The sequence below is a fragment of the Capra hircus genome, chromosome 2 (assembly GCF_001704415.2).
Source record: "Capra hircus breed San Clemente chromosome 2, ASM170441v1, whole genome shotgun sequence".
NCBI lineage: Eukaryota > Metazoa > Chordata > Mammalia > Artiodactyla > Bovidae > Capra > Capra hircus.
The window spans coordinates 47,477,528-47,621,706 of record NC_030809.1 but is presented as its reverse complement, the minus strand read 5'-3'; the positions used below and the strand labels follow the sequence as shown (position 1 = coordinate 47,621,706).

Here is a 144,179-nt window from a genome sequence, read left to right as displayed (position 1 = left end):
AGATTTTCTATTAGAAGATTTTAATAAAACGCTGACTAGCTCAGCTGGTATTATACTTGTAACTGAAGTAGAAGTTTCCCTGTGGTTATTGTCCATGGGGGAGCCGCCTCAGAAGGCAGCAGCTGCTCACAATACAGCCCCAAGACAGAGCCACAGACGGCTCCACCCAGCTCCTCCCAGGGTCTCACAGGTCAGGAGGATTTGATGAGAAACAGCGACTCTGAGCCGTTTCCCCTCATCCGCAGTTCCACTGATGTCAGCCCATTAGTCAAAAACATACCTTGAACAGTCTTAAGAGCCTAAAATTATCTTGATACCAAACACTGAAAAAATGGATTTGGAGTCTTCTGTTCTCCGTCCCAGGCTTCTTTAGTTCACATCTCATTTCTTAAGCCCTTGACATGGTCTCTATGATTTTCTATGGCAGGATATAAAAACCACTGATTGATTTTTACTGTGTGATTAGTCTAAGCATGATAGAGAGAAAAGCACGTAAAGCATTATTTTATTTGAAAGCCAGAAGCACATAATGTTTATTAATAAAGAGTCTGGTTTACATAGATTTTATTATTATTGAGCATAAAATGGTTTATATTACAAGCAAGGGTGAAATTACTAACTAATTAGCCTGTGAAGATCATGTTTAATGGAATATATAAATCTAGGGTGTTGCTTTTTTTTCTACAAACCTTAAGGGTCTTAGTCATTAAACATGTACATATGCAGCCTTTATGCTGAAACAGGGGATTGTGACATATAATTCAAGGTCAAACGATTCATTCTGTTTCTGGATGTCCAAAAATCTCAGAGCCTTAAATTCCTTAACTCTTAATGGAAGTTGGTTTCAACACACAGCTGCTGTAGCATGCACACAGAATTCAACCATAAATGATGGTACCTGAGAAAAGCAAAAGTGAAGAACAGAAGGGCTAAATTATCTATTTGTCTGTCTGTCTCTCTCTGGATACTGTAGCTTGAAACCCACTTAACTCTTCCAAAGGAACTTTGTTTCTATTAACTTGGAGGATTGCACAATCTTTGTAAACACACCATTCTCATATATTTCAGTTAAATTTTGTAATAGTATCATAAAAGGTGTCAGGTATTGCAATAAACTCTCAGTTACAGGAAGCACAAATTGTATGGGAAAATTACTAGAAACCATGTCTTAGAAGGAAGAAAAAGAACATTTTTTTAAGAACTTGGAAAAAGAATCCTGTTTCCTTAAAATGTGTGCTTCTTATTTTAATAAAAACAGAGATTGTGTGTTTTAAGTCCAGTTTCAGGGTTAGAAGCAGTGTGGCTACTTCATTTCAATGCTAGTCTCTCAAGGCCCCTAGAGACTATAACCTGCCCTCCTTACTTACCTCCTACCACTCTGGAGTAAGAATGCTATCAGGGGCTAAAGCAGGGACAGGCGGACAAATGAATGTTGCCATTTTTTACTTTCAGAAGCAGTTTTAGGGGCAAAACTTAAAGCATATTGGGTTTGCTGTATATTACATCATTGGTTAAAAGTTGACTTGCAATATATCCTGACTCTAGTCCTTTCGTTCAAAATCCAAGTTAGTAAAGGTGACCAATTCACCTCTGCTCTGGAACAGGATATGCTTCTTTGCAAGAGTAAAGAGGCCTGGGCTGAGGGCTTAGACTGGCTGAATGGTAGCAAGTTGTTTCATTTGTCTCTTGCTTATTTGAACAGCCTGAGTGACTACAATTAAAAAAAAAAACCAACTCAAAACAGAAAACCCAGATTAGCTACCATGATAATACTAGAGTGATTTTCAGTTATCCTGGGACCATCCCAACAACCCCAAATGATGAAAACATTATTCACAATGAGATAAGGCTGCATGTTTCCATAAAGGCTCTGACTTTCCATTTTATGGAAGTGCTTTTGTTTTAATGGCAGAACTCAGAACGAATCTAGACTTACCAAACCATAAGATTTGTCTTCAGGAAATATGTGTTTAGGAAGAACTTCGAATGTTTGCTCTGGAGGGCGTGGGATTCTTGGACAAGGGTGTTTGCGGGCTCTGAGAGCCGGGCTAGCCAGGCGCACATCATTTAAAGATGAACACTGCCCCCTGCTGGCAAGAGGCCACATTACCTCCCGAAAGTACATGTGAGGGTGGAAAAACCACCACTGTATTAAGGGAAAATTCATTTTGATTCTTTCAACTTTTCTTCAGTTCTTAGCTTGACAGCTGAGTTCAGAAGTATTATAACTGCCAAGCATCACTATTGCATTTCAAGACAACTTGGTTTATTTTATTATTCTCAGCCCATTATGATGAACTACCACCCCTGGCAGAAATCCACCTAAATGAAAAGATAAGAGAAACAAAGACAGTCACTGTGGTGACTGGGAGAGCTTTTAAGATGGACTGGAGCATGGAAAAGAGAAAACTCGGTAAAAAACCAATTTGATAGTTTATAATTCGACTCTAGCCAGTCACAACCTCAAATGCTAGAGAGAGAGAATTCAAGATGACAGTTCTCAAAGAGCTCACAGAAGGAGCTGAATCATCTAATTTTCTGTCCATATCTTTTCCTCCTAAACTGAGCACCACAATAGAGTTGCCAGGGGAAGGGTGTGGAGCCCAGGACTGGGGACTCAGAACTTTAGGACGGGTTAGAACACTCCAAGGATACTCCGGGGAAGTGCCCCCCACCCCAGCTTCCTGCCTGCCTGGGAGCTCTCAGAGCAAGAAGAAAACTCGTGGGCAGGTTGCTGAGGGGACATGGGACACACAGGTCAGATTCAGTTACTGAGTACCTGCTGTAACAGTGGGCAGTGTTCACCAATTATTCACATAGATTGTCCTTTTAATCCTGTTCTATAAATACAACTCTTTGAGGAAGGTATTACCTCAGCCCTTTACGAATTAGGAAATTTGGAACTGAAAAGATAAAATAGCTTGCTCCTGACCATGCAGTCAGCGGGTGGAGCAGACCCTGTGCTCATTCCGCTTTAGACATCTGTGGAGTTGACATGCAGCTCTGCTTTCCAAACTTGCCCTACCGACCTGTGGAATTTAGATAGCAACGTGCTGCATGTGGAGATCTAAAAATTCCATTAAATATTCACTCCGTTCATTGATAACATTCCTTGTAGAAAGTCGTTCTGGCCTCCAAAGTACCACCATGCTTTGTAAATAAGAATTAATTCCATATTAAGTGACATTTTATGCCCAAATTCAGAAAAATTATTATACTTAGAGAACAAATCATATATTCCCTCAAAACATCTTTTCTTCTCATAGATACTAACTTTAAATAAAATATGATCATGTCACTCCCCTCTGAAAAGTATTCATTATTCTTTGGAACTGGATAGTAAAAGGTGCTCAGTGTGAAAAGTATTCTAAAATCAAATCAGTTTAAAGAAATCTTCATTTTATTTTGCACTGTGGGAATACCAACAGCTCTGAAAAATCCAACAGTAAGAAAGACTAATTTTGTTGGAACAAACATTTCTCCAACTTATTGAGCCACACAATAGTATTACAGGAACATTTTTTAACAGATCAAGGAATATGGAGAACACAGTTTAGGGACTATTGGCTTAATGAAAAATTCTAGATTCTTTAGATCAGCACATAAGTCTTTCATAAGCCAATTCTTGCCCACCTCCAGCTTCTTTTTAACCCTCCATGCAGCCTACAATTGAAACAAATATTTGCTATTTCCTAAATTTATCTTGTTATCTTATGCTTGTGTGTCTTTAAACATACTGGTCTTTCTGCCTGGAGCATCCTTGGACCTTTCTGTCCACCTGGCCACCTCCTAACCATTCTTTTAAGCCTCAAGTCAGCTGTTTCTCTATGAAGATGCTTCTTTCTCTAACTCCCCCCAGGAAGGTTTAGATACTGCTCTTTCTATATCTGGAACTTTCTGGGTACCTCTTTCCTCTTATTGCAACATTGTGAATTTTTCTCCTTCTCTTTCCCTATTAACTCTTCAGGAGACACAAAGTATCCTTATTCCCCAGGATTTATCAATGCCTAGGGGATTTGTTCTGAGATTTCCTCCTTTATTTAACTTCTTTCTTTATTCAAAGCTGTCCTATACAAAGTAATTTCATCTCCTCTTTAAAATTTTGATAATGTTAATAATGATGATAATAGCTAATATTTGAGTGCTTAGTATATGCCAGGCTCCATACTAATTATTTTCCACAGATTAGCTTGTTCAATGATATGAATATATGATCATTTCCATTTTACAAACAAGGAAATAAAGGCACATGGAAGTTAAGTAACCTGTTCAAGTTCATGGAACAGGTAAATAAATGTTCTGTACCCAAAGGATCTGTATGCAAAGATTCTCCATATAGTCTCTGTATTCTCTTATAACATTACAATATAGGAGCTATAGTATAATATTCAACAGGAAAAAAAGTTCATTACAATGAAAATAGAAAAACAAGGTATAAGCTTTCTTCCAGTTCACCAAGGAAGGCGATAGCGATTTAGTCGCTAAGTCGTGTCTGACTCTTTCAACCCCATGGACAAGTAGCCTGCCAGGCTCCTCTGTCCATGGTATTCTCCAAGCAAGAATACTGGAGTGGGTTGCCATTTCCTTCTCCAGGGCACCTTCCCTACCCAGGAACTGAACCTGGGTCTCTTGCTTTGCAGGCAGATTCGTTAGTGACTGAGCTAGGAGGGAAGCACAAGGAGGGGGAAGAATTAGATATTTATGGTGCAGTGAAGGAGGATCACAGAAGAACTAATCTGAAAAAAAAAATCCACCTGTCAAGTTCTTGGGGGAAAAGGAGAGCATTATAAAGAAGGTTGGAAATATTATTTATTCCTCAATAATAGAGCAGCCTCCAAAGGTTACCTGGAGGGCCAGCTGGAGACTGAACTTGGGGTCAACTGCTGTTTCATGACTGGAGGGAGTGGCATATTGTGACAGCTGTGGCTGGGATTGCCGTCACATGGCCACAACAGCCCCGACGACCACCCCACAACTTCAATGTATCTGTCCCGCACCCTGCAGTTTCCCCTTTATAGATGGGAAACAGGCTCTTAAAGGCCCATGACTGCTCCAGGTTACTCAATCAGTAACAAAGTTGAGCTCAGCTCCAGATCTCACCCTAGAGGCCTTCACTCCAGGGAAAAAAGAAGCTGTCTTTAAAAGCCTGTTAGCATTTTAGCTGCTTCTGTGAACTTGTATTTGCTCTTGTATTTCTTTTTCTTGAATTTTAGCCTGGTCATTCAAAACCAGACTGGATATCTCTTGAGACAAGAATGTTATGCTTTTGTCTATTGTTGTAGAGTATAAAGTACATCTTCATTGAATACTTGTTCACTGATTAATTAAATGAGGCCCAAGACCAGATGCTAGGCAAACTGGGTGGACCTCTTGACTATCAGGCTGCTGAAGTTGTTACATCACTCTGTGGGGAGCCCGGCCACTCTGTCTCTGATTGGTCGCAAGGCATTCATTAAGTTTCTTGATTTCTCTGTGTCTGCACTGCCTAGTTAATGAGGATACAGATTTCTCTGAAGGTCCTTCTAGTTCCAAATTTCTAGGGCGAGAGTTTCAACATTGAAGAGAAGAGAAATTCCCTCAAGAATATTGACGTTACTGGCAAATAATTTGCATTTGCAGTGGTTTGCAGAACTTGAAAGCATGAGTACTATGTTTCCAGTTCATAGCTTGCCCTTAAAAATAAATGAATAAAGAAACAGACAGGCTCTTTTCCTAATTGTGCCTGTTGCAAAGGCTTTCCAACCATAAACCAGGCCATAGGCTTTATATATATTTTGTAGTATGGCTGATGCCACAATTCGATAGTAATAATGCTGTTTTAAACAGGAGCCAGGGATCACAGAACATGCCTTACATTGCCACTACCTTAACACTTGAGAAAGTCCTTACTTTTTAATGACTATGACTGTTTCAGGAAAACTACTGGGAAAACCTCAGAGATGCCCTTGGTTGCTGGAATCTCTGCTTTAAGCTGAGAATTTAAACTATTAAACTCTCTGTTATGGAAGGAATTGTGTCCCCCCCACCCCCCACCCCTGACCCCGGCAAAGTATACATTGAAACCCTAATTTCCAATGTGACTGTACTTGAGGCAAGATCTTTAGGGGGTAATTAAGGTTAAATGAGGTCATAAGGTTGAGGCTCTAATTCAGTAGAACTGATGTCCCCATGAAAAGAGGAAGAGACAGCAGAGATCTCGCTCTCTCTCCCCATCAACACAGAGAAAAGGTCATGTGAGGACACAGTGAGAAGATGACCACCTGAAAGCCAGGAAGGAAGGCCTCAGAAGGAATCAAACTCGACAACACCTTGATCTTGAACCCGAACCGCCAGCCTCCAGAACTGTAAGAAAATTAATTTCTGTTGTTAAGCAACGTAGTCTATGGCACTTTGTTATGGCAGCCCTCGTAAAATAACATGCACCCTAAAACCAAAGTTTTGCGATAGCCCCTAAAATCACTTCCATTTGTATTTAGTGATCAAGTCACAGCCGCTGAGACTTGGCCAAAGGCTATAGGCAAAGAGATGGGGAAATGCCACACAAAGCCTCGTTCATTTTGTCCTTCGACAGCTGGTGAGTCCATGCCTGCCTCCTAGCTAGCACCACGGGAGCATGACCACCGCGGCAGCAGGTTCCAGAATTTTGTGCTTCTCTATGGGCACCTGTCTGTCTGCGATGCTCCCCACCTGTCAGTTTACTGCTTTGCCTGTGGACAAAGAAAAGAGACGGCGGACAATCACTCCGCTGCTGTGCCCAGTTTTACTAATATTCATCCATCCGATCTGTTATTCAACAAATATTTATTGAAGCCTACTGTATGCCAGGCACTGTTTCAGGATCTTGGGATATCGCAGTGAGAAAAAAAAGCAAAAATCCCCCATCTTCATGGAGTTTACATTCTAATGAAATAACTTCTAATGGAGCAAGAATTCTCATTTATTTTATCTTAATTTTAATACTGCTCTTTATTTTCCACAAGTTACCTTATCCTTTACTACAGCAGGTTTCCATCTTTAGTCATTTGCTTGATCTCCTTTCCCATGTCCTTTAGTCCATTTTACCAATAGGGATGTTGAAGGGCAAAGGGTAATTGAATCTACTATTTGTCAAGTCTGGAGTACAGATAAACCATCAGAAAGCAAAGCACAAGTGCTTCATATTCTTAGTTTCTACTAAAGCCCCGTACTGGCAGAAAAAATACAAACAAAGTTCCCCATAACTTCTCCATGGGGACCCTTCTTGGCTGATTTCTTCTAATTCTGTTGCACTGGTTCAGACAAAATCAACCAAGGTCATGACAGTGAAATGCATATCGCACGCTGATCCCAGAATTTGGATACGAGTTACAAGCATGAACTCAAAGCCAGAACACAGGATCTACCCTGTAATTATTTTATTTTTGACTACAGAAAGTCTCAATCAAATGGCTATCCTGGGTTCAAAGCACTATTTTCTGAAAACATCTAGAAACCAACGTATACTTATGTGTAAAATGTACATATTAAATATAAATGATTCAGCAACATGGATCACATTTTATATACTGTAAAAAATCTCTTCTTTAAAGCTGATCACCCTAGAAATTACCTTTATCATATTTACAAATCTGTTTGAAGATTTAATCTCCCCCCCCCCCCCCCGCTTACCCAAATTAGTAATCAACTATCAATGTCTCAAGGTTTTATGTTAAAGCAAGAGAATTTCTCTAGGCTGTGGTTAACCACCCTTTGTATTTCTTGTTGTTGTTTTTTCTTAACTCCTCTGACAGTTTTGTCACACTGGGAGCTCACCCTCTCTAAAATTAAGACAGTGACAATAGTATTAGTGGCTATTGAGGAGTATGTGTTTAGGTCAAAAATAGAATGGGGCTTCATTCCAAGAAACTCATCACACAGAGATTGCCTAGACCTGACCTTCCGCCATAGAGGAACAAGTTAGAACAAGCTCTTGGAATGGTTGTATATAGTCAAGGCAATCTGATTATCAAGGCAAAGCTTAATAACCCCCACAGTGCAGATGCCAGGTCACTAGAGAAATCCAAGTCCTTGACCTTGGAACTCCATGAGTAAGTCAGCATCTGATGTACAGATGAAGCCCAGCCTGAGAGGCATTAAAAGCAATGTTTGCTGTTCAGTCCCCAAGCTGTGTCCAACTCTTCACAACCCCACGGACTGCAACACATGAGGCTTGCCTGGCCCCCACCATCTCCCAGAGTCTGCCCAAGTTCATGTCCACTGAATTGGTGATGCCATCCAACCAAACAGCTATTGTTTAAAATCACTGATATTTGGCCATCATACATCAAACTGGTTTGAAAATCAATTATAATCTTTCTACTAAGGGGTTAGATCCTGAGACTAGCAGAGACACAACCCTCATTACATACATTGGAAAGTAACCTCCACCAAGAATCACAAGCAGGTGGGTTAAGACCTCCCTTGGACAAGGTGTTCTCTGCATTTATTTTTCTGTGGGAAATAAGAAGACCTCACTGCTGGGGCTTGGGTTAAATAAATAAATAAACCCAGTCCCCAGCTTCCCAATTACAGATGAGAGTGTGTTCCTTGTGTTCAGCATCCTGATTACAGATGAGAGCGTTCCTTGTGTTCTGCCAAATGGAGGTCCTTCTTAACTCCTCTTCTCTCCCTCACCTCCACTAACCTGTCGGGTCACCAGGCCAAGTTCAGACTGACATTCTTCTGCATTTTGTCCTCAGTGTTGGCATAAGTAACATCCTGCTTCAAATAAGGTTAAAAAAAAAAAAACCCTCATAAAGCTCCTTGGACATCAAATGGCTCTTACAAAACAACAATTTGATAAATTAAGTGTAAATGAATCAGAAACATGTGGATCAAGTTTCCCTCAGAATACGCATGGGTTTAAGTATTCAGAGGGAAAGTGCTTGGGAAAAACGTGTTCTGAACCCAAAATGTTTGAAAAATAAGCTCAAACTTCTTTGGCAGTTTCCCCACCCCAGATCAACCCGGGTGATAAATATTGGTGTGTGTAGGTATAGCGCAGGGTCACGGGGGGCGCTCGCAGCCCCGCCGCCACGACCAGTAACTATGGTATATGGAGTGAGCCGTGAAGAGGGGCTGCGAGGCTGAGGCCTCCGGCTCGCCTGTGTTCCCACTCAGCCCGGGTTTGTTTTTGTTTGGTTTTTCATATGAGAGCAGAACCGTTGTAATGATTTCCACTACCACTCCCCTCCCCATCGTTTTATTCCCATCGCTGAAACCCTCGGGGAGAATCTACTGTGTGTGACAAAGAAATATGTCTTTTCTCTGTGTTACAGACCTTGGATTGCATCCAGGGCCCCCCGGTTCCCCGGAGGCCCGCTCTGCTCGTTTACGATTCGCATTTCATTGCGGTACACTGAACCCGGCAAGAAGTTGTCTGAACCAGCAGAATGGTGAGAGCTAAAAGTAGCAAGCAAGAAGTCTCCATTCTCATTCTGCCCAGAGTCTGCACTGCCAGGCATCTAAAGCCAGATTTGATCTAAAATTTATACGAGCAAAGAACGTCAACATGAGTACACTCCGTCTCCCTTCTCTTCCCCTTTCCCAAGACCCTCTTGACCTGGGAACCTCTATTTTATGTTTAATTTAATTTGGGGTTGCTAATTATCATCTTTTTCTTTTCCCCCACCCTTATTTGATCTTGTCATTCACCTTCACAAGGTCCTCATGTTATTTTTTTTATGAAAACTATGAACTCCAAAGAGGAAGGAGTAGGCACAAGAAGAGAAGTATCATATTTGGAAGGAAAAATTCAATTTAGAAGGTATTAAAATACACCAAATATATTCTATATAAGGAAAGAATATATTAGCATTTTTATAAATGCTAATGAAAGAGTTATAGGAGAGTTTGTTTGTTTGTTTGTTTTTAATGAAGTCATCTCTGATATTCAGATAGGTTACCTGGGACTACAAAAGAAAAGTACTAATTTTAAGACAGAACTATCTCCTAAACTACACATCCTTTTTTTGGAAGTGATACTGAAATGTATTCATGGGGAAGTCTTACCAGCACCTCAAAATAACAAATACTTCCTCCCCTCTATCCCTACCTTTGTTAAAGATAATGGATAAAGTGACTTCACACTCCATGTCCAAGAGGCCATAAAGTGAAAATGTTAGTCGCTCAGTCGTGTTTGACTCTTTATGACCCTGTGAACTGTAGCCCACTAGGCTCCTCTGTCCTTGGGATTTTCCAGACAAGAATACTGGAGTGGGTTGCCATTCCCTTCTCCAGGGGATTTTCCCAACCCAAGGATTGAACCAGGCTCTCCTGCAGTACAGGCAGACGCTTTACCTTCTAAGCTACCAGGGAAGTCCCAAGAGGCCATTATGAGTGATTATTTGCTAAATACCTCCTATTTCCTTCACACCTGAGCCCCTCTGCCTGGGTTTGTACAACCACATGCTCATCTGTTTGTGATCTGTGTGTCAGTCCATCATGCACACTACAATCCTAGCGATGTTTTCTTACGCACCCCTGAGTGTGACCCAGCCCTACTGAAATCCTGCCTTGTCTTCCATTCTTGGGGAAACCGGTTCTCAAGGGTCAAGGGGTGGAGGGAAGAGAATTGACTCGAATCTCCCTCCAGAGTTTTACATTCTGTATTGTTTCTATAATAACCACCCTTCCTCCCTCTTGATTGGGACATAGTGTCAGGGCTTGCAAGTGAGCTGCAAAGGAATCTGGTTCATTGTGAAGTAGTCACTCTTCCCCTTCCTGCTCACCTCCCTTTCTCCTCCACTCCTCAAAACCTTCTGGCCTTGAAGATGGAGTCTAAACTCCCCAGGGCGCAGGAGGTCTTGCAGGAGGGGGGATCCAGCAGCTCTGCCCCAGCTCTGCCCTGCACATACCTTACTGCGGTCACCCATTCTGACTCTCTTCTTTTCTATATTGGTAGTGCCTGCTGTTTTCTCCACCTGAAATGAACTTTCTTCCCTGACTAACTCCATCAAGCGTCAACACAAACATTTCTTCTAATCACCTGGGCACACTGGGCCCTCCACACGTCACCTGTCTGTCTCTTTCTCAGAGCAGGACTTCCTGAGGAATGAAACCAGATCTTATGAGTCTTCACTCCCCCTAGAAGATGTTAAATGGTTTTTGATAAACTAGATTCATTCATGTATAAATAAATAAATGAGTAAAAGAAATCACAGTAGTCAGGTCTATATGAGCTGATTCATATATGTTTTGCAAACAGTTTGTACTAATATCTTATTATTAAACAATTAATCCGATCTGGCCACTAAGCTACCAGCAATAACCAGGCTGCCATACAACTGAACTAGTTATTTTGGTCATCTTAACATGCAAATGAGATTTAGCCATTTATTGATTGAACCATATAAGAAATAAATTCTCCCTCTAAAAAAAGAAGTATATAGCAACTATTATGAATTTTAAAATACTAACACATTTACTTATTGAGTACTTACTATGTACTGGGCAGTGACTTACGTGTTTTATGTGCATTGATTCATTTAGTCCTCACAGAAACTCTGCAAGGTATGTGCCTTTATGGTGTCCACTTAACAGATGAGGAAGATACCTGCAGGTACCCAGCAGAACACACACGGCCCAAGTGCTCACCCAATAGTTTATATCCTGTCTCTCAGGACACAAATGGGCATTGTGTAATTTTTATTAGAAATAGCAAACTATTTTCCAAAGGAGAGCCATAATTATATTCTCTACAGTTTCCATCCTATTTTCAGATCAAAGTGAAAGTCTCTCAGTCCTGTTCGACTCTTTGCAACCCCGTGGACTATACAGCCCATGGAATTCTCCAGGCCAAAATACTGGAGTGGGTAGCCTTTCCCTTCTCCAGGGGATCTTCCCAACGCAAGAATCAAACCCAGGTCTCCCGCACTGCAGGCGAATTCTTTTACCAGCTGAGCCACAGAGGAAGCCCATTCAGATCAAAAAGGCCTTGCAAGTCCCAGTTGCTCTTGTAGTTAGATCCTGTCACTTCCATTGGTCAATTCATTCATAAAACATAACACAGCAAAAGTTGGGGAGATAAAGTTATTTCTGACTTAACTGATTTTTGTTCTCTTACCCATAAAACTGGTTTTGAGATGACTGTAACTTAACGATTCCCTGGAAAGCAAAAAAACTGGGGTGCCCTGAAGTTTTTAGGATACTGGATTCCAGAAAGGGCCAAAGACATGTCAATCAAGGGAGAAGACACAGAAGCTGGAGAGACCAGGAGAGGCAGGGAGAGGCTCAAGGTCTCTGGCATGGCTGACTATCCACACAGCCTCTTCTCCCCTCAAGACTCTGAACTTTTAAATGAAAGCACTTAAAAAAGAGTATTGCCTGTCAAAGAGAAGGCAATGGCACCCCACTCCAGTACTCTTGCCTGGAAAATCCCATGGACGGAGGAGCCTGGTAGGCTGCAGGCCATGGAGTCGCACAGAGTCTGACGCGACTGAAGCGACTTAGCAGATTACCTGTTAATACTCTGTTTAACCAAGATAGGAAACCAGATTTAGTTCAAGGAGGTGAAAAACATATTTGTAGCCATGTCATCTCTGGCTATTTCTTTTTGTAATTTTGTGTTATAATTACCTTGAAATAAGCCATGGTCTTATCCCACTTCCCAGAGACCCTCAGCTGGGCCTTCTGGTCTACCAGGAGACTCTGTAACCTTGTGCACCTGACACTGAATTCTGTGCCCAGCTCCTCAGTGGAAAGCAGACCATTTAACTCCCTTTGCCTCTCTCTCTCCATCTGTAAAAGATGTGAAATAATGCAGGCCACCTGCTTCCTTCACAGGAGAGTGGTGAGAATTAATGATATCAGGTTAATGCTGTCAGCTTTCTGAAGGGTCCAGGGAATTTGGAATGAGAGACCCCGTATGGATATCAGATATGGTTCCCTAATCAAAGGACTTCGGGCTGTCCATATATCTTCAGAATCAGGGGCAGTGGAACACCAGCTTTTCTATTTGTTATTTGAAATGGTGCCCAAAAGAGAAGAGGACAAGACATGACTGAAGGATATGACCGAGACAACCCTTCTGGTGACCGTCCATTCAACATCTGTCCGAGGGGAGGTGATTACAGGCTTCAGATTGCCAAGTCCATTATCATTAGCACATTATTTGGTGCTGAATGCATTGAAAGGACAGGTCAGGCCACAAATGTCTTTGTTAAATGGAGAGCAACCCCCAACCTCCTCCTGCACATCCAGGCAAGTGTGCTGCGGGGTGCCTTTCTCCCCTCCCCACAAGCCTAACTGCACCCCATCCTAGGCCCCTACCCCTCATTTAAGAGTTCACAAATTGTTCCTGCTAGTTTAAGCAAAAATGTTCCAAGAGGTAACGGGGCCACGATAATTAATTTTGCTCCTTCACTAGAAGGTGAAAAGCTTTTTATTATGTAAATTATAAATGTCCTGAAGGGAAACTTTATCTCTCTCTCACCAATGAGCCCATCAAGCTGCCTGAATCAGGATTTTTTTTTATGTTTATTAGTCTAGGGGGGCCAGTTAGGACGTTTCATAGCTTCTAAGTGCTGACATTTATCTATTGCTTCCAAATAAGCTCAGTGGCAGGGAGCCATGGGCATATCGCTAAATACGGAGGGGGGGCGGGGGGAGGCCAACTACAGCCAGCCAGTGCAAATGGAGCAAACCTCTGGGCCTGAAAGATGGGTGAGAGCCCACTGGTCCCTGTGCTGAGGGCTTTTGTTTCTCCCTGTATTCCCCCTTTATCCCATCTTGCTCTCTTGTGATTCCTTCTGACCTGTCTAATTTCTGCCTTAGCTAATGATACCCTGGGGTTCTGTGCACAGCCAACCCTTCCTCCACAGCCATCATTATCCCTAGCCATACTCTTTAGGCTCTTTGTTTGGGGACCTCTTCGCTCTCAAAGAACACTAGAGTTTTTTTCTTCCCTCAGAGGAACAATTTTATACACTACGATTGCATTTTATGTATCAGCTTGACTGGGCCCCAGTGCCCAGATATCTGGGCAAATGTTATTCCGGAGGTTTCTGTGTTTTTGGATGAGATTAAACTTTAAATTGGTAAACTCTGAGTAAAGCAGATTGTTCTTCATGATGTTGGTGGGCCTCATCCAACCAGTAGTTCAGTTCAGTTCAGTCGCTCAGTCGTGTCCGACTCTTTGCGACCCCATGAATCGCAGCACGCCAGGCCTCCCTATTCATCACCATCTCCTGGAGTTCACTCAGACTCAAATCCATTGAGTCTGTGATGCCATCTAGCCATCTCATCCTCGATCATCCCCTTCTTCTCCTGCCCCCAATCCCTCCCAGCATCAGAGTCTTTTCCAATGAGTCAACTCTTCACATGAGGTGGCCAAAGTACTGGAGTTTCAGCTTTAGCATCATTCCTTCTAAAGAAATCCCAGCACTGATCTCCTTCAGAATGGATTGGTTGGATCTCCTTGCAGTCCAAGGGACTCTCAAGAGTCTTCTCCAACACCACAGTTCAAAAGCATCAATTCTTCGGCGCTCAGCCTTCTTCACAGTCCAACTCTCACATTCATACATGACCACAGGAAAAACATAGCCTTGACTAGACAGACCTTAGTCGGCAAAGTAATGTCTCTGCTTTGAAGGCCTGAATAAAGCAAAAGACTGAACTCTGAGCAAGAAGGGATTCTGCAGCAGGTGAGTTTGGACTTGAATTGCACACCCACTCTTTGCTGGGCCTCCAGTCTACTGGCCCACCCTGCAGATTCAGGACTTGCAGCCTACAGGAGTCAATTCTTTGAAATCACTATATACAGACATAAGATATAGGTATATACTATTGTTTCTGTTTCTCTGTAGAATCCTGGCTAATACATATGCCTATGAGTGTATAGACTAAAACACCACTCCACTCCAAAAGGTTAGGGTATATGATAGTGACCTAACAAGCCTTGAGGACAGGTAAGCTTTGGTGTTCTTATTTGACACAATAACATCTTTTGAACTCTAGCTGGGCTATTGGGTAACACGTCCTAGACTTCACAGTACAACAGAAAGCTGATAGAAAGGAAGCAGAGAGAGGTTAGATGGGTGTTTTCTAATCAGTCCCCAGATTTGAGTGCAGGTTCTGCATCCTTCATTTAGGAAGTAATAACCTATGGCTGATTCATGTTGAGGTTTGACAGAAAACAACAAAATTCTGTAAAGCAATTATTCTTCAATTAAAAAATAATTTTAGAAAGAGAAGTAATAAATATATCTCATTGATGGAGATATGGCACAATTTCATAAGAAGCTTATAGGAAGAATTTCATCTTCCAACACTACAAAGGTCTAGACACACGGAGGAGATGAAACAGTGCCTTGCTTTCCTGGAGCTTATAACCTAGTGAAGGATTCAGGTATTAAACAGAAAACACGTGTGTGCTCAGTTGAGTCCAACTCTGCAACCCTTTGGACCTTAGCCTGCCAGGTTCCTCTGTCCATGAGATTCTCTAGGCAAGAATACTAGAGTGGGTTGCCATTTCCTCCTCCAGGGGATTTTCCTGACCCAGGGATTGAACCTGAGTCTCCTGTGTCTCCTGCATTGCAGGCAGATTCTTTACCCCTTGAGCCATAGAGCCACATGCAAATATATGTCATGATAGGAAATAAACCTGTTTCATTGTAAGTTGAAAGGAAAAGTGAAAGTGAAGTTGCTCAGTCATGTCTGACTCCTTGCAATACCAGGGACTATAGTCTGCCAGGCTCTTCCATCCATGGAATTCTCCAGGCAAGAATACGAGGGTGGGTTGCCATTTCCTTTTCCAGGGGATCTTCCCGACCCAGGGATCAAACCTAGGCCTCCTACATTTCAGGCAGACTCTTTACCATCTGAGCCACAAGGTAAGCTCAAGAGACAACAGTTTACAGAAACTGAAAAACAAATCGGAGTTGCCAAAGTTAGGGGAGAGCATTTCAAGTGAAGCAGCAGCAGATGTGGAGCTTTTAGGCAGGGCAGATCTTGATGAAAAGCAAAGGAAAGGGAATGTGGAGAGTGGAACCCTGGCGTGAGGAGGGGTAGGCAGAACCAAGCATGCAAGATCCCGTCTGCCCTGAAGAGGAAGCTGTGTTTTCTCCAAGTACAGTGAAAAGCTAGTGAAGTATTTTAAGCAGAAGAGTGGCATTATCTTAATTTCTATTTGCAAAAATTATTTTGGCTCCCTCTGTGTGGAAAATAGATTGGAGAGTACATAAGGGACATTTTCGTTTCCTTTCTTCTCCAACTGGATAAGGGGAAACCTATATTTGCTATTCCTACCTTGGCTTGTTACCTTTCTTTTATTTTTTTTTTTTGATTTTTTTTTAACTTTATTTTATTTTACAATACTGTATTGGTTTTGCCATACATTGACATGAATCCACCACGGGTGTACATGCGCAGGGGCCATGCTAATCTTCTCTGTATCGTTCCAATTTTAGTATATGTGCTGCCGAAGCGAGCACGGCTTGTTACCTTTCAAGTGGAGAGATTCTTGCTTATAGGGGGATAGATTTAACTGAAATATATCGTTGAAAAATGGAGAAATAAGAGAGAGAGAGAGACATGGGTGGGGGAGGGGGTTAAAAGGAAGGAATTATGGTAAATAAGAAGCTTATTTGAGGCTGCTTTCTTTTTCTGGGAGCAACTTTCAAGGATAGAAAACCAGTAGAGAAGGAAAGGGGAATTTAAACTATTGTGGATTATGATGAGATCTTTATCAAGAAAAGTAAGTTAAGAATGAAAGTGAAAGTTGCATCTGACTCTTTGTAATCCCATGGACTATACAGTCCATGAAATTCTCCAGGCCAGAATACTGGAGTTAGTAGCCTTTCCCTTCTCCAGGGGATCTTCCCAACCCAGGGATTGAACCCAGGTCTCCCACATTCAGGAGGATTCTTTACCAACTGAGAGCTACGAGGGAAGCCCCAAGTTAAGAACAGGAGTCCTTTATTAATTACTGTTGGTTGTCGGATGGTGCTTCCTTGGGTCTTCCACTCCTCCATGACTGGACTATGTAGGCCTTTATAAAAGGGTTGTCGCTTTACAAAAGGTACGCTTAAGCACCCAACAGATGAGAGCAATGGACTTGCCTGATAGACGAGGACCTTGGGAACTTCTAGAGGTGGTGGAGACATAAACTAAAAGAAGGAACAGAGCTCACATTGTCCTCAAATCCCTGGTTTTCTCCCCTTCTTCCATGTAAAAACATTTTATCTCGGCATTTAGACACCCAGAGTACAGACTCTAATCCCCAGATTCTTTTAGAGTTGAATATGAGTGACCCTGTGGCCAAATTATGGCTAATAGGATAAGTGCCATTTCCAGAACATGCTCCTCAAAGAAAGTGGCATCCCCTCTCCTGGCCCCTTTCCTCCATTTCCACAGGCTAGACTGTGGTGTGTCGTAAACCATCTTGGACGATAAGGTGTCATCCATACAACACACCAGGGGTGGTGGAGCTAAAGACAGAAGTACCTAGAGCCCCCACACTCCATCAGGCCAAGATGGCCAGCACTGGGACTAGTACGTAAGGAAGAAATAACATTTAGCTTACTTAAGCCATTATTTTAAACCATATCCTAAGTAATACTAGTTGTTTACTAGAGAGCCTTTAGTTCTCTCTAAAATTTTCCTGTCTTTCCCACTAGAGATGTGGGGGTAAAAAACAAGGGTGGAATCTTCTCACTACCCTGTTCATAGACTGGGGGACTCAGGGATCTCATAACTATGCCCTGAAGGTTAGATAAGCAGCAATTTACAAACTGAATCTATATTGTGCTGTACCCACTTCCTTAGCTGTGGTTAATTAAAAATTTAAACACATACGCAACTGAAAAAAAATTTTCCCAGTATTTCTTAAAAAAAAAATAAAAAACAGTTTCAACACTTAACAGTAGTAAAAATTTCCAATCAGGCTTTGGAAAATCTCTGCAAAAGACATTCCCACATAGTCGAAACTGTGAAATCCATCATATAGAACATGATATCTGAGTAAAAGACTCTAGTTTTACTACCAGCCCCACAAGTGACATCACAGGCAGCCTGCCTGAGCACTTTAATGCTCTGGACCTCTATTTCACATTTCGGAAAGAGCAGCTGTTCTAAAGAAATATTGTGAGGATTCGCATCCTAGATACCCGGAGTGAAAGAGGACATCACTGGGCACCTGGTCCAAGCATCCATCCGGTGCCTGTTTCCCTGTCATCACTTCCTTGATAAGAAGACTGCCTTCCAAAATACTCAGTCTGCTTCCAGGTGCTAAGGATCTCATTATTATTCAGCTTAGTATAGTTGAATCATACCGCAGTAAGCATTTGCTAAAAACATCACTTTTAGGAATTCCCTGCGGTTCAGTGGTTAGGACTCAGTGCTTTCACTGCCAGAGCCTGGGTTCAGTCCCTGGTCAGGGAACTAGGATCCCGCAAGCTGCGTGGCATGGCCAAAAATAACAAATAAAAGCAGCATTTTTACTCTGTCACACTGCTTTTTTGTGACAGTGACATGAAAAAGAAAAATCAGCATGGCAAAGTGAAGAGAGGACAGACTCTCAAAGTCAGACGAATCTGGCCTTGAACTCGGGTCTACCATTTGTGTGACCTGGGGCAAGTCACTTAATGTCTTTAAGCTTCCAAAGTTATTGTAATGTGTGTTTTAGGGACCACAAATGGTGAAATATACAGTGACACATACCTCCTGTACATAGGACTTAGTTAGTAATTAACTTGGCTGTTTTGCTATTACTACATTTATCATTGTCAGTCTTATAGTCACTCTGGGAACTGGCCCAGCTTTGCCACTCACCAACTATGTGACCTTGAGTAAGGTTCTTAATTCTTCTGTGCCTCCGTTTCCCCATCTGTAAATGAGGAGTGATGGTAATACATCACAAGTTTGCTGTGAAGGTTAAATGTGTAAAACAATATAAAACACTTTGAACTTAACTTTAGTAATTGTGTTATATAAATGTCAGCTTCTGTAACTATCAGTCAAACTAAAAATTATTAGGAAAGCTCTCAGCTATAAGGTAAAATGAAGATCATGAATGGGGATATTTTGGAACAGTGCCTAAAAGAAAACCTCTTCTATTTGTCCTTTATAGTTAATTTGCTTCTCTAAATATGCTTTTCATTTTGATAATGTTAAGTGTTCTCAACATGAAGCAGTAAGTAGCACAGGGAACAGGAGACAATCTGGGGTTTAAAGTGGGCAGATGGAAGTCTAATATGTTTAAAGTTCTCAGAAATATTTTAAATAAAATCATAGAAAATGTGCAGTTGAGAATCTTCTCTTATTCCCAACGCTAGCTGAGCTGAAAAGCTCAGAAGAAAGCATGGTTGACAGAGCATGGGAATAGGAGCCTGGTTTCTTTAGGGCTTGGGCCAGGTCTTTCCACCAACCAGCTGGCTGACTTACATTGTATCACTTAACATCTCTGAGCTTCAATTTCCCTATGCAAAGTGAGAGGCTTAATTAGAAGATCTCTAAAATGCCTGGGATTTCTCAGTTTAAGACTCCATGTGATCCTGCTCAGATACACATTAGCAGGCAAACAGTCCTGCCTAGTTTTAGGGATAACTTTCCAAAGTGACTTATTTCATATCCCACTAAGTAATCTCAAGATGTTAGAGTGCTGTTTGTTTGTTTGTGCTGCTGCTGCTAAGTTGCTAGAGTTGTGTTCAACTCTGTGCGACCCCATAGGCGGCAGCCCACCAGACTCCCCCGTCCCTGGGGTTCTCCAGGCAAGAGTACTGGAGTGGGTTGCCATTTCCTTCTCCAAAGCAGGAAAGTGAAAAGTGAAAGTGAAGTCGCTCAGTCATGTCCGACTCTTCGCGACCCCATGGACTGCAGCCCACCATGCTCCTCCGTCCATGGGATTCTCCAGGCAAGAGTGGGGTGCCATCGCCTTCTCCTTGTTTGTTTGTAGAGACCTATAAATGCAATGGTACTGTATCAGTCACAGTAGGTCAGGTTATGCTATGATAACAAATAATGCCAAATACCTCAGTAGCTTTCAGTAACTCAGTTTCATTTTTACTAACACTATATGTCAGCTGTTGCCCTGCTCCACATCTTCATTTCAGGACCTAGGCCGAAGAAGCAGCCTCTATCTGGCAGTTGCTGTTCTTCTGGAGAAGGTGGCTCTTAAAACTACGGCATGTAAATTATACACATCACTTCTACCTATATTTTATTGGCTAAAGCAAATCACATGGTTTCTCCTGACTTCAGCAAAGAGGGTATGAGTAATTTATCCACCTGTGGGAAAAAAAAAAACACAGTTGGTGGAGAAAATAGAGTATTTGGTGAACACCAATACAATCTATGACAGAGGTCAATTGAGAATTTATCTCCTGAATTGGAAAATTACCTGTCCCTAAAAGGAAGGAAAAAGGACTCTCTTTGTTGAAGTACTTGGAACCCAAGAACGTAAAGGTAAGGACACTTACTTCTAGGAAAACTACTAGTGGAGGAAGCAGTTGTCTTTTTTGCTACTTTGTGAGAAAAATAAATGCCAAACAAATACGGGGGCGGGGGGGAAATAAGGAATAGGGTGCCGATAGGGATGCGGAGAGAGAAGAGGAGCTGGGGAAACCCAGTCTTGGAGAGACGACACCATTTTCTGCAGCTCCAGGCGGCTCCAGCTAATGACTGCGTGCAAGCAGAGTGTGAGTGCTAAGGGTGCCAGCAAGTACATAAAAGGCAGAGCAAGAAGGATCAACATGTTTTGCTGCCATTTCCAGGAAAGGGATGGTGTCCCCAGCAGCCTCCCACAGTAGATGACCAGAAAAAAAAGCAAACACAAATCACACTCATTGAAACTCCAAGTCGTGACTACTGTTTCATAGCACATCCTCCCTCAAATCCTGGCTGCGCACCAGCCCAGCCACTTGAAGCCGCGCTGGCAGCGTGCTCTCTCTCTTGGCACTGGGTACGCATGGCAGCTGGATGGCTTGTAGTCAGTGCAGTTTTGCAGCTGGTGGTGGTAGCAATTGGCAAAAACTAGCTGTCCAGATGGGCATTAAATTTTCTTTAATGTTTATAATATGTCAAAAGAGAATAATCCTATGTCAAAGTGGCTTACAAGAACTTTGTCTCAGGAGCTTACAGAAATTCCTTTATGACAAGATGGAGGTTGCTTTATTTCGACTACATATGTGAGTCCTATTCCCTTAAATTAGGTCCAGGCGCTCCTCCACAATGGAATCTCCTTTAGCTAAGAAGGGCTTTGGTCGAGGGGAGGGGGCTCTCCAACCTATTCTCTTTCTCAGGTTTTCCACAATCCACTGATCATTAGCCGACACGTAGCAGTACAGTCACAGGATTTGAACTGAGGGTCCAAAAGGAAAATAATGTTTGATTCTGGAATTGTTATGTTCCTCAGAGGGACCAGTAGCATCCAGGTAATGTTATAAAATTAGGAGTAAAATAATAACTGTTGTATAGAAAAAAGAAAGCACTGGGCAAAACATTTTCAGATACATAAAACAGGCAAGGAATGAATATCTGAAACATGTATTTTAAAATCACTATAAATGAGTGAGAAAAACAAAGCAACAGTGACTGGTTTTTAAAATATGCTTATGGTATAGTATGCATCTCATAGAAGAGAAGATTACGATGACTTGTACATTATGCAATGATGATCGGCCTCATTAGTTTTGTGATCAGGGAAGAAAAGCAAGATACCATTCTCACCAAACACACGGAGAACAAACTAAAGACTGTTTACATCAGAGGTAGTGAGCTTGTGAGTCAAGGTGTACCCTCGTACCACATACACTGCTGGGGAAAACAGCCACAAAGCCGCTGCTGGGGGGAACAGCCACAAAGCAGTGTGACCACTTTGGAGGATACATTCTCAGTATCCATAAAAGGTCAATGCAAAAGGCCTATCACTCAGAAAACCCTTCTTCACCTCTACTTCCTTCTCCCACCCTCATGCAAGAACATTCACAAGCACGCACAGGAAGCTTATGCATCGATATTCATGACAGCAGCACAACTCAAAGGATGGTCCTTGAGCCACCAGCCTCAGAGTTCCCTGAGAATGCCTACATCAGCATGTCCAACGCTTGTTAAAAATGGGACCGTTGTTCTGTCCCGGAACTTCTGAATCAGAGTATGTGGGGGTGGGGCCAGGAATCTGTTGTAACAAGCCCCTCTGGTGATTCTGACATCTATGAAGCTTTGAGCAGTACTGTGTCATAGCATCGTTTGTAATGGTGGAAAAATGGAAACAATCTAAGCTCTCATCATACCAGCTTATTTATATTTTAGAAAATCAGCCAGCAGTTTAAAAGAATGAGGTTGATACATGCTGATCTGGAAAAATATCCAAGATAGACAATATTGTAGAATCAGATACAATGTATATTAGTATTTATGTTTTTTAAAAGCTATAGAACAATATGTATGTGTTTGTGTGTGTGTGTATATATATATATATATACACATACATACATTGTATGTATACATGTAAACATTTAGCAAAATGTCCACATACATATCAGTTGATAACAGTGGTTATTCTGGAAAGGGTTTGGGATTGGAACAGCAGTCAAGAAAGACTATAGTTTTGGGGGAACTACATTCACTATATTATTATAACCTACAGTGGAAAAGAATCTAAAAAAGAATATGTACAAACACACACATATATATAGGTATAACTGAATTACTTTGCTGTATCTGAAACTAACACAGCATTCAGTTCAGTTCAGCTCAGTCGCTCAGTCGTGTCCGACTCTTTGCGACCCCATGAATCGCAGCACGCCAGGCCTCCCTGTTCATCACCAACTCCCGGAGTTCACTCAGACTCACGTCCATCAAGTCGGTGGTGCCATCCAGCCATCTCATCCTCGGTCGTCCCCTTCTCCTCCTGCCCCCAATCCCTCCCAGCATCAGAGTCTTTTCCAATGAGTCAACTCTTCGCATGAGGTGGCCAAAGTACTGGAGTTTCAGCTTTAGTATCATTCCTTCCGAAGAAATCCCAGGGCTGATCTCCTTCAGAATGGACTAGTTGGATCTCCTTGCAGTCCAAAGGACTCTCAAGAGTCTTCTCCAACACCACAGTTCAAAAGCATCAATTCTTCGGCACTCGGCCTTCTTCACAGTCCAACTCTCACATCCATACATGACCACTGGAAAAACCATAGCCTTGACTAGACGGACCTTAGTCGGCAAAGTAATGTCTCTGCTTTTGAATATGCTATCTAGGTTGGTCATAACTTTTCTTCCAATACAACATTGTAAATCAACTATATTTCGATGAAAAAATTTTAGAAAGACTAACCTTTTGTCATTTGATTTTTTTGTAAGAGTTTATATGTGAACGATTTGTAAAACTATACTTCTAGCTGGAGATCTGGGTTCTAGACCCAACCTGGGCACCATCTAGTTGCATCATCTTGTGCACATGTCAGCTTCCTCAGGGTTCAGCTTCCTAAACTGCCAAACCAAGACCAGTCAAGTCCAAAGTCATTTTATCCAGCTTTATCTTGCTATAATTTTTGTCAGAGTCGTCTGAATATGAAAATTAGGTTGCACAATATATTTGACCAAAAAAATAAAGGGAAGCATGCATACCTATGTCCCTTGAGGAATGAGTTAATAATTGCTTCCACATGTCATCTTAAGACTAATAACTTACATGAGACTTTCTGTGTTTAACTGTCACTCTTGGCTATATGAAGCTTTTTAGTTTTAAAATTAAAGTCTAGAGACTTGATAAAACAAATTGCTCCTTTAATTTTTCCAAGGGCTGGGTATAAGTGAATGTTTAGGACCTTGATTTTAACAGCCTCAGTGTGTGAAAAGAAATAATGACTAAAATAAATAATACATCCTAGCAGAAGGTATCAGCTCAGGCAATAATCATGCATGTGATGATCATATAATTACTTTGGACACAAAGACGGTGTTAGATTGAAAATCTGCAACGATGGTGCCATGTTTCCATTAAATAAAAAAAAACTAGAGACTTCTTTTCTATTTCTTCAATTTTTCATTTGTTGTTGTGGTTCAGTCATTCAGTGGGGTACATCTCTTTGTGACCCCATGGACTGCAGCATGACAGGCTTCCCTGCCCCTCACCATCTCTCAGAGTTTGCTCAAACTCATGTCCACTGAGTTGGTGGTTTCATCCAACCATCCCATCCTATGTTGTCCCCTTCTCCTCCTGCCTTCAATCTTTCCCAGTATCAGGGTCTTTTACAAGGAGTCAGTTCTTCCCATCAGGTGACCAAAGTACTGGAGCTTCAGCTTCATCATCAGTCCTTCCAATGAATATTCAGGACTGATTTCTTTAGGATTGAGTGGTTTGATCTCCTTGCAGTCTAAGGGACTCTCAAGAGTCTTCTCCAACACCACAGTTCAAAAGCATCAATTCTTCGGTGCTCAGCCTTCTTTATGGTCCAACTCATACATCCATACATGACTACTGGAAAAACCATAGGTTTGACTATGCAGACTTTTGTTGGCAAAGTAATGTCTCTACTTTTTAATATGCTGTCTAAGTTTGTCATAGCTTTACTTCCAAGGAGTAAGTTTCTTTTAATTTCATGGCTACAGTCACCATCTGCAGTGATTTTGGAGCCCAAGAAAATAAAGTTTCTCACTGTTTCCATTGTTTCCCCATCCATTTGCCATGAAGTGATGGGACTGTATGCCATGATCTTAGTTTTTTGAATGTTGAGTTTTAAGGCAGCTTTCACTTTCATCAAGATGCTCTTTAGTTCTTCTTTGCTTTCTGCCATAAGCATAATGTTATCTGCATAACTGAGATTATTGATATTCTCCCGGTAATCTTGATTCCAGCTTGTGCTTCATCCAGCCCAGCATTTCACATGATGTACTCTGCATATAAGTTAAATAAGCAGGATGACATTATACAGCCTTGATGTACTCCTTTATTAATTTGGAGCCACTCGTTAGTCTATGTCGGTTCTAACGGTTGCTTCTTGACATGCATACAAGTTTCTCAGGAGGCAGGTAAAGTGATCTGGTATTCCCATCTCTTGAAGAATTTCCACAGTTTGGTGTGATCCACACAGTCAAAGGCTTTAACATAGTCAATGAAGCAGATGTTTTTCTAGAATTCTCTTGCTTTTTCTATCATCTGGTGGATGTTGGCAATTTGATCTCTGGTTCCTCTGCCTTTTCTAAATCCATTCAGAACATCTGGAAGTTCTCAATTCACGTACTGTTGAAGACTGGCTTGGAAAATTTTGAGCATTACTTTGCTAGTGTGTGAGATGAGTGCAATTGTGCGGTAGTTTGGACATTCTTTGGCATTGCCCTTCTTTGGGATTGGAATGAAAACTGACCATTTCCAGTCCTGTGGCCACTGCTGAGTTTTCCAAATTTTCTGGCATATTGAGTGCAGCACTTTCACAGTATCATCTTTTAGGATTTGAAGTAAGTCAGCTGGAATTCCATCACTTCCACTAGCTTTGTTCGTAGTGGTGCTTCCTAAGGCCTAGTTCACTTCACACTCCGGGATGTCTGACTCTAGATGAGTGATCACACCATCGTGGGGATCTGGGTCATGAAGATCTTTTTTGTATAGTTCTTCTGTGTATTCTTGCCACCTCTTCTTAATATCTTCTGCTTCTGTTAGGTCCATACCATTTCTGCCCTTTATTGTGCCCATATTTGCATGAAATGTTCCCTTGGTATCTCTAACTTTCTTGAAGAGATCTCTAATCTTTCCCATTCTATTGTTTTCCTCTATTTCTTTGCACTGATCACTTTCTTTCTTATCTCTCCTTTCTCTTCTTTGGAATTCTGCATTCAAATGGGTATATCTTTCCTTTTCTCCTTTGCCTTTCACTTCTCTTCTTTTCTCAGCTATTTGTAAGGCCTCCTCAGACAACCATTTTGCCTTTTTGCATTGGATGGTTTTGAGCACTGACTCTTATACAATGTTAAGAACCTCTGTCCATAGTTCTTCAGGCACTCTGTCTCTCAGATCTAATTCCTTGAATCTATTTGTCACTTCCACTGTGACAATCGTAAGGGATTTGACTTAGTTAATACCTGAATTCCTTAGTGGTTTTCCCTATTTTCTTCAATTAATGTCTGAATTTTGCAATAAGGAGTTCATGATCTGAGCCACAGTCAGCTCCTTGTCTTGTTTTTGCTGACTGTATAGAGCTTCTCCATCTTCAGCTGCAAAAAATATAATCAACCTCATTTTGGTATTGACCATCTGGTGATGTCCACGTGTAGAGTCTTCTCTTGTGTTGTTGGAAGAGGGTATTTGCTACGACGAGTGCATTCTCTTGGCAAGACTCTGTTAGTCTTTGCCCTGCTTCATTTTGTATTCCAGGGCTAAACTTGCCTGTTACACTAGGTATCTCTTGATTTCCTGCTTTTGCATTCCAGTCCTCTATGATGAAAAGGATATCTTTTTTTGTTGTTAGTTCTATTAGATCTTGTAGGTCTTCATAGAACCGTTCAACTTTACTTTCTTCAGCATTAGTGGTTGGGGCATAGCCTTGGATTACCGTGATATTGAATGGTTTGCCTTGGAAACAGAGAGGTCATTCTATCATTTTTGAGATCGCACTGAAATACTGCATTTTGGACTCTTTTGTTGACTATGAGGGCTACTCCATTTCTTCTGCTTCTACTCCATTACTACCACTGTGGGATTCTTGCCCACAGTAGTGGACATAATGGTCATCTGAATTAAATTCACCCATTCCAGTCCATTTTAGTTCACTGATTCCTAAAATGTCAATGTGACTCTTTCCATCTCTTGTTTGACCACTTTTAATTTACCTTGATTCATGGACCTAAATTTTTTATATATAATCTTAAACAACTAAGAAAGAGAAGTAGCGTGTATCATGTGTGAATCTAGATTTTCACTAAGATATAGGGAAATCTGAATAAACCAGAATTCCCATGGGGACAGATATAAGAATCTTGGTTAAATAAAAATTTAAAAGAAAACCAAATTTATACTAAAAAGCAAAAAATAAGGCAAATTAATTACAAGGTTCAATCAATTCTGCCCCTTATCCTAAGAGAAAGTCCTTCTTTCTTTCTTTCTTTTTTTTTTTTTCCTGATCAAACGCAGCATTTAAACATAGAAGTGAACTGGAAAGAAAGTTAGAGACCATTAACAACCCCATTATTTTATAACCAATTAATACTAAATTTGAGACTAGAATCCAGCCTTTCTGTCTTTTAGTCCCAGGCTTCTTTCTGAGTGTTAATAGAAGAAACACAAATTACTTTAGCACCGTGTATACCAGTAGATGAGTTAGCCCAATTTTATAAATTATTTTTGAAAGTAGGGTTAAATGCCTTTCATTATATATCATTAAATTGAATTTAAAGAAGATTTATGGGGGAAGCCTTTCTAAAATGTAAATAAAGTGCACCTTTTATTGCTGTTGTTCAGTTGCTAAGTTGAGTTCAACTCTTTGCAATCTCATGGCCTGCAGCATACCAGGCCTCCCTGTCCTCCACTATCTCCTGGAGTTTGCTCAAGTTCATGTCCATTGAGTTGGTGATACTATCCAACCATCTTATCCTCAGTCGCCCGCTTCTTCTGCTTTCAATCTTTCCCAGCTGCTTTCAGTCATTAGAAAGGTCTTTTCTAATAAGTCAGCTCTTTGCATCAGGTGGCCAATGTATTGTAGCTTCAGCTTCAGCATCAGTCCTTCCAATGAATATTCAGGGTTGATTTCCTTTAGAATTGACTGGCTTAATCTCCTTGCTGTCCAAGGGAACTCTCAAGAGTCTTCTCCAGCACCACAGTTCGAAAGCATCAATTCTTCAGCACTCAGTCTTTTTTTTTAATAGTCCAACTCACACATTATACCTTTTATTAGAATTTAGCAATTCTGGATATGCAGTCATTTCTACTAATCTTTTTTTTTTTTTTAAGAAAGAAATGATAAAAATGGGTTGGTTATTTTCCGTGTGCCATCCGAGATCCATTCTCCAGCTTTCCCTGCCCTGCTCTGGCCCTTGGAAGCTAACCTCCACATTGGTATCCTTGCCTCCAGCCTTCTGCTGAGTTCATACACTGGGAAATAAGGCAGAAATTAGAGTTTGGAGGAGACAGTGGGGTTGGAGCATATCCTTCTGCAGCCAGTCTCCATTCCTACCCTGCATCCTCACTGTCTTGTCAGCACTGGTGAGCTGACAAACCCCCTCCCATGGCTTTGAGCTGTCTCCAGTCACAGTGGTCCCTGAGTCCCTTGCCACCTTTCATTGGAGTCCTTGACCCAGTCTTAAATCTCTGAAATTAGTCCCTTTACAAAACCCTTTTTGGTTAATCCCATAAGTATACTATCAATTTCTTGCAAGGACTCTTAACTGCTTACTGCTCAAAGCCATCAAAATCCTGTAGATATCTGTGAATACTGGTATAAAGCCAGTAACTGGTAAATGAAGTCCCAAGCCATCCCGGAACAAATCCCGGCCAGGGCCAGACCACATCCTGCACAACTGAAGTCTGCACAGCTGAATGCTCTGCCCCACTGTTGGGAGAAGCCATCTGCCATAAACCTGAGCATCATGTGAGCTCCTGCTGGGTGTGCTGAGAGTGCAAGGCCCTGACCTCTCTTTACCTGGGTAGTTGGATGAGATGATCTCTCTCTCCAGGACAAAAAGCAGTCTTGGTTACCACTTGCTATAAACAAAGCAGGTTGGACACAAACTCACTTAACATGGAGCATCATCCTGGCCCATTGATGTTGCCCTCGTGGATCTCCAGGAGCAAAGGGAACAGACACAAACACAGTGCTTCTGCTGCTTGCTGTGCTGAGTCTGGTCCAGAACTCTCAATGTCTTCTTCATCCTTGACACAGGTACAGGCTAACTTATTTGCTTGTGTATGTGAGGTGAAATCTCAGATTCCGACACCTTCATCCTCTTACTCTAGCCACCCTGGCCTCTTCCTACATCAGGCACACAGCTGACCTCTGTTTTTTGGATCTTGCACTTTCTCTTCCCTTCATGTGGAATGCTTGGTCCCGAGATCTTCCTGTAGCTGATTCCAGCTGTTCTCAAGCCTCAGATCACCATGTGTCACCTCCTCAGAGAGGCCTTCCATCACCATCCCAATCAGGAGTCACTCTCCTCCATCTCATTATTTTATTTTCATCTTAAATTTTTTTTTACTATTTCACATTATCTCTCAGTTGTTTTTTTAATGCTTCTTTCGCCCCACTAAAATGTAAGCTCTAGGATGAGTCTTTGGGGTCTTATTCTTTATCTCCCTATAACTCAGAATAGCTCCTGGTCCAGTGAAGTAGCACAAATGGATATTTGATGAATAAATGAATAACCAAATGAATGAATGAGCTTTTTCAACTCTACCTTTTAGTTTGTGATATATGCTCTCTGAATTTCAGGTGCCTCATCTGTACAATAAAAGTGAAGCAATAATCTGTCCTGTGAAAGTGAAAGTCACTCAGTCGTGTCCAACTCTTTGCGACCCCATGGACTATATAGTCCATGGAAATGTCCAGACCAGAATACTGGAGTGGGTAGCCTTTCTCTTCTCCAGCAGATCTTCCCAACCCAGGGATCAAACCCAGGGCTTCCACATTGCAAGTGAATTCTTTCCCAGCTGAGCCACCAGAGAAACCCAAGAATACTGAAGTGGGTAGGCTATCCCTTCTCCAGTGGATCTTCCCAATCCAGGAATCAAACCGTGGTCTCCTGCATTGCAGGCAGATTCTTTACCAACTGAGCTATCAGGGAAGCATATTATATTTTTATGATATATTTTTATATTGTTTTATAATATATATTAATATACTGTATAACTATATTAAATATAATTATAAATTTGATGTTACATTTATTATGTAACAATAAAAGATACTATTTTGAAACTATATAATATCATTCCTGTAAAATGCAAGGTTAAGTTCTGAAAGTACGCATTTGGAGCCAATCTTAATATTTTCTGCTTTGTAATAATATCATTTAGAGAGGTCACATAATAGTCACTGGATGCATGTCTGATGCATGTCAACTCAAAAAAGGGGTGTTAGGAACATTAAAGAGTGAGAGGCATTTCTCAACACGTCTATTCCTAAGTAATAACACATCAGCCACTTCTAACTAAACAGCACTGCTAAGGATCTATCCAGTTCTACGTCACCACAATTATGTAGACCTCATGCAGAGATGACAATACTCAAGTGACTTTCAGGGCTTCACCCTCACTAATTAGGTAGATTCCACCATCCCTACAGAAAAACCAGGCTCGCTGCTGGGTGCTCCAGCTGGGGTTTGGAATGTTCACACTCTCCTCTCCTCCAGCATGACTTGCAGTTTGTATTGAATTTTGCAGAGCCTATTGGGATGTTGGTGATTTGCATCCTTATGTTACAAAATAAGACTGATACAATATTACAAGGTGGGAGAGGACTGGGAGGATCCCTGCTCTTTTTATCAGAAGATTCACAGATTTTTATAAAAGAAATAATGGTGCCTTCCTTGGCCTCATTCCAGCTCCTTCCTTATCTTTCCCCAACCCCCAGCTTGTCCACTTCTACTCCGTACTTATTTTTGGTGACCTTACTCAAGGATGCGGCAACCTGTAGTTTTGAACAGAGACCATTCTATAGGAAAGAACCTCATGCAATGCTGAGAAGTAATTAGAAAAATCCCCAAATTTCTGACTTTATTTTCTTGGGCTCAAAAAGCACTGTGGACAGTGACTGCAGCCACGAAATTAAAAGAGACTTGCTCCTTTGGAAGAAAAGCTATGACAAAACTAGACAGCATATTAAAAAGCAGAGACATTACACTGCCAACAAAGTCCTGTATAGTCAAAGCTATGGCTTTTCCAGTAGTCATGTGCAGATGTGTGAGCTGGACCATAAAGAAGGCTGAGCACTGAAGAATTGATGCTTTTGAAGTGTGGTATTAGAGAAGGCTCTAGAGAGTCCCTTGGACTGCAAGGAGATCAAACCAGTCAGTCCTAAAGGAGATCAGTCCTGAATATCCACTGAAGGACTGATGCTGAAGCTGAAACGCCAGTACTCTGGCCACCTGATACAAAGAGCTGACTCATTGGAAAAGACCCTGATGCTGAGAAAGATAGAAGGCAGGAGAAGACAGGAATGACAGAGGATGAGATGGTTGGATGGCATCACTGACCCAATCGACATGAATTTGAGCAAGCTCTGGGAGATGGTGAAGGACAGGGAAGCCTGGAGTGATGCAGTCCATGGGGTTGCAAAGAGTTGGACGTGACTGAGCGACTGAATAACAACAAAACTTCTGATACCAGTGACGTCATGAAAACAAGGTTTTATTCCAGACTAGAGGAAACTCCTCAAAAATTTGAAGTAAATTATGTTTAAGAGAATTTTCTCATGTGAAATGACAAAGTTGGAGTATTTATTATAAATATATATATATATGCCAGCGCACACACTACATGCCAGGCAATGTCCAGTAGGATCGGCACTGCAAAAACACCACTAAATTACTAAAACATTACTTTGTTTAATCCTCACATTACTTTGTTTAATCCTTATTTAGAATAAGAATAAAAAGAGTGTTTGAGGCAAGCACTCTTTTTATTCTTATTCTATGGATGAAAAAGTTGAGGCAGGGATAAGTTAAGTGAACTCCTCTCATACTGTGTGTATGTGTGCATGCTAAGTTGCCTCAGTCATGTCTGTCTCTGTGTGACCCTGTGGGCAGTAGTTCACCAGGCTCCTCTGTCCATGCCATTCTCCAGGCAAGAATCCTGGAGTAGGTTGCCATGCCCTCCTCCAGAGGATCTTCCTGACCCAGTACTCGAACCCCACATCTCTTCTGCCTCTTGCACTGGCAGGCAGGTTCCTTACCACTTGCTCCACCTGGGAAGGCCTCTTCTACTATGCTAATTCTCATGATTCTTTTCTCTCCAGGACCTAATTTCCAGTGTGTTCTAATGTGTCTAATATTCATACGATAGATTGTTTGCCCAGAATAAGCCATCTTATTCAGGAGAGGCATTCTATTCCCTTTTGGAATTCAGAGGTATTGAAATCTACTTCTCTCCAGGGCTCAGAGAAGACAGCCTCCATTTATCTTACATAGTAAGCAGAACTTACTATGGATGCCTTAAAGGAAGTGTCTTCAGCGGACCCAGGCATAAGAACCCTAGAGTCCAGATGTGCCTTCTGTTGTGACAGCTCAGCCCTGGACACACAGTCCTGGTGACACTCTCTTGTGTCATCTAAGTATCCTGTGTCGTCTCAGACCATCTAAGTGGGTGGTCTGAGGCTCAACAGTATGCCTCCGTCTCTGTCATAGTTAAAAAGCTCACACCTAGAACCCGAATATATCTAGGTCTTATTTCTCCCGTTTCAACACCCAGATCAGCAAGACTCAGTCCCACAATATTCAATAGTAAAAAGCAGTAAATAATAACATGAGTGATAAACAGGCAGAGCACAGAGGATTTTTATAAGAGTTAAGCAACTCTGAATAATACGTATAATACCATAAGGGTAGATACATGACCTCACATACTGTCCAAACCCATATGATATATAGCAACAAGAGTAAATCCTAATGTAAAGTACGGACTCTGGGTGATAATGTTATGTGCATGTGGGTGAACTGTCACAAATGTACTATTCTGGTGGGGGATGCTTCAAGTTAAGGAGGCTATGGGTATGCTAGGGCAGAAGGTATATGGAAACTCAGTACTTTCCACTCAATTTTGCTGTGAAACTAAAACTTCTCTTAAAAAATAAAATTTAGAATAACATGAGTTTTACTTCAGTCTCTTGAAAAGCAGACAAAAAGGAAATCCCATCCTGGAACCACGCCCACATGGCACCTCTTTTCTGCGTTCCCTGAGACTTCAGTGGCTGCGGTTATGGTTATCCTGCCTTGCTCTTGGTTCTTTCTCATTCTCGATTCCTTCCCATTTGCTTTTCTTCCTGCTTACAATTTCACACACATAAGCACGCACACACCAGCTTCCCCACCCCACACACAGCAGCCATAGTAGACCTTTTCTCATATGAGTTAAGTTCATTTCCCGTTTTGCCATTCTCCTCCTGCCCTTACAGGTGCAGACTACCTACCAGGGCCTACACAGAACCCTCTATACATTGTCCAGTAGCTGAAAATACTGTTAATGCAGTAAGGTAGTATTATAAATGCAAATTTTAAATTGCAAGAAGTACAAAATTATGCAATTTTTAAACAGCACAATTTAAACATTAAGAGCTTTATGCACAAATTTTAAAATGTGTTATTTCCCATAAATAAAGCTTTGTACAGATGACTTAACTTAAAGCTGACAAGCTACATAAACTGTAAACAGAATTTAGTCATTGCCATGGCCTTACCACATTACCCTATGAACAGAAACCCCCGCCATAGCTCATTTGTTATGAACTACGGCCCTGAACTCAGGCAGATTAGAACTCCATGAGGGTGTCAGGGTGTATCTTTTGATTGAATGAGAAGCATTCTTGTTGTACTTTAATAATTTGGCCACTGCTATATGATTTAGGTAAATAAGCAGATAACCACAACATACTAAATTGAGGCTTAGTATGGAATTCAATATTTCATTTTCTACTTACAATGCTAAGCATTTTCCAAAGAAATATAATGTATTCATGCATAAAACAGTGCTTTTTCAGCATATGCAGCCCTGAACTTAAGCATCCACTGGATGGTTAATGATACATCTGCTAAGTGTGCAGATTGTAAAGAAAGTACTTTCTATTGTTCAATAATCTGCCCTATTTAATTGCTCTATTATTGAATAAAAATCCCTAAAGAATTTTCACTTCCAGCAATGGTTTCTGACTTTCTTTTGGTGTCTAGACAATAATGATTTACTGAAATGTGTGGGGAACAACATAAGAAAAGTTCTTAAAATATTAATATTTAATATTTGCAGTTATTAGAGTAGGGGGAGGGGAGAAGAGACAAAGCAATATTACAGGTTGCTACTAAGTTTCCAGATCAGAATAGATTTGGTATAAATATTGAAAAATTTTAATGATCCCAAAATCTCAATGTAAAACAGAAGAGATGAGTGGTGTAAGAGCTTGCCCCTCCAAAAGGAGACGGTCGGAATGGCTGGGCACGGTGAGCATTCTCACAGAGGCCAGGAAACGCCCAGAAGTGTTCCCTGGCTCTTTCACACTCCTCTCCCAGACTGCTGCAGCAGTCCATGGTGGTCCTGCACTCAAGGACCACTGCTCAGTGGCCACACGTATGCAGCTTCCTTCCTGACTTCCAGAACGTTCAGTGGTGAGTTCCCCACCATTGCTCTTGCTTTCCGTTTGTATATCCGTGAGCGCTCAGGGTCTGCCACTCTGCCAGTGTCTCCTATTTGCTTTTCTAGACCCACTCTTCACCCTTTCCCACCTCTGCCCCAGGAGGCTGACCTTCACCAATCTTCAGCTGAATTTAGGCAGGAACAGGCTCCAGAAGGATTCTGAAGGCAGGAGGAGGAGGAGATTTGGGTATCTCTCCCTGCTCCCAACAGCTCCTGCTGGCAGAGTTGCAATGGGCCAGCTGTCATCAGCCCCTCTCCTGAAGGCTTCCCTTCTTCTCAGACATGCAAGCCCTGTTATGATGACCACTCCAATCTCTTGCTTCTCTAGACATAACGTAGCAATGGCTCCTCTCTTTCGCTAGCCCAGGGCATCATCTCCAGTCATTTTCCTAAGCCTCGGCCACACCTGTGTAAATGTCCCCTTTATTAAACTCTTCTCAATTACCCAGTTTGATTGAGTCATGTATTTCCTGCCAGGAACATGACTCACCCTCAAACCAGGAATGACCTATTTTTAGCCCTTCTCCACCTCCCCAATCCTACCCATCCTATAAAGCTCAGCTCCCATTTTGGTTCAAATCCCACTCTTTATTTATGCACTCTACATCAATGTTGCCTATCTGAAGTGCTCTAGACTTTTCAACCACAGCACACAGTGTGTCACCTGTTTCAGTCTCTTTTTATTGTCTCCTCAGCATCACCAGCACAGCTGTAATATTCTTGGCTTACATCCTAACAACTCGGTACTGTTGGCTGAGTATTAGGCTCTCAGTAAGTCTTTTCTTGGGCTGTAGAGGTCATTCCTTCCTTTGAAGGGGAGCATGTTCATCTGAAATCTTCAGAGCATGTCACAGGATCATAGAATAGAAAGGAACTAGGGAGACTCTTTGGCCCAGTCTCCCCATTGTGGTGATGAGAAAACTGAGGCTCAGAAAGGTGACCTAACAGTCCAACATTTCAGTCAGGAGGTGGCAAAGCCAGAGGGAGGCCCAAAGCAAGAATTTTTTCATTATTCTTTGCCACTCTGATACTTAGTGTCTCTGTGTCTTATTACCAAAAATCGCACCTCTTCATACCTGAATGGAGAAGGCAATGGCAGCCCACTCCAGTACTCTTGCCTGGAAAATCCCATGGATGGAGGAGTCTGGTAGGCTGCAGTCCATGGGGTCTCGAAGAGTCGGACACAACTGAGTGACTTCACTTTCACTTTTCACTTTCATGCATTGGAGAAGGAAACGGCAACCCACTCCAGTGTTCTTGCCTGGAGAATCCCAGGGACGGTGGAGCCTGGTGGGCTGCCGTCTATGGGGTCGTGCAGAGTCGGACACGACTGAAGCGACTTAGCAGCAGCAGCAGCATACCTGAATACTTAGTCATTCCTTCCCTTTCAAAGACATTCAAAGACAGCATACATTTGTTCCTCCTAGTTAAACACCATTTCTTGAGTCCCCAGAGCTGTTACCTATTTGTGCATTATCCCCTGCCCTGACCACTTAAAAAATTCACCGCCCAAAAGCTGGATTCTACTCTTGCCCGCTTATCTGGGAAGGGGAGAATAGAGCCCTTTTGCTCTTTACTTTAATATTCTCAGATAAATTCAGGACAGCACAAAGAGATTCTGGCCATTGTCTGCACCTTCACTCACAGCTACATGCTGAATAGGAAAGGGATCAACTACCCACATTTAAAATATTCGTAATTACAGACTCTGTCCTCTAAGGAGCACCTGGCTGCCTGTGGACGTGCACCCGCGCGCGCGCACGCACACACACACACACACACACACACACAGCACTGCATGGGGTCGGAAGCTCTTACTCTGTCCTGGAATCCAGGCCCTTTAAAGGTGGAACGTGGAGTTCCAAGCTTTCTGATCAAATGCCAAGCTCCTGGGGCTTCCTCTCAGTGCTCTGACTGCTGCCTTGGGGACTCCTGGACATGCAGGGGTGAATTTATTCTCTGGGCTTCCCTGATGGCTTAGATGGTAAAGAATCCTCCTGCAATGCAGGAGACAGGGATTTATCCCTGGGTTGGGAAGATCCCCTGGAGAAGGAAATGGCAACCCACTCCAGTATTCTTGCCTGGAGAATCCCATGGACAGAGGAGCCTGACGAGATATAGTACATGGAGTCAGAGAGTTGGACGTGACTGAGAGACTAACTGATGGAGGGTGGTAAGTGTGTGCCTCAATCACTGAAGTTTAACAGGACTCAAATCTCAAGATGGGCGCTTCATGACACCACTCTGCTTAGTGACCCCAATCAGCTTCAGCATAGCAGAAGCGGTGAAGATGGCAGGCTGTGGCCCATGTCATGACCTGGAACATCGTGGCGGGATCTCCATGGATATGCCACCCCTCCCGTGTCAGACATGTCATTTAGTGCTACGCTTCTATTACCTTAAAGGAGGCTCCACATAAAAATGTCAGCAGCTTCCAGTTGACTCATGGAATTGAGAACCACGCATTAGCTGCTGATTTAAATTAATTTTGCTTCTTGAACCATGAAAAACAGTTCTTTGAACAAGAATTCATGATAAATACACATGTGTAAAAGGCCTTTAATCATAATTATTTTAAATACATAAAACATGATTTAAGCCTCTCAGCCTCATTAATTTCCTATGGTATAAAAGAACAAAAACAACCAGTAAATGAAAAAACTATAAGTCATAATTTAAGTGTGTTATGCATGGTCATTTAGCTCATTGAATGAAAAGATTCTTTGTAAACTCTGGGCCATGAAACATTTCTGTATTACCCAATGATGGAAGCAACGGTTTTCCTTTTGATAGAGAACTAATTTTTTTTTAATCATTTAGCTCTTAAAAGAATGTCACCAACAATTAAAACAGCCAGAATTAGAATAATGAAATCATCTTGTAACACCTTGGATGCCCTCTGTTGGAGCACTTATCTCTTGTCTTACCTGCAGAGTACTAAAGAGCAAGGGTCATGGTCTCATGGTGTGGCACGTGCTTAGTAAATGTCAACTGCTCTGACTCTGGGCTAGGCAGTGTGCTCTGTATTGACACAAGGGGACCCAAATCCTCCCCCACAACCCTATTGTCTGAATAATGGTATGGTCTGTCTTCCATTCTCTGCAGCACACCTGTCTTCCCAAAGATCTCCAATACATCTGCCACTTCTGGTCATTCAATCTGATTAGTTCAGTGGTAAAGGAACCATCTGTCAATGCAGGAGACATGGGTTCAATCCCTGAATTGGGAAGATCTGGAGAAGAAAATGGCAACCCATTCCAGTATTCCTGCTTGGGAAATCCCATGAAATAAGAACCCGGTGGGTTATAGTCCTTAGGGTCACAAATAGTCAGACATAGCTGAGTGACTAAACAAAAAACATCAGTATAGTGAGCTAATATGATGTTCTTCAGGACATCCAGATGACCCAGGTCCCTTTAGACTACAGTAAGTCCCCTACATACAATGAGTTCTGTTCTGAGAGTCCATTCATAAGTCCAATTTGTTCACAAGTCCGAAAAGTTAGCCTAGCTACCTAACTAACACAATTGGCTAGATAGTGCTGCTGCAGCTTAGAAAGTCAGGTCTGATTCTTTTCTATCTACATGGACTATACCTCACCAGGTTTCCCTGTCCATGAGATCTCCCAGGCAAGAATACCGGAGTGGGCTGCCATTCCTTCTCCAGGGCATCTTCCTGACCCAGGGATCGAACCCACATCTCCTGCTTGGCAGGAGGATTCTTTACCACTGTTCTACCTGGAAAACCCAGGCTACATAGTACTGTACTGGAATAGGTTTAGAGCACTTTTCACACAAATGATACATTAAAACAAATGCAAACAATAAAGAAAACATTTTTAATCCTACAGTACCTTGAAAAGTGCAGAAGCATAACAGCTGGAATACAGGGGCTAGCATCTACTGAACAGGCAAGGAGAATTCACTGGAGGAGGAATCAGGGGTGGGAGATGGTAGAGTCGAAGGATCATCAGCAGTGGAAGACAGAGGGCAAGCTGCAGTTCCACTCATGCCTGACACTGACGGAATGTACATTCGCATATTTGAAGCTTCGCAACTCGGAGGTTCGTATGGAGGACACTTACTATATATTGTGATGGAGGGTGGGACTGTGAACACAGCCTTGATGTGAGACCTTAATGCACACTGTTGTCTGTTCCTCCTGAATTGTAAACAGCTTTTGCTTCCCCTTCCTGACAGAGATGGAACAGAACACACGAGCCAAACCTATGACTGCACACCACGTAGTGACTATTGCCGCATCAGTCTGCTAGGGAAAAGACCAACCTGGCTCAGTAACTGCATTCGGGGCTACTACCTGGCTGAGTTTGGAGAAGTCCACTGTCATCCTCTAAGGGACTTAGTTGCAAGCTCTCCATAACCAACGCTTCTCAGCAGCATGGAAACTGAGTGACTTGATTCTGAACCAACCACAGAGTCCTTTATATCCCCATGCTGAAGATAAGAAAACTGAGACAGAATAAAATTCATTTTCCCATAGACACCCAGCCCTTGGGTAATTGAAGTCCAATTATTTGAACGCAGGTGTGTATAGTTCTAAATTCCATAGTCCTTCCACTAAGCCATAACTTCTAAAACAGTGCAGCAATGTCTCTGGTTGTTCTTCTACCAGTTCTGGGAGAATCTCGGCTTTGCTCACATTCTTCCCAAAGAGTTGCTGGCTGGGGTGATGGGGGCGGAGAGATTGGAGGTGGTGTCTGAACAGCAGGCAGCTATAGACACCAGTCTTCCTTTTCTGCTCCAGGTAGCCATGCTCATGTCTCCGGTTGCTGCCTGTAATGACAGCACTGAGTAAAATCTCCCCAACCTCCGCTTCTCCCCTACTTCCCATAGTCTACTTTAGAAAAGACAGAAAAGAACTGAAGCAGGAAACGGGGGCAGGAAAAAAGGAAGAGAAAGCAAATGAAACTAATATGCCTTGAGAACCTAATAAGTACCAGGCTCAGTACTAATCTCTTTAGTCTGTTTCCTGATTTGCCTCTTACAACAACCCAATGAAATAAGGATAGCTTCCAGCTTATAAAGAAACCAAGGCTCAGAATAGATCATTACAATAGCAGTTTACCTTTCCAAGTGGCCATGACTCCTTGGAATTGTGCTATAATGTAGCAAAGTCAGAAGCTAGTCTTGCCCAAAGTACCTTAGATTTTAGGGCTCTATCTGTCATAGATGAGAGCAAAGGTACAAATGTCTGTCACCTAGCTCCAATGCCTATGTCACAAAACATCTCACAATAGACTTCTCAGTTTTAACTATGCTCCTCTACTGCTCACACATTGTCAGCCCCATCATTCTACCAGCCTAGTTCCCATGACAAATGGTAGGGACACCACCTGCTATCCAATGACATATAATCCTGAGCACTGGACGTTTCCCATGCAAGTATGGGGTTTAATTAAACATTTGGCCTCATAAACATCACTTTGGTCTCTCTCTGTGTTTCACATTATCAAAACTGCACACAACTCAAGAGTCAACTGGGCAAGGTAAGGATAGGAAATAAAAACAAAATATTCTGCCACGAAAGATGTTATGGACACTCTTGTAGATACAAGGTGAACCTCACTCACTATTTGGTTCAGATAAACTAAAAATGTCACACACACTAAAAGTATATGGAAAAAAATTATTACTCACTGTATTAGTCAAAGTTCTCCAGGAAACAGAACCAATAGGATAGACGTGTGTGTGTGGGTGTGGTGTATATGTGTGTGTGTGTAGAGACAGAGATTTATTTTAAGGATCACACAGTTGTGGAGTCTGGTAAGTCCAAAATCTGCAAGGTGGGCTGTCAGCCTGGGTACCCAGGGAAGAGCTGATACTATGGTTGAAAGTGAAGGTGGGTTGTGGCAGAATTTCATCTTCTTTAAGAGAAGTCAGTCTTTTTCTATTAAGACCTTCAACTGATTGGATGATGCCAACCCACATATGGACAGTAACCTGCTTTACTCAAAGTCTACTGATTTAAATGTTAATCTCATTTTTAAAAATACCTTCACAGAAACATCTTTAATAATGTTTGACAGAATATCTGGTTACTGTGACCTAGCCATATTGATGGGAAAAAAAAAAGACCATAATACTCACATGATAAGGCTTTCTGGGAAGAGCAGGCTGCTCCAAAACTGGCTCAAGAGAAAAGGGACTGGCTTGGAGTTTTTACTGTAGTGTGTGTGAGGTCAGGGTGAGGGTTCCCAGACACTGGCAGGGGTTTGCATGTTTTGAACTTCCCTCTAGTACCAAAGCATCTAGACTTTCTTATTATGGATGTCTATCTGTGCGGTACAGTGGGGGAGGAGGAGGATTGAGTCTCTTCAAAGATGTCAGCAACCACAGATCATAAAATGGGGTCAGACTCCGTTACAAACGGGTATTCAGATTTTAGTCAGTTTAATGGATAAGAAAATAAAATGAGGGACTTGCCTGGTAGTCCCGTGGCTAAGACTTCACCTTCCAATGCAGGGGATGTGGGTTTGATCCTTGGTTGGGGAACTAAGGTGTCACAGCTTGCAGCCAAAAGACCAAAACATAGAACAGGCAATACTGTAACAAGTTCAATAAAGACTTTAAAAATAGTTCACATTTAAAAAAAAAATCTTTGAAAAAAAATGATAGAACTAGTGAGCCAGGAAGAAGAAATATTAACCAGAGTAAGTATAAATGCTATTAAATTAAAACTGCAGACAGGAAGTCCACCTGAAGTCATCACCATGCACAATGGACAGTGACCCAGGACATCATAGCCAGCAACGGGAATGTGGCCAGCCGCTACATTTCTAGGTTGAAAGAGGAGCTAGGCTTTATTTCCTAACAAATGAATGATTCTTGTCTCTCCATATTGAGAGCACATTTGAAGAAGTTACTACCTAAAAGCCAGTATGTTTCTAGGTGGGGAGGAATAAAAAAAATCAGGAACGTAGTAGAAACGCAGAAAAACAGAGACACTCTCCATCCAGTGAGATTACTCAGAAAGTTCCCAGACAGTATAACTTTTCAGAGAACCTTTTTGCACTGCATGCTACTAAGAATGAAATGCCAGTGTCAAAATTCAGCGTCACTCCACTCAGCATATCTAAGGGCACCTGAAATCACTTTAGGTCCCTTTAAGCCATCACGAGACTTTAATTCCTCCTTCCAGGGAGTTGGGAGGGTGGTGAAATCAACAAGCCTATAAATTAAGTCATGAGTCTTATTTTCCCAGCAAAGCAAGTTCAGAATGTACCATATAATTCTCCAAGCTTGACATATCTCCATTAAAGGGGATGCCCACTGAGTGTGGGATTACAAAAAGAAATTACAGATTTTCTAATAAATGCCTCAAACTGCCAAGAAAATCTGGTTCTCAGGATATTTTTTTTCCTTTGTGGCTGAAAGTAAACATGTTCATTGCTTTATAGTTTCCTGAAATGATGACATTCTAGTGTAATTGCAAATTCCTATGACAGGCAAACAATTTCTACTGACTCCAGTGATCTGCGAAGGGCATTTATAATGGCTCAGGGAAGCCTCTATCACTGGATACAAGGATCAAGTGATCATCACAAGGACTTTCTGTGCCAAGAAGGAGCACTTGGTCATGTACTTTTCTATCAGATTACAACTGAAACTTTCGCTCAGTCTCAAAAGGCACCTCTCCAAGTTCACGAGTGCAAAGATAGGCTGCAAAACAAAGATTTCACCCAGAACTGCTATCCTTTAGGAAAGAGAAAGCCAACCGAAATATCTCCTGCTATTTGCAAATCATAGTTGCACAGAGAGTGAATATTTTTGTAAGTTGGCTAAATCATGTGAGCAAAAGACTTTATTAATGTTTGTTCAGTAAAATTTCAAGACTTAAACTATAAAGCTGAAGCGAAACATATTCTAGAAGAGTTATTTGGTATGCCAAGGAATCTAAACTTCCCAGATTTACTGGAAAATATAAGTGTTCTTGCCAATGATCTAGGCCTGGTGTAATCATTTCATAGAGAAAATCCATCCATTGCCCACATCCGCACTCATATTTCCAATCTCTGTGTCTCCTTGGACCAAACAGATGTTGGAACCCACGGGCTCTGCTACGTGTTAGTGGAACAACTGCCCAAACACATGCAGCACCTTCCAGAGATGATCCCTCTCCTCCCTTAGCAGGTCTAGCCCTTCTCTAGCCAAGTTATATTGTAAGTCACTGTGTCATTGGTGTGTAGACAGGTGGGATTTTCCAGGTGGCGTCAGCAGTAAAGAACCTGCCTGCCAACAAGGGAGACATAAGAGATGCAGTTTTGATCCCTGGGTCAGGAAGATCTCCTGGAGGAGGGCATGGCAACCTACTCCAGTATTCCTGCTGGGAAAAATCCCATGGACAGAGGAGCCTGGCAGGCTATGGTCTATGGTGTTGCAAAGAGTTGGACATGACTAAGGTGATAACCATGCCACTGTTTGCCCCCATCCCTGCCATCAGATGGAGTACCAATAGCCCCTGGCATACAGTTTGGGTGCAGTTCATAAACTTACCTAGTGGTGAGCAGGGACTCACTATGTGAAGACTGGAATGCACTGGTGGAGGAATACTGCAGGCATCTGAGAGTAGGAATTATGAGGACTTTGGAATCAGAGTGCTGAGATGGTTGGATGGCATCACCAACTCAGTGGACATGAGATTGGGTAAACTCTGGGAGCTGATGATGGACAGGGAAGCCTAGAGTGCTGCAGTCCATGGGGTTGCAAAGAGTCAGACACTACTGAGCGACTGAACTGAGCTGAAGGTGATAACACACACAGCCCGTAGGCAGGTAGGGTACATTCTGAGCCAAGTGCTAAAAGGAAGACTTTGCAAACAAGGAAGGATCTTGTTTGATAGGAAGGAGTATGCAGACTCCTGCAGACCTAAAGAGTTTAGATAAATCTAGGGATTCAAGATTTTCAAGGGCATTGTCCCACCTGTCCCCATTTCAAGTCTCAGTATTCCACTCTTTCCCAATAGGGACCCTAAACTCAGTGTAGCCAAACTCTCAAGGTTGAGAATTAAATCTGTGTCGATGCTCCATTGCCCTTATAATTAGCCTATTCTGCCTTTCAAAGTCTGGAGATGAGAAAATCATTATATGCTACCAAGTAGGCCCACTTGGTGAGAAACTACCCTCAAACTTGCCTTGCTGTATCAATGGTTCTCAGCAACAGCAGTCTGATTTCAAAGTCCTCATAATTCCTACTCTCAGATGCCTGTGATATTTCTCCACCAGCGAATTCCAGTCTACACATATTGAGTTCCTGCTCACCACTGGGTAAGTTTATGAACTGCACCCAAACGATATGCAAGGGCTATTGGTGCATCCCTGATGGCAGGGATGGGGGTCCTCACTGCCAACCAGTGGCATGTGTTCTTGTTGTTCAGTTGCTAAGTCATGTCTGACTCTTTACGACCCCATGGACAGCAACACACCAGGCTTCACTGTCCTTCTTTATCTCCCTGAGCTTCCTCAAACTCATGTCCATTGAATCGATGATGCCATACAGTCATCTCATCCTCTGTCGCCCCTCTTTTCTCTTGCCCTCAATCCTTCCCAGCATCAGGGTTTTTTCCAGTGAGTCAGCACTTTCCATCAGATGGCCAAAGTATTGGAGCTTCAGCTTCAGCATCAGTCCTTCCAAGGAATATTCAGGATTGATTTCTTTTAGCAGCATGTGATTCAGCTCCAAAATCCCTGTTGTAGATTGTACTGCTTGGGAAAGAAACTCAGAGACTCTGGGATTTGCTTGCTAGAAGAGGTTTACTGAGGATACTTAATGGGGGTGAAGGGAGCAAAATTAGACAGAGGAAATTTAAAGGCAATGCAGCTGCAAAGAGGCCTCAGCCAATCCTTCAGGAGCCACTGGAGCTGGGAAGCCCTCTCAGCGTTGCTGAGATTGAGACAAGGAGGTTGGGGCTCTGTACCACACATCAACCAGTTGTGATGGAGGATCTTTCCAGGGAGGAAGCGTGACTTGAGCAAGGCATCTCTCTTTGTCTGGGGCAATTCCTGGAAGAAATTCATCCGTGATCAGCAGCCAGCTGTGCCAGCAGCTGGCAACAGATGGCTTCTAGAAAGCAGGATCTGAGTTGTGCGAAACAGCATCTACACCATCACTAAAGAGGGACTTGGAGCCAGAGAATAGTTAGGACATGCAACCAGTTAACTATAAATGCTAGAGAATTTTGATATTCATCTGAACAAAAATAAGAATATTTAATGCTATTCATCGGAAGCTAAAAATTAGGATTTCCCAACTTGCCAACATCCATTGGACCCTCAAAAAAGCAAGAGATTTCCAAAAACATCTACTTCTGCTTTATTGACTACACCAAAGCCTTTGACTGTGTGGATCACAAGAAACTGTGGAAAATTCTGAAAGAGATGGGAATACCAGACCACCTGACCTGCCTCTTGAGAAATCTGTATGCAGGTCAAGAAGCAGCAGTTAGAACTGGACATGGAACAGCACACTAGTTTGAAATAGGGAAAGAAGTACGTCAAGGCTGTATATTGTCACCCTGCTTATTTAACTTATATGCAGAGTACATCATGCGAAATGTCATGTTGGATGAAGCACAAGCTGGAATCAAGACTGCCAGGAGAAACATCAATAACCTCAGATATGCATATGACACCACTCTTATGGGAGAAAGCGAAGAGGAACTAAAGAGCCTCTTGATGAAAGTGAAAGAAGAGAGTGAAAAAGCTGGCTTAAAACTCAACATTCAAAAAACTAAGATCATGGCATCCAGTCCCATCACTTCATGGCAAACAGATGGGGAAACAATGGAAACAGTGAGAGACTTTATTTTCTTGGGCTCCAAAATCACTGCAGATGGTGACTGCAGCCATGAAATTAAAAGACGCTTGCTCCTTGGAAGAAAAGCTATAACCAACTTAGATAGCATGCTAAAAAACAGAGACATTACTTTGCCAACAAAGGTCCAACAAATATAGTCAAGTCTATGGTTTTTCCAGTAGTCATGTATGGATGTGAGAATTGGACTATAAAGAAAAATGAGTGTCAAAGAATTGATGCTTTTGAACTGTGGTGTTGGAGAAGACTCTTGAGAGTCTCTTGGACTGCAAGGAGATCCAACCAGTCAATCCTAAAGGAAATCAGTCCTGAATATTCATTGGAAGGACTGATGCTGAAGCTGAAGCTCCAATACTTTGGCCACCTGTTGCAAAAAACTGACTCAAGGGAAAAGACCCTGATGCTGGGTAAGACTGAAGGCAGGAGAAAGGGACAACAGAGGATGAGATGGTTGGATGACTCGATGGACATGAGTTTGAATAAGCTCCAGGAGTTGGTGATGGACAGGGAAGGCTGGCATGCTGCAGTCCATGGGGTCACAAGAGTTGGACATGACTGAGCGACTGAACCGAACTTAACTATATGGTGAAGTGGCAAGATTTATTGCTAACCACTGCTTGTTCTTTCATCTTTCCTAACTTGACATAGGGAAGTTGACTTGTGTTGGATAGTATCATCGACTCAATGCACATGAATCTGAGCAAACTCCAAGAGATAGTGAAGGACAGGGAAGCCTGGTGTGCTGCAGTGCACGGGGTTGCAAAGAGTCGGACACAACTGAGTGACTGAACAGCAACAAACGTGACTTATCTATCCTGCTTCACTCATTGGTTAGAGCATATTCTTAAGTATTTTCACAGATCTTAAGTGGGAATGATCTGAATAGTTATATATCATATATATAACACTTTTCCTTCTATAAGGGTCTCTGAAACCTTACAGATTCTTAAATTGTAGTGCTTTTTACTCATAAGCCATAGATATTATTTCAAATTACATCTTTATAGAGTTTCAGCAGCAGTTCACAAGACTGGATTTCATGCTGCTTAGCCACCAAAAAGAAATGGGCTTTGCAAGTGGGTGCTAGTGGTAAAGAACCCACCTGCTAATGCAGAACGTGTAAGAGACCCAGGTTCAATCCGTGGGTCAGGAAGATCCCCTGTAGAGGGGAACGGCAACCCACTCCAGTATTCTTGCTTGGAGAATCCCATGGACGGAGGAGCCTGGTGGGCTACAGTCCATAGGGTTGCAAAGAGTCAGACACAACTGTAGCGACATAGGACACATACATTCACCAAAAGAACAGTAATGTTGTTCTAAAGAATTTTGTGTCATACGCGTGATCATGAGGTAGTGTAATGACCACACGCCCTTGTCACAATCGTTGTTTGGGACAATGGGCTGCCTCCAGAATCGTTTATAGTATATAATGGAGGTGGCAGAGGGGTCTCCAGAGCTTTAAAAGAGGGTTACACTTAGCCCAGGTCCCAGCTGCCATATCAGTTGATTAATTTTATTTTTGGCTCTTAAGGTATTGACATATACTCCCACCTAGCCCTAAAGACCTTTAAACTTGATGGAATCCCACTTCCTTCTATATTTTTTTATTAGGCAGTGGCACAATTACTCAGATATTAAAATGATGTCTCACGGGATTCAAGATATCCTATGATCAAACAAGCCCACAGTCACAGTCTCTAAAATGATTCTTCCTATGACACCTATTTAATATACATATACCCACATTTCATCGATTTCAAGGTGTATATTTTTTATACTTCACTGTCTCTGAAATCAGAACATGTCCTCAAAATGCTGTCATTTAGGGGTCAGTCTTGAGATAATATCATCACTTGCACATTTAATCTTCTATTGCTGCTAGACAAATCCACAAACTTAGTGCCTTAAAACAATACAATTTTATTATCTTACCACTCTGGGGTAAGAAACCTGAAATGGGTCTCGGTGGGCTACATTCAGGGTGTTGGCAGGGCTTGCATTGCTTTAGGGAGGCTCTGGGGGAAGCTCCTGGCCTTTCCCAGTCTTAAGAGACAGCTCTGTTTCCTTGGCTCATGGCCTTCTTCCTCCACCTTCAAGGCCGGTGATGGTGGGTCAAGTTCTCATATTGCACACTCTCCAGCAGCAATAGAAGACTAAAGATATGTATCTATTTTGCCTCCTTCTTTTGCATTTAAGGATCTTTGTGATTAAGTTGGACACACACGATAATCAAGGATAATCTCAATATTTTTAAGCTTGGCAGATTGGCAAGCTTATTCCTTCTGCAACCCTGATTCACTTTTGTCATGTAATCTATTCACAACTTCCAGAGATTAGGATACAGATATCTTTGGGGGCCATTCTTCTCCCTACCATATGCATTTTTTAAATTGCTATGTAGTTGATATAGGGGCTTCCCCAGTGGCTCAGTGGTAAAGAAGCCGCCTGTCAATGCAGGAGACTTGGGTTTGATCCCCAGGTGGGGAAGATCCCCTGGAGGAGGAAATGACAACCCACTCCAGTATTCTTGCCTGGGAAATTCCATGAACAGAGGAACCTGTTGGACTACAGTCCATAGCGTTGCAAATAGTAGGATGCAATGGAGCATGCACACATGCATATGCTCACATAATAGTTTAGCTTCAGATGTCCAACATAATGATTCACTATTTACCACATGTGTGTTTATCAAGACTTGTAAACTGGTCCCAGAGGTTTGGGAGGAAATCTCAGAGACAAGAGTGAAGCATTCTTTTAAAATATTTTGCATCTTAGTATCATAGAGGATATTTTGTGATAAAAACATATATGACTATCAATCACTATGAATTTAAAGTGACTCAGAAATCCAGTCTCTGAATGGGAAAGGAGTTTGGGGAATACTTCATCTAACTTATTCCACTTACACATTCAATTTTATCTGTGCGAGAGTAATATTTATATGATTAAAAATCTGTGTCTATCATAGTCAGTGAAGTAAGTCAGATAGGGAAAGACAAATATCATATGATAGCACTTATATGTAGAATTTAAAAACTGATACAAATGAACTTATTTACAAAACAGAAACAAACTCACAGACAGAAAAGAAACTAATGATTACCAAAGAGGACAGTGAAGGGAGGGTCAGGGGAGAGAGAAATTGGGAATTTTGGATTAACAGATACATGCTGCTGCTGCTGCTGCTGCTGCTAAATCGCTTCAGTCGTGTCCGACTCTGTGCAACCCCACAAACGGCAGCCCACCAGGCTCCACCGTCCCTGGGATTCTCCAGGCAAGAACACTGGAGTGGGGTGCTATTTCCTTCTCCAATGCATGAAAGTAAAAAGTGAAAGTGAAGTCGCTCAGTTGTTTCCGACTCTTAGCGACCCCATGGACTGCATGCTATTATATACAAAATGGATAAATAACAGGATTTACTATATACCACAGAGAACTATATTCAACATCTTATAATAACCTATAATGGAAAAGAATCTGGCAAAGAATATATATATGTATATGTATAATTGAACCACTTTGCTGTATGCCTGAAACTAACATAGTACTGCGAACCAACTATACCACAATTAAAAAAATATATATGTCTAAAGAAGTCTAAAAGCAATCTTGAAGTACAAGATTCTAAGTGCTAAGAAGCATTGAGTCACTGAGCTATCCAACTGGCAGAAATTTTTCTTTCTTAATGGTAAAAAGTAAATAATGACAAAACCTAAAGTCAATGGATCTTAGATTGACTAAAACAAGTACTTATTCAGATAGCCAATTTCAATATTTTCATATTTAAATAAAAGTAAAAATTATATGAATACATAACTATGTTTTGTATCCCTGTGATGATACTGCCATTACCACTAAGTGTAAAATTGAAATTGTAAGCATTGTGTATTTTTATTCCATGCAAGGAATTTGATTTCTCCATTAGAGAATAATAGCCAAAGCATTATGAATAGGTAATGAGAACAGGAGTGCTAAGGGAAGGGAAAGACAGGAATTCAAGGGAAAAAGGACTTTTTTAAAGTAGAAATTTTAACAGGACATACTCTATGATCACAACATAATAATATTAAAAGTAAACAATAAAAGGATGAACAAAATCATCTGAGCAACTTGGAAACCTAAAAATATTCTTTTATATAAGCCCCAAAAATGAAGTAAAAAGAGAAATTAAGAACAGCAAGATCTTTGCAGAGGAAAATTTATGGCCTTAAATTATTTGTTTTTATAGATAAAAGGCTAAAAGTTAAAGAATTAAGTGCTCCCTCTCAAAAAACTGGGAAAATAATGACAAAATACACCTAAAGAAACTAGGAGGCAAGAATCAATAATAACAAGAGATAAAAGCAATGAAATAGAACACAAAAGAAATGGAAAGGATAGATACATCATAAACAGTTCATCTTTGAAAAAAATCTATAAAGTCATTTAAAAAAATACTCAACAGCCAGATAGAGATAAAAGTGAAACAGGATGCATTTTAACTACACATATAAAAGAGATTAAAAATTATAAGAATACTATATATAACTTTATAGCAAACAATCTGAAAACCTAGAGGAAATGGATGATTTCCTAACTGAATATAAGTCACCTAAAATCAACCTAAAAAGTAAAAACATGATAATTACCACAGTAAGAGCTATTATTTTGAAAAGTCAACAGGGCAATACGGTTTTATCCCATCTTTCAACAATTAGAATTGCAAAAACACTTAAATTATTTCGGACTCTAGCCAAAGATGGAAAGCTCTCGTACTTTTTTAAAGCATAACCTTAATATCAAAACCTATTAAAGATGGCAACACAAAAAAGAAAACAAATAGGCCCACTTCACTATAAATATACGTAAGATTCTAAACATAATATTAGCAAAAATATAACCAATGTGTCAAAGGCATAGTTAATATAACTAAGGTTTATTTATGGAATGGAAAGTGTTTAATGGTAGAAAATCTATCACATAATTCCTTATATCTACACATTTAACAAAAAAATCATTGAAAATATTAATAAATGACAAAATGTTATTTGATATGATTCAGCAGTCATCTCCAATTACAAACACTCTAAGAATAATTGCAATAGAAGAAAACAACCTACAGGCAGGTAATTAACTAAAAATCAAGAGGATGTATTATCTTAAATGGGAAAGCATTGCCAAGTATCTTAATTAAGAACTTAGCAGATATGCTCAGTATCTTCATTATTATTTAATTCTGTCTTGGGGATTTTTGAAGAAAATAAAACATCTGGCATAAAAATAAGAAAAGAAGACACAAAACTATGTATTTTCTGTTGCTAATATGAATGCATGACCAGGAAGCCTATGAGAACTGCAAGTTTAAAAAAATCTTTAGAATTAACAAAATTAGCAAGAAAGCTGGATATAAGGTAAATATCAGCATCTTTTCTCCATTTAGGTCCCTAGAAATGATAAATATTATATTTATAGTAGCAACAATAAAATACTTAGATAAAATTTCCAAGAAAGACAGAGGACCTCTTTGAAGAGGACTGTAACCCCCTGAAAGATGTCAAATAAGGTCTGGCTGGTAGAAGGACATACCAGGTTCTTGATTGAGAAGACTTTACTTGATTTGCAATTTTTTTCAAATGTAATGCCATTCCAATTGGAATTTCAACAGGGTTTTGTTTTAGGGAGGTAGGAAAAGAATTAGATAGTTATATTTTTGGAAAGGGGTATGTAAAAGGAATTTTAAACTTGTATATAGCATAAAACATGTGAAAAGCAAGAGGGACACAATAGATATAAAAAACATATTTGCATCAGAGATGATATATAAAAGGGTATATTTGTATAATAACATCCTGGGCTTCCCAGGTGGTGCAGTGGTAAAGGATCTGCCTACCAGTGTAGGAGACGCAGGAGACGCAGGTTCCACCCCTGGGTCAGGAAGATCCCCTGGAGTAGGAAGTGGCAACCTGCTCCAGTATTCTTGCCTGGAAAACCACATGGACAGAGGAGACCGGACGGCTACAGTCCATGGGGACACATAGAACTGGACACGACTGAGTGACTGAGCACACACACACACACACACACACACATCTGTAATATGGGGCTTCCCCAGTGGCTCAGCAGTAAAGTCTGCCTGCCAATGCAGGAGACGTGGGTTCAACCTCTGGGTCAGGAAGATCCTCTGGAGAAGGAAACAGCAACCCACTCCAGTATGCTTGCCTGGGAAATCCCACAGAGAGAAGGGCCTGTCAGGCTACAGTCAGTCCATGGGGTCCCAAAAGAGTCAGACAGGACTTCGTGACTGAGCAACAAGGTGTCTGTAATATAGAAAGAGACCTCACAATCTGATTTTTTTAAAAGGTGGAATCTAATAATAGGTGAGGATATGAATAGGTTATTCTTAAATAGACACAAATTTTCAATAAATATATTCTTTAAACTCATCCAAAATTTCAACCAACAAATTCACTTATAGTCAGGAAGATGCAAATTAAAGCAACAAAAAAAATTTTTTTTACACTTACCAGAGTAGTAAAAACTAAGGAGAATTATAACACTTATTGCTGGTAGTTATAACACTTATTGCTGGTAGGGACATGGGGAAAACATACTCCCAAAAATTGCTAGGTACAAACGTAATGTATTACTGTGTTTTTGGGAAAGTAACATGTAACTTTTATGCAAAATTTAAAATATATAATACGCTCCTTGACCCTACAATTCCAGCTTCTTAGAACCTATCCCATAGAAATCAAAACACCACCGGTGAGGACAAATGTATAATGATGTTTATTGAAGTTTATTCATAGCAGAAAAGTAGAAATGAAGTAGCTAAATAAGTGTGGCTCATTCTCAACATGGAATATTAAGTAGCCATTAAAAGGAATAAATAGGAACTACTATATATCAATTAATTTTGGTGGATTTCCACAAAATAATGTTTTATATTTGTAAATGTATATATAGGCCTGTATATAATTGTATGAAAACAGAGGGGAAAAAAAATGGAAGGGTAATTACCATTTGTTAACACAGTCTACTGGGATGGGGAAGGAAGAAGAAAAGAGAAATGCGGGGACCTGGAAAAAGAGAAAGAGAAAAAGGAGATTTTTACTTTAAGAGTATGAGCACAATCAAATTATGTATTTATGAAAAGTTTAAACCTATGTGCATGTATACAAAAAAACTTTTTTTGAATAGGGAAATCTAAATGTTATCTATTGGATTGTGATTGAAAAAACACGAAAGTGAATTAAGACTCAGGGGAAGGACAACACCATAAAGCACTATAGTTTAGTCACTATGGCAACCTGCAAAGTATTTTTGCAGAGCTGTTCTCACAGCTCCCACATGTACAATCAAAACAAATATGCTAAACATTAAAATTTAAAGAGAATTGGTCATTTTATTTGTTGTATTAACACATTTAATAGTGTCACTGTACATAATGTGAAATTTATGTTAAATCCATATAATATTATATAGTCAAGACCATATATTTTTGTTTATTTATGACTGTGGTTTCCAAAGGATGGATAGTATAAAGAAAAAATTCTGATGCTATAATACAAGGTGATGAGAGAGGCTACATGCAAATATAACGTGTCCTTTTCAAACATATACACATGAAGGTATGCATATATACATATTTGCTTACATTGTGTTGTTCAGTCACTAAGTCATGTCCGACTCTTTTGTGACCCCATAGACTGTAGCACGCCAGGCTTCCCTGTCCTATACCATGTTATACCATATTTGTATATGTTATCAGATTTTAAAAAATCACATCGCTTATGTGAGTTCATTTCCATAGTGGTACTAAAAGAATTAACTATATTATCCCCTTTAGAAGATAAAATTGCAGATGAATAATGCAGAGTGCTTTCCATTATGAATTTTATCTTTTTTCTCCTTATAATTTCATGTAGTTGCCTGCTAATACAGGAGAGGTAAGAGACACAGGTTCAGTCCCTGGGTCAAGAAGATCCCCTGGAGGAGGAAACAGCAACCCATCCCAGTATTCTTGCCTAGAGGATCCTGTGGACAGAGGAACCTGGTGGGCTACAGCCCATAGGGCCGCAGAGTCGGACACGAGTGAAGCAACTTAGCACACATATTACCCTCTTTATAAGATAAAATTGTAGCTGAATAATGCAGAGTGTTTCCATTATGAATTTTATATTTTTTCTCTTTATAATTTTATGTATAAAAATAATTCACTGTGAATTTTGTTAAAAAGAAAAAACACAAAAACACAAAAATGATGGAAGATGGATTTTGGAGAAAGTTAAAACTTTTCTATTGTACTTAGTTTTCACAAGTATGAAGTCCCGAAGCAATTGCACAACAGAGTTTCACAAAATAGTAGGTCTTTCATTAAATTTAGAAATAACTGTTACTAGATAATTAAAGAACATGGAAGAATGTTTCTCATCAGAGATATCACTTCTATCCAGTGAAATCTTGGTATTTCTCCTGTTGAATATCCCTGCTCTGTTCTTCAAATTTTACCTCTCTTTCAAGAAGCCTGCCCAGACTCCTCTAGCAGCATAGGATATTTTACTCTTACCATCTGTTCTTACCTACTGATGCTATATTAGGTGGCTGGCATATTCTACTCCCTGCTTGGCTGTGAGCTCCTTGAGGGCAAAAACCAAGGCCTGGGACATTCTAGACCTGCAGTGTTGACTGCATACATGCATACAAACAGCCCATTTAGGTATCACTTATTTCCCATTTCTGTACTCTTATTTACGGTATATCATTCTTTAAATATTCTCACCCTTCTCAGTAATTTGTGTCTCCTAAAAAACTGAATGTATTTCCCTCTGATGATTCTTATTTCTACAGACCATTTATGCCCAGCATAGAGATTTATCTCCTTCTTATGTCCATGCACTGCTTCAAATTGCTCTCTAATTACTCCATATGTTCATACTTCGTATCCAAAGCTAGATCCTAGACAGAAATGATGGGGACTGCTTTTTAAATTTTCAAATATCCTAGTACCAAGCACAAGTAATTTAATCATTAATTATGGTTAAACTAAGGAGCACAAATGTATTTTTCACTCTCTAGAGTCTCATTGTACTCTCAGATATGTTATTAAATTTATAATTCTTTGATTTGTATTTAATGGATGGATTCGGGAGCATACACACCAACACAATGACTTCAAAATGCTGCTAGAATCACACAATGGCCCAAGGAAACCCTGGGGAAGTGATGAAATGAGTCTTTCTTCTTCATATCCCTACAAGATAACTCAAACCTTCCTCCTAAACTAGAGATAGTCCTTGAGCCTAACTGCCATCCTTATACATATGAAATTAACATCTCAAACTGCCTGCAAGTATCTCTCTGTCCAGACTTCCCTTAGAAGCACAATGAGACTGTTGGAAATGTAAAGAAAACATGAGGTTGAAAAATAATAATAAATTAGGTGAGATAGGAATAAAGAACATATAACCCAAAGCATGATTCTTATCTGGTTTTCCACAGAGACTCTCTGGGGGTTAGTGTGAATTGCCTGGGAATAGAACAAGGAGGCGGGCATTTACTTGAGAAGCAACTGACAAAAATATAAAACCTACATGAATGATCATCATCAACTTAAAAAATAATAAAAGTACCAAAAAATAACTAGAGAATAAAGAAGGGATAAAAGTGCTGAAGTTTTAAGTATATTTATACAATCATTTTGCTTTGGTGAATCTTTACTACAAAATCTTATTCACTCTTCAAAACTAACCATGATTTGACTACAAAGACAGTTAAAACTCTAAGCCAATTTTGAGCTAGACCTTTGCATTAAGACAAAAACACAGAATCCAGTATTAAATGCACAGCACACATGAATGAAGAGAGGGTCTAAATGGCTACTGAAGTGATATTTCCCCCTAAACATATGGCATTGACATCAAGAACTCATAACCACTTGGACCAAGACCTAAAACCAGCTGTAACGTGAAATCTGCTAAAGAAGTAAAGAATATTTCTGTATTGCATTAAAATTTGGTTTCTTTCCAGAGCTATTATTTTAACAGATACTCATTATATGTGCACTGCACTTTGCTATCACTTTTTTCTCTCCAAGGTTAGTTCAAAGTGTAGGACCAAAACCTTACAGAAAGACATAAAGAGGAAGATCTGCCTCTCTAATCATCCCAGCTGAAGATGACTTTTCCATACACTGATGTTCACATGAATCGGTACCCCAGCTGACATGTCTTAGATGGATAGAAATACCTAAACTTCATCATTGAAAATACAGATGCCCTAAAAAATGTATAATTCCAGATGAATAGTAATGGCTATTAACCTTACTAATATATATTTGAGTACAGACTGGAAAAGGTGGGAGCCAACAAATCTTTAATATATTTTCAAGTATGCATAAAGGAACTGGGTAGTTTTTACACATAATAGTGAATTGTCTATGCTAAGTCACTTCAGTCATGTCCAACTCTGTGCAACCTCATAGATGGCAGCCCACCCGGCTCCCCCATCCCTGGGATTCTCCAAGCAAGAACACTGGAGTGGGTTGCCATTTCCTTCTCCAATGCATGAAAGTGAAAAGTGAAAGTGAAGTTGCTCAGTCATGTCCGAATCTTCGCTACCCCATGGACTGCAGCCTACCAGGCTCCTCCGTCCATGGAATTTTCCAGGCAAGAGTACTGGAGTGGGGTGCCATTGCCTTCTCCAGCGCACCACTTAGTTAATAAATATCAATCAAGGATAGACTGGAAACTTAGCAAGAAGCCTTCAAGTTAGTTGCAATAGCAAAAGCCAAAAGCTTGACCTCCCTCCGAAAGCTTCGGCTGAGATTAAGCAAGGATGAGTTCAGCCCTTCCTTGAGAGCAGGCAGGCAGCTGACTAGAGACTTTGACCAAACAAAAGGATTGATAACACGTCCTTACTGACATTTTGGAGTAACACCCATCCCTCCTCGCTCATTCTAAAGATAAGGATTATGAAGCCCAGATAGTTGACATAACTTAGTCACCCAACTACTAAATAACAGACTGAGACTACCTCCAAGGTCCAAGGTAAGGAGCAGTGGCTGCGCTTTGCTGGAGTAGCCGTGAAGAGATATCCCACGTCCAAGGTAAGAGAAACCCAAGTAAGACGGTAGGTGTTGCAAGAGGGCAGACACACTGAAAACATAACCACAGAAAACTAGTCAATCTAATCACACTAGGACCATAGCCTTGTCTAACTCAATGAAACTAAGCCATGCCCTGTGGGGCCACACAAGACGGGCGGGCATGGTGGAGAGGTCTGATAAAATGTGGTCCACTGGAGAAGGGAATGGCAAACCACTTCAGTATTCTTGCCTTGAGAACCCCAAGAACAGTATGAAAAGGCAAAATGATAGGATACTGAAAGAGGAACTCAACAGGTCAGTAGGTGCCCAATATGCTACTGGAGATCAGTGGAGAAATAACTCCAGAAAGAATGAAAGGATGGAGCCAGAGCACAAACACCACCCAGTCGTGGATATGACTGGTGATAGAAGCAAGGTCTGATGCTGTAAAGATCAATATTGCATAGGAACCTGGAATGTCAGGTCCATGAATCAGGGCAAATTGGAAGTGGTCAAACAGGAGATGGCAAGAGTGAATGTCGACATTCTAGGAATCAGCGAACTAAAATGGACTGGAATGGGTGAATTTAACTCAGATGACCATTATATCTACTACTGTGGGCAGGAATCCCTTAGAAGAAATGGAGTAGCCATCATGGTCAACAAAAGAGTCCGAAATGCAGTACTTGGATGCAATCTCAAAAACGACAGAATGATCTCTGTTCGTTTCCAAGGCAAACCATTCAATATCACGGTAATCCAAGTCTATGCCCCAACCAGTAACACTGAAGAAGCTGAAGTTGAATGGTTCTATGAAGACCTACAAGACCTTTTAGAACTAACACGTAAAAAAGATGTCCTTTTCTTTATAGGGGACTGGAATGCAAAAGTAGGAAGTCAAGAAACACCTGGAGTAACAGGCAAATTTGGCCTTGGAATATGGAATGAAGCAGGGAAAAGACTAACAGAGTTTTGCCAAGAAAATGCACTGGTCATAGCAAACACCCTCTTCCAACAACACAAGAGAAGACTACACATGGACATCACCAGATGGTCAACACCGAAATCAGATTGATTATATTCTTTGAAGCCAAAGATGGAGAAGCTTTATACAGTCAACAAAAACAAGACCAGGAGCTGACTGTGGCTCAGATCATCAACTGCTAAGTCACTTCTGTCATGTCCGACTCTGGGTGACCCCATAGAGGGCAACCAAACAGGCTCCTCCGTTCCTGGGATTCTCCAGGCAAGAATACTGGAGTGGGTTGCCATTTCCTTCTCCAATGCAAGGAAGTGAAAAGTGAAACTGAAATCGCTCAGTGGTGTTCGACTCTTAGCGACCTCATGGACTGCAGCCTACCAGGCTCCTCTGTCCATGGGATTTTTCAGGCAAGAGTACTGGAGTGGGTTGCCATATTGCCAAATTCGGACTTAAATTGAAGAAAGTAGGGAAAACCACTAGACCATTCAGGTATGACCTAAATCAAATCCCTTATCATTATACAGTGGAAGTAAGAAATAGATTTAAGGGACGAGATCTGATAGATAGAGTGCCTGATGAACCATGGACGGAGGTTCGTGACATTGTACAGGAGACAGGGATTAAAATGATCCCCGTGGAAAAGAAATGTAAAGAAGCAAAATGGCTATCTGAAGAGGACTTACAAATAGCTGTGAAAAGAAGAGAAGTGAAAAGCAAAGGAGAAAGGAAAGATACAAGCATATGAATGCAGAGTTCCAAAGAATAGCAAGAAGAGATAAGAAAGCTTTCCTCAGTGATCAATGCAAAGAAATAGAGGAAAAGAACAGAATGGGAAAGACTAGAGATCTCTTCAAGAAAATTAGAGACATCAAGGGAACATTTCATGCAAAGATGGGCTCGATAAAGGACAGAAATGGTATGGACCTAACAGAAGCAGAAGATATTAAGACAAGGTGGCAAGAATACACAGAAGAACTGTACAAAAAAAGATCTTCACGACCCAGATAATCACGATGGTGTGATCACTCATCTAGAGCCAGAATTCCTGAAATGTGAAGTCAAGTGGGCCTCAGAAAGCATCACTACGAACAAAGCTAGTAGAGGTGATGGAATTCTAGTTGAGTTTTTCAAATCCTGAAAGATGATGCTGTGAAAGTGGTGCACTCAATATGCCAGCATATTTGGAAAACTCAGCAATGGCCACAGGACTGGAAAAGGTCACTTTTCCTTCCAATCCCAAAGAAAGGCAATGCCAAAGAATGCTCAAACTACCGCACAATTGCACTCATCTCACATGCTAGTAAAGTAATGCTCAAAATTCTCCAAGCCAGACTTCAGCAATACGTGGACCGTGAACTTCCTGTTGTTCAAGCTGGTTTTAGAAAAGGCAGAGTAACCAGAGATCACATTGCCAACATCTGCTGGATCATGGAAAAAGCAAGAGAGTTCCAGAAAAACATCTATTTCTGCTTTATTGACTATGCCAAAGCCTTTGACTGTGTGGATCACAAGAAACTGTGGAAAATTCTTCAAGAGATGGGAATCCCAGACCACCTGACCTGCCTCTTGAGAAATCTGTATGCAGGTCAGGAAGCAACAGTTAGAACTGGATATGGAACAACAGACTGGTTACAAATAGGAAAAGGAATACGTCAAGGCTGTATATTGTCACCCTGCTTATTTAACTTACATGCAGAGTACATCATGAGAAATGCTGGGCTGGAAGAAGCACAAGCTGGAATCAAGATTGCCGGGAGAAATATCAATAACCTCAGATATGCAGATGACACCACCCTTATGGCAGAAAGTGAAGAGGAACTCAAAAGCCTCTTGATGAAAGTGAAAGAGGAGAGTGAAAAAGTGGGCTTAAAGCTCAACATTCAGAAAACGAAGGTCATGGTATCTGGTCCCATCACTTCATGGGAAATAGATGGGGAAACAGTGGAAACAGTGTCAGACTTTATTTTTCTGGGCTCCAAAATCACTGCAGATGGTGATTGCAGCCATGAAATTAAAAGATGCTTACTCCTTGCAAGAAAAGTTATGAGCAACCTAGATAGCATATTCGAAAGCAGAGACATTACTTTGCCAACAAAGGTCTGTCTAGTCAAGGCTATGGTTTGTCCTGTGGTCATGTATGGATGTGAGAGTTGGACTGTGAAAAAAGCGGAGCACTGAAGAATTTATGCTTTTTGCACTGTGCTGTTGGAGAAGACTCTTGAGAGTCCCTTGGACTGCAAGGAGATCCAACCAGTCCATTCTGAAGGAGATCAGACTTCCATTTCTTTGTAAGGAATGATGCTAAAGCTGAAACTCCAGTACTTTGGCCACTTCATGCGAAGCAGTGACTCATTGGAAAAGACTCTGATACTGGGAGGGATTGTGAGCAGGAGGAGAAGAGGATGACAGAGGATGAGATGGCTGGATGGCATCACTGACTCGATGGATGTGAGTCTGAGTGAACCCCGGGAGTTGGTGATGGACAGGGAGGCCTGGCGTGCTGCGGTTCATGAGGTCGCAAAGAGTCGGACATGACTGAGTGACTAAACTGAACTGAACTGACTAGCTCCGGCTTAAGTCACTCCCTTTGGGCCCAAGCCACCTCGGGGTCTCTCCCACTTGGTGATCACCGTCTCCTGGCTCACCTTCCTCTGAAGCCCAGCCTCCCGGCAACCACGGGAACTTCAGTTAAGTTCAGTTCAGTCGCTCAGTTGTGTCCGACTTTTTGCGACCCCATGCATCACAGCATGCCAGGCCTCCCTGTCCATCACCAACTCCCGGAGTTCACACAGACTCACGTCCATCGAGTCCATGATGCCATCCAGCCATCTCATCCTCTGTCGTCCCCTTCTCCTCCTGCCCACAATCCCTCCCAGCATCAGAGTCTTTTCTAATGAGTCAAATCTTCACATGAGGTGGCCAAAGTACTGGAGTTTCAGCTTTAGCATCAGTCCTTCCAAAGAAATCCCAGGGCTGATCTCCTTCAGAATGGACTGGTTGGATCTCCTTGCAGTCCAAGGGACTCTCAAGAGTCTTCTCCAGCACCACAGTTGAAAAGCATCAATTCTTTGGTTCTCAGCCTTCGTCACAGTCCAACTCTCACATCCATACATGACCACAGGAAAAACCATAGCCTTGACTAGATGGACCTTAGTCGGCAAAGTAATGTCTCTGCTTTTGAATATACTATCTAGTTTGGTCATAACTTTTCTTCCAAGGAGTAAGCATCTTTTAATTTCATGGCTGCAGTCACCATCTGCAGTGATTTTGGAACCCAAAAAAATAAAGTCTGACACTGTTTCCACTGTTTCCCCATCTATTTCCCATGAAGTGATGGGACCAGATGCCATGATCTTCGTTTTCTGAATGTTGAGCTTTAGGCCAACTTTTTCACTCTCCTCTTTCACTTTCATCAAGAGGCTCTTTAGTTCCTCTTCACTTTCTGCCATAAGGGTGGTGTCATCTGCATATCTGAGGTTATTGATATTTCTCCTGGCAATCTTGAGTCCAGCTTGTGCTTCTTCCACCTCAGCTTTTCTCATGATGTACTCTGCATCTAAGTTAAATAAGCAGGGTGACAATATACAGCCTTGATGTACTCCTTTTCCTATTTGTAACCAGTCTGTTGTTCCATATCCAGTTCTAACTGTTGCTTCCCGACCTGCATACAGATTTCTCAAGAGGCAGGTCAGGTGGTCTGGGATTCCCATCTCTTGAAGAATTTTCCACAGTTTCTTGTGATCCACACAGTCAAAGGCTTTGGCATAGTCAATGGGGCAGAAATAGATGTTTTTCTGGAACTCTCTTGCTTTTTCCATGATCCAGCGGATGTTGGCAATGTGATCTCTGGTTACTCTGCCTTTTCTAAAACCAGCTTGAACAACAGGAAGTTCACGGTCCACGTATTGCTGAAGTCTGGCTTGGAGAATTTTGAGCATTACTTTACTAGCATGTGAGATGAGTGCAATTGTGCGGTAGTTTGAGCATTCTTTGGCATTGCCTTTCTTTGGGATTGGAAGGAAAAGTGACCTTTTCCAGTCCTGTGGCCATTGCTGAGTTTTCCAAATGTGCTGGCATATTGAGTGCACCACTTTCACAGCATCATCTTTCAGGATTTGAAAAACTCAACTAGAATTCCATCACCTCTACTAGCTTTGTTCGTAGTGATGCTTTCTGAGGCCCACTTGACTTCACATTTCAGGAATTCTGGCTCTAGATGAGTGATCACACCATTGTGATTATCTGGGTCGTGAAGATCTTTTTTGTACAGTTCTTCTGTGTATTCTTGCCACCTCGTCTTAATATCTTCTGCTTCTGTTAGGTCCATACCATTTCTGTCCTTTATCGAGCCCATCTTTGCATGAAATGTTCCCTTGATGTCTCTAATTTTCTTGAAGAGATCTCTAGTCTTTCCCATTCTGTTCTTTTCCTCTATTTCTTTGCATTGATTGCTGAAGAAGGCTTTCTTATCTCTTCTTGCTATTCTCTGGAACATGGGAACTTCAAGCTGCAGTCAGTAAGGAACCTCACGGTGGAATCTGCAGAGGACGAGGCCAGGCATGCTCTCTTCCTGATCCAGGAGTGCTTAGAGGTCCACACGTGCCCCCACATGCCTGCCATGGCCAGAAACGACACCTCCACTGGCCCTGGAATTGGCCCTGAAACCTTTCACCCAGCCAAGGTATCCGGGATGAAGACTCGGCCCTCCTCCAGTGCGACACTCAACCTGCAACTTAGACCTGATCAGTGAATTGTCTATATCTCAGCACAACCATAAGTAAATAAATAAATAACGTTTCTTTTTTAAAAAAGATATAAAAAGATATACAGGTGAATTGTCTATATCTTTTTTAAAAAAGAAACTGTATTTGTTTATTTACTTATGGTTGTGCTGGGTCTTCATTGCCGCACATGGTTTTCTCTAGCTGCTAGGAGCAAGGGCTACTTTTCCTTACATTGCACAGGCTTCTCATTTTGGTGGTTTCTCTTGTTGTGGAGCACAGGCCCTGGGTCTAGTGGGTTTCAGTAGTTGCAGTGCCTGGGCTCAACAGCTGCAGTTCTGCAACTCTAGAACACAGGCTCAGTGGTCCTGGTGCACCTGCTTGGTTGCTCTGTGGTATGTGGGATTTTCCCAGATCAGGGATCGAACCCATGTCTCTTGCATTAGCTGGTGGATCCTTTACCACTGAGCTACCAGGGAAATCCCAGTGAGTTGTCTATATCTGTATAGTGAACCAACATACCTTATAAAGTATACAAGTTTAAAGATAAAAAAGCTTTGTGGCCAAAGCAGATATTTCCTATTTGAGAGAAGAAAGAAATCACAGATTATTTGAATCAGTGGTCGAAAAAGTCAAACGTACAAAATAATAGCCATGCTACCACTTCTCTGTGGCTAAAAATCCTGGGGCCTCTGATGAAGCCAAACCAAGGTTGGTAGTCATTTGCTATTGTGACTTTTCCTAGTAGGCAATTCAACTTTTCTCACTCAGTTAAGAACATTAACATTTGCCACATTTTGAAGCTATTTTAATAACGCATTCATATGGCCATTTCCCAGGCATTTTACCCCCTGGGTAGGTAAGAGCACACAGAAAGGGACTTTGGGGTCAGACTGACACAAGGGCACATGCTGGTTCCACCATTCAAAGCTATGTGGGTCTAAGCAAGTCACTTAACCTTGGTTAAGCGTCAGTTTCCTTGTTAGAGAAAAGCATATCATTAACACAGCAGTGGTGGCTGCTTGGCATTGGAGTGGCGGCTGTGTGGCACTTGAGCGACTGTGAGGAGATATCCCACGTCCAAGGGCAGAGAAACCCCAGCAAGACGGTACGTGCTGGAGCAGTGGCTGTGTGGTGCTGGAGCAACTTTGAGGAGGTATCCCACATCCAAGGGCAAAGGAGAAGCCCCAGCAAGATGGTAGGAGGGGTGAAATCACATTTAGAATCAAACTCCATACCTGCCAGAGATGCTCAGAGGGCTCAAACATACCTTGTGCGCACCAGGACCCAGACATCCCACAGAGATTGAGCCAGAACTGTGGAGTGTCTCCTGTGGAGGCACAGGTCAGCAGTGGACTGCTGCAGAGACAGGGGCTCTGGGTGCGGTAGACCTGTGTGTGGCATAAGCCCTCTTGGAGGAGGTCACCACTGACCCACCATAGAGCCACCAGAACTTACAAAAGACTGGGGAAACAGACTCTTGGAGGGCACAAACAGAACCTTGTGTGCACCAGGACCCAGAAGAAAGAAGAGTGACCCCACAAGAGACTGACCTAGACTTGCCCGTGAGTGCCCAGGGTGGAGGCATGGGTCGGCGATGGCCTGCTGCAGAGTTGGGGGCATTACATGTAGCAGTGTGTCATGGGACATTTTGAAGGACATTATCTTCATTACCTCCACTGTAGTTTGGCCTCAGGTCAAATAATAGGGAGGGAACACAGCCCTGCCATTCAACAGAAAATTGGATTAAAGATTTACTGAAATGTAAGATCAGAAACTATAAAACTCCTAGAGGAGAACATAGGCAAAACACTCTCAGACATAAATCACAGCAGGATCCTCTATGATCCACCTCCCAGAATTCTGGAAATTAAAGCAAAAATAAACAAATGGGATCTAATTAAAATTAAAAGCTTCTGCACAACAAAGAAAAATATAAGCAAGGTGAAAAGACAGCCTTCTGAATGGGAGAAAATAATAGCAAATGAAGCAACTGACAAACAACTAATCTCAAAAATATACAAGCAACTTATGCAGCTCAATTCCAGAAAAATAAATGACCCAATCAAAAAATGGGCCAAAGAACTAAATAGACATTTCTCCAAAGAAGACATACGGATGGCTAACAAACACATGAAAAGATGCTCAACATCACTCATTATTAGAGAAATGCAAATCAAAACCACAATGAGGTACCACTTCACACCAGTCAGAATGGCTGCGATCCAAAAATCTGCAAGCAATAAATGCTGGAGAGGGTGTGGAGAAAAGGGAACCCTCCTAAACTGTTGGTGGGAATGCAAACTAGTGCAACCACTATGGAAAACAGTGTGGAGATTCCTTAAAAAATTGCAAATAGAACTACCTTATGACCCAGCAATCCCACTGCTGGGCATACACACCAAGGAAACCAGAATTGAAAGAGACACATGTACCCCAATGTTCATTGCAGCACTGTTTATAATAGCCAGGACATGGAAACAACCTAGATGTCCATCAGCAGATGAATGGATAAGAAAGCTGTGGTACATATACACAATGGAGTATTACTCAGCCGTAAAAAAAGAATTCACTCGAATCAGTTCTGATGAGATGGATGAAACTGGAGCCGATTATACAGAGTGAAGTAAGCCAGAAAGAAAAACACCAATACAGTATACTAACACATATATATGGAATTTAGGAAGATCGCAATGACGACCCTGTATGCAAGACAGGAAAAAAGACACAGATGTGTATAACGGACTTTTGGACTCAGAGGGAGAGGGAGAGGGTGGGATGATTTGGGAGAATGGCATTCTAACATGTATACTATCATGTAAGAATTAAATCGCCAGTCTATGTCTGATGCAGGATACAGCATGCTTGGGGCTGGTGCATGGGGATGACCCAGAGAGATGTTATGGGGAGGGAGGTGGGAGGGGGGTTCATGTTTGGGAACGCATGTAAGAATTAAAGATTTTAAAATTTAAAAAATAAATAAATAAATAAAATAAAGATTTACTGAACACGGCCCTACCCATCAGAACAAGACCCAGTTTCCCTCTCAGTCACTCTTTTTCATCAGGAAGCTTCCATAAGCCTCTTATCCTTCTTCATCAGAGGGCAGACAGACTGAAATCACAATCACAGAAAACTAACCAATCTGATCACATGGACCATAGCCTTGTTTAATTCAATGAAACCATGAGCCATTCTGTGTAGGGCTACTGGAGACGGTTGGGTCATGGTGGAGAGTTCTGACAAAACGTGGTCCACTGAAGAAGGGAATGACAAACCACTTCAGTATTCTTGCCTTGAGAACCCCATGAACAGTATGAGAAGGCAAAAAGACAGGATACTAAAAGATGAACTCCCCAGGTTGGCAGGTGCCCAACATGCTACTGGAGATCAGTGGAGAAATAACTCCAGAAAGAATGAAGAGACAGAGCCAAAACAAAAACAACACCCAGTTGTGGATGTGACTGGTGGTGGAAGTAAGTCTGACACTGTGAAAAGCAATATTGTATAGGAACCTGGAATGTTAGGTCCATGAATCAAGGCAAATTGGAAGCAGTCAAACAGGAGATGTCAAGAGTGAACACTGGCATTTTAGGAATCAGCACACTAAAATGGATTGGAATAGGTGAATTTAGCTCAGATGACCATTATATCTACTACTGTGGGCAAGAATCCCTTAGAAGAAATGGAGTAGCCATCATAGTCAACAAAAGAGTCCAAAATGCAGTACTTGATGCAATCTCAAAAATAACAAAATGATCTCTGTTTGTTTCCAAGGCAAACCATTCAATATCACAGTAATCCAACTCTATGCCCTGACCAGTAATGCTGAAGAAGCTGAAGTTGAACAGTTCTATGAAGACCTACAAGATATTCTAGAACTAATGCCCAAAAAAGATGTCCTTTTCATTATAGGAGACTGGAACGAAAAAGTAGGAAGTCAAGCGCTACCTGGAATAACAGGCAAATTTGGCCTTGGAGAACAGAATGAAGCAGGGCAAAGGCTAACAAAGTTTTGCCAAGAGAACAAACTTGTCATAGCAAACACTCTATTCCAACAACACAAGAGAGGACTCTACACATGGACATCACCAGATGGTCAAAATCCAAATCAGATTGATTATATTCTTTGCAGCCAAAGATGGAGAAGTTCTATACAGGCAGCAAAAACAGGACTGGGAGCTGACTGTGGCTCTGATCATGAATTCCTTATTGCCAAATTCAGACTTAAATTGAAGAAAGTAGGGAAAACCACTAGACCACTCAGGGACGACCTAAATCAAATCCCTTATGATTATACAGTAGAAGTGAGAAATAGATTGAAGGCATTAGATCTGATAGACAGAATGCCTGAGGAACTATGGATGGAGGTTCGTGACATTGTATAGGAGGCAGTGATCAAAACCATCCTCAAGAAAAAGGAGTGCAAAATGGCAAAATGGTTGCCTGAGGAGGCCTTACAAATAGCTGTGAAAAGAAGAGAAGCAAAAAGTAAAGGAGAAAAGAAAAGCTATATCCATTTGAATGCAGAGTTCCAAAGAATATCAAGGGGAGATAAGAATGCCTTCCTCAGTAATCAATGCAAAGAAATAGAAGAAAACAATAGAATGGGAAAGACTAGAGATCTCTTCAAGAAAATTAGAGATACTAAGGGAACTTTTCATGCAAAGATGGGCACAATAAAAAACAGAAATGGTACAGACCTAAGAGAAGCAGAAGATATTAAGAAGAGGTGGCAAGAATACACAGAATAACTATACAAAAGATCTTCATGACCCAGATAATCACGATGGTGTGATCACTCATCTAGAGCCAGACATCCTGGAATGCAAAGTCAAGTGGGCCTTAGGAAGCATCACTACGAACAAAGCTAGTGGAGGTGATGGAATTCTAGTTGAGTTTTTCAAATCCTGAAAGATGACGCTGTGAAAGTGTTGCACTCAATATGCCAGCACATTTGGAAAACTCAGCAGTGCCCACAGGACTGGAAAAGTCAGTTTTCATTCCAGTCCCAAAGAAAGGCAACACCAAAGAATGCTCAAACTATTAGACAATTGCATTCATCTCACACATTAGTAAAGTAATGCTCAAAATTCTCCAAGCCAGGCTTCAACAGTACATGAACCGTGAATTTCCAGCTGTTCAAGCTAGATTTTAAAAAGGCAGAGTAACCAGAGATCACATTGCCAACATCTGCTGGATCATCGAAAAAGCAAGAGAGTTTCAGAAAAACATCTACTTCTGCTTTATTGACTATGCCAAAGCCTTTGACTGTGTGGATCACACCAAACTGTGGAAAATTCTGAAAGAGATGGGAATACCAGGTCACCTGACCTGCCTCCCGAGAAAGCTGTATGCAGGTCAGGAAGCAACAGTTAGAACTGGACGTGGAACAACAGAATGGCTCCAAATAGGAAAAGGAGTGCATCAAGGATGTATATTGTCACCCTGCTTGTTTAACTTATACGCAGAGTACATCATGAGAAGCGCTGGGCTGGATGAAGCACAAGTTGGAATGAAGATTGCCAGGAGAAACATCAATAACCTCAGATATGCAGATGACACCACCCTTATGGCAGAAAGCGAAGAACTAAAAAGCCTCTTGATGAAAGTGAAAGAGGAGAGTGAAAAAGTTGGCTTAAAATGCAACGTTCAGAAAACTAAGATCATGGCATCTGGTCCCATCACTTCATGGGAAATAGATGGGGAAACAGTGGAAACAGTGTCAGACTTTATTTTGGGGGGGGGCTCCAAAATCACTGCAGATGGTGACTGCAGCCATGAAATTAAAAGATGCTTATTCCTTGGAAGAAAACTTATGACCAACCTAGACAGCACATTAAAAAGTAGAGACATTACCTTGCCAACAAAGGTCCATCTTGTCAAAGCTATGGTTTTTCCAGTAGTCATGTATGGATGTGAGAGTTGGACTGTGAAGAAAGCTGAGCGCCAAAGAATTGATTCTTTTGAACTGTGCTGTTGGAGAAGACTCTTGAGAGTCCCTTAGACAGCAAGGAGAGCCAAACAGTCCATCCTAAAGAAAATCACTCCTAAATATTCACTGGAAGGACTGATGCTGAAGCTGAAACTCCAATATTTTGGCCTCCTGATGCAAAGAGCTAACTCATTTGAAAAGACCCTGATGCTGGGAAAGTTGAAGGCAGGAGGAGAAGGGGATGACAGAGGATGAGATGGTTGGATGGCATCACCAATTCAATGGACATGAGCTTGAGTAAACTCTCAGAGTTGGTGATGGACAGGGAGGCCTGGTATGCTGTAGTCCATGGGGTCACAAAGAGTTGGACACGACTGAGCAAGCAAACTGAACTGAAAATTTGTTCAACTTGGAGACTGCTGCAAAATACCAAACCCAATGCCTGCCACACAACGCATTCAATAAATAGTAGATCTTTTGGTATTTACTGGAGAATCAGGGACCGTTTGACTTAAATACTCTTGTAAGTTTCCCTTCCCCAGCTGTGATGCCATGTCAAACACAAACTAAACACAAGGCAGCTAGAGAGGAGGGTTTTGTTTGTTTTTTTCCAGCTGTCTTATGGCCCTGCCTTTCTTTCATACAAGTACTCTTTCTTTCTGCCCTGTCTCAGTTCAAAAGTCATCTTATCAGTGAGGCATTCTCTGACCACCTTACAAAGATGCAAACTGCCCTAGACAACCACATCCTCCTCATTCTGCTTTTATTTTTATATCACACTTCATCTGACAGTTGTGTTGGGTCTTAGTTGTGGCATGTGGCATCTAGTTCTCTGCTCAAGGATCACACACAGACCCCTGCACTGGGAATGTGGAGTCTTAGCCACTGGACCACCGGTTAGTCCCCTGACCATTTTTTCTATTCACTTATTTATTTGTAGACTATTACTAGAAAGCAGTGGAAACAGTGTCAGATTTCATTTTCTTGAGCTCCAAAATCAATGCAGATGGTGACTGCAGTCATGAAATTAAAAGACGCTTGCTCCTTAGAAGAAAAGATATGACAAACCTAGACAGTGTATTAAAAAGCAGAGACAACACTTTGCTGACAAAGGTTCATATAGCCAAAGCTATGGTTTTTCCAGTAGTCATGTATGGATGTGAGAGTTGGACATCAAGAAGGCTGAGCACTAAAGAACTGATGCTTTTGAACTGTGGTGTTGGAGAAGACTCTTGAGAGTCCCTTGGACTGCAAGATCAAACCAGTCAATCCTAAAGGAAATCAACCCTGAATATTCATTGGAAGGACTGATGCTGAAGCTAAAGCTCCTGATGAGAAGAGCTGACTCACTGGAAAAGACCCTAATGTTGGGAAAGATTAAGGGCAAGAGGAGAAGGGGGCAACAGAGGATGAGATGGTTAGATGGCCTCACTGACTCACTGGACATGAGTTTGAGCAAGATCCAAGAGATAGTGAAGGACAGAGAAACCTGGCGTGCTGCAGTTCATGGGGCTGCAAAGAGTCAGACAAGACTAAGTGACTGAACAACAACTAGAAAGCAAGTTCCCTGAGGGCAAGGGCCTTGTCTCATTCACAGCTCTATCTTCCAGAACACTGCCTGACACATACAAGATGTTCTATAAATAGTTATTGAATAAATACTCTTCTGAGAAGAATAAGCTGCCTCCTGCCAGGTAATGACCTGAAAGCAACAATAGACAGGCACTTCTTCCAACCCCTTTTCGGGGTCTCCTTCAAGGAGGGGATCTCTGTGCTCACTTTCAGGCTGAAAATGCAGAATTTGGGGAATGCTGGTCGCTCTGATCTATTTATCACATTGTCACTCACCCTTCTTTTACTTATTTAAATGCCATCTCTCTTAATTGCAAACTTTTAGGAAAAAGCACTGGGTCTATATTATTTTCTACCACCAGTAACTTTTAGGTGCTTAGTAAATGCTTAGAGGTGAGGATTTTTTGCTCTGTGGAAAACACAAAGCCCCCTGAATTTTAGATTATTAAAAATAATTTTTATACTCTGGAAATAGTACACAGCATGTTTGATGATATCTCCTATGTCTTTGAGATTTATGTTATAAAAAAGACACAATAGAACACGTGGAAATGACTGCAGTTTTAATATTTTACACCAGATTTAAAATAGTTATTTATTTTTTTGCTACTGTCATTTAAGGTTTTGTGTAAGCTCATCATGGTGACAATAAAAACAATGAATATACCAAGTAATTCAGAAAAAGCATAACTTAACTGAATTATTTAGAATGGTTGCTCCAAATTGCTACTTTCCTGTGTATCACATTAAATAATGAACTAAGAAAATATTGATAAACAAAATATACTCATTCAGCGGACTTATTCTCAACTGAAGTATCTTTCTCTAGCAAATAGTATCACCATCAGAGTCAAAACATGTGAACTTTATTTATAAAACTCACAAACTCTATACTTCTTAAAGCTGACTTCACTGGATTGCAATTAAAAGACTATTGACCTTCTGGATGTTGAGTGCACTTGGTTTTAACTTTAAACAATCAACTCCAGGTCAGTCATTTCTTCAAGTTGATGTCTAGATTTAATGGGTAATTGAAGATTTCAGATCACATACTCATAAGCTGATTAATTGTGACTGACATAGTCTCTGCTGCTAAAGTCTGGATCAATGGCAAATTTACTCATATTACAAAATTTTTTCATGCAGTGATTTTTTTTTTAAGTGCTATTCTTTAAAAAAACAAAAGAAAACCAATCTGCTTACCCTCAAATGTCCCTTCTGGCTCAGAAAAATAGTAGTAAATATTTAATAGCCTTTTAAATGTCTAATTCTTTACAAAGTAAGCTGTATTAAATGGCAGAACTCAATGCTTTTAGCTGCATGAATCAACTCTACACTGGTGAGATCTAAATGTGACCAGTAATACTCTTTCCTTTTCAGCTTCTCAAGAAACTTAAACTAAATGTCCCAGAAAAAAAGTAAAACATAAACAAATCCTACATTTTATTTATTAGAATCACAACCACAATTATTGCAATAGAGCATTATTGATAGGTAGTATGTTTGCTCCTAAGCTATAGCAATCATTTCTAATGAGAAATATGATATTGAATAGTGATAAAAGATATACTTTCAATTTCCTTTTCAATCTATGCTCATTAGCAATAGTGGAGGCTAAATCAAGTAGAAATGAATTTCAATATGCAGGATGAATGAATCAATTTATATTGCAGTTGAAATTCCACAAGATAAACATATATTTACTCTAAGTAAGTAAAAAGCTATGTCTTCCACTGTCTGGATAAGAATACCTGAAATTTCATGCTTTGGAGTGCTTTAATTTTTTTATTTACAAAAAAGTCACACACCCAAAATGCTATTTTAAAATCAAAGAAATCTGTTCTGAATCTCATTTTACTATTTAATAGAGCAGCTGAAAAATGACTTAAAGATGTGGCCATATGGTGTGAAAATCCAGAATCAAGGAAAGAATGAGATACTGTAAACATGTAGAAAGCAATAAGAAGAGGCAACTCTGAGCTCAGTTAATGAAAAGCTGATGATGGAGACTGTCTTTTATTGATGACATTTGAGGACAGTGACTCACTGGTGTTTTCCAAAACATGAATTCTGCATTTCAAGTGTTGGAGAGATTCGGCTAAGTCTCTTTGCCTCAGCCTGCAATTGTTTGCACAGAAAGACTCCATAGAATAAATTACTGAACCTTACAGCAAAGCTCAATTAACTGAACGAAACAGGGAGAGAAAAGCTCCAATCTGGTACCCGCAGAACAGAAACTGGCATCATTTTTGCTTAAAGAGTGTTCAAGTGGATCTCCAGGACATTTAAAAGACAGTCTGAATCTAAGTAATGCCAACAGGAAGATGTGGGAGGCACTCACACGCACACGAACACTTTGCCCTCTGCTGACCTTTCCATGGGGAGTTAAGAGTCAGGTGTTTGCATTGGAGTCACTTTCCTGTGTGCCTACATGAAGCATTTCAGTGCCTCCGCCCTGTTTCTGCAGCCTCATACATACACGCAGCCAGACTTTCTGTTCCCCGCAAGTTCCACATGGTTCCTTCCCTTAAATGTACTTCCTTGGTGTGACTTAACTTCATGCAACAAAACCTCAAGTCTGTTGATGAATGATTAAACCATCTATGCTTAAGAGCTGACTAGTTCTGACATTCTCAGTGCTCTGAATTCAGTTATTTGGACATTAATCCATTTGACAAAGATTTTCTCATGCCAGGCACTGGTATTACCAAGATGAATGAAATAGTCTCAAAGAGGTCACAGTCTAGCGAGGAAAACATCCTTGCAAACAAAATTAATAACAGAGGAGTTAAATATGCCAGCCAAGGTATGCACAGTTTTCAGAGGGGACTTCCGAATTGGGGAAACACTACAGGTTCTGCTGGGTTATGGTTTACCCAAATCCACAGAGCAATTTTAGATTTAATTTCTTAGGAAACACGTGGATACTTTGAAGCCATCTGAGACATTTCCCTTGCTTCCTTGAGAGTGAAGTCCTCCCTACCCAGCTCTTCCCCTTAATTCCAGCATGTGGGTGGGTGGCAGAGGGAGATCCGAAGGGGATTGCTCTGAGGCTGACTTGCAGACAAAGAACTTAAGACTCTGCCCCTTGGCTCTCCCAAACCACTTGGTGACAAGACAACAATAAAGGAGGAATAATGCTAACAATCATAGGGTTTTGCTTACACATTAACAACCGACTATTGCCCTCAACCATACATGATCCCACAGTCAAATAAGTCAGTAGCTGTGGAAGCTGCGAAAACCACAACTTAAAGGCTGAAAGATCCACATTGTACCAATGGTGTTTCCTTAAAAACAGACGACATCCTAGTTAGTAGCAAGTGCTGAAAACACAAAGAATGACTGAAAGAGAGGAGGGGTGGGCGTGTGAGCAAGCAAAGAGATGTTTGCAAGAGTTGAGAAGAAATCCTGACACACCAACCTGACCCCCTCCCCACAAAATCACTGGGTCTCCTTTCAGCCCAAGGCCCCCCTCCTGCCTGGGGAATCTGGCCTCATTCCAACGGCAGTGCCCTCATGTGCTGCATTGAAAATAAAACAAAGGATGCCATTCATCATATTTTTCAACAACTGGTTTCTTTTCTTAGTTTGGAAAAAAAACTTGGCAATCATAAGGCTCGGTTTTTTATTTTTATATATTTTTTTCTTACTGTCAAAATAAACTGAAAAAGAAAAAAAAAATGCCCAATGTTAAGAAAAGAAAAATACACAAAACCCTTCAGAGCTTAGTCGGCCACACACTGCCATTCGGCTGACACCAAAGCGTGGAATGCAACACTCTTAAGTTCTCCCAACCCAAAGGGCTGGCTGCCTTCTGCTTCTGTAAGATGTGGCTACTTAGGGAAATTCACATAGGCTCCCAGTGTTAACTGTGCTGCATATTTACTTTAATCAAAGTGACATTTCCCAGATGGTGTTATCCAGAAAACCTCGTTTGAAATGAGGAGTATAAGAGAACTCAGTTGTACATTCCAGGGAAAATTGGATACAGGTGTCCCCCCATTTTAAGAAGCCTCAGTTTACAAAACCATAGACGATGAAACAGATACATGTATGGCATGTGGCCAGCACCCTTACTCCTTAGAACTGGGTACCTGGTACCTAGAGTGGGAACCAGGCAGCCATATGAAGGTGAAAATGAAGAAATGATAACATCACTCCTTTACCAAATGCACCACCCTAACATACCCTGGTGTTAACTCGGAGCCTAAAATTGTGTGGTTCCCAGACCCGCCCCCCCCACCTCCACTTGGGGTGGGGAAGAGGACAGGTGAGAAAGAAAATGTCTGAAGCAAGAAGCTACTCAAAGGTATCTTGGAATATTAGTAGACCTAAAGGATCTCAATGGACATGAGTTTGAGCAAGCTCCGGGAGTTGGTGATGGAGAGGGAAGCCTGGTGCACTGCAGTCCATGGGGTCGCAAAGAGTAGGGCACGACTGAGTGACTGAACTGAATTGAAAGGATTATACTGATTATACATGCCAAGACCCTATGCTGCAAATGAAATAGAAGGTTTCCTCCATGGAAGGTGAAGCATAATAATGACATTTACTTTAGTATTTAAACTATTGTGATGTGGGCTCTGAAAGAAACAGCAGGCATTATGGAGCCTATATCCTAACCTGATGGTCTCAGAAGATGTTTCCAAGGAAATGACTCATTGCTCCAGAAACTAGAGAGCAATGGGTAAAAATCACAAACTTGAGAAAGGACAAACCTAAATGGGAATCTGATCTTGCAACTTATCAACTGTATGACCTCAAGGAAGTCACTTAACCTCTTTGAGCCTCAGTTTTTTGTTTTTACTCAACTTAGGCATTTCTGGGGCTGCACATCAGAGAACGTATTCATTTGTGACAAGCCTCTGGCCCTGTTTTGTGTGTCACAACTGTGGGTGAGCCATCACAGTTGGGGAGGAGGTGGGGGACGATAATTCCTGGAAGCCATTTCCCTATTGGGAGAGTTGGCAGTAACTTAACTATGAATGGAAGTGACTATGAACCACATATATGTATCACACTAAATCCTAATTATCCCCAACCCAACCTCCCTTTAACCTGGTCCACGTGCCCATGGCCACTCCCCGAACCAGCTACATAATCTGTGGGGCCCAGTGCAACGAAAACTTATTCAGAATTTCAGTGACAACAGAACCCTGAAACACGCAGAGTGCCCTGGGCTGCTGCGCAGGCTGTAAGCCCATGAGGCTGACCTGGCCGCTCCAGTACCACCTGTCAAGAGGAGACGTTTCATGAAGTATTATTAGGAAGAGACAGCAGTTTCAATAAACTGTGACTAAAGATCTTATGTTTGCAAGTTTTACAAAATCATACAAGCCCAGGAGTTTATGACCAGGGCCTGTCCCAGGCCGCACAAGGGCTTCACACAAGCGCGGGCACTTGCAGTTTAAGTTTCCTTTGCACAGTGGTGTATTTGCCCTGCTAAAACACAGTAGGTGCTCAATAAATACGTGGGAACAAAGCCTTAACCTCAGAGACTTTACAGTCTAGCCAGCAAGCCAAATAAGAGATCAATACAGCCCTGCTACAACCCAGCATATCAGGTCCAAAAAACAGAATTGTATGAAGTGTGGGGACATGAATTCAGTCAGCCAGGAGTTCTGGGGTGCTGGCTGCACAACTCAGATTCACCCTGGTCCTAGCTGCAGTTTTGGCACCATTTGGTGGCAATTTTCCTCCCTGATTTAAATATTGATGGGGACTACCCTGGGCTTCCTTGATAGCTCAGCTGGTAAAGAATCTGCCTGCAACGCAGGAGAGCCGTGTTCAATCTCTGGGTTGGGAAGATCCCCTGAAAGAGGGCATGGCAACACACTCCAGTATTCTTGCCTGGAGAATCCCCATGGACAGAGGAGCCTGGCAGGGTGCAGTCCACGGGGTCACAAAGAGTTGGACACGACCGCGACTAAGCACAGCACAGCACAGATCCACTCTGGGCCCTATGGCCTATGTGTCCTCTGTGCCCTGGGTCCTATGGCCATCTTGGCTCTTTCAGGACAGTGGGAATGATTCCAGGAATCTCCCCATTAACTGTAGCAAGTTTTGTGGCTCAAGCCATGGAAATTCATCTGGGAAAAACCTGGGAATATGGAGACTCATCCTCTACCTCCTCAGTTGGTGAGGCAGGGTTGTACTTAGCAGCAGCACTGGATCAATCCTACAGAGGAGGTGAAGCCGGTCTAGGGGAGGAAACAATGAAACTAGATGCTGATGGATCTTCCAGGAAGAGGAAGGAATAAATGGGTAAGAACTCCATATACCCTAATTGTGTAAAGCACAGATCTGGAAGAAATTTTAAATGAGAAAAGAGTCCAGAGGCACTGGAGAGCAGTCTAAGGTCTAGAAGTTTCAGGATTTTGAGGTGGGCCATCCTATGAAACTGCCAAAGAAGGGGAAGTTCAACCAACTGGATATACAGTTTCTGAAACTAGAGACAAAAGCTGGCCAGGCCTAGGATGGAGAGGCCTGAAGTCCTGACGATGTGGGTCCCCTGCACTGTTTAGGGTTAGAGTGGGGGTATAAACCTATAGAATAGGGATTATGGTGGGAGGAGGCTCCTGATGGACTGGGTGGGCTAAAAAGAACTTTGGGGATTTTATTTCTTTACAGTTCTCTCCTCCAAAGGGTTGTTGGGAAAAACCACACAATGGTCCTTGATACTTAGTTGGAATTCAGTGAAAGATAGCCACAATTAACCATGTGAAAAGAGTTCACTGAAGACTTCTTTTCTGCATCTTGCTCTTTCATCTTGCTTTCGAAAGTGAAAGTGAAGTCACGTCAGTCGTGTCTGACTCTGTGCCACCCCATAGACGGCAGCCCACCACGCTCCCCCGTCCCTGGGATTCTCCAGGCAAGAACACTGGAGTGGGTTGCCATTTCCTTCTCCAATGCATGAAAGTGAAGTCGCTCAGTCGTATCTGACTCTTAGCGACACCATGGACTGCAGCCTACCAGACTCCTCCATCCATGGAATTCTCCAGGCAAGAGTACTGGAATGGGGTACCATTGCCTTCTCCACATCTTGTTTTTATCCTTATGAAACAGTGGAGTCTCTATGCAGGAAGCTGAACTATTAAACATAATTTTAGGGTAGACAGAGAGTAACAATTATCAACCAATAAAAATTCTTTATACTTACTAGGAACAATATAGTTTTATAACAGTATATCATTTCTAGACTACATCAGAGTGATTACTTTCTCCAGAGCAGTTGGTTTCATGAAGACAGAGGTACCTAAGAAGTTAGGAAACAGTGACTAGTTGCATATGGGGTTTCCTAAGAAAAAGTCAGTAGCATGGTACACAGAAGGTTTGAGAAAGATGTTTGGCTAGGCGCCTACCACCAGCTAAAAACCATCATCTACCTGGCAGGTGAAGGAAAGGAAAGACATGCCCTATTAAAAGATTGAAAAGACTTTAATTCTTTAAATTATATTAGTCTACATTTTTAATGGTGCAATAAGCTACTATAAGAAAGACATTCACTGGAAAACTCCATCCAGTGATTTACCATATTTCCCATCCTTCAGTTCAGTTCAGTTCATTTCAGTCGCTCAGTCATGTCCGACTCTTTGCAACCCCATGGACTGCAGCACGCCAGGCCTCCCTGTCCATCACCAACTCCCAGAGTTCACTCAGACTCACGTCCATCGAGTCAGTGATGCGATCCAGCCATCTCATGCTCTGTCGTCCACTTCTCCTCCTGCCCCCAATCCCTCCCAGCATCAGAGTCTTTTCCAATGAGTCAACTCTTCACATGAGGCGGCCAAAGTATTGGAGTTTCAGCTTTAGCATCATTCCTTCCAAAGAAATCCCAGGGCTGATCTCCTTCACAATGGACTGGTTGGATCTCCTTGCAGTCCAAGGGACTCTCAAGAGTCTTCTCCAGTACCACAGTTCAAAAGCATCAACTCTTCAGTGCTCAGCCTTCTTCACAGTCCAACTCTCACATCCATATATGACCATTGGAAAAACCATAGCCTTGACTAGACAGACCTTTGTTGGCAAAGTAATGTCTCTGCTTTTGAATATGCTATCTAGGTTGCTCATAACTTTTCCTCCAAGGAGTAAGTGTCTTTTAATTTTTGGCTGCAATCACCATCTGCAGTGATTTTGGAGCCCCCCAAAATAAAGTCTGACACTGTTTCCACTGTTTCCCCATCTATTTCCCATGAAGTGATGGGACCAGATGCCAGGATCTTCATTTTCTGAATGTTGAGCTTTAAGCCCACTTTTTCACTCTCCTCTTTCATTTTCATCAAGAGGCTCTTCAGTTCCTCTTCACTTTCTGCCATAAGGGTGGTGTCATCTGCATATCTGAGGTGATTGATATTTCTCCTGGCAATCTTGATTCCAGCTTGTGCTTCTTCCAGCCCAGTGTTTCTCATGATGTACTCTGCATAGATGTTAAATAAGCAGGGTGACAATATACAGCCTTGACGTACTCCTTTTCCTATTTGGAAACAGTCTGTTGTTCCATGTCCAGTTCTAACTGTTGCTTCCTGATCTGCATACAGATTTCTCAAGAGGCAGGTCAGGTGGTCTAGTATTCCCATCTCTCTCAGAATTTTCCACAGTTTATTGTGATCCACCCAGTCAAAGGCTTTGGCATAGTCAATAAAGCAGAAATAGATGCTTTTCTGGAACTCTCTTGCTTTTTCCATGTTCCAGCATATGTTGGCAATTTGATCTCTGGTTCCTCTGCCTTTTCTAAAACCAGCTTGAACATCTGGAAGTTCACGGTTCACGTATTGCTAAAGCCTGGCTTGGAGAATTTTGAGCATTACTTTACTAGCGTGTGAGACGAGTGCAATTGTGCGGTAGTTTGAGCATTCTTTGGCATTGCCTTTCTTTGGGATTGGAATGAAAACTGACCTTTTTACAGTCCTGTAGCCACTGCTGAGTTTTCCAAATGTGCTGGCATATTGAGTGCACCACTTTCACAGCATCATCTTTCAGGATTTGAAATAGCTCAACTGGAATTCCATCACCTCCACTAGCTTTGTTCCTAGTGATGCTTTCTAAGGCCCACTTGACTTTACATTCCAGGATGTCAGGCTCTAGGTGAGTGATCACACCATCGTGATTATCTTGGTCTTGAAGATCTTTTTTGTACAGTTCCTCTGTGTATTCTTGCCACCTATTCTTACCCCAATTCAATACTTGGCTTCCCATTAGCCGAAAGAAAAGCAAGACCGTCAGAGGAAACACAGAATGTGACAACAAGAAAATGATGAAATTCAGAGAATACAATGCGAATGAGAAGGTGAGTAATATCAACAAGGTGTTTTCATTAGGAACTACAGATCCACACTGAATATCTTCTGCCTTCTTTCCTTCCGTTTGGTCTGTTGATAGATTGTTTCTGACAAGAGCCAGTCAGGAAGGTGGAAATCACACTAAGTATTTCAAAAGAAAGAACACTGAAATTTTGGGCCACAGTTGTTGGAGAACTGAAAGAGCTAAGAGAGAACCTGTACCAGAGACCTAAGTAACTGCAGGAAGCACCAGGCCCTGAGGCTGGAGGAACAGTGGGAGGAGGCGGTGTACTTGGAGCCTAGAGGCTTAGAGAGCCCTAGCAGAAGAGCCGGGGCTCAGCCCCTGCTGGTACTTCTGAGGGGCCTGATGAGGCCAGTTCCTAAAGTACCAAGAGAAAAAGCTAGAGCCTGGAACCAAGAGCCATTGCATCAGGTCAAGAGCCACTGCTGTGGTGGGGCTGCCAGAAACCTCAAGGAAGCAGCAAGAGCAAGCCCCTATCCTTCTTTAGCCCTGCAGCCTCGCATCTGGCTCCCCCATATAGGCAGAGCCTCTGGGGAACCAGCTAGCAAAGAAGAAAGGCGGTGTGCAGGGTCCTGGCAGCATAAGCAGTGCAGGGAAGGGTCGGTGTGGGCTGAGAGACAACAGCCGAACCGTACACACACCATGCATTTAAAAAGAGAAACTCATCGCATAGTTAGGTCTCTGATGCATATCTTAACTCACAATAAACTAATTTGCCCCCAAATACTGCAAATATGGCAAAAGAAGTGACAGAGTAATCCAACATCAGACTGAGTTCAACCAGAGCCACGCTCACCAGGACCTTTCCATGTACCTTAGAGGAGCACTCTCAGAGACTGCTGTTAGTGTCCTAAATGTTCTTACCTATGAAAAATGGGCTCCTGCGAAGCCATGTGCGGGCCTGCTTAAAACAATAAGCTTTTCTAACCCCCAAGTGCGACATACTCCGGGAGCATGGTCTGGATGCTTATCAAACAAGTTCCTGAGCCATTCTCTGAAGTTTCTGAGCAAGTACAAACAACAGAGTCAAATAAATGCCTTTTAAAAGCGAGGCAGTGGAGCACGTACCCTGCCAGTGGGATCCTCATATCCCCACAAAGTAAACAGTAACATGAGAATATTTATACTAAACAAAACTGTATATCAAGCCTGCTTTGGCTCAGCCAGAGGGAATGATAAATTCCTTGCAGATCTCTTAGAGTGGTCCTTTGTGGTCCACGGACGCCACTTCCAAGACAGTACAAACCAATTACAGAGCAAGGCTTTTCATTATGTTGAGGAATGAAAATATCACCCCCCCATTTCGCTTTATTTTACAGTTATGTTTCACTTAACCCGCCCCTCCCCCTTATGTTAAAGACATTTTAACATCGTGGAGTCAAGCCCAAATTCAGGACGGAAACAAATGACATTGCCCCTCACCACCACCAACAAAAGCCCTTATCACCCTCATAGACTAGCTTTTTGCTTTCCTTATCCCTCTCCTAACAAACTAAAAGTTGAAGTGGAAAGTAGGGTAGAGCAAAAACACTGAAGAGTTAATAAAACGTAAACTCTATTTGTCCACATCAATTCTCTCCCATTTACAACTGGCACAAGTCATGGGCAAAGTCCTCTGGCAGGAGATGGCAGTTAAACAAGCTATGAAGCCACATTCCATACAATGTCCACTTTAAGGTCCAATGGACAAGATACTGCAGAACATTAGCACAAAGTGTCGGTCTGCTTGTAAGAGAGCAATATGAGAAAAGGTTAATATGAATTAGGGTATTTGTTAGTTTGTGTATCTGTAGTTTGGTCAGATTTTCTCAACCCAGTTTGATAATCCTTGTCATTATAAATCCAATCCAGCTGCTTCTGTCAGATTATACATAGAAAGAGCTGATGATACCACGTCTGTCCCTACGATAAACCTTCAGCAACTTACAACTGTTCCAGATTTTCTGGAGAAACATGGTGGAGCAAGAAAGAAAGGGAAGAAAGAAAGACAATAGAAAAAACAGAGAAATTAAAATATGAACGAGAGGTAAGGAGTAAAATTGTCCTGGTTTTGAAAATTATTTATAACAAAAATAGAAAGTTATTGTTTTAAATGGATAGCTGTATTATAGGCCAAATTTAATCAACTCTATTTTAACCAATGAACTAAGCCTCATATGTAGTACTTGAGTTTATCATAATAGATGAAAAAGCGAAAAACAGGTCATATATGCTTGTATACTTTAATGGATATTAGAAATTTGACAAAATTTTATTTATGAAGTGTGGGGTTAGTGAAATTATCTTATTCAGATTTTTTTGTTTTAAACGTTTATGAAATTAATATATAATTTTCAATAATTAATTGTAAAATACATATAACATTTACCATATTTAAGTGTGTAGTTCAGTGGCATTAAGTATTTATATTACTGTACAATCATCACTACTATCCATCTTCAGAATTTTGCTTTTTTTTTTTTGCCTTCAAGAACTGAAACTCTATATACCCATTAAATGGATGTTTGGTTGTAAATAAGCCTTGCTCAAAACCAGCAGTCTGGACTACAGTGATATGAATCTGGAGAGGTTACGAAGGGAAATGGCAAATGAATCAACTGCTACTATATCCCCAAATGACACAGTGACATCCTGTGTTTTTACTCTCAATCTCCTGCTTAATGAAAGTGTTAGTCGCTCGTCATGTATGACTCTGTGTGACCCTATGGTGTGTGACCCACCAGGTTCCTCTGTCCATGGAATTCTCCAGGCAAAAGTACTGCAGTAGGTAGCCATTCCCTTCTTTAGGGGATCTTCCCAACCCAGGGATCAGTCCTGGTCTCCTGTATTGTGGATGGACTCTTTACCATCTGAGCCACCAGGGAAGTCCCATCTGCTTAACGCTGATGACCAAAACGGAAGCAAAGCTCCAGGTGAGATCTAGAAAGAGTGCTGATATTTCATTTTTACATTACAGCTTACAAAGTGCTTCCGTTTAATTCCCCAGAACACAGTCTGGGTGGAAACTCTTTTCCCTATTTTACACGCAGAAATTGAAGAAAAACTAAAAGCCTCTTGATGAAAGTGAAAGTGGAGAGTGAAAAAGTTGGCTTAAAGCTCAGTTCAGTTCAGTTCAGTTCAGTCGCTCAGTCGTGTCCGACTCTTTGCGACCCCATGAACTGCAGCACACCAGGCCTCCCTGTCCATCACCAACTCCCAGAGTTCACTCAGACTCACATCCATCGAGTCCGTGATGCCATCCAGCCATCTCATCCTCTGTCGTCCCCTTCTCTTCCTGCCCCCAATCCCTCCCAGCATCAGAGTCTTTTCCAATGAGTCAAGTCTTTGCATGAGGTGGCCAATGTACTGGAGTTTCAGCTTTAGTATCATTCCTTCCGAAGAAATCCCAGGGTTGATCTCCTTCACAATGGACTGGTTGGATCTCCTCGCAGTCCAAGGGACCCTCAAGAGTCTTCTCCAACACCATAGTTCAAATGCATTAATTCTTCGGCACTCAGCCTTCTTCACAGTCCAACTCTCACATCCATACATGACTACTGGAAAAACCATAGCCTTGACTAGGCGGACCTTTGTTGGCAAAGTAATGTCTCTGCTTTTGAATATACTATCTAGGTTGGTCATAACTTTTCTTCCAAGGAGTAAGCGTCTTTTAATTTCATGGCTGCAGTCACCATCTGCAGTGATTTTGGAGCCCAAAAAAATAAAGTCTGACACTGTTTCCACTGTTTCCCCATCTATTTCCCATGAAATGATGGGACCAGATACCATGATCTTTGTTTTCTGAATGTTGAACTTTAAGCCAACTTTTTCACTCTCCTCTTTCACTTTCATCAAGAGGCTTTTGAGTTTCTCTTCACTTTCTGCCATAAGGGTGGTGTCATCTGCATATCTGAGGTGATTGATATTTCTCCTGGCAATCTTGATTCCAGCTTGTGCTTCTTCCAGCCCAGTGTTTCTCATGATGTACTCTGCATAGATGTTAAATAAGCAGGGTGACAATATACAGCCTTGACATACTCCTTTTCCTATTTGGAACCAGTCTGTTGTTCCATGTCCAGTTCTAACTGTTGCTTCCTGATCTGCATACAGATTTCTCAAGAGGCAGGTTAGGTTGTCTGGGATTCCCATCTCTTGAAGAATTATCCATAGTTTCTTGTGATCCACACAGTCAAAGGCTTTGGCATAGTCAATAAAGCAGAGATAGATTTTTTTCTGGAACTCTCTTGCTTTTTTGATGATCCAGTGTATATTGGCAATTTGATCTCTGGTTCCTCTGCCTTTTCTAAAACCAGCTTGAACATCAGGGAGTTCACGGTTCACATATTACTGAAGCCTGGCTTGGAGAATTTTGAGCATTACTTTACTAGCTCAACATTCAGAAAATGAAGATCATGGCATCTGGTCCCATCACTTCATAGGAAATAGATGGGGAAACAGTGGAAACAGTGTCAGACTTTATTTTTTTGGGCTCCAAAATCACTGCAGATGGTGACTGCAGCCATGAAATTAAAAGACGCTTACTCCTTGGAAGAAAAGTTATGACCAACCTAGATAGTATATTCAAAAGCAGAGACATTACTTTGCCAACAAAGGTCCATCTAGTCAAGGCTATGGTTTTTCCTGTGGTCATGTATGGATGTGAGAGTTGGACTGTGATGAAAGCTGGGCACCGAAGAATTGATGCTTTTGAACTGTGGTGTTGGAGAAGACTCTTGAGAGTCCCTTGGACTGCAAGGAGATCCAACCAGTCCATTGTGAAGGAGATCAGCTCTTGGATTTCTTTGGACGGAATGATGCTAAAGCTGAAACTCCAATACTTTGGTCACCTCATGAGAAGATTTGACTCATTGGAAAAGACTCTGATGCTGGGAGGGATTGGGGGCAGGAGGAGAAGGGGACGACAGAGGATGAGATGGCTGGATGGCATCACGGACTCGATGGACGTGAGTCTGAGTGAACTCCGGGAGATGGTGATGGACAGGGAGGCCTGGTGTGCTACAATTCATGGGGTCGCAAAGAGTCAGACACGACTGAGCGACTGAACTGAACTGAACTGAACTGAAACTATAGCTCCATGAAAGATAACAAGGCCCAGAACCCAAGCCAGAATCTGCTGTCCAGTGCTTGTCCTACTAGGCCACATGGCCTTGGCCAAAGCAAGAGAAAAGCAAGGCATGACTACCTCGCAGCTCTCCCAGATCCACTGGGTCTAACTGGAGACCATCTGCTCTTTTCACCACAGCAACTAAACTTCCTTGCATCTGAAAACCACACGTGGTTCATCATTACTCCATCTTTGTTGTATTTATATTGACAGCAAAAAGAAAACACGAAAAAAGTACAATTCTGAAACAAAATCAATGCAATTGCAGTCAAGAGTCAAATGTAAGTCAAAAAAGTGTTAGGATACAGACTCTCCTGGTGTCCACTTGTTTTCGAATCTGCCTTCCAATGCAGGGGACGCAGTTCTGATCTCTAGTTGGGGAACTAAGTCCTTGGGCTGCAACAGGAGAAGCCCACGTGCTGCAACTAGAGAAAGCCTATGCACCGCAATGAAGAGCCCCGCATCACAGCTGAAGACCTAGTGCAGCCAATATACAGACTGGATAGATTACCAGAGCCTATGGGCTTCCCAGGTGGCTCAGTGATAAAGAATTTGCCTGCCAATGCAGGAGACATAAGACACCTGGGTTTGATCCCTGGGTCAGGAAGATCCCCTGGAGGAGAAAATGGCAACCCACTCCAGTATTATTGCTTCTAGAATCCCATGGACAGAGGTGTGTGGTGGGCTAGAGGCCCTTGGGTCTCAAAGAACTGGACACAACTGAGAATGCATGCATGCACTGGATCCTATAAAAAGACTGAGTTCAACCTCTTTTACTTTTAATTAATCAAATTCACATTATGTGCTCTTATTAGCCAAAACCACAATTTATTTGCTAAACAAAATCTATGGAAAATTTTATTTCATTGTGTTTTATGGATAGAAAAACACCTTGTACTAAAAAACATAAGCACTAAGGATTTACATAAAATCGCCAGAATTAGCAAGCAGCTTCTTTCAGTTCACAAAGAGGCAACATATTTTGATTTCTTTCAAATAAAATTCTTCCACCAATACCCTTCACTTCACTCAAGAGTAATAAATTCCCTAAACCTGCAGACTTACATTTAAATTCCAAAAAGGATAAACATAATCCCTTGAAGTCATGCCCAACACCGCCATTCCACATCCCCACATAAACATAAAAAAATTAGACAAATCTGGCTTTTGGAATTATCTCCAGAATGAACAGTAGGTCATCCTAAACAAGACAAGAAATAACAAAAGAACATGATTAGTCTTTTATTTGATAATTTTAGTTTATAATTCTCCCCATTTTTTAGTTACTTAGTACTTGATTTTTAAAAGTACACATTAAAAAAAATGATTACTCAGAAAATGAGAGTTGAATACAGGAGTTTGGAATAAAGAGCTCAGGAACACCAAATAAATGGAGTCTGTTTTTAGTTTAGTTCATGATAATCAAAGATGATTCCGTAACTATGGCCATTTTATCCAGTTCATTCAGGGGGGCTTCTAGTACACCCAAGTGCAAGAACTTGATACAGAGGAAGATTTCACAAAGTTTCAGTGATGACTAGAAATATCATAAGGCAATTACAATCTATAAACACCTATTGCTGTCGTTGGACAGAGAAGGCTTCTAGTTTTCCAATTCACACATGGAACCAAGCTCTTGGGTCTTCTCCTTGTCTTCACAGGCCAATAAGAAAAGTTCACAATGGCTGATATTTTTTTCTTACAATTTTAACGAAACCTTAGATTGGATCACATGAAAACACCTTCCCGTATCTTCCAGAACTCCCCAATACTTTCTTTTATTGCATACTCAGCACAGCTCTTGCACTCTTGGGGTGTAAATCCAATTAATGCTCTCCCTATCGTACCAATTCCTCGATCACTTGCCAATTTTTTAACTTGAGCTTCTATGTAATGAGGAGATACATAATAAAAATGGTCCCCAAGGACACTGTAAGCCATGTATTGAGAGCCTTCGGAGGTTTCTGTAACTTCTTGATCTTCAAAACTCTCTACATTGCAAGCTATCTCAATTTTCCCTTCATGAGGAAAAGCCATTGTTTGGACGCCCTTCAGTCCATTCACATTCGAGCCCCGAATGGCACTAGCGATTTCTTTTCCCAGAGCCAAGTCTTGAGAATCTATGGTAACATTGCAGTTCATCACGTATGGGCTAGCGCCGATGCCTAAATCATTAGAAAAGCATGTTAGTCAAGCAAAGTAAAAGCGTCATCTTGAAGATTCTATTCTTTACCCAATTCTATTATATTCTATTAACTCTACTTGATTTTATTTTAAAATAATACACAGAAATACTTCTCATTATCAACTCAAGAATTTTCTAAAGGTCATACGTATTTTTTACCAACAGAGTTATTTGAGCTATAAGTAGATATTTTTATCTACTCTAAATGTATCTGGATGTTTACTCTAGAATGGTTAAGAAAAGCTCGGAGTTTTGAAAATATCAACAGATATTTCAAAAGGCACGTTTGAAAATTAAATATCAATAGCAGTAAAATGTATTGGCCTTCCATTCATTTCCAAGGCCATCTCCGCAGGGGCTGGAATTCAGTGCCAGGTCTGTGGGTCTGGGAGACAGGAATAAATCACACTCTGAACTCATCTCTTCCTCCCCAAACACAGACATCACTGAGCTAGGTTAAGATTAGATTCGAATGAACCTCGACAGTCTTGGCTAGTAAAGGAGGTCACTAAAAAGTGACAAATAGTCTTGGAATTGGGAAGGACAAAGGGACTCTTGTGTCTCATGACGATGTAGGTGTGGCAGGGCAGGATTTGGGGCACTATGTATACCTTCTTGGTATAACCAGTTGGAGGTATCTCTTTCTTCCATCCTTGGCTTCCCAAGGGACTAGGACTGTCATTGCTATCCCAAAGCCCAGTTACTCTAGAGCGTGTTTTACCCTGCCTTGGGGATGATGCAGCTCATATTACATAAATATCCCTGCTCTAATTATAGTTTACATTATAAGATGGACAACTTGGTTAAATTAGCATTGGTATAAAAAGCTTAGGTTTGCAGTTTCCTCATTTTGGGGCAACTTCACATTTCTTAAGGCAAAGTTGACTAGGAACTGATGAGGGATAAAAGGCTGACATCATCTTCAGCATAAGACAATTTTTTAGCTACTATTTCAACATCATTTTACTGTCATTGCTTTTTCTTACTACTTTCAAACTTATTGCTCACGATGTCAGTATCCAACGAGAGATCCTGTTGAATTCACTCTCCCCTTGACAGCCGTGGTTTGGGGGCTTTGCTGCCTAGCCTGGGTACTCTCATACTAATAGACGCTTTACAGAAAATCAGCACACGGAAACCACATTTCATCTTTTTCCCACACATGTACATAATGAAACATTTCAACTCCTGAGGCTGGGCCTCTTTCTACTGGGAATTCTGCAGGAATGAATCAAATTACAGTATTTCTCCATAATGCTGATTTCATAAAAATTAAATTTCCTAACAGTCAATACATATCTCTCTCAACCTCATACACCAATCACTTACTCTAAATATCTTTGAGAATTATATCAGTTTTAACATTTCACAGAGTACAACTGGAAATTTTTTTTTGGTCACTGCTAATGTCATTCATTAATCGAAAGCATCCAAGCATAGTTTCTCTCTCCTCTATCCCTGAACAGGTAGTGTTACAAACAATCCCATTTCCTCTATCTGACACACATACCCTATTCTGACTCAAGAAGTGGCCTCACCTTTATTACTATTCAAACAAATAGCTAGATCATGCTCAGATTTTGCTGAAAAGTATGTGTGTGTGTGTATATATAAATATACATATATGGAGTTTCATATGGGGGAGGGGCTTATACTAAGTACTGTTCAAAATATCTATTGGGCCTATTGTGCTCTGCTATTCCAGAACTTTGATATGCCTAGTCAACGTTCAGATATTTATATGTAATTTATCAGCTTGGGGGAGCAAGTCACTTTCAAGGCAAGTTCATTCATATGGACCCAGGGCCTCCTGACAATATGGTAGCATGGACCATTTGATCCCTAAATACATGGGACAGGACTTCTTCTAAATCCTCTAGCAGATTGCAATGCACCTTTTATCCCCATGTGCCCAATAACTGTCCCTTTTGTCACAGAGTTTCTAAAATTGATCATTCTTGCTAATAAATGAATTCATTACCTAAGATAAAAGATAATGTAAACAATAGTTTACCTAAGATAAATTATTAAATGTATAAGAAATTTAGATGTTAAGTCCAGAGCACAAGAGTGTCACAAAGAATTCACTTGTCCCAACACTGACTTAATCAATTAAAATAAAACTCCACTTAAAAACTTTCTTCAAAAGCATACTTTAAAATTAATCATTTCTTAGAAAAATAAAATTAAACATAAGAAGTAACTTTTATATTCTCTTTTGAATAAAGTAAGAGTAATCACTTATATACAGAATGATACTTTCTGGTATATGTCCTTGTTACGTGTATTTTAAATTCTTCTATTAAGCTTTAGCTATACAATAATTGATTTTGTATTACCACTATATCTTATTCTAGCAGTGAATAAACAGAGACAAGTCAATGAAGTTGATAAGTTTCTGGTCTAAGCAGCTAGTAGTTTTCACCCTGAGGGGTTATAAGGCCATGATCATTTCTGCCTTAGGAAAAAGAAAGAAAGGAAGAAAAAAAAGACAAGAAGAAAGGAAGGAAGAAAAGAAAGAGAGAAGGAAAAAGAGAGAAACTGTTTTCGGCCCAAATGCACACGTTTCTAGTTCTTCCATTTAATCCTTCCCAAGTCCAACACCAATATGGTGATCCAATTCTAATCAATCAAATTCTGCATTTAAATCCAGCAGTCCCACTGGCCTTATTTAAGATGCTGAATTTGACTTTTAATGCTAATTTAAACTTAGTAAAAAATTTTTAAATAAGGGAGGCAATTAATCCCAGCAAATCGTATTTCTAGTTAAATGTCATATAATTAAAGTAATTCCATTTTTTGCTCTAAAATTAGAAACCTGATGTGAAAGTTTGTTTCTCAGTTTGCGGTTTCGCTCGGCTCCTGCCTCCCGCAGATTGGCACTCGGCTGCTCTGGCGGCAGCATGAATCTCACTGCAAAGCTGAAATTCCAATTTTATTCCAAAGCAACTGTCACAACGCCCTGAAGCAAGCTAAAAACAAGGAAAAAAATCTTTGGTATGATTTCACTTTCCATGTGTTCTTTAATGAAAAATTTATCATTCTAAATATTGGTGTTTACTCCTAGTTAAATACTTTTTTTTATCAAAAAGAAACTGAGATTCAGTTGCTATTATTTCACAGGGAAATATAACAGGCCTGATGTTTTCCTGACAATTCTGTTATTTTCCTGTGTGGAAACACTGTATTTATCATATACTGTACGGCTGGTGATTCAGATATTGTAGAGACCTTATGGTGAACTGATATAGATGTAAACTCTTTATGCCAGATTGTTTAAGCATAAAAAAAACAAATGCACTTAATTAACATCTGATGTGTAGTTTTTACAAACACAAATGCAATATTTGTGTTTGAGCACTGGCAGTAATGACTGTGAACTATGCTATTAATGTCTGGTTTAAAGATGCTTGTGGTAGGACCACGTCTGGAATAACACAAATAAAAAACTGCATCCAGACAAAACAATAGTGAAGAGCCCATTAGAAAAAATGGGAAAGCAGCACTCAGAAAAAAACCTTTTTTTTTTCCCTTTAGATCAAAATTATTCTCAAAAATTGTTCCAGGCACCATCACCTTCAATCAGTTAATGGTGAAAAGATTTTCAATATTTTCCTCCAACAGAAAAGATTTTGTTTTAGAGGGTCAGAAGTTTGCTAAGGGCTGTATTTAAAAATTCTTGTTATTATATTAAGCTCCTCTTTGATGGCTTAGCTTTAAAAGACGCGTGAGGAGGGAACCGAGGTAGTATTTTGGAGTATTTGGCATTTTTATGTCTGAAGAGAGAACTTCAAATTTATGGATTGCATTACAGTTTGAATAAATAAAGAGATTCTCATGAACTAATGTGTGGCTCTCTTATTAAGTATGTTTTTACTGAAGCCTGCTGAGTGCCAGTAACCATGCAGGTTACTGGGTGTACGAACATGAAGGTTAAACAAAGGTAAAACCTAGCCTAACTGTGGGCCTTGCTTCAGAGTAACAAACAGAGCAAGACGACAGACTTGGAACTCAGGTTCAAAAATATAAACAGCTGTTATTACACTGAAAGCAATTAGTCATCATTACATATTGGTATTTTACATTTTTTCGAACATGTATTAAAGAGAAACCACAGCTGAAATAGGACATTTGATGACTAAAGCCATAAAACTCAAACATAATTGCTAAGTCCGATACTCCCATGGCGGGAAGAACGCAGGACTCTTGTGCATGTGGCCAAATCCACAGAAGAGAAAGCTAAGTGACACTGTGAGGCACAGGGCTGGGAATGGCTCCCCAGGGGTCTGAGTTCAAGCTCCACTTCTTCAGGGACACTGCCTCTGCTCAGCTGTCTTTCTGCAAAATAGCTATGACATTTTTCCACTCTGTGAAGAACCGTAAGCCTCAATTTCTCATCTCTGAATCTTTCAGAGTAACAGCAATTCAGAGACGAAATCACAGGGATACATGTTAACATCATCATGGAATGAAGCCAGCCCAGGTGAAAGCAACCTCAAGTGACTTCCCTGCTCCCAGGTTTTCTATAGAAAAGTACCTCTCACTAGCTCATGCAGAGACATAGTCCTTCATGTTTCAATTACAGGTGACATACTTAATTACACATTGAGACTTTCATCTTCCATCATCCCAAATAGACTTACAAGCAAACATAGAAAATTACAGATATAGGCTCCTGAAAACAGGACTCATTCTAAGGCTAGAAATTATTTTTCAAACACTAGGTAAAATTTGGGGTATGCAGTAAATGGCATTATTCAATGTCAAGAAAAGTGCCTGATGCTGCAGCTTCTCATTTACAGAGAGAAAGAAGTAAGCAGGGGCAGCTCTCAGTAACCCACTGAAACAACTAAATAGAAGTCCCTGATTCCAAGATGTGCCAGTTACCTCCATCTATGATTCCTACGGCATCATGTGAAACTACAGTTCAAAGAACTGTCCTTCATTTTTAAACAATGATGCATATATGCAGGCCAGTCATACAATAAATCAGCCAGCAGTTTAAATTATCCCATAAATGTTTAGGGTTTTAAAATATATATGTATAAAGTATTTATTTATAGATCTAAAAGTATCAACTATTACTGCTTTGTCCTTATTTATGTTCCTCATGAGCTGGCCAACTACAAACTTTTAAAAGGAATTTGGTTTAAAAGATTTTGTGTGTTTGGCACTGACTCTGGGTGTTAATCACTTCTGAGCGCACTTTTTTCTCTTCTGTTTATAATATTCTCAAGGAACTTCAAAACAGAAACCTGTTCCCTTATAGATTCTGCTTCCTTTCGGGTACTGTATAGATTAATTTGTCATTGGAAAGTTAACTTTAAGTGTTCAGTTCATAACACCAATCATTTCTATTTAAATTTTTTAGGAAAAGAAATAAACATAGCAACAATGTGTTGAAGCTTTTCTGTTTTGATGGGAGGAGTGGAAAATTATGTTGAGAAACACTGATGTAAACAATGTTAGAAAAATATATAAAGCCATTAAATTTAAAAATAAGGAGAGAAATTGCTATGGTTGAGAACTAAGCTTGTTGAAAAATTAGATGAATAATATTTCTACCCTAGTGACAGAGGTGCTAGAAATTCTACTGTAATAGATATTACTTTTAAAAATGAAACCATTTCACTCCTTCTTACATATGAGTTTCTTAACAGATAATTTGGGCAAGTAAGGTAACCTAAGATTTCAGTTGATCATGTGATTTAAACTCGAATTACAATCTTGTTCATGAAACCATTTATCTATACTCTATGTTCCTCTCTGAAACATTTTAATTTTCTATTAGAATCTGCTTTGGGTCTATTAAATGAGTCCCTCAAGGAGTAATGGTCTACCTAAACTTGGCAACTTATAATTTTCATGTCTTTTGTACAAACTAAAGAGTCTACCACTTGAAAGGAGATATCAGCAAAAAAGACATATGGGAGAAAAGTTGTGCCGCTTTTCCTTTTTTATTTGACTCTTTTGTCAGCAGTATGAATGAATGCACTGAAATCCAGCTTCTACAGAGCTGATAAACCTCAATAATTGCCCTTTATGAAAGATGATGGAAATAACAACAAGATCAATTTAGAGAAACAGTGAAAATAAGTTGGAAGCTTTAAGAATTTCCTTTCCTTACAAACATATAAGATAAATAAAATAAATAGGTACATATATATTTTACAATATTGAAATCACACTATACAGCTTTATATTCTTTGGCCTTGATCCTGGATGTTCCTTCTGCCTGAGTCTCCTGCCCACATTTCCACATGGCCAACTGCCTCTCTCCTAGTCTTTACTCCAATGCTGCCTTCACAATGAGGCCTGCTTTGGTTTATCCTCCATAGTTTACTCCCATTCCAGGCACGTGATGTCCACTGTCCTGTCTGATTTTTTTTTTTTTTTTTTGGCTGTAGCATTTATTTTCTAGGGGCTTCCCCCATGGCTCACCTGCCAATGCAGGAGACATGGGTTCGATCCCTGCATTGGGAAGATAACCTGGAGAAGGAAACGGCAACCCACTCCAGTATTCTTGCCTGGAAAATTCCATAGACAGAGGAACCTGGTAGGCTTACAGTCCATGGGGTCACAAAAGAGTAGGACATGATTTAGTGATTAAACAACAACACTTATTTTCTAACATATCATATAATTATTAAGCTTGTAACTTATTGTTTCTCTTTTCACTCTCTTCACCCCTTCCCCACTGGAATATAAATTCTTTGAAGGCAAATAAATTCTGTTTTCCCATTGATAATAGTGCCTGGCACATTTAGGTACTTAATAAATATTTGTTGTATTAATTAATAAACTAAAAATTCTCTCTACATTGTACTGTATTTTCCACTTGTCTAAAAATTCCTCTAAACCTTCATACTTAATTGCTTGCATAATGGTCTCTCATCAAGGTATTCCATAGTTTATTTAATTACTCTCAAATTCTGAACATTTATATTATTTACAGTATTTATTATTATAAATAGTTCTTTGATAAATATACTGTTACATAAGTACATGTACCTTTTATTGCTTCCTTAGGAATAAATCTATTTATTTAAGATAAATCTAGAACTAGAATTTCTGCAAAGCAGTTACACATATTTTTAGAGCTTTTGATACACATCACCAACTCACTTCCAAGAAGTTTATACCAATTGATACTAATTTATACCATTAGTTGCATGAGTGCCTCTAACTACATCTTTAGCAGTGTCAAATATTACCTTTACAATACCATCTTTAAACATTTCTGTGTCAATCTTGGCATTTTAAAGTAAACTTAGGATTTTCAGATGTTAATGAAATTCTCCATATAAATCACAGATCTCCATGTGGAGTAAAAAACAGAAAAGGAATCAAAATCCCCAATGGGTTGTCCATTCCAAACAAACAATGTAAAATAGGTAAGATTATCAGACAATCATTAGGTGGGATTACTGTTCACTTTGGTTTAAACAATTACAAACTGAGTCTGTTCTTAGAAGACTGAACATGATTAGTGATAACATGAACATTTAGTTTTTAACTCAGATATGCTTTTTAGAGCAGGTTAAGGTTCTTCTCAAACACCAACCCATTCAGCCCCACAACACTGCAGAAATGAGACTTAAGTTTTCCCAGGGACTGTCTAACCCAACACTAAATCCCGTTCTTCTGTTCTCTAGTACTAGGATTCCTGCTTCTAATTCCCATCCTCTAACTGTAATCTCAGTCACTCCGCACTGTGCTGACTAGGTTTGTGGAATAATCCTTTTGGTCTTCAGTGAGGCTCAAATTAGAAACCAGGAAATAGTTTTCTGAAGACTTAGTCACAAACTTACACTTCTCCATTTGTGAGACAAATCGTGGGAAAATATGTGAGGTTCAAACTGGCAGGGAGCAATCAGCTTCTTCCTTTTTTTCCACAAGTAAAGACTAAAACACATTTATAATCACTTTTTAAATAAATCTTTTCTCTAAACGGAAGGAAAAAATGGTCCCTTGGTACCACGTTTGGCACTTAATAGCCATCCTTTCAACTTTACAGTCTCATGAGGGAAAAATAATTAATATGGCCATTTTAAAGATATGGGAACTGAGGCTTATTGAGCTAAAGAACATTCTGAAGTCACATGGCCAATGAAGAGCAAGGTCAGGATTTGAGCATAGCCTCAAGCCTGCACTCTGAGCTTCTCTGGTGGCTCAGATGGTAAAGAATCAGCCTGTAATGCAAGAGACCCTGGTTCAATCTCTGAGTCAGGAAGATCCCCTAGACAAGGAAATGGCAACTAGTATTCTTGCCTGGAGAATTCCAAAGACAGAGGAACCTGGTGTGCTGCAGTCCATGGGGTGGTCACAAAGAGTGAGACACAACTGAGCAACTTTCACTTTCAAAGCCTGTACTCTTTTCATTGTACTGCTCTAGCTGATGATAGATGTCATTGGTTTGAGAGCAGAATTCTGCACCAGGGATTAGTAACCAAAAGCCTATGTGTAATTGTGCCTTGAGGAAATGTGTTTCTTATGGTCGCCCACCTCTTGCTTCTTGGGACCTAGTATTTTAGTAACAGCTAAGATATTAACTACCAAAATGTGACCTAACATGGTTTAACTTAAGATATTGAAAGTGAAGTCACTCAGTCGTGTCCGACTCTTTGCAACCCCATAGACTATAGCCTACCAGGCTCCTCTGTCCATGGGATTTTCCAGGCAATAGTACTGGAGTGGATTGCCATTTCCTTTTCCAGGGGATCTTGCCAATCCAGGGCTTGAACCCGGGTCTCCCACACTGTAGTCAGATGCTTTACCATCTGAGCCATTAGAGGATAAAAATATCAAGACTCAAATAAATGGACCTGGGATGGTGAAGTACAGTGAGTGATGTAAGAATCAAGACTCAAATGAATGGCCCTAGGATGGTGAAGTGCAACGAATGGGGATGGAGTTTCTGACAGGATGCCACTGCCTTTTCTGAAGATATGCTCTAAGCAAGGTGTGGGCAGGAGTGGCAGAGAGAGACAAGAGTGGATGAGATCCAGGGCAAGGGAGAATACTGCTCCCTGTGTTTGTTCTCTCTGTTCTAGAGCCCGCAGTGTAGAAAAGCCTCTCTCCAGGGTGCCTCCACCACCAGCTGTCAGGTGTAAGCATCAGCCTGGACACTCTGAATGTTTAAGTACTGAAAGCCTTTCTCACCAGCTAAAAGTAAGCTACACCCAGATCCTGAGCCGCCAGGTGTCTCCAGATACAACCTCATGCCTGGCCAACAGGACCCATCATCCCAGTGATAACCATTCTCATCATCAGTGCAGCCACTGATGAACTGGGCTCATTGTCTATCCTGAACATCCCTCTTAGGGGCTCTTATCAAGTATCTGATGAGGGCTTCCAGCCTCCCTGAGCGGCTCATGGAGGCGCGAGTAGAAAGAGCTGAGAGGAGACCTTCAAGCAAATCAAGAAAGCTCCAGCTGTAACCCTCCTGCATTATGTGGGAGAGACCAAATGAAGCCAACCTCAGGATTCTCAAGTTTAAAAACCAAAGCAGAAAAAGAATCCAGACTGCGAACCTGTCAAACCACATCTTCTGGCAGGTGCAGGTCCCAGGTCAGGTTTAAGAGTGCTGAAATCCCTCCTTGTGAACCAGCCCAGCTGCTTCCTTCTCTGGACAAGGGGGCGCTTCTCAGGCAGATCGGCCTCACCAAAGAGAAACACACTGCAGCCAGGAACACTGAGGACCAGATTCTCAGCGAGGCCTATGGGCAGCAGGAAATTTTAACAAGACTAAATTAAAGTCAGTACTGCTGAAAGAAACAAAACACAGAATTTTCTTATTGTGGTAAAATACGCTTAACACAAAATTTACCATTTTAACCATTTCTAAGTGTACAGTTTAGTCGCATTAAGCGCCTTCCCATCACTGTTATAATCATCACGACTAAAGGGTATATAATTCACACAAATTTTCAAACTCAAAGTTTGAGCATAATTAACTTTTCCTTGGTTAGTCTCATAATAAAATTTATGTACAAGGCTTCCCTGGTGGCTCAGATGGTAAAGAATTTGCCTGCAATGCGGGAGACCTGGGTTCACTCCCTGGGTCAGGAAGATCCCCTGGAAAAGGGCAAAGGAAGATCCCCTAGAGAAGGAAATGGCAACCCTCTCCAGTATCCTTGCCTGGAGAATTCCATGGACAGAGGGGCCTGGTGTGCTACAGTCCATGGGGTTGCAAAGAGTGGAAAACCACTGAGCAACACGTTACACTTTAAAGGAGGCTAGAATTTCTAAGCCATTACAAATCTAATTCCATAGGGAAAACTTATCACCAAGATGAATGAAATCAGTACCTTCAATTTTTGAACAATTTTATAACAGCTCCAAAATGTGTACACTGTTATGAGAAAGAAAAATTTAAGAATACAAGGGCCAGATCTGCACTGTCCAATATGGCAACTCCTAGCTACACGTGCCATTAAATTTTAATTTTAATTAATTAAAATGCAGTAAGTTGTTTTAGTTGCAGTAGCCACATTTCAAGTGCTCAGTAACCACACGTGGTCTCCCTATCGGACAGCATAGATACAGAACATTGCTGTCATCACAGAAAGTCCTTCTGGACAGCAGCACTGGGACAGATATTCTGTAAGAAGCCTAGCATCTAAATACAATTTTATGGAGGCTACTCTGAATATCAATGCTTTTTCACCTTCTTCTTCCACTTTTATATCTAGATTCTATCTCTGACCTTATCTTCTCAAGGCAGATTACAGAATTGCTTTCCTGTTTTTTTCTAGAGAACTGCTTCAGGGAACTGCTGTTTTCATGTCACTAAGTATAGTCCCCGGTAAGCAAGGATAGAGATAATATAATTTATTTTCCTGATGTTTTATTTTAAGTATTTTATTGTAGGTATTTAGGAAGTTTGGGTGCTGGCCTGGGACGGCAAGAGTGTGGGCCTCCTTGATTTAGAGGTGCATCACGGGACATCCAAGGCTGAGATGGAGCCTTTAGCCACAATAAGCATAGGAAACCTCAAACTGCAATTCTGAAGTCTGGTATTTGCTTCTTTCTAATGTAGACTGCCACGTTGATTGGGAGGGGTGAAATGTAGAGGACATTAAAAAAAGATTTTGTACCTCTGGGTCATACAAAATCTAGGGAAATGTTCTTTCTTCCTGGTCAGGTAGAGATGGCAGCATTAGAAACCCATGATATTGTTGCCACCACAAAGCCAAGAAAATCTCCCAAATTTACTAAGTGATCTCTGCTTCTTTAACACTACTTTAAGACACTAATGGACCACAGGTTTCTGGGAGGTGGTTGGGGCCAGATGCCAGGGACACAAACAGTCAACAGAGCTTTAGGAATTATAGGATGACCTTTAGGCAGTTACCTAAATACTCCCCTCAAATCTGGAATGGCAGAGAGCTAGGGTGGCAGAAGAAAGGGAAAGTGGTTTAGAAGAGCTAGTTAAGACATCTTAACATCTGAGGACTCTCCAAAGTATACCCATCACTGATATTTGGTCCAACCATAACTTACAGTGACTCACACTTTGGCTGTTGCAGGAGCCTAAAGCACAAACTGTGATGGGAAAACCTCTCCTAAGTAGAGACAATGTGACCTGTCTCCTGGCTTGGCCCAACTCCTGACCTAGACAGGCCAGCACCTCCATTTGGAGCTACAGCTCTGGAGTACTGTATAAGCGTACAAAGCCCACGGTGCTGTAAAGGAGGAGTCTTGAAGCTGGTTCCTGAAGAGGAAAGCAAGGGACAAAGGCAGTTGCAGTAGCAGTTGACAGGGTTGAGGGCAGGAGTACATAGTAGAAATAGCACAAGCTTTTGAGGCCGGAAGATACTGGTTTGAATACCATTTCTGTTCCTTAATAGCTGTTTGAGATCCCGAGCAATTTTTTTTTTTTTTTTTTTGCCACCTCTGAGCTTCAAGTTCTCTATCTATAAGACGAAAAAAAAAAAAAATCTTCCTCTAACGCACCAAATCCTTATCTAGAAATCTGGTGATTAAAAGGAATAAAAATAAGCATTTACCTTCCCTTTCTTATATAAACTGTATTTCAGTGTAGCGAGATAGCCTGAACTGATGAGGGAAAGATTTTTAACTTAGAAAGAAACTCTTAACTAATAAATGTGGAAGAAAGCATTAGAAGATCACTATTTTGGATCTCCTAAGAAAATAACTGTTTCAGGGCAAAGATCATCAATGTATGAAACCCTCCTGAAAAGTCAATTACGAACAAAGGTAGTTCATCTTTACATCACTAGATGTGAGATAATCAGACACTATGGCTTCCTCGAACGCATGTAAGAATTAAAGATTTTAAAATTAAAAAAAAACAAAAACAAAAAACCCTTCAAGCCAATCAAACCTCTGGGGCTAACCTAAAGTTTGTAGGAAAAAACAGGGATAAAGATACAAATTACATGACACCACCAGGGAGCAAACAGATCCAGAATGTGGGAATTCCATAGGACAACTGACCTAGTTTCTGAAACCAGTGAATCAGAAGGAAAATGGTTGGGGGTGGGTGGGGGGGGAGGGCGGGGCACGTGCAGGGAACTGGATTATATCAAAAGAGACAGGGATACAACAATCACCTCTATACGTGAATCATGTATAGAGCCAGATTCAGACAAGCCAATCACAGAAAGACATTTGCTTGGATTACATAGTGGATAGTAGGGATCAAAAAAATGATCATTTTGATGGATGTGATAATGGCATTGTAGTGATATAAAAATATGTTCACATTGCTTAGATATTTTAAATAAGACAGGGTGAAAGAATATGACTTCTGAAACCTGCTTTAAAAAACCTTTAATAAAACTAAAAGAAAAAAGAGGGAGATAAAAAGAGAGGAAAGGAAAAAAAAATAAAGGTAGGAAAGAAACAAGAAAGAAAAGAAGCTATCCCACAGAATGGATAGAGAGATTAAGATTAGATCAACTAAGAAAAGCATGACTGAACACAATGGGGGGGTGCTTCCTTTCCCCTCTGCAAGCCTACCCCACTGTTCTGAATTCTGAAAATTCCGAATACCTTCCTGGATCGGTATGTCCCTACGTACTCAAAATTCTCACATACTTAAACAGCACTCCTTTGCCATTATCTCTTCTAAATTCATGATGGAAAGAATTAAACAATTTTTATTCTTATAATAAAATGTTATTCTTATAAATTCTTAATTTATATTCTTATAATTCTAATAATGAATAAGACATTTTATTATTCTCATGCAATGAAAGACAACCAAGGCCAAAATAATATTTAGCATTAGAAATAGTACACTATACTCTTCATACTCAAGGAAGTAACTTTTATGTTTCTAAAGACTAATCCAAAGGCCCATGGAAGGTTAAGCATTTGTAATGTCACTGAAGAGTAAATTAGATTGCCTGAATTTTAGAGAAATGTCTCAAATTTGGTCAGAAGAATACTTGCTAGCAAGGCATTTTACTTGTTATATGAACTGCATTTTTAAAAAGGGTTTTAATTTTATCATTTTATTTTCACAATTAGTCTATGTAAAAATTATCCTCTGTACTAATTACAAATGCTCACATCATGCAAACAAACAGGCCTGTTAAAGAAGATAAAATTATTGAATCTTCAAGCTCAAGTCTCACAGTTTTTAGGTAAGTGGCATTGTTTAAAGGAATAGTTCTGTGTGCATTTCCTGTAAATCGGGTGTTCCCCCAATAGTAGAATCAGGCATTTCCAGAGCAGGGACTTTCCACGTTTTCAATGAGTCCCAAGAAACCAGAACTTCTGAACTTATCCCTGCTTTGTCATTGCACTCCCCCCGTCCTCCACTGATTTCATTTCTCCCTCTCATGTTCATATAGTGGGCTTCCTGGTTGCTCACACGGTAAAAAAAAAAAAAAAAAACCCTGCACTGCAGGAGACCTGGATTTGATCCTTGGGTCGGGACGATCCCCTGGAGAAGGAAATGGCAACCCACGGCAGTATTCTTGCCTGGAGAATACATGTAGTTATTGATAGAACATCGAATCTAATCTACTTGTATTATATAGTTAATCGTGGACTTTTTTCCTCTATCTAGGTTTCAAACTCCCTAAACAATCAACATTTGTTAAGTTGAATGAATTGAATTTGGTTCCTAAGCACTTTGCAGATGTTGGACGCTACAAACCTGAAATAGCAGCATCCATTCCAAACCTACACGTGAGAGTAAGGGGTCGCTATGCTAACAAAATGAGAACAGGGTTTAAGACCAGCAGGCACCCGATGTATCCCTAGTGAGAAACCATGTATGTGATCAGTTTTCCATCATCCACATCATGTTTTACGAGCTGTCTTCCAGCCCCCAGCTGTCAGAGCCACCTGCAGTTGTGGGCTACCTGAGACAGTCAGTAACGTCAGAGAGGAAAAACATCTGAATCACCTTGTGCCAACAGAGTATGATGTCATCCTGCTGGCTTGAAACAGATAAAGCAAAACTGCAGCTTCCTAAATTGTAGTTTCTCTGCCATTCTTGTCAACTTTTCCCTACCACTATTATTTGTATTTTCTGATCTTTCCATTTTCACTAGTCATATTCTAAAAAGGCTGATTTAATGACAGTATTTGAAAACATAATGCAACCTTTATGGTTAGCGGATCTTCTGTACTTGAAAATGATTTTTAGTCATTTGTACACATGTATAACTGTCATTTACAGCCCTACCTCTAGAGACTTACCTCTAGCCTTACCTCTAGAGACTTCTATTATTATTAGTTTGGTTATTCCTCTTTGCAAAAGGAGGACCAGCACAATGAGACAGGAGCTTCATATCCCTAACACAAATGTTTATTTCTGAGCCTGTAACGGATTTAACTATGGCTGAAATGTAGTATTTTATTGAGAATGTACAATATTTAAGACAGTATTTAAGAATCCATTTTATTAAACGTATTCACCTGCCTTACACTAACATATACTTCATGTCTACAGAAATATCTGACATCATTCTTTCTCTTTCTGCTTTTGTTTCTTTCAGGAGAATTTCAGGACTACTGATGTAAATGGAGTTAAAGTTTAACTGTTAAACAGAAACTGCATTTCAGAAGCTCAAAGAACATAACTGATATGCTTGGTTTTGTTACATTTTTGATAGCAGTCAAAATGCACAGCTAGGAAAAACCTCAAGCCTGTCATTCCCTTTCCACTAGGAATAGATAAATTCTATTTCCTCAGCTCACAGTCTGAAAGTAAGGCTTATTATTATTATTTTTAAACCAGAACTCTAATGATACTCAAAAAAGCCTACTGACACATTCTCATCAGGACATATCCATCAAAAAGCGTATTTTTCAACCCCATCACCTCATACTCAATAAAAAGCAGAGGGAAAAAAAGCACAGAATCTAAAAATTAAACTGAGTGCTAGACTTGAAATCTCATAAGCATCCTCTAGTTTTAGTATAGCTATCTTAATATAGCCAAGTTTCTTGTTTAGTTGATTTTTTTATTTATGTATTTTTTAATGAGAAGGAAAAAAAAAAAAGATTCTCTACCAGAAGCCATAAAAATCTCTCAGATGGTAAAACAGATAGCCCTAAAAGTTTTTGCCTAAATCCATACACATACCTAAAATAAAACTGGCCGATTAATCTTGCTACACTACTTTGAAAAAGAAGACATTTGAAAATACAGTGTAGTTGTGATGCTTCACTCTCTCTAATTAAGTGCAGACTAGGAAAAATTATTCTTAGTTTAGTCTATGGAAGGGGGGTAGTGGTAATTTCTCTCTTTGCAATTCAAAATTATTTTAAAGATGGAGTGTTTCTTTTCCAATGTCTTCATTAAACAGAGCTGTTAAGAATTGTCTCCTAACCATCCCCAAAGAGCACAAAGCTACCCAGTATTCGCCCCATATGCTCGGCTTTGAAGTGTGAAGCTGTGACCATCCCACCAGACTCTTACGCCACCATCAAAGCCATCTCATTATGCCCAGCGCTGAGAGTTAAAGCGCGGGGCCGTAACCACTCCAACACAAACACTGCATTAACAAAGCAACCACAATATTCCTCCCCCACATGGCTAGAACGTGAAGAAATTTTTACCATATGTACACATGCACGAGATACGAAAATTTATTGTGCTAGAACATCATTGAGAAGTACATTAAACATGCTGACTAGAACTGGATGTTATTCTAAGGGACTGGAAAAAAATAAAATGCAGCTGATCTTTATGATGAAAGAACAGAAACATTATGCTGGAAAACAAGATCAAGTGCAATTCCTAAACTGCATTTCTACTGACACATTCTATGGCCTGTTCTTTCTTGAGGGAGCAGAAAACAATTTAGCCAGGTTGGGGGCGGGGAGTGCAAAACTCTGCTGCATGTCACTGGATGCTACTGTTTACCCTATCGCATTTCCTTTCTAAAGGACAAATAAGCTTACAAATAATGCTATGCTGACAACAGTGTCTGTAATTCAAAATGAATAGTACTTGCTAAAAGAACGTCATTTCACTTGTGTCTCTGAGCTGTCAATTTACCTTTGGCATGGCAGTAAAAAATAAAATGCAAAGAAAAAAACTTGTTATGTACTAATGGAAACAAGGTCAGAATAAGCACTTGATTTTCATATAAAAATTAATCTATGAAAATATTTTGAAACATTTGTACCTAAAGATTACATTCTTCTTTCTTTCTTTTTTGCTCTAAAGAAATCCTTACATTTGTATACAGGAAAGTATATTCAAGAATGTTCACTGCTACATTATTTGTATTGGAAAAAATGAGAAACAACCTGAATGTCTATAAATAGAATAGAAAAAAATGTGATATATGCATATTATGATAACTATACAGCAGTTACAGGGAATGAACTAGATAGATAGATTTCCATGATATCTTGCTGAATATAAAAGTTAAGAATCTTCAATATTATACGTATATATATTATATATACACTATACATATATAAAACACAATCGCTTTGTTATATATCTCAAACTAACAATTGTAAATCAGCTACACTTCAATTAAAAAATAAAATAAAAAAATTTTAAGTGATAGTACAATAGCATTTAGACTACAAATACATACAACAAATACTATATTGGACTTATGAATAAATACATAGGTAGAAATAAAAGTATGGGGGAAATTCTTGACTGAATGTGAGCATACTATGCCATAACTCGGCAGGGATGTAGCTGATGGACAGAGGTGAACTTTAACCACATCTATAATGTTGAAATTTTGAAAAAGAGAACAAAAAGTTCTAGGCAAGGTTGAGTAAATAAACAGCTGTGAGGATCCTCTGTTCTGTTGCTGCCTTGATGGAAAACGATGAGTACGTTTCTTAATATTTCTAGGTCTGTTTTCCAGCTATAGAATGAAAACATTGGACCTATCCTCATGTGCCCCCAAAACCTTAGCAAATCATACAATTTCATGGCAATATAGGTATCCATAAAAATACATGAACCGCCTGCCAATGCAGGTAGACATAAGAGATGTGGGTTCGATCCCTGGGTCAGGAAGATCCTCTAGAGGAGGGCACGGCAACCCACTCCAATATTCTTGCCTGAAGAATCCCATGGACAGAGAAGCCTGACACGCTATAGTCCATAGGGCAACACAGAGTCAGACAGGACTGAAGCGACATAGCGCGCATGCATAGACACGTTTTACACATGTGCATTTACTTTTTATTTCTTGGTTGTGCCACATGGCTTGTTGGATCTCAGTTCCCTGACCAGGGACTGAACCTGGGCCATGGCAGTGAGAGCCCGGAATCCCAACCACTAGGCCACCAGGGAACTCCCCCACACATAGATCTTTATATCCAAGAATCTTACTGTTTCCTTGCATATAACACACACTTTCATGGAGATGTGTATACAGAGAGCTTGTTATTCCTCTGTAGGAAATATGCTGCAAATTTTGTTCAGACATGATACTCTTTCTTTAAAGAATTACACTTCCTTGAGTGACCTAACATATGGAACTTACACTGCATTCAGTCACTTGCTTTACTGTGTCCCATGTAAACAGCAACAACAATGGTGTTCTCTCCTATCTCAGGTGCAGGTTTCATGGCCCAGCTTTCTTGTGAGGAGGAGCTCTATTATGCTTCTCCTATTGTCCCATAGCCTGTCCTATGGTAAATGGAAACATAACAGGCACTCCAGCACTGCTTAGATGCTCACAAATACCTCTTCATTTACCTGCACAGCAGTTCTCTGAAATGGGAGCTGAATACCATTCTGCAAGATAAGAACTGACATGGAAGAAGCTGTCTGCTATAGGACCTGGAATTTTAGAGTTGAAAGCACTTCACAGATCTTCTGCCTGAGAGGTCTGCAAACATCTTGTCGTGCAATCCCTTTCTCAAGAGGTACTTTATTTAGAATCTCAATAACACAAAACAGAGAAGAGGAATCCACTCTTTTTATGGTGGAGGGGGATCACCTAGGCCCCCACTGCTCAGCAACCCCCTCCATAAGGCCACAGAGAATCACTAAAAATAGTGACAGCTCTTTCCTGGTGCAAGGCAGGGGACCAGGGGCTTTACTTATGGGCATTATTTTTCATAACCATCCTGACAGGACGATATTATTCCCCATTTTTCATAACCATCCTGACAGGATGATATTATTCCCCATGGTATAGATATAAGACCAAAAAAGACTATAAAAGAGACTAGACAATTTTCCTTAAGTCAGTTGGCAAGTAAGTAGAATATCTAGGTTTGAGCTCAGGTTTATTCAGCTCCAAAAACCTTATTTTGTCCACTTACCATCTGGCTTCCCTGTCTAGCCATTCAATGTGATGTAACTGTTTAGGTCACACTGATCAAAAGCTCATGGGCATATGTATATTATAAAGGGTAGGAGGGATTGAAATTGGCCTGAGGCTTCCTTATAGTGCATCCATTTCATAAGGACTTCTTATTCTCTTTCAGTGAGGATGTTAAGAAGCTGGGACTCCCCAAGAGTAGTTCAGCTGAGACCTGGCTAAACTTTGGGGATGGCCAGGAAGCCTTCTGCTGGCCTTGGATCAGCAATGCATAAACAGCCTTCAGTATGAAGTCAACTCCCCACAGCAAGGGACAGTAAAGGTGGCTCTTCCACACAACCAGAGATACCCAAATGCCAAACAAATAGTTTGCATGAGGCAGTTTGCATGCTCCTCGTGCGTGTCTGGCTCTCATACCTCTTCCATCTTCCTGGCCACTGGCCAGTGTCAACACTCAACAACCTCTTAGAAGTCTCATGTCTAGCCTGAACTCTCACCACTTGCCCCCAAAACTGGGCAAGTCCTCCCATCCCTCATCCACAATCTGTCTCCTTTTTATCACCTCTCAGGGGATGCCCATTTCCAGGCACTCATGCCCACCACTTTAAATCTCCTTCTGAAAGTCTACAAACAATAAATGCTGGAGAGGGTGTGGAGAAAAGGGAACCCTCTTACACTGTTGGTGGGAATGCAAATTAGTACAGCCACTATGGAGAACAGTGCGGAGATTCCTTAAAAAACTGGAAACAGAACTGCCATACAACCCAGCAACCCCACTGCTGGGCATACACAGCAAGGAAACCAGAATTGAAGGAGACACGTGTAACTCAATGTTCACTGCAGCACTGTTTACAATAGCTAGGCCATAGATGCAACCTAGATGTCCATCAGCAGATGAATGGATAAGGAAGTTGTGCTACATATACACAATGGAGTATTACTCAGCTATAAAAAAAAGAATGCATTTGATGTATTATATGCATATATAAAAAATGCATTATATGCATATAATGCATATATATGGAATTTAGAAAGACAGTAATGATGACCCTATATGCAAGATAGCAAAAGAGACACAGATATAAAGAATGGACTTTTGGACTCTGCGGGGGAAGGCAAGAGTGGGATAATTTGAGAGAATAGCGTCGAAACATGTATATCACCATATGTAAAACAGATGACAAGAGCAAGTTCGATGCATGAAGCACGGCACTCAAAGCCGGTGCTCTGGGACAACCCAGAGGGATGGGTTGGGGAGGGAGGTGGGAGGAGGGTTCAGGATGGGGGACATATGTACACCCGTGGTTGATTCATGTCGACGTATGGCAAAAACCACCACAATGTTGTAAAGTAATTAGCCTCCAATTAAAATAAATTAATTAAAAAAATAATAAAATATCTCTAACAAGTAAAAATAAATATTTCATAGACTTAGTAAAAACAATATTTTATCTACCATCAATAACATGTGTCAGAACTTTGTGCTGTTTAAACTCAATAAAGTGTACCGTGTGTGGGATAATAAATAAATAAATAAATAAATCTCCTTTTGAAGGAAAATGCTTCTTGCTCACTACTGATGTTTATTTCCACATGTAGAGAGTACTACTGGTCTTACTGGCTGTTATGAATTAAACTGTGCCCCTGTCAAATTCATCTGTAGAAGTCATAGCCCCCAAGATATGAGAACATGACCTTATTTGGAAGTAGGGTCATTGAGATATAATTAGTTAACATGATGTCACATATTGGATTAGAGCAGGGCCCTAATCCAACATGACTGGTATCCTCATAAAAAAGGGAAATTTGTACACAGACTATATACAAGAAGGATGCCATGTGAACACGAAGAGAGCCATCCACAAGCCAAAATGGAACAGATCCTTCCTTCCCTCCCAGTGCTCAGAAGGAACCAGCTCTGACGACACCCTGAGCTTGGACTTCTAGCCCCAAGAACTGTGAGATGATAAATTCCTGAGGTTTATACCACCTAGTCTGCGGCACTTTTGTTACTACAGCCTTTAGGAAATTACAACACTTGGCCTTGCTCCCTCCCAACATCCATTCCCTGATGCGGAGTCTGGGAGAGAAGTGGGGTGTGCAGAGGCCTGCTCCACCCTCCTCTCTTCCTTTCTCGGAGCCAGCCGTCAGCAGGAAACGTCCATTCCACTCCATCTCCTCCTTGCCATTAGCTTGCCAGGGTCAGGCCTGTGTTGTCTAGTGCTCCCTGTAACTGGTTGGATGTCTAATTCTCCAGGTGGGTAAGCTGAGCTGTCACATTAGTTTTATCAGTAATAAAGTTAGTATTTCCTCTTCTCATCTGCCTTTCTCTACTGTTGAATTGATTCAAGATTTGGGAAAGGAAGACAAGTACTATTTGTAATGCTCTCCTCCCAAAGCCCAACCCCAGTCCTCATCTTCCTGGGAGCAAACAGTGAGGTGGCCTTCCTTTTTTCTCGACTGTATTGCTATGGAATACACTTTGTAACCTGTTTTCACAAGTCCTATCTTTTTGGTTGTCAAAAATTCACACACAAGTTAATGTTTTCCAGTTTATCCATCTCTTCTTTTTTTTTAAATTTTCTTTCTTAAGGCTTTATCAAAAGGCTTATATCAAAAGGCCTGTATCAAAACCTTTTGTATACATATATATATAAATACTATATATATTATCTACATTTTAAAACACTTACTAATTTTTGCCTAACTAAAAAATTTATGATACTCTGGTTCAAGATGGCAGAGTAGAAGGACATGTGCTCATCTCCTCCTGCAAGAGCACCAAAATTGCAACTAGCTGTTGAACAACCATCAAGAGAAGGATGCTGGAGCCCACTATAAAAAGATACCCCAGTCCAAAGACAAGGAAGAAACCACAGCAAGACGACAGGAAGGGCACAGTCACAATAAAATCAAATCCCGTAACCACCAGGTGGGTGGCTCACAAACCGGAGAGCAATAATCCCAAAGAAGTTCTCCCATTGTTGTGAAGATTGTGAACCTCACGTCAGGCTTCCCAGCCCAGGGATCTGATAAAGAGACTCCGAATCACCAGGGAATCTGACTTTGAAGGCCAGTGGGATTTGATTATAGGACTTCCACAGGACTGGGGGAAACAGAGACTCCAGTCTTAGAGAGCACAAACAAAATCTTGTGCATACCGCGACCCAGAGAAAAGCAGAAGTGACCCCACAGGAGACTGAACCAAAACTACCTGCTAGTGCTGGAGGGTCTCCTGTGGAGGTGTGGGCCAGCAGGGGCTCACCACAGGGATCGGGACGCTGGCAGCAGCAATACTGGAAGGTGCTCTTTGGTGTAAGCCCTCTTGGAGGTCACCATCAACCCTACCATACAGCCCACAGGCCCCAGAGCTGGGTCACCAGAGCCAAACACTCCACACGGTGGAAGTGTAACCCCACCCATCAGTAGATAATTGGATTAAAATTTTATTAAGCCAGGCCCTGCCCACCAGGGCAAGACCCAGTTTTTCCCACTGCCAGTCCCTCCCATCAGGAAGCTTACGTAAGCCTCTTAGCCACCTCCACCAGAGGGTAGACAGAAGAAGCAAGAAGAATTGCAATCCCACAGCTAGAACAAAAACCACATTACAGAATGTTAATCAGGGTGAAAAAGCAGAAAGTTATGTCCGAGATGAAGGGATAAGATAAAATCCCAGAAAAACAACTAAATAATGTGGGTACAGGCACCTTCCAGAAAAAGAATTCAGAATAATGATAGTGAAGAGGATCCAGGATCTCAGGAAAACAATGGAGAAGATGCCAGAAATGTTTACTAAAGACCTAGAAGAACCAAAGAACAAACAAACAGAGACAAATAATATACTATACTAGGAATCCATAGTAGAATAACTGAGGCAGAAGCATGGATAAATGACCTGGAAGACAGATTGGTGGAAATTACTACCAAAGAACAGAATATAGAAAAAAAGAATGAAAAAAAATGAAGACAGCCAAAGAGACCTCTGGGACAACATTAAACACATCAACATTTACATTAGCGAGGTCCAAGAAGCAGAAGAGAAACAGAAAGGACCCAAGAAAATATTTGAAGAGATAATAGCTGAAAATTTACCTAACATGGGAAAGGAAATAGTCAACCAAGTCCAGGAAGCACAGAGTCTCAGGAAGGACAAACCCAAGGAAGAACACCGAGACACATAGTAATTAAACTGATAAAAACCAAAGACAAAGATAAAATATTAAAAGCGACAAGGGAAAAATGACAAAAAACTTGCAAGGAAATGCCCATCAGGTTATCAGCTGATTTCTCAACAGAAACTCTACAAGCCAGAAGGGAATGGCAAGATATATTTAAGGTGAAGAAAGCAAAGAAGCTACAACAAAGAATACTCTACCTGGCACGACTCTCCTTCAGATTTGATGGAGATATCAAAAGCTTTTCAGACAAGCAAAAGAGAATTCAGCGCCACCAAACCAGCTTTAAATCAAATGCTAAAGTAACTTCTCTAGGCAGGAAACATAAGAGAAGGGAAAGACCTACAGAAAATAAACTCAAGACAAATAAGAAAATGGTAACAGGATCAGACATCTCAATAATTACTTTAAATGTAAATGGATTAAATGCACCAACCAAACAACATAGACTGGCTTGGTGGATGAAAATGTGCTTGTATGTACTTCCACTTATCACATCATACAGCTTGACCCCCCCAAACTGTATGTAATTATTTTATATTGTTAGGTTAATCCTGTTCCCATTGTGCCTTGCAATTGTAATTATCTTTTTTTTCTGTCCTGCTGTTGACTGTAAAAACTGATTAACATCTTTTACTATTGTGATTATATAATTATTACTCACTTAATACCACTGTATCATGATTGGTCAACAGAAAAATAATAGAATTACATATCACCAAAACTATCATTTAATAGAAAAACCTGTGATCACTTTTAACATCCAGATGAAAATCAGAGTTATCTTGGAATTTTTTGAAAAATACAAAGGCCCAGATACTGCTTTTTTTCTCCAAAGCTCCAGATATATTTCTAATGAGTACTCATGTTTAAAAACAACTAGACTATATGATGATCTTTTACTTTTTTGTTTCACTTTTTCTATTTTATATTCAGTGCTCCCATTTCATTTAGTTTATGTTTTCCAATTTCTCCATCTCTCCTTTACTTTTCTGATGTTTTTTCCAAGCTTTTATCAAGCATAGTAGAAAAGCTTTTGTATATACATATATAAATTTTATGAATAATATGTATATCTTAGAAAACTTATGAATGTTTGCTAACTAAAAAATTTATATTATTTTGACTCACATGTTTGAGTTAGTATGAAAAGAATGCTAGATTTCTAATGAAAAAAAAGTAGATATGCAATAAGCAACAAAGATTTACTGTATAGCACAGGGAGCTATAATCAATATCTTCAGTTCAGTTCACTTGCTCAGTCGTGTCCGACTCTTTGTGACCCCATGAATCGCAGCACGCCAGGCCTCCGTGTCCATCACCAACGCCCAGAGTTCACTCAGACTCACGTCCATAGAGTCGGTGATGCCATCCAGCCATCTCATTCTCTGTCGTCCCCTTCTCCTCCTGCCCCCAATCTCTCCCAGCATCAGAGTCTTTTCCAATGAGTCAACTCTTCGCATGAGGTGGCCAAAGTACTGGAATTTCAGCTTTAGCATCATTCCTTCCAAAGAAATCCCAGGGTTGATCTCCTTCAGAATGAACTGGTTGGATCTCCTTGCAGTCCAAGGGACTCTCAAGAGTCTTTTCCAACACCACAGTTCAAATGCATCAATTCTTCAGCACTCAGCCTTCTTCACAGTCCAACTCTCACATCCATACATGACCACAGGAAAAACCATAGCCTTGACTAGACGGACCTTAGTCGGCAAAGTAATATCTCAGCTTTTGAATACGCTATCTAGGTTGGTCATAACTTTCCTTCCAAGGAGTAAGCGTCTTTTAATTTCATGGCTGCAGAGACATCTGCAGTGATTTTAGAGCCCCCCAAAATAGAGTCTGACACTGTTTCCACTGTTTCCCCATCTATTTCCAATGAAGTGATGGGACTGGATGCCAGGATCGTTTTCTGAATGTTGAGGTTTAAGCCAACTTTTTCACTCTCCTCTTTCACTTTCATCAAGAGGCTTTTTAGTTCCTCTTCACTTTCTGCCATAAGGGTGGTGTCATCTGCATATCTGAGGTTATTGATATTTCTCCCGGCAATCTTGATTCCAGCTTGTGCTTCTTCCAGTCCAGCGTTTCTCATGATGTACTCTGCATGTAAGTTAAATAAGCAGGGTGACAATATACAGCCTTGACGTACTCCTTTTCCTATTTGGAACCAGTCTGTTGTTCCATGTCCAGTTCTAACTGTTGCTTCCTGACCTGCATAATAACCTATAATGGGAAATAATCTGAAAAATAATATACGTGTATAGGTATAACCGAATCACTCTGCTGTGCACCTGAAACATTGTAAGTCAACTATACTTCAATGAAATGTATATATTAAGAAAAAATTTAAAAATTGAATGGCTCCTAAAAATTCACACACAAACAATGACCGCTACTTCCTCACTCACAGTATAAGAATTCTATTTCCCTCAAGGTAGCAGATAACTTAGACTATCCAGGACACTGTCATGTATAGACTATGAGGGTACGAGAGGCACAACAATTTTTATCTTGAGATATTACCTGATGATATATTTTGGTTAATTAAAATTGGAGTGTGAGTTATTTAATACATGCCATTTTGAATCACACAATAAATGAAAATCTAATAAATAATGCTATAATTATTATAAAAGCATTTCCCGATGACCAGTGTTGTCATCATTACTATTATCACATGCTCTGGGTCTCCTGAGAAGCACACCCTCACTTGCCAAGTGGAGACCAGTGGATAGGCTGGTGGACACATGAGGTGTACAGAGACTTGTGCTGATGCACTTAATTCTACAGGCCCATCAATGCCACTAGCATCACTACATTATTTCTTCAGAATGTTTGTATCCTAGTGGCCTGGAAATCACTCCATACACTAGGAAGGACAGATGGAAAGGAACTCAGGAAAAGCATAGCCAAGGTTAGAGGTCTAGGCTCAAAAAAGTTAGCATCATATCAATCATCTGCTATAAATCCTCTGTTAGGTCAATATTCTCTAAAATAACATTAGCAATAACATAAATGTAATTTCTGGGTGCCACACACACACACACACACAAACACACACATATATATATACTGAAAATCAGAAAACTTAGAACCTCTAAACTTTGAGACCCCAGACCTGCCTATGCTAGTTAAAGGGTGAGTATTAATCTCTCCCACAGTGACCCATGACTAATCCTGAGTATTCTAGGAGACCCCTTCCCTTGGTGAAGTGGTGGGGGGGTAGGGGTCTCCCAATTTTAAACTATAGACTTTTAGACTAGGGAAGAATTATGAGAAGTATAAAGTCAGGCAGCAAAGATTTCATGAACTCCAGCTACTCATCCCAATTAGAAGATTCTTATAATACACATGTGTGCTGTGCTAAGTCACTTCAGATATGTCTGACTCTGTGCGACCCTATGGACTATAGTCCACCAGGCTGCTCTGTCCATGGGATTCTCCAGGCAAGAATACTGGAGTGGATTGCCATTTCCTTCTCCAGAGGATCTTCTCAACGCATGGATCGAACCCGTGTCTCTTATGTCTCCTGCATTGGCAGGTGGGTTCTTTACCACTAGCACCAACTGGGAAGCACAACAATTATTTTATTAATTAAATAAAATAATAATACACTTATTCCTGTCAAAATTTTCAATGAAGTCTATTCAGTACACACCAAGAGTGAAACAGGAAAGAAAGAAAAGCCAATACAAGGGTGTGTTATCACATCAGTCATTGCTGTGAGCAATTGGGGCTTGGTCTTGCTGGAATGGGCCTTAGAATCGTCCATCCCCAGACTCAGGTACCCCACTGGCCAAGGGGTGCCCACGGAGTGTTTGTTAATTTACTTGGACTTCAGGCTGCTGCAGAGCCAAAGTGACAGAAAGAGAGCAGCTTTCGCAAGCATGACTGTGTGCGTCCGTAACTGCCTGTCACGGTGGAATAACCTAGTTTATCCCAGTCCTCTCATTTGGCCTTTTTCTTCCTTATGAGTAGCTCTGTTTGACAGTGGTGGATATAATCTTGTTGCATTTATTAAGCCTGTAGCAGTATGCATTTATGAACAACCTAGTAACTCTTCTTTGTAGTTAAAATATACTCAAGTTGCTGGAAATCAATTTGGATATTTTAGGTACTTTCCCAATGCATAATCCCTTTTTTTTCCCAGCTTTTTGTCTGATGGCAGTATCCTGTAAATCTCAAAGTAAATGCTATGTCCTAAAACTATGTTAACATATGCTTGTAAAATCAACCATTGTTTTTATGCTATGGCAATGAGGGTAGTGTTAATGGTAGAGAGAACAATATCAGAACTCAACATCTAAACTCACGAATCGCAATGAAATCCAAGGCTGTTTTATGAGACAATCTCCATAGCAACTGGAGAATCAGAGTAGGAAATTCTTGAAGTGAAAAGTTGTTCCTGCTTTGCCAGATCAGCCCATGTTTTGACAATCTGTAATAAGGTAATCGAAGGGTCTTAAGACTACCATACAAGTGTTGATGTCGTGTGAATCTGTCATGGCACACGTTCTCCAAGGCATAAAAACACTTGAAACATCACCTAACAAGGCTGACAAATCGAATCAAATTCATTAATGGTCATATATTTTAAGGTAAATTAAAAAAAAAACCAATCATGTAAGTGCTAGATCTTTATTTATGTAACTTATTTAACTAGCATTTTATCTTTCCAATCTTCTAAATAATGTCAATTCACAAAGCATTATATAAATGTCATTTCATTTGATTAATGACAGAACACAAAAAGCAAGTTTCCATATGATTTACAATATTCATAGCTATGGTCTAGACTTTCAAAGCAGAATATTATGAAATCACAGGTTAGTTAAGTCCACTTTCACTGGCAAATCATTGGGGGGATTTGTCTGAGCACCTCCTGCTCTGACCCCGCCCCTCCATCTTCATTTAGTCCTTCTTAGGAAGGTTTGAGTGTGAGTGAGAAACGAGGTCACATTTCAGAGACACTGTCTCTGGCACATGAAACACTGAGCAAGGAACAAGTGGAAAATATACACGCAGCGCAATGGCCCCCAGTCATCAGTCTATAAAAAAATAACCAAAATCTAGAAATTGAGACTAAATACCTGTGATTATGACGTAGAAGTCAGAAAAAAGAGTAATGTTCCTGTAAATTTATCTTTGGTTCCAATTAGGTGAATTCATTGCGCTCTTGAAGGATCCAGGATAATCAAAATCACCAAGAGGAATCAGAGAAGTAGGGACTTCCAAGTAAAGATGAGAGTGTAGATCCATCCCTATGTTTACTTTTACTTCTTCCAAAAATCCCAAAAAAAGATGTCAAAGAGATCTATTTGCAAAGCATTGATTCCCTCAAACAAACAGAAATGGACGAGGAAGCGATGGCACTGAACTTGGGAGAATAGATATAAGAGGAGCAGGAGACCCTGGACAGCCGAGAAGCTGCCTGACTTACAGCACAGGCACCTGGAAACGGTCACAACTGGTGACCTCACCCTGGGATAGAGGCTAAAGGCACAGCTCCAAACAGGGAGACTGGTGGAAAGTCTGTTTAAGCAGCAGTTAGATCCCACCCCCTCCACACAGACGGGGAACTGGCAGAAGACATAAGAGGTAAACACTATGTGTGTCTGGACTAGGGGATACAGCTGAGGGCAGTGGGGATTCATGAAAAGAGGAGAATGAAGGGAACATTTGCATACTAACTGCTGAGACTCTTCTAGCCTCTTCTGCAACTCAGTTCCTAAATCATGGACAGCTGAATACTCCAGGCTGAAGACTGGTGGATTCTTCTTTAGGAAACCGGAAAAACCCAAGAAGAAAGATCCCAAAGATACTGAAATAGGAATTCTCCAAAGAAACAACCCGGCCACAAACCTCACTTACATCCTCAGATTATCCACTCAGTCTTTCAGTGTCCACTCTTGGAGTAAGCAGCCACCCAACAATCATCCGACATCTGAGGAAGGTTTTAAAACAAAACAGGAGAAAGCAACCTGGGGGTGTAAATGGTGGTAGGGAACAGACAACATGCGGAGAGAAGAAACTGTCAAAAATTATACATTGCTACTATATTCATGAGATGTGACCAGGATGTTATTTAGAAAAATGAACACTCAGAGAGTACATAAAAGCACCTGGAAACTAATATAGAAGAAATGAAAACTTACTGAAGGCTTTCGATATAAAGTAGAGGACATTTACAAGTAATTATTGTAAAAATATAAAGTGATTTTAAAAAGAGAGAGAGAGAGAAAGTAAGTATAGAGAACCAGTACAGAGTTCCAGTAACCAAATTATGGGGCATCCAGAAAGAACTGAGAAAACAGAAGTCATCAATGGAATAACTCGAGAATTTCCTGCAATGAAGGATGAGTTTCAAGGGCTCAAAGGACCTACCATGTGTCCAGCATAATGGATGAAAACAGACGCATGCAAAGGCACATCATAGAAATTCGAGAACGCTAGAAACAAAGTGAAGATCTTACAAGCTTCCAGAGAGAAGGGACAGATCATATACAAAGATCAGGAATCATAATGGCTTCAGAAGTCTCAACAGCAACATGGAAATAAGAATTGATACAATGTCTTCAAAATAAAGGAAAATCATTTCTAACAGATAATTCTATACCTAGGCAAACTAAAAATTAAGTATGAAGGTAAAATAATGGCATTTTCAGACATGTAAGTTCTCAAAAATTTATTCTCCTCCTCCCCTCCCCCCTTTTTTTATAAAGCCAGAAGAGGATACATTCCACTAAAACAAGGGCATAAAATAAGGCGGCGGGGGGGGTGGGGGAGGTGGGGAGAGAACATGTGGGATTCAGGAACCAGGATATCCAAAATGTAGAAAGAGGAAGGGAAAACCTAGGAAAATAGTAATAGGAAATGCTATGACAGTTATCCTCAACAAATTTAGAGTAACTGGTTCTAATTGGATCAGATCAAAGAGTTCTAGAAGATAGTTGTTTAAGAAGACAAAATTTATAGAACAGTCAATACATGATGTGTTTTATCTGAATGCATGGATAAATGTTATTATTGACAGAGTCTGGGGTTAAATCAGTGGTAAGTATATAAAGCCCAGGGAAGTTGGGCTTCCCTGGTGGTTCAGAGGTTAAAGCATCTGCCTCCAATGTGGAAGACCCGGGTTCGATCCCTGGGTCGGGAAGATCCCCTGGAGAAGGAAATGGTAACCCACTCCAGTATCCTTGACTGGAGAATCCCATCGACGGAGAAGCCTGGTAGGCTACAGTCCGGGGGGTCACAAAGAGTCAGACACAACTGAGTGACTTCACTTTCAAGGATATAAACTTAAGGAAACAAACAATCAAAAAGATAACAATCCATTTTAGCAAAAAGAAAAGGTTTTACAGAAAGGGTAAAATAATAAAAGTCTAAATGCTTCACTGTGAATAATGTTTACATAGTGATAATAATGTGACCACTGAATACTAGCCAAAAAATGTAAGTGTGTGTATGTGTGTGTGTGTGTCTGCACACACACTGGGGCTGAGGGATGTCGTGAAAGGAAGCTAAATTCTCATCGTCTGCAGTGAGAAGTCAATAGACAATACCTAACCAGTCCATTCTAAAGGAGATAAGTCCTGGGTGTTCTTTGGATGGACTGATGCTAAAGCTGAAACTCCAATACTTTGGCCACCTCATTCGAAGAGTTGACTCATTGGAAAAGACCCTGATGCTGGGAGGGATTGGGGGCAGGAGGAGAAGGGGACGACAGGATGAGATGGCCGGATGGCATCACTGACTCGATAGACATGAGTTTGAGTGAACTCTGGGAGTTGGTGATGGACAGGGAGGCCTGGCGTGCTGCAGTTCATGGGGTTGCAAACAGTCGGACACGACTGAGCGACTAAACTGAACTGAACTGATGCCTAGAGAATATTTCACGCAAAGATGGGCCCGATAAAGGACAGAAATGGTATGGATCTCAAAGAAGCAGAAAATATTAAGAAGAGGTGGCAAGAATACACGGAAGAACTTTACAAAAAAGATTTTCACAACCCAGATAATCACGATAGTATAATCACTTACCTAGAGCCAGACATCCTGGAATGTGAAGTCAAGTGGGCCTTAGAAAGCATCACTACGAACAAAGCTAGTGGAGGTGATGGCACTCCAGTTGAGCTATTTCAAATCCTGAAAGATGATGCTGTGAAAGTGCTGCACTCAATATGCCAGCACATTTGGAAAACTTAGCAGTGGCCATAGGACTGGAAAAGGTCAGTTTTCCTTCCAATCCCAAAGAAAGGCAATGCCAAAGAATGCTCAAACTACCGCACAATTGCACTCATCTCACACGCTAGTAAAGTAATGCTCAAAATTCTCCAAGCCAGGCTTCAGCAATACATGAACCGTGAACTTCCAGATGTTCAAGCTGGATTTAGAAAAGGCAGAGGAACAAGAGATCAAATTGCCAACATCTGCTGGATCATGGAAAAAGCAAGAGAGTTCCAGAAAAGCATCTATTTCTGCTTTATTGACTATGCCAAAGCTTTTGACTGAGTGGATCACAATAAACTGTGGAAAATTCTGAAAGAGATGCGAATATCAGACCACTTGACCCGCCTCTTGAGAAATCTGTATGCAGGTTAGGAAGCAACAGTTAGAACTGGACATGGAACAACAGACTGGTTCCACATAGGAAAAGGAGTACGTCAAGGCTATATATTGTCACCCTGCTTGTTTAACTTATATGCAGAGTACATCATGAGAAACTCTGGGGTAGAGGAAGCACAAGCTAGAATCAAGATTGCCAGGGGAAATATCAATCACCTCAGATATGCAGATGACACCACCCTTATGGCAGAAAGTGAAGAGGAACTGAAGAGCCTCTTGATGAAAATGAAAGAGGAGAGTGAAAAAGTTGGCTTAAAGCTCAACATTCAGAAAATAAAGATCATGGCATCTGGTCCCATCACTTCATGGGAAATAGAAGGGGAAACAGTGGAAACAGTAGCTGACTTTATTTTGGGGGGCTCCAAAATCACTGCAGATGGTGATTGCAGCCATGAAAGTAAAAGACGCTTACTCCTGGAAGGAAAGTTATAACCAACCTAGACAGAATATTAAGAAGCAGAGAAATTACTTTTCCAACAAAAGTCCATCTAATTAAGGCTATGGTTTTTCCAGTGGTCATGTATGGATGTGAGAGATGGACTATAAAGAAAGCTGAGCACCGAAGAATTGATGCTTTTGAACTGTGGTGTTGGAGAAGGCTCTTGAGAGTCCCTTGGACTGCAAGGAGATCCAACCAGTCCATCCTAAAGGAGATCAGTCCTGGGTGTTCATTGGTAGGACTGATGTTGAAGCTGAAACTGCAATACTTTGGCCATCTGATGCGAAGAGCCGTCTCATTTGAAAAGACCCTGATGCTGGGAAAGATTGAGGACAGGAGGAGAAGGGGACGACGGAGGATGAAATGGTTGGATGGCATCACCGACTCAATGGACATGGCTTTGGGTGGACTCCGGGAGTTGGTGATGGACAGGGAGGCCTGGTGTGCTGCAGTTCGTGGGTTCACAAAGCATCGGACATGACTGAGCAACTGAACTGAACTGAACTGAGAGGTAGAAGTTCTTAAACTAAAATTATATGCAAAATTATGTGTGTGTGTAGCTATGTATGTATATACAAATGCACATCATAAAAAACTGCAAGTGACTCTAACATTATTTATAAGTTCCCTGAACACCAATTTTGGACCCTACTTTAAGAACCCCTTCCTTAAGGAATAAGCAAGCTTCCAACTGTTATCAAAACGTTTGAAATATATTATTCAGGATTTCTGCACATAAAGCATACATGAACAGACATATTAACTATATTCTACATCACTAGAATATTCTCCATTGCCCTTCTTCCCATAGAAAGTTAGTTAAATTATTATTTTAATGTAGTTTCCATGAGAAGCAGTTACCCTAGTAGAAAACATCCTGTCTCTGTTTTGAGAACGGTGAGATCCTAGAATATGAACACTTCTTCCTCATAAGAATGCCTGAGCATGCTGTTACCAAAAAAATTTTAAAAACTTAAAAAAACTGGATAATATTAGATGAACAGCTGTGTAGGAAGGAGAATGTAGAAACAAAAACTGCATCTTGGAGCATCAAAATAGTAACCATGTACAGTATATGACTGTTTTTAATCAGATGAAGATTGAAGCTATTACATTTCAAATTGAATGTTATAAATTAGTTCAAGAATGCAGCTGAGCTCACATTTAATTAGAAATGTCCATGTTTAAATCATGAGGTACAGTAGCTGCCAATGAAGTAAAAGGGCAAAGGAAGGGAGAAGTACTCTGTCCAGACCCTCCTGTTGTCAACTGTCTCCTACGCTGGCTGAGAGTCTGGGGTGGACCAGTCCTGATGTAATGAAGAACTTCTTGTACGAGCTAATTTGAGATTTAATATAACTGAACATAATTGTTTTGAAGACAATTAAAATCATTATTCTGGTCTGAACAATTCTGAACTCTTCATTTTCGTGTGAAATGTATATTCCCCTATGCTGAGTTTTAACTCTTAGAGGAAAAGGAAACCAAATTTTGGGCTGAGATTTCCCCAGAGAAATAATCCACAGATTGTCAGGTCATGTTAAAAACGCAGCACAAGCAGTGAGGTACACCTTTGGAAACAAGCCTCCTTTCCTATTTCTAGGGCTTGACGTAGCTCAGCTAGAGTCCAAATCGACATCCCAAATGTTACACACCTCCCTGTTACCTAAAAATGAGGCAACACCGCAGAGGATTTCTGAGGTCATAGAGAGAAGTCTGCAATCATCCTACAGCAGACTTTCCCCCAAAGCTTATGGGCCTCTGAATCTCATAATTAACCAGCGAGACAGTCCAGGCAAAAGGTCTTTCTTTTCTCCCAATTTGCTTAATTCAAAAACACCTCAAGTGACATAGCTCAAATTTTCCAAATTAAACTTACCCCTGGGGCTGAAATCAAGCATGTGACAGTTCAGTTCTAAAGAAAATCTTAAAGAGAGTTGTACACAAGGAAAAAAGAGAAGAAAAAAAAATCAGAGGAAAAAGGGGTAGGAGTTAACATTTAAGTGGGTTTTCAACCTCATCATTACCCCTGCTCAAGAAAATAGAACACAGATGGGCGAAGCACACCATCGTTCTGCCCTGAAGAGTCTAAGGAACTCATTAAAAACTAGTGTTGTTTCCTCATGGTCTATCGTGGATTTGTAAGGGGACACAGTGATTGATTGGCTGCATCCCACAGCATTGAGTGTTCCACAGCGTCGTGGGATGGAAAGTGGAAGGATGAGTCACAAAGACACCATGTGTGCCACTGCAACCCATGAAAGCTTATTGTTGACACAATTTTTCAAGGTCGATTTTTCCCAGGGAACTGAGGAGTGATTATATTGTCACAAGCTGTTCTGATTTGTAAAAATGGTTTCCATTAAGGAATAACACACTTCCCCAAACTTTCTCTTACTTCTGGCCACAGCTCCACACTCTTCCACTCCGACACCAGAAAGAGGGTAAATGGGAATCAGGTCCACTGCTCCCAGGCAAGGATGGATCCCCTCCTGAATCTCCATATCGATAGACTGGAAGGCTTCCAAGCAGGCAGCCAGAACGGAATTGCCTTAAAAATGTAAAATTAAAATAAAATAAAATAAAATAAAATCATTAAACTCTCAATTGCATTTAAAGAAGCAGCTGTAATTATTACTGTCCTTTTGTTTTCCTTTCATAAAATGTACAGAAGATTGTTTTTTCATCCAAATTAAAGAAAAATGTAAGATCCAACATTTCCCCTCTCCCAGCCTCCCAAGTGTCATAAAGTTTCACATTTCTTCTAACTCTTTACTTCCCAAACTGGAAGAAGAAAGCAAAATTTATTGGCCTTAAAAAACTTTGTATCTTTTTTTACAATTGGTTACTTTCAATTGTTTCAACCTTATCAAATTAATCTGATGAAATTCTTTGTTATCTTCAGAATATTTTATGAATTTATATTAAAATAGACAAACATAGCATAGCATCACCAATTCAATGAACATGAACTTGGGCAAACTCCAGGAGATAGTGAGAGACAGGCTGGACATGACTTAGTGACTAAACAACAAAGACAAAAATACAATTTAAAAGTATACCATAAGTATTTTAGTTTTGCTCTTATAACTAGATTTTCATTAAATTTTGTGTGTGTATTAAGTCGTTTGAATCTTGTCCAACTCTTTGCAATGCCATGGACTGTAGCCTGCCAGGCTCTTCTGTCCATGGAATTATCCTGGCATGAATGTTGGAGTGGGTTGCTTCTCCAGGTTCATTAATTATTCTATCTAAATACATATACACACCTCAGAGTGTTATTACTCTTGAGTTTTCATTAGCAGTGCAGTACGACCATTTTCAGAGAAGGCAATGGCACCCCACTCCAGTACTCTTGCCTGGAAAATCCCATGGATGGAGGAGCCTGGTGCGCTGCAGTCCATGGGGTTGCTAAGAGTCGAACATGACTGAGCGACTTCACTTTCACTTTTCACTTTCATGCACTGGAGGAGGAAATGGCAACCCACTCCAGTGTTCTTGCCTGGAGAATCCCAGGGACAGGGGAGCCTGGTGGGCTGCCATCTGCGGGGTCACACAGAGTTGGACACAACTGAAGTGACTTAGCAGCAGCATGACCATAACTGGTCCTGCATTTGCTGAGAATCATCCATCAGCTCTTTGCTTTCCAAACAAACATACCTTTTGAGAAAAGACAATCTTCTCAGCTGAAACCAAGTTTATCTGAAAATAATTTAAATTCTTTACCAAGCAATGCTAAAGATAATACATATTTTTGTTTAATCAAGTATGATCCTTCAAATTCAAGCTGTCCCACTAAATCTTAACAGCAGGACACATGAAACCCATTTCATTTCACCCAAGGGACCATCTCAAGATTTCAGGCTCCTGACTCAAAACACAACTGCTTAGCATGTTTAATTTCAAGTCAACTTATCAGTGAAATCAAATTCAACACTACGACTTAACAGGTTAAAATCTGAAGATATTTTTCTTAACCACAAAAAATATGTGATCATCTTCAAGGAAAGAATGTTATTAAATACTGGACCCCAAGATTCATTTTAATGAAGAGGAAGTAGGAAATGCATATCTCAAAGATGTACCTGTTCAGAAAAACGAAGAAATGCAATTTTGAGGTAGACTTCTTATGTATGGCAAACAGTATTCAGATTAACACAGGAAATCAATGATTAAGGAGCATTTGGGTCTACTGGAAGCCCACCCTTCACCAAAAGACATATATAGAAAAAGAAACTGAAATCTTACCTAGCTCATCAATAGAAGCTGCTATTGTAATGACTGATCTATTGTACTCTGGATCAGAAAATATATTGAGCACTGATACTTCAGGATGTCTCTGTCCTATAAAAAAAAAAAAACACATAAATGAAAGAATCTTTTTCCTCTGGTGAAATCTTAATACTTTATTTTTCTTGATACAACAAAATTTAGCTTAACAGAAAAATTTGGGGGAAGGGGTGACCTCTGAAGTGACACTGACTAGTCAGGAAATTCATAGACAGTAATGTCCACTTCCTACATTGTCTTCCTTTACAATCGGATGGCTCAGCTCAGATACTAGGCTTTGGTGTCTATCAGAGACCTTCTCTTGCACTTGCTTCTGAATTTGTCAAAGTTCTCTTAACTCAGTCCAAGACGATAGCCTCTTCTATTACCAAATCGTATCACACTAAATTCTGTTCCCTTTCAATCTCATCTTCTGCGCCTTGTCAATTTTTCCTTCCAAACCCAGAGATCAAACCAGATCAAAAAATAACATCTGGAAAAACTAGGATAGGCCAATTAGTGCCCAGAGCAGAGGTTCCTGGGATACACGCACCTGCCTATTAGAAACTGTTCTGACTCCAGCATCTCCTTTTCAAAGGCCACCAACAGCCTTCAGATGTTAACAACTTCCAGCCTTCAGCCACGTGTGACTCACTGAAACGTGTAACCTGGAGGAGAAAGCTGCCATACCCTTATATGGTGGCCACCCATAACCCCGTAGTTATTTTTGAAGTTTACAAGCCTTGCTCAAGCTCCTTAAAAGTTCCTCGTATGCCTACAAAAGCAAATTCAAAGTGAAGGACAAAAGTTTTCAGGAGGTAATTAAGCCTTTCGCTATGCCATTATACCTTTGTCGCCCTGTCCCCTGGCAGCTTAACAATTAATCTTTTCAAGGAGAGGGAAAATAAGTTACATACAGAACTACAGAGCTTATAGCAGCCCTATGCTATTAATTTTAATAATGTGAAAAGATAAACTTATGTCACTCACTCATAGCCAAATGAGCATCTACAGAGACCTACCCTGGTGTAGGTCTAAAATTTATAACTCAGCTTTCTTTACATAAGACCTTTCAGACCATTTCAATGTTTTCACATTGCTTAATTGGAAAAAATATAGGTGATATAGTTTGATTCCACTCACTTAAAAGTAAATGCCTTTAAATTATCTGTAAAACAGCAGGTCATTTTCTTAACTAGTGCTACCTTCCCTGCTTTTTAAAAACTATGAAAGACAGAGCAGGAACGAGATCATACAACCTCCTTTTTATGTGTTTTTTTTTCAACATACTTTAGCTTTTAGAAGAAAAGAGATAATTTTATTTTTTTCATCCAAAATCTTCTTCTGAAAAGCTTTTATTCTCAGTTTCATATGATTCAATTGATTCAAATGCTGAAAGAATGAAACACTCTCCTGCAATTTCTTAAGCATGCATATAGAAAAAAAAATTACTTCTGGCAGGAGGAGCTGTCAGTATGAATCTCAGCAGAAGTAAATTGTTTGGTATTTGTAATAGAGTATAATAGCTATAATTCCATTTGAGCTGCTGCCACTAATAAGCTGATAAAAACTGTGAGTTGAGACCCAGGTGTCCATCAGTGTGTGACTTCCACAAATGTCTCTGCCCAGTCACTTAATCACAGAATGTGTCTCTGCACATTCACCCAATCCCATTAGATGTACTATCTACCAATGTGGGGCCCAAACTGGCTCTTCCCACAAAGAGAATGCAAAAGCACAGCTGCATGCTGACTCCAGAGGAGTTTTCCTATCGGCAATTATCAGGAATTTTCACAGACATTCCTAGCCCCTCAAAGTTGCTAAATGGTAATTTAAATGTGCTCAGTGTTAGAAACAGGCCTAGGAAAAGCACCTCTCTCTCATGAAAAGCAATAACCAAATAAAAAACGACAACCAGAAATTAAAATAGATTGTTTCAAATGCTTCAGGGCTATGACCCTAATACTCACCTGTTGCCAAAAAGCTGTTGATTTAATAACAAAGCTTTTGTATTTAAGTGATGGTAAACCTGTAAATACACTGTGTTTTGTGTATGTGTGAAAGTAAAAACAAATAATATTTAGAACTATATGTCATCACATGAACATTTTAACAAAGATTAAGAAAAAAGAGAACAAGTAGCATCTCTAATAGTAAATATTGGCCCAGGGGGTAAAGAAGACTTGAGTTTCAGTCTTCTGAACCTGAATGGCTGAATGATCTTACACATCTCTTAAATGCCTAAGAGTCTTTATACGGAGAAAATGGAGTAGAAATATTAATGCTGTAATGACAGCCTGGGCTTTGCTGGCAGGAGTGCTTTTGAAAAGTACTTGGTATTCGACAAGTTTATTTTTTATTTAACCTGCTGAATAAAAAGCATAATGAATTATGCTCATTCTATTAATGAGCATACACATGGCCCATGAGGGAAACATTAAACCTGTATGTAAATATATCCTCTTCAGGAGTCTGTCAATATCCTGAACAACGTGCATTTCAGACACACTCCCCAATGTGAATATGCTTGTGGATGGTATGCAGGCATTTGGAAGAGTGTATGTGCACATCTGAGTAAGTGATCTATCTCAGCATCCTGGAGCCAAGCTATGATAGCCCAAAAACAAGGGAGAAAATTCAGGAAGAAAGCAGAAGTGTGTTCTACAGACACTGTCAGCAGAATAAAAAAAAATTATTCTTATTATCAAAACACTACATATTCACATCTATTGCCTGTTGTTCCTACCATTTCTTTCAAGAAGAGCAGCTTTTGCTATGTTCTCAACAACGTACTTTTTTCTGGCTTCTGAAATGTTTAATAAACAGGCAGCCAAACGGAGCCCCACTCGGCAAGAAGACATGGTGATTTCCTTCTAGGAAAGGAGAAAAACGAGTCTTCATTTTGGTTTCTACAGTTTATTTATATTTTCACACTCATTAAACATTTAAAAAGTCATAGCTGTTTGGAAACCAGGTAGCCATAACATGAATACTTTACTATTTCATTCGTAGGTAACACCTAAAGGATAATATCTCACATTGACTCAGCCAAAAAACCATGCACATTCGGTCATGCACATGTGAATATGTGAAGACAGGAACACACTAGAAAATAGCCATCAAGCACTCAGTCCGAATTCTGTCATGGGAAACTTTTTCATTAAAGTTATGTCACTCTCTTTTAAATACTGCCTTCTATATTTTAATCCTGTTTTTGAAGAAGCATGATACTTTTGCTAAATAAGATTATTGGGGAAATACAGAAAAGAGAAACAAGAGATTACTTAATATGCTGATTCTTACAAAAACTATTCTGACAGAAAGGGTACCTCCACCAGCCATGCCATGGATGAACAAATAAAGGAGATTCACTTGGAGGTTTTAAATGACAACTATTTGACTAAGCTCTTCTTGTACTTTGATCTCCATAGCCCCTAAACCAGTTTAAAATCTTTCACAGGACTTTGTAAGTTGAACTGAAAGGTGACATGGAGTACTCCGATATGTTACTCAATAATCAGCCAAAAATGTGACTGATTTCTTTGAAAATGGAATCATCATACAAGTTTTGGAGGTTGCTTTGACGTTCTTCAGTACCCCAGAATGGTATTTTCAACTAGTTATCTTTCCAAACTTCAAATGATATTATGAACTTGTCTAAATATTGCAAAAAAAAAAAAAAAGTCCCCTTTTTAAAGATCAGGTCATCGTATTTCCACCTCTTTTAAATAGAGCTAAAAGTGAACGTGGCCCTCATGAACTAGTTCAGTAAATTTTACTGTGGAACATTTTGTGACAGGTAAAGTCCTCCCTGTGAGGGATACTGCAGAGAATGGTGTACAACTCTGAGACACACATTAAGCTCCTAAGTTAAAGCTAACATGCTGCGGTGTAATTAAGTGCTCTCCGTGTATAAATCCAATGGCTTCTGTTCACTAGGGCTGTTCGTTGGCCTGATCATTTTAACCGAAGAGGAGATAACAGGGCTTCACTGTTAGTTCCAAATTTTCACATTGTGACCATCATCTCACAATTGAAAATTCAGAAAAAATAGGGTCATTAGGATTCTGTAGACATTAATAACACTTGCAATAGAGCAGCTCAGACCTCTTTCGTTTTTATGTAAACAAAAAATTGCTTTACACAAGGGGTGTGGGCGTCTTCTGGCTTTCATTTGTTTTCAGTGTGTTTATGTAGCTTAATTGTCTCATCAGGCACTTTCCCAACATAATTATGCTTTTTAACAAATGGTGTTTATGGCAACCCCTAACAGTGCAAAAGAAAGGATTAGTTTCATCCTCTCATTCCACAGTTTGATTCCCTGTGGACAGCTAAATCACACAAAGATGGTGTTAGAAAAATCTACCTTCGTTGCAAAAGCTGAAATTAGCGGCAATATCAGGCTTTTGGCAAGCACTCAGGCTTATTAGTAGAAAGGGCAAGTCATTCTCTTCTTCCTCCTCCTCCTCTAAGAATTTGACCCCGAGCAAGACCCCAAACACTTGTGGTTTGAGAGGATGATCGTAATTCGCCGACCCCTTCCATCACCTTTGGTATTACTTCCGGCTAGAGACCCAAAACCTGCCTCCCTCGGAGGAACTGAGTGGACCTGTGCGGGGCAGAGCAGTCCCCAACGCTCTGCCACATCACCTGCGTCCGGCGCACGCACCACCGTTAGCACTTTTAGGGCCGCAGAGGCTCGTCCAGGAGGCACAGCGCAGTGTGGGGCAGGCGCCGCCACTGGCACTCCCTGTGAGGTTCCGCGCGGGTTCTAGCGTGGAGTGGCCCAGAGCCACGTGAGACGAGGGGGTGGGCCGAGGGGTAAAACCGAGGGACTCGCTGTGGGCCCCCCGGGGAAAACAGCAAGGGGATCAGCGTCCGCGGGAGGCGGGGCCGGGAGCCAGGGGCGGCCGGGCGGCGGCGCCACCCGGGGCCCGCCTCGAGCTTGCAGCCACCTCGGCCGCTCGGCGGTTTGCGTGGAAGCCACCTGCGCGCGCGGATGGCGGCGGGGTAGGACGGCGCCGAGCCTCAGTCGCCGCGCGTGACCAGTGCGCCGCTTCCGCCGCCGGCCCCGCCTCCCCGGCGCGCTCCAGCCCCGCCGCCCGCTGGCTGGGCTCTGAGCTTCCTTCCTGACTCTACGCGACCCGACCCGACCGCGTGCTGCGTCCGGGAGAGCTTAACCCTTCTTCTAGAAGTGCCTTCCCACCCCGCCTGCTTTAACTTGGAACTCTCCACGGTTCTCTTGTAAATGAATGACTTTTTAAAAGGGAATTAGAATCTAATGATGAGGTCATTACTTATTGATCGTACACCAGCAGGGGGCTCTTTTCTCTACGCAGAAACACATATTCCCGCCCCACCCCCACCCCCTCCCGCCCCGGCCCGGCAGGCACACACCCCTTTGATAAATTCCCTCCTGAGAAACACTGTATGCGAGCGACTGTCAATATGATCTGGACCAAGACAAAAGCATATATCCATTTAGTCAAAATTACAACGAGTAGGAACCAGGCATTAAGCATTACCCTTTTTTCTAGGCCAGTGAACCTTGAGAATACATTTCTCTTCCAAAAAAAAAAAATCAGGACCTGCTTTTTTTTCTTTTTAATGTAACAAGGATTAAATGTCACCATTTTGATCCAATTTTGTTCCTGAAGTGAAATAATCACTAAATAACTACTTGGGCGGAATACATTAATTTTTAAATCTATTTTTTATTTTCTAATTATACTTTTTAAACACAGATTTGAGGAAATTAACATTTATGTGGACATTTGGTTTCTAGCCTAATGTGGCATAAAAATAAGTAACATAATGAGTGTTAAAAAAAATCAGGTTCATGATGCTTCTCACATCATCATCATTGTACTTAGATGTCACAACAGTATTATGTGCGATTGTGTCAGATCCAGCCTTCTCCATCTCAGAGTGTTGGCAGGTAGGAGGGTTGTTGGCAAGAGGAGGGGTGTTAACCTCAGGATCCTGGATCCTTTCCAAGGCTGGTAATTACATTCTGCCAGCCAAAATTCATCCCATAATTTTAATTGGATAAATCCTTTCTGGCCTAAGCTACTGCTATGCCTGTCAAACTGTTGCCACATTTCACCCCAGAGGTGTCTGTGTTTTAGTTGCAAGAGTCAGTCCCTTTGAGGTTGGTTTATCAGTTTAAATCCTCAAAGTGCTTTGGGACCCTAAGGAATTAAATAGATATTTGAGGGTTTTTTTCCTATTGAATCTGCATAAAAAATGTATAAAATAGATTTATATGCATGTTAATATCTGTTATCTAATGTCAGCAGATAATTTTGAGAGCTCTGTAACCAGATCAACATCCCTACCTTTCTCTTCTTTCCAGAAATTCTTATTGCCCATAGCTTTAACTTCCAGTTTCAAAAAAGTATCTAAGTATCCAAAGTTTCTTTCCATGGCGGACAATAGAAGTGAAGCCCTTATTTTTCACCTTTCCAACAATCCCATGAGATAACTTGTTAAAACAAAAGACAGAGTAGTAACATTACACCTAGTCTTCTCATATCCCTCCAGAGAAGACAGGGGCTTCATGATTATAGCTGGACTAAATCTTCCTCTCCATATCTCCTAATCCTCTTTGTGAGAATCACTCTTGCTTCCAGGACTCCTGGGGCATCAAGTAAGATAAGGCCTCTCGAAGCATCAACAGAGGAGTTACTTAGTAAACCTTGTCCTTTTCTCCACTCTAGTCATGTCAAACACAATGGAGAGAAAGCAGGGCCCAGGGTTCTTTTAGAAGGGGGGCAGCCTCTGCCCCTGCCTGAGGACTGAGAGCATATCTTTTTGAAAAAGACAAGGAGACGGATAACGGCAAGGCTAATGAGAAGTTTAGCATTGAGATTGAAAGTCTTTTGCTGTCTTCAGGAATGGAAAAGTACCCTTGGTGTTAGTTATTCACATATAATTCTGCCCTGTTTTAAAAAAGTGTACGTCACATTTACAATTACATATTATTAAACATCTCATTTTTGTTTAACTTAGCATGCTTTGGAGGGGCATTTTCATACTTTTTGGGTGAATGTGTTACTTTGATTCCTCATTTCTCCTGCTGTAAATCCACATTCTGGGCATTAGTTGTTTTGTTCATCGTGGATTCTGTCCAGAAACAAGTAAGTACTGGAAAGAGAGAACAGCTCAAAGTCCCAGGGTCACTTCCATCAAAGACAGCTGCTTCCGAACACTCCCATAGCTTCCCTGTGAGACAAAAGGACACTTTTCTATATTCTTCATTTTCATTTTTGCAAGCAGAGAGAAAACAGTTCTTGTTCTTGGCCCATCAGAGTTGAGGCGGGTCAAAGGGGGAGGCTGCGTTCAGGCAGGGCTCCGCAGATCCAGTTGAATCCAGAGCCCAGTGCTGCTTGAGTGGGGCTGGGACTAGGGTGAGTGAGGGAGCCATTCAGCTCAGGCACAAAATACAAGTGGTGCCAAAAACTTCAGTAATGCAATACTTTAAGAAGCCAATGCAAAACAATAAATCAGTGCTGAGCAAAATATCAAAATTTTAAGTAACATCAGGAGTCTGTTTTGCACTTGTCGGCTCAGTCACACTCACCTCACCCTGTGGTTGTATTCCCCTTCGTGCCAGCCCATTTCTGATTGTAGGGTTGAGAACAAACTACGCCACTCTGCCTTACCTACATCCTCTCTTCGGCCCCTGAAATGGGCAACAAAACCAAAACTATCAAGGGTAGAAATTTCCAGGCCAGCAGATACATATAATTTATAGTTTGTTCAAGAGTTTCATTATTCTTGCCTGGAGAATTCCATGGACAGAGAAGCCTGACGGGCTATAGTCCAAGGGGTCGCAGGGGGTCAGACACGACTGAGCAACTCACATAACACACACACAAAAGTTTCATGTATAGGAGACTTGGCCAATTTGAAGACAAATCCTTATTAGGACAAGCAAAAGAACCAACACTACTAACAATCCATTTCACTACCTACTTACCTGATGCATTTCAGAATATGATCATCAGAAAGCTTCTTACTGTGCTGTGGAATTTTGAAATAATGTTTTAAAGAACATTTTAATTAATACAATGAATCATTTTCTCTTTTCATATCCTAGCGTTTATCTGTGTTCAGGGAAATAGGAGTAGAAATTTTCTCTTGGAAAGATAGACAGTCCAGTGGTTACAACTCTGAGCTTCCACAGCAGGGAGCACAGTTCGATTCTTGGAGTTGGTATCCCCAAGCAGTGCAGAAAAAAAAAAGAGGAGAAAAGAAGTCTAATTCCTTGTGCAATTTTTCTAAGATTACACTTTCACCATATTTTTGCACTATGTCAGATTTCATACTGCCTTCTTCCCTCCTCTGGGAACTTGAGAAGAATTTTGTTTCTTCTTTCATATAAATGTGGTTTGACAAATGAAGAATTAAAAAAGAGCGACTTTAGTTGTCACTGTGGGACAAGTTAAGTGCAGAAGCGGATTTACTTGTTTGGATTAAATTATTTGAATTATGTGATATTATGAAAAATGTGTTCTATTAGTCATTTTCTAAATAGCAAATAGGCTTCAGTGCTGTCTTATTTAGCATGGGGAAACTGTGCTATTCATTATTTTAAACAAAGAAAAGGAGCTTGATATCCGGAAAGAAGTTACAATAAACAAGAGAAATAATTCCACTGGCCTTACATTTTTACCTTTAATTATGGGAAATGGATCTCTGGCCATTTTTGTCTTAATGAAGGGGGGGAAGAAAAACAGAGAAATTGCCAGAATTAGCAAGTTTTCATCTTTATTAATATTTAGGAAATATCTTTCCCTTTTACACAACATGGACTGGATTCTTCCTCTTTAGTTGACTGATCTCTATCATGAAAGACCGGTAGACTACAATGTAAGCATAGGTATTAGCTTAAGTTGGAATCCCTTGTTATGCATTCTATTCCTTCATAGCTGGAATATCTCCTGTAACTAGCCAAAAAAAAGTAAGTCTATGATCTATTCATCCTTTAATTAATTCCTTTCCTTTCCTGCTTCCACATGGTCATTTCTTTATCCATTCCTTCATTATGCAGCCTAGGTGTCAAATGGAAAGAAGTGTCTCCCAAAGCTGTTGTTTTGTTTAAAAACAAAACAAAACAAAACAACCTATTGTTTATACTGCAGAGGAAGAGCAATCCCTAAATTGACTTTGAGTTTTTGCTGAAAATTTGCCTTAATTTATGAGGCTACATTAATTTATAAAATGTATCTTATTTTATCCACAAAAATGCTGAGAATGTTTAGAAACATTTCCTCTAAAAACATTTCCTCAAAAAACATGAATTTTTGGTGCATTATGAGGTTTACTCGGTATCTACTTAAGAAATCCAACTAGTAGGTGATGACTGCCAACTTTATTAAGAAAAATGACACGTCTTGTGACAGACAGTCCAGTAGTGTTCAGTCATGCTCTGTGCACTTGTAGGCACTTTTGTGTTCTTGTTGTTTAATGTCCTAGGTACATGCAAGTGAATGCCAGCTCTTATTGACAACAACAGGATAACCTCTCCCATGCACAGGAATCTGAGACCCTGAGCAGAAGCATCCTGTGACGTCTGCAGGCCCTAATTCCCACTTGTGTTCAGAGCCATCCCTTGCTCTGAAAAGGACAGAACCAGTTCTCCTGTTCTTAGGCAGATCTGCAAGGTCTGTCTCTGCAGGGAATTCATGCTGAAGGTTCAAGGGAGTTTGAACCGTCTGGATTTGTACCGCTGATTTGTTTGTCTTTTACTGTCTGGTTCAGTGTTCGAAAGGATTTAACTTTTTAAAATCATGCCTTTTCATTACATTTGAATAGAAAATGTCTAATTTCAGAGGAAGAAGTGGAAAAGTTAAAATTTTTTGGTAGTTATTTTTAATATTTTCTTTATCCTACTTATGCCTCTCAATTATTATTGAAATCTTACTTGAAGTTCTGTGTTTTTAAAAAAGATTTGAAAATAAAAATTCATAGAATCTAAGGTCAGAAGGGACCTTAGAAATTCTTATAATGTTTGTTTAAACAATGTTGGACCTGGAACAAATAGGCAGTAGGGTTGGAAGCACTGTTTGTGATAAGGTAGGGTTAGGCTATGCAGTGAGGGTGTCCCTGCAGTCCTGCATTTTAACCCCCTAACTGCTGCTTCCATGGGCCCTCTGAACTCTAAGGTGGCTTTGAAAACAACTGACTAGTTCAACTACTTTTCTGGGATTTGAAACCCTTTTTGTAACATCATACAAAGTTCTCATCTTTTTAATATTAACCTTCTATATTGAATCAAACCCATGATACTGCCTCAAAACACAAGCACTGTAGAAAGTCCACACTACTTTTTAAAATTATTGGATTGGTTTTAATAGTATTTTTCTGTAGAGGAAAATAAATACAAATGGATATTCAAATCTGAAATGATCCATCAAGGGTTTTAATTAATACTTGTGGAAATGTGGTACAGAAACCAGAAGGATAAAGATACGGGGGAAGAAGAAAAAAAAGACTCCAAAAGATACAATCAAATAGAGTAGACAGTTAAGAGTCAGACAACAGGCAAGGATGAAAGTGGTTTAGATACTGTATCACTAATGGGTTCAGGAGACTGTGATACCACCCAGCCCTTCTTGGTGCCTCTGTCACTTTTGACATCAGTATTTTCATTTCCCTATTTGGGACAAAAGAATGGCAGTGTTCCTTATAGGAGATTTCTGTATTTTATTTATATATGGAGCCCATTTTTCTTTTCTGAAAACCCCCTTTCAATTTTTTTTCTTTCATGTTATGCCATTTGATCGATAGGCTTATATTCTGAATGACAACAGAACTGGTCTGTAGCAGCAGTTTCAGCTACTCATATTTTAAAGGTAAATTTAAATTACAAATGTTAAAATATTAAGTGAAAAATATATAATGAAAATACATTTTGTAAATCAAGATCATGGATATTTATTCTAATTTACTACTAATTTACTCAAGTGAAATTCAACTAATTCTTAATCTTTGAGTTTTCTTCACTTATTAATGTAAGACATAGAAAAGAGCCCAGTGTTTTTTATGCCAACATGAATGGACCTAGAGATTATCATACTAATTGAAGTAAGTCAGACAGAGCAAGGCGAATATCATATGATATCATTCTATGTGGAATCTAAAAAAATTGATACAAATAAACTTATTTACAGAACAGAAACAGACTCACAGACTAGAAAACAAACTTACAGTTACCAAAGGGGAAAGGTGGGAAGAAGAGAGAAATTAGAAATTTGAGAGGAACATATACATACTACTATATATAAAATAGATAAACAACAGGGGTCTACAGTATAGCATAGGGAACTATACTCAATATTTTGTAATTACCTATATGGGAAAGAAATCTGAAAAAGAATGTAAATATTCTTTTATATATATCATATATAAAACTGAATCACTTTGCTATACACCTGAAACTAATACAACATTGCAAATCAACTATATACTTCAATGAAAAACATTTTTAAAAGACCCCAATGTTTCATTTCCCTAAAACATTTTTGAAGTAACTATTCAAAGTATAAAGCATATGTTAACTATTCCAATCTAATTAGATTGTTTAAAACATTGATAAAAGTACAAATAGAGAAGACTGTGTGCAGAAAAGATGTTTGAAAAATTTATCCTGGGTCAACCGACAGTAGTTACTGATATAGGAATAAACTAATCAGAAGACTGCATATTCTGCAAGATAACTTGATCTTCTCAAATATGTCCAGCCTTAAACACCAAATACATTAATAGGAATATATTATACTTTGTTCATTATAATGAAGTTAAAATATCTATAATAATACAAATTTTATAGATGAAAAGTAGTATTTTCTTTACAGATACTGACTTTGATGGTTGTAATATAAATCAAAGAATATATGGCATTTAATATATCTAATGGATTGACTTTATAAAACAGTGTTGAAGCCAAAAATAAACCTGAAATATATCTCATCAAACACTTTAAGGATGTGAAACCCAGACCTTAAAAAGTTAAGTGATTGCCATATGTCTAGTGTGTGTGTGTGTGTGTGTGTGTGTGTGTGTGTTAGTTGCTCAGTCATGTCTGACTCTTTGTGACCTCATGGACTGTAGTCCACGGTAGGTTCTTCTGTCCATGGAATTCTCCAGGCTAGAATATTGGAGTGGGTAGCCATTCTCTTCACTAGGGGATCTTCCTAATTCAGGGATTTAACCCAGGTCTCCTGCATTGCAGGCAGATTCTTTACTGTCTGAGGCACCAGAGAAGCCCATGTCTAGTATCAGTCTTCTATTTTAAAAATTCAGTGTTTAGAAGATGGAATACAAGACCCTTCTCAGTGGGGTCCCATCTATATACTTTTAACGGATTTTCTCCTTTCCTTTTCCTAATCCTCCTCTAATCTCATAGCACAACAGTATACTATTCACCAAAACACACTTTGAACTACTGTATGTCTTTAGCTTTGCTTGTGCTTTGTTCAAAATTTTATTCTATGACCACCCTCTCACCACCTAGTAAACAATCTCTAACCTCTAGGACGCCTTCCTGAATTCTGCCATCTTCTCCAAAATTCATCATACTCTTCTGTGTTCTCAGAACATCTTACCACTGAAATATTTATCATATATTATTGTTATATTATTTCATAAGTGTCTCTCTTCTTCTGTTAGACTCAACAGGAATAAGGTAATTTTTGTCTTTTTAACCCCTAGAGTTTAGCGCAGTCTTGAATTGTAGACACTTTGTAAGAATTTGTTGAAGAGTGAATTAATGGACTGATTTATCCATTTATGCATAAACATATATATGAACTATTTGATGAATGAACTGACAAACCAACAAAGGAGTGAACAAATAGGTCATTTTTTAAATCTTAGCACAGGGCTTCCCTGGTAGCTCAGAGGTTAAAGCGTCTGCCTCCAATACGAGAGACCTGGGTTCGATCCCTGGGTCGGGAAGATCCCCTGGAGAAGGAAATGGCAACCCACTCCAATACTCTTGCCTGGAGAATCCCATGGATGGAGGAGCCTGGTAGGCTACAGTTCATGGGGTCGCAAAGAGTAGGACACGACTGAGTGACTTCACCTTCACTATCAATATTTAGGGGAGGATAATTCTTTGTTGTGGAGGTTGTTCTGTGCATTGTAGAGTGTCTAGCAGCATCCTTGACCTCTCTCCACTAGATGCCAGCAGCAGCAAACCCCTCAGGCTGTGACAATCAAAAATGCCTCTAGTCTTTGCCAAAGGTAAAAGTGCCCTTGGTTAGGAACAGCGGGAGTAGATGGAATGATGACTGGAGGTGGCAATTCAAGTCGAAGGCAGAGATTAAAACTCTGGTCTCTGTTTCATTCCAGTACTTCTCCTATTAAGACTTCTCCCTGCTGTGATCCAAGTTCAATTCTTAGTCCTCTCCAAAATATTCTTAAAACCTGAGATCAATAATAGAGTTAACAGAAGTATAATCTATGGGATAAATTATTAAAAAGCAATAAGTATGGCTTTCTTATATCAATGGATCTGGTTTTGCTTTTTATAAAAACAGTATATTATCTCTAGTGGATGTTATTAAATGGTACTTATTTGGCCTTGCCTACAAATTGCTCCTAGAAGGCATATGGTTTTTAAAATTTTTCTAAATGCCGCTTCATAGCACCATCTTGTGGATTTTAGAGGAATTCATTGATTTCAGTTTGAAATGTCTAGTTATAAATATTTCTGTAGATAAGGAGAAAAATAAAATACAGAAACTATTTTTAAAATTTTGGACATTCTTTGCTTATTGAAATGCTCTACTGAACTCTGAATTAGGGACTTAGTTGAAATTTGACTTCAACTTTTGATATTTGGCCAAAATTTCTATTTGGCTTCAATTACATCCTGCCCTTTGGCTGTTAGAAAGTCAAATAGCCATATACCTACGTCATCATCGTCATATCTGCATCTGTACAGTCAGCAAAGGAGCTCATAAGGCCAACAAGGTAGGACATTCTAACACACTGGTTAATATTTCAATATTAACTTTGAATGTACAGCTACAACTGGAATTAAAAGTTCCTTGTATGCTGGAAGTACTGGAAGAGCAAAGTGTTACAAAATTTGGGAAGATTGTGGAAGCAGATGATCTTGTTAAAAAAAAAAAAACTTTTAAGTTGTTAAATGGAGAAATGGGGACTAGATTGATGATAATATGAATATTTATTCCTGTATCATGATATCAGATTTATAAAATTTTATTACTGAGATTTTTTTAATTGTAAAAGGGTAATTGCAAGTATACTTCACATTTCTTCTTCCATCCAAGAAGTTTATTCTATGATGATATCCAGCTTCAGCCTCTGAAAATTGTTGATATAATACTAAGTCATTGGGCACTTGACCTAAATATGTATTTATATGCCTCTATTCTAAATCTAAAAGGAGAGCAAAATTGAAAGATGACACAATAGACTTAAAGTTTCTTCCTCTTTTTCAAACATGTGAATTTTTCTCCTCTGACTTGAAAAAAAAAATTCAAGCACAAACTATAAGGAGCATCAAATGCTAAGGGCACTACTGGGAACCTAATGGGATTATTGATGTAGAAAAAGCATTTTTACTAACAGATGTAATTAAAATCTAATTTTATAGACAAAATGTTTAATTGGCTATAATTCTTATTCGTTTTTCCCGTCCCAATACACAATCTTCTTCTCTTCTCCATGAGACAAGCTTAGCATAGCCATATACTAAAAGATTCCGTTACTTGATCATCTCCTTTGTTCACCTCTTCATATGTAAGAATTGTCAGTGGGGTTCAGCCCAGGACAATTGGATACCCAAGCTCCTTTCTTCCTAAGAGAAGGTGTTATTACTTTGGGAAATGGGAGAAGGACAGGTGTTGAAAAGGGAAGAAATTTTCCTGCAGAAAATTTCACATAATTGTTTTGATCCCCAAGTAATTATTTTATCCTTCAGGACAGTGGACTGCTTTGCCTATCTGTGTAGCTTAAAATAGAGCCCCAGCAGGTGGATCAGGAAGTGAAATCTAACAACCACAATAATTGCAGTGGCATTTAGCTCTCTTTAACCCACATTATCTCTGTAAGTAGGGAGCGAATGCTATGAATAACACGTTTTTGGCTTTGAGTAGATACAGAGATTAGTCAGTATTGCATAGTGGAACAAACCACAGACCAGAGATCAAGTAGCTGTAGTTTTATTCCCTCCTGTCACCAATGGTATGAATTAGACAAATGACTCAGAGTTTCTGCACCTGGGTTTCCATATCTGTAAGTTGAAAGAGCTAGACAGGGTGTTCTGTAATGTCATTTCCAGCCTAACAGGTTAAGATTCTATGAATTATCCTGTTGGGTAGGAGTACAACCTCACCTCCATATTCTCTTTCTGGGAAAGGTATTGAGGGATGATTTGAATAGTGTTGCCTGGCACCGTTTAGGGATCTAACAAGACCATCTCTAACTTCTCCTTCTAGTCACCAAAGGGAGAAGATGTTATATTTAAGGCTTAATACTATTTATTTCCGATATATAACACATCTCCATAGGAAGAATTCATTTTACTTGTAAATATTTTCTTCAAATTTCATAGGATAGCACCTACTTCTATTTAAAAATCTAGGTTTCAAATTTCTGAACCTTTCTATAGATCACATATTTTTTAAACAGTCTTTTCCTGAAGAGGACCTACAGAATATATCTTCCTTGAGATGCTAAGTTTTCCACAAAGAAAATGAGTTTGGATCTCACCACATGGTATATTGTTTTCTGGGATATTCACCATGCTCATTATAATTTTAATGATTATGAAATCCACTTCTATCTTTATTTTCTGCTTGTTATTTAGTTTATTTTGGTTTGGTTAATCTGGCAGAACTTTTGGGGGGGCTGGGGAAAGCTATTGTTGAGGGAAATGGCTTTATCTTTCTAAACCTACTTCAGCCTGATCCAACACAGAAGCCATTCCTGGTAAGACATGATGCTTCTAGATAGGTTTTCCAGTTTGTTTGTTTTTTTTATTGTATTTAATTATTTCTTTCTAGAAACAAGAACTCCTGAACTTTCTCTTTAACATGAGGATGACCGTTTGGTAGAGTCCATGAACGACTTAAGTCCAATATTTAGGTACTGTCAAAGATTCTGATATCTCCTGCTTACTGAAACTATCCCTGCAGGTAATTCAGAACTAAGGTAATACAGGCAGCTAACAACATGCATGTGCGTGTGTGTTCAGTCAGGAAATTGTGGCCAACTCTCTGCAACCCTGTGGGCTGTAGCCCACCAGGCTCCTTTGTCTGTGGGATTTCCCAGGCAAGAATACTGGACTGGGTTGCCATTTTCTCCCCCAGGGGATCTTCTTGACCCAGGGATTGAATCTGAGTCTCCTGCATTGGCAGGTGAATGTTTTACCACTGAGCCACCTGAGAAGCCCAAACTAAGACTATCTGAAACATATTTGGTGGGTTCTGTTGTGCTACCTTGTTCAAACATGGTTTTGGTAATGAAAATCCATGTCTGATATTCACTGGCATAAAAAGTACTTGGAGTGTGAGAATTTTTAAAGAATATACATACATACAGAAAAGTTACATATTTACGAGAACTGAGATCAGTTAAGGACTTGGAACTTGCCACAACAAGAAGAAGGGATACCATTTTTATTTAATGCTAATTTCCTACCCTAAACCCTCACCTACTGAAATAATGTACTAACTCGGTGAAACCAGAATCCTGACCTGATTTATGTTGAACATTAGGCAACAGTTGTAGCAAAGGTGATAAGTGAGTCAGTTAATCTCAAAGTCAGGCATGGTTTTAAATTTAACCTATAGACACATGATGATAAGCAGTGTTGGGGAAACTAACATTATTTATTGTCATTGTACATGATGTTATATTATCAAATATTTTGATTAAAATAACTAGTCAAAATGTTTTTGGTAAATGAATTTCATACCATTTCTATATCTTAATTAATGCCATAATATGGTCCCACATACTTTAGTTTCTTACGACAATTGTCATTGTGCTTATCAATAGTATCAAATCATTACTAATGATAATTTTGCTTCTATTTAATACTTCAAGAAAAGATTTTTATAATGTTTTTATCTTAGTTATACACATTCATATTATTTTACCTTATTTACAAATTAAGCACATTTAAATTACTAATCTACTTATAATTTTAAATGAGAAATGCTTTTTTAAAAAAGTAACAGGAATTAGAGTGCCCAAAATATTGAAAACATAATCCCTTTAAAAATATCCACCATCTCGCTCCTCTTTCTCTTTCTAATTCAAACTAGTTTCCTTTGAAGACGTCTTTTGCCAACGTTTCTGCAAACTATTTTTGTTTGAAAATTTCAGGGTGGAATAGTTTTTTAAGATGAAGGAAACTGTATTTGCAATTACAGCTTATAAAGAAAACCATAAACTCCTTTTGGCATCAATTTGACTGAAGGTCAAAATTAGATTTCCTCTTCCTATACTATTTGAATTATAAACCTCTCTTCTTATAAGGAGATTTGAGGGATCAGCTGGAAACTGCAATATATTGTGTGAATACTAGAGTTAAGGTACCATTTAAAGGGAACAGCTCACTTAATTTTGACCTTGTTCTGTTACAGTAATGATTTTTCACTTTTAGTATAGATGACATTGTGTGTGCATGCTAAGTCACTTCAGTCATGTCTGATTCTTTGCGACCCTGTAGACTTGTAGCCTACAAGGCTCCTCTGTCCATGGGATTCTCAGGGCAAGAATACTGGAGTGGGTTGCCATTCCCTCCTCCAGGGGATCTTCCCAACCCAGAGACTGAACCTACATCTCTTTAGTCTCCTGCATTGGCAGGTGAATTCTTTACCACTAGTGCCAGCTGGGAAGCCCATGCCATTCTATATTTTCTTAATTCAATAACAAGACTGGCTTTTAAAATTTCAGATTAATACTATTAAAGATTGGAATAATTTCATGTCAGGCTATATGTTGATAGTGTTGGTGATAATTGCAAAGAAAGTTGTTGGGGTCTACCATTTAGCAAATTATTTATTAGGTGCTATGAGAAAATGATGGAGAAGGCAATGGCACCCCACTCCAGTACTCTTGCCTGGAAAACCCCATGGACGGAGGAGCCTAGTAGGCTGCAGTCCATGGGGTCGCTAGGAGTTGGACACGACTGAGTGACTTCACTTTCACTTTTCACTTTCATGCATTGGAGAAGGAAATGGCAACCCATTCCAGCGTTCTTGCCTGGAGAATCCCAGGGACAGGGGAGCCTGGTGGGCTGCCGTTTCTGGGGTCGCACAGAGTCGGACATGACTGAAGTGACTTAGCAGCAGCAGCAGCAGCATGAGAAAATGAAAAAGGTACTTATGGAGAGATAATTCTTGCCCCTAGGAGTATGTAATATATAGCTGGGTTGTTTTTTCTTTTTTAACTTCTACGCCAAACACTTCAAATCAATCTTAGTGAAAAGATTGAGTAGGAAAAAAAGTCACCTAATTTCCTCTCATCAACTCTTATCTGAATGCATCACCTCACTTGTGATGGTGCCGAAAGATAAACTGAAAATTCAAACTTATTTTACCTTAATTACTTAATATCTATTAGGCTGTTTATTTATGAAGTCCTAAATCATTGAGGTGAACAGACATGAAAAAACCCTTTGAAGAGGCAGGAATATGCATGTGTCACTTGTTAAGGAGTTAGATTTTAAAAGAAATGGTAAATCACTGAAGGGTCTACTGTGGTCTGAATATTTGTGTCCCCCTAAAATTCATATGTTGAAAACCTAGTGCCCAAACTAATAGTATTAGGACATGGGGCCTTTCAGAGGTGATTGGGTCTTGAGGATGGAGGCCTCCTGAATAGGATTAGTGCTTTTATAAGAGGATACAGAGAGCAATCTGCAGTCTGCAGCCTGGAAGAGGACCTTTCCTAGAATCCAAACATGCAGGCACTCTGATGTCAGACTTCCAGTCTCCAGAACGGCGAGAAATAAATTTCTGTTCTGTATAAGCTACCCACGCTATGGTATTTTGTTGCAATAGCCTCAATGGCTTAAGACTGAGTCCAGCACCTGATTCTCTTAGGTCACACCTGTCTTTTCTGCAGATGGCCAACAGCAGATGGGTTATCAAGGTTACCGTTATTTACTTTTCCAAAAACTTAAGTTATTGGACTTCCTCAGCCCTCATCTAAGTGAATGTGAAGATGTGCTGAGGATGATTTGAAATTTGTGTAAAATAAGCCTATACATAGCTCTTTAACTTTCCCCCAAGATTATTAAAAATCTGGTATTAGCAATATAATAACAATTAATGGGGCTTCCCTGGTGGCTCAGATAGTAAACAATCTGCCTTCAATGCAGGAGACACTGGTCTGATCCCCGGGTCGGGAGGATCCCCTGGAGAAGGGAATGGCTACCCACTCCAGTATTCTAGACTGGAGAATCCCATGGACAGAGGAGCTTGGTGGACTACAGTACATGGGGTCACAAAGAGTCAGACACGACTAAGCCACTAACACACACATCTTTGCCTGTGCAGTGGAAGCATGGAATCCTTACACCTGGACCACCAGAGAATTCCCTTATCTATAATTTTAAGAGGAGGTTTTTAATGTCAGTAGATCACTGGTCTTTCCATGACTTATACCTGCTTTTCCCTCAAGAATCCCTGATCCCATTCATGGTTCTGTTCTCTCAAATATTTTCAGTGTCTGTACTTTCTATCCCACTCACCGATCAATGGGATTACCTTCAATTTACCCATGACTATTAATGTTAATTTGGTAATTTGACTTAAAGACATCCAAAGAGCATCTTGTATTCATCTACTCATTTACTCTTTTGTTCATTCAACAAATATTTGTTCTTCCAAACACCTCAATGGAAATGGCTACTCACTCTGATAGTCTTGCCTGGAGAATCCCATGGACAGAGGAGCCTGGTGGGCTACAGTCCATGGGGTTGCAAAAAGTCAGGCACAACTAAGCCACTTAGTGGAGTGGTACAGTACTGAGCAAATTAGACAAAGAACTGCTCTCTGAATTTATTTTCTGGAGTTTTGACAAAGAGGCAACCACTACTTGGAAGACTACCCCTTTGTATGGGCATTGGTGTTCCTGATTCTACTTTCTTTTTCCTCTGGGAAACTCTTTATACCCACACAATAAGCCCACGCCTTTCACATACAGGTTAACAAGCTTTACATGTGTTTATTGCCACCCATCCCCCAACTCCCACCCCTTGCCCTGCATATTGCTCCAGGAAGATCTGGAAAAAAATGTAAATGGTCACATTTTCATCTCAAGATAAAGTATTAATAGAAAAAAAATAAAATAACCTGTGTCCAAAACTCATGGTTTTGAGAATACAGTTTCTAAATAATTATATGACAGAATTCAAAAAAAGTATGTCTTTACATAAAACTACTGTATAATTTAGTAACTATAATGTATTATTTTAAAATGAGTGATTATGCAAAATTAGTTCCCTTATATATCAATCTCTAATTTAAAACTTGTGTTTAAAGCTATAAAAGTTATCATAGCTTTTTGCAACATTGAATACTATCTAATTTGAATCCCTTTAGAAAGCCATCTGTAGTATTTTGAGTTTTGGCTGTTTCAAAATGGACTTTCTTTCTCGACAGGTACTTGATAGAGAAAAACTCAATATATAAGCACACAATCTATGTCTGTTGTGAAAAGAAGTAAAGTAATAAACTGTCCCATAAAAGTTTTCTCCCTTTTAAAATTTAAATTAAACTGGCTTCAGCTATTTATTTTTATTTCCTCAATCAAAAAAATTAAATTGTAATATGTTATAGTATAAGGTACTTTCTATTGTTGCTTTTTTGAAGAATGAGAATAGAAATGATTTTTAATTTTAAAGACTGAAAAGATTTAATAACTAGATGAATTATATTTTTAAATCCCCATTAATTTATTTTCAAATGAGGAAAACCCATAACTTTGAGAAACTGATTATTATGGGGAAAAAACCTTGATTTGCAATTGTACCCAAATACGAAAGCCTACATTTTGTAAGCATAAAGATTACATTCTCTTCAAAAGATTTGCAATTCTCATAGGCCCATAACTTAGAGAATGAGAGGATTGTAATTTGAAAAATTACAGATTTCATTGTTTTTTTGATGTGTGAAACCTATAAACAAATATCAAGAGATTGTATTGCAAGACTGAAAATCTCTTGTTTAGTTTTATAAGGGACAGTGCCCTGTGTGGCTTATAACCCTGACTTAAAAGAAAAATGCAGAGTAATGCAAAAGACACTCTAATCACTGCATCTAATTACAAAGAAGAATAACTCTGTAAAAAATGTAAGTATCCTTGGGCAGGCATGTGGTCTGGTGGTCAGAGCATGGGATTTCAAGTCAGTAGTCTAAATTTCTATTTTAAACACCAGTTCTAAATTTCTCCATGATTTTGGGAATGACATTAACTTTATTTTTAAATACAAATTTGAGATTTGTGCTTGATAATTACAAAGTAGCTTTTAATCCTCTATCAGAGGTATATGTCTAATCCTGTAGAAAAATTGACAGGTGTTTTCTTGACTTCTTGGTGGTAAAAAACTTACTTGACAAAAAGAAAGGTCAGGTAAATATAAATGAATTCAGAATTTTTTTTTTTTACCATTTGCCAGTAGCATTGCTATACCCATGTGCTATTTCAAAGTTAGCTCAGGTCATTATTTAACAATCAACCTACTGATAATGGGGATATTTTGTATAGTTTTCCTCCAAATTGCTCCTTTGTTTTTGAGGAAATGGTAGTCCTCAGTGGAGCCAACACTGCTCTTTTTATACTAATTGTTATTGTCACTCTAAGGAACTTGTACTCCACAGTGAGGAGTCTGCTTTGTATTTTTGTTTATGTGTAGTGTTTTTTAAGTGTTCCTCCAAGTGCAATAACTACAGATAAATTACCATGTAAGTTTTATT

At 40.3% G+C, this 144,179-nt stretch overlaps 1 protein-coding gene across 2 annotated transcripts; it reads right to left on the bottom strand.

Moving 5' to 3' along the window:
* Positions 51,893-127,405, bottom strand: LOC102185228 (formiminotransferase N-terminal subdomain-containing protein). Of its 2 annotated transcripts, none has more exons than XM_018061220.1 (6): positions 126,859-127,405; positions 124,955-125,081; positions 122,188-122,283; positions 120,338-120,490; positions 95,497-95,682; positions 51,893-52,154 (listed from the first exon to the last, which is right to left on the bottom strand). In XM_018061220.1, the coding sequence occupies exons 2-6, from the start codon at positions 125,067-125,069 to the stop codon at positions 52,102-52,104; spliced, it is 603 nt and encodes a 200-aa protein (XP_017916709.1). In that variant the 5' UTR covers positions 125,070-125,081; positions 126,859-127,405; the 3' UTR covers positions 51,893-52,101. The 2 variants fall into 2 exon arrangements, with proteins under 2 accessions (XP_017916709.1, XP_005676386.2); XM_005676329.3 differs by lacking the exon at positions 51,893-52,154 and adding an exon at positions 84,576-85,943.

Coding starts and splice junctions, on each gene's coding strand:
- LOC102185228 (XM_005676329.3), bottom strand. CDS start 125,069: ATGTCTTCTTGCCGAGTGGGGCTCCGTTTGGCTGCCTGTTTATTAAAC. Junction 95,683..120,337: donor GTGTGGAGCTGTGGCCAGAA/GTAAGAGAAAGT, acceptor TGCTGCCCATAG/GCCTCGCTGAGAATCTGGTC. Junction 85,944..95,496: donor CAGAAGATGTGGTTTGACAG/GTTCGCAGTCTG, acceptor CTAATGATTTAG/GCATCGGCGCTAGCCCATAC.